This window comes from Euleptes europaea, chromosome 1 (assembly GCF_029931775.1).
Source record: "Euleptes europaea isolate rEulEur1 chromosome 1, rEulEur1.hap1, whole genome shotgun sequence".
NCBI classification, from domain to species: domain Eukaryota; kingdom Metazoa; phylum Chordata; class Lepidosauria; order Squamata; family Sphaerodactylidae; genus Euleptes; species Euleptes europaea.
Genome location: NC_079312.1, coordinates 72353082 through 72497260, shown reverse-complemented (window position 1 = coordinate 72497260; position 144179 = coordinate 72353082). Strand labels below are relative to the sequence as shown.

Sequence of the window (144179 nt, the reverse complement as noted above, 5' to 3'; positions counted from 1 at the left end):
TTTGCACAGTCTTAAGTTTTGCATGGGGTCTTCCTATGGTTGCCCTGGAGATCTCCCTGAATTACAATTGATCTCCACACAACAGAGATCAGTGCCCGTGCAGAAAATGGCTGCTTTGGAGGGTAGACTCTATGGCATTATACCCTGCTGAGGTCCCTTCCTAAACCCCACCTTCCCCAGCTTCCATCTCCAAATTTCCAGGTTTTTCCCAATCCAGAACAGGAAACTCTAGGTCTTCCATATAGTTGTTCTGGGTAAATAAACAAGTGTCTTTTCTTGTAATGTATCAGTATGGTTGTGCATATCAATATACCTGAACTGAAAAACCCCAAATTAGCAGTTTTGGCAATATTCGGGTTTCAGGTCGACCGGATATCAAAACATGGGAATCTGTCTGAAGCTGAATAGGTGATTCCCGAAAAAGCTGAATAGATATTCATCTTTTGGGGTTTGGGCTATTCACCTTCTGTGGAGTCTCTGTTTTGTGTCCCTTGTTGTGTTTAAAGGTGAGCTATCTCTTTCTTCATATTCCTGCCCCCTGGCTGGTCTCCAGGGCAGCAGGAGGGAGGGAGCAGGCATGTTGGAGTGGCCAATAGGAAGGCTCACTGGAGCTAGGGTTCCCAACCTCCAGGTACTAGCTGGAGATCTCTTGCTATTACAACTGATCTCCTGCCGATAGAGATCACCTGGACAAAATGGCAGCTTTGGGAGTTGGACTCTTATGGCATTAAAGTCCCTCCTCTCCCCAAACCCCACCCTCCTCAGGCTCCACCCCGAAAACCTCCTGTTGGTTGTGAAGAGGGACCTGGCAACCTTAACTGGAGCTTCACATGTGGCCAATAGCAGCATTGCTGCAAAGCCAGCTGGTGCAATCTATCTGGATTGCAACAGAGGACAACCTAGAGAGGAGGAGGGAGGAGGTCCAGGAATTCTCAGTGGCCAATAGGAACCCAGGTAAGGAAGAACAATGTTCTTTCACCAATCACAGAAGGTGTTTTTTGGCTGAAATTATTTTCAAACTTTTCTGTGCTTGGCTAAAGACAATAAAAGAAGGTCTGGTTCCCAGACCAGGCCATTTGAGAGGCCATTTAGTGGCATAGCTTGGCTTTAGTTCCTGCTGCCTGATTCTTCCTCTGTGATTCTGGTGCCTCATACTGACCTGCTGGATTACAACCGGCTGCTTGGGTTTGATTCCTTCCTGCCTGCTGCCTGGAGGAGAAGACATAGAAGGGTCTGGGATATCGTCGTTTTCCTTTTAACCAAGTTGTTATATTTGGGGCTTATTTTCTAAATTTTGCTATAAGCCAGCAGGCCTTGGCCTTTTGGTTGGTGGGGGTGGTGGGGAGGGGTTGCTAGTTTGAGGGGGTAATTTGATTATTGGGAGTGATTTGATGATTATCCTTCAAACTACCCTGAAAATTTGGGAACACTACCTCCAAAAACGCCCCCACAGGAACATCAATTTTTTCCCCCATGGACTATAATGGGCCTGAATTTTTTTTAGTAAACCCGGAAATAAACCGAATACTAATATTTACTGGTATGGATATTTGGCTTATTTCAGGTTTACCGAAAAAAACTGGGCCCAATAAGCCCGAACCCAAAATTTACCGGCGGTGTGTGTGTGTGTGTGTGTGTGTGTGTGTGTGTGTGTGCACAACCCTACGTATCAGTCTTTCCTGGATGTTCTCATTGTTCCAACTTGCCCTCTTAACTACATCCACCCCCTGCAGCCTTACACTCAGCATTGTTTGCCAGTTATTGCTGTGCTGGTTTCCAGCCAGCTTTCCTCTGTGTTTTTCAGACCACCTTTGCACCAAAGTTTCTGGAAGGAACATGCCTGAAGCATTTTTTTTTGTTAAGACTATACAATTTGCTGCAGTTTTAAAAGTCCTCCCCACATCCAGGTGGGTGGTAGCCTCACTTCCTACCCCCCTCTTTCCCCCCCCCCAATTGCTGCTGTTCTCCCTGGCAGCACCCACCATTAAAAACAACAATACCCGTGCAGTATATTGATATACTGCTGCATAAAGCGACCACAACATGAGAGCCTTTTATAGGGGGTGGTTCTGTATGCTTAGCTATTAATGGGACTTTTTCTTTTTAAATGTGTTGACAGCTAACAGAAAGCACCCAGTGGATCTTGTCCCCGCCCCTCCCCCAACGGAGAGGGAAAAGAAGAACCTCTGGGACTTGACCAGGTGGGGGGCAGCTGGGCCCACTGGCTCTGTGGTTGCCATGTGAGTCCAGTTAGATTTTTTTCATATAAATTCTTCTAATTTAGCAGAGTGCACAAAGGCTATTGTGCTCAGAAAGCCCATCTAATGTGTGTGCTCAGGAACAAAATTACTTGGAGCCTTTTTACCTATTAAAACTAATATACTTCATTTATTATAGGAACTCATTTCTGGATAGGATAGAGTGAATATAGTTTCCCAATCTAGTCTAACTAACTAGGATGGAGGGAGATACGGGATCTATGTACTTCCCTCATGGTTGCAAGATGGAGAAGAGTGCATGCGCAGAGTTGCCAGGTCCCTCTTTGCCACTGCCAGGAGGTTTTGGGCACAGAGCCTGAGGAGGGCGGGGTTTGGGGCAGGGAGGGACTTCAATGCCATAGAATCCAATTGCCAAAACGGACATTTTCTCCAGGTGAACTGATCTCTATTGGCTGGAGATCAGTTGTAATAGCAAGAGATCTCCAGCTGGTACCTGGAGGTTGGCAACTGTATGTGTGCATGTGAGTGGAGGTGTGAAATGGAAGAAGGAAGGAAGTTTCCTGAGAGTAGCAGTTTACACATCAAAGGGATAGTGTCAGAGCAGTAGAGAAAAGATGCCCAGTGGCTTGACTCCTCTATCTCTCTGACTCTCTAGTCAAGTCTCCCTCTGAAGTCAGAGGTTAAGACACAGCTCAAAGTCCTTCACTTCCAACAAGTCCACCCCCCTTCTCCCAATGGGGCTTGGGAAGGTGGATGGTAGCAGGTAGCTTCATGGCCACTAGACATGCCCAACCTACACTCCTTTCAAGGCTCAGGCAGTAGCCAGCTTGGCCGTCACTGACCATACCCTCCTTACTTGCATGGGGTGAGGGTAGGGTTGCCAGGTCCCCCTTTGCAACCGGCAGGAGGTTTTTGGGGCGGAGCCTGAGGAGGGCGGGGCTTGGGGAGGCGAGGGACTTCAATACCATAGAGCCCAATTGCCAAAGCAGCCATTTTCTCCGGGTAAACTGATCTCTATCGTCTGGAGATCAGTTGTAATAGAAGGAGATCGTCTGCTATTACCTGGAGGTTGTTGGAAATCAAACAAAATCACTAGTGCCTTACAAGGAAGTTAAGCAGATTCGCCATCCGTTAGTACTGTCAGGCTATATGCCTTCTTGTCCGGAACATATGTTCCGTGGAACCTTGACGGAACATCACAGGATTGCCTGAATTGACAAAGCACCAGCGAAATAGGACTCATTACCGGAAGCCTATTTTCTCTCTACTCATGGCATTCTAGGACTTTGATATTTAGTAACTTCACTTACCTGTCTACACTGCAGGAACGTGGTGACTTTTCTACACATGTAACAGGAATTTCCTTCTGTTCTTGGTTGTATTGTTTGTTTAATTTGTCATTACAAACATGTTGCTCAACATTCTTTTGTAGTGTGTTTTGTGCCATAAGTGCCTACTCTTGCTTTGCTTAATTACCTGGAGGTTGGCAAGCCTAGGTGAGGGCTGCCCATTGAACCTAGGGTGGCTCAGGCATGATTCTATGGCCATCCTGGACTTTTACCCAGGGCCTAGAATCACTACGACTGCCAGAAAGCTACCAGCCTGTAAGCTACTTTTGAAAGTAAAAGAGAAAATACAAGAGTTTTAGTGTGGAAGTGACAAATATTTGTTTTAATTAAAAACAAAATTGGAAGAGTTTAAATTTATTTGGAGTAATGCATGTCATTGGGGTTGCCAGGCAATGCCAGTGCAATCTTAGGGGGCTGGGACATGGAGGGGCACAGTATCATGTGGGCCATGATGTCGTGTCATGGAAAACCAAGACATGATGTCATGTCACTTTAAGAATTGCTGGAAACTCTGGAGTAATAAACACCCACACACAAAAAACATGTTTAATATGTAGAAGGACCTGGATATGACATCACAAATAGTTACGAACAAGTGGGGACCTGCAAGAAACTTGCGGTATCAGCTATTACATTCCCCCCCCCCACCCATTGATTCCTCCCCTCTCCTCCTACTTCTCTCAGTCTTTCACTCTTTCTCCCTCCAGCCACCCCGCTCTCCTCGGTGCCTGTCAGTTTATCTTTCTGCCCCCCATCACCCTCCCAGCCTCCCCCCTGCTTCCTCTCCCCCTCCCCCAGCAGCAGTGGGGGCTCTTCCAACGTCCCACCTGTTTCCTTCCCCTCCACAGCAGCAGTGGTGGCACTGTCCCAGCTGCCCACCTGCTTCCTCCACCGCCCCAGCAGCAGTGGCAGAAGTGGGTCTCCCAGAATCACAATGGCTCTTCCAACTACAGAGATCAGTTCCCCTTACGGTTGCCAGCTCCAGGTTTGGGAATTCCTGGAGATTTGGAGGTGGAGCCTTGGGAAAGTGAGGTTTGGGGACGGAAGCAACCTCAGCAGAGTATAATGCCATTGATTCCACCCTCCAAAGCAGCCATTTTCACCAGGGGAACTGATCAAGTTGTCTTGATTTTTTTGTGTTCACTCACAAAGTATCCAGACTATATATTCCTATGTTTTAAGTTGAACATCAGTACCCTTGTGTTCCACTTTGGAACATGTGATGCTACAGGCAGCAACAGTGCTTTCTTTGTTGTTTTTAAAAAGTTGCTGGTACTCTTTTATAAGGTTGTGCCAGTTTTTACCAATTCCCCCATCCCGACTTGGGAGAATCCCCCAGTGAGTACAGCCACCAACTTCCCCCCCCCCGCACAAAACTCACACACACAGAGACCAAAAGCCCTAGATAGAAACAGAAAATTCATGAGCATGTTCAGTATACTTTTTCCTTGCAGCCAAAAAACCACAGCCAGTCCTCAAAATCTGAGAATACAGAGATAGTAATTAGATAGTAATTAGTGTACGAAGTCTGAAAAGCCTGAGCCCTGCAGAATCTCTCAGTTTAGAAATTTAAATGCCCCCCCCCCCATAGATGTTCATCAGGTATTCGTTAATCTCATCCTGGTTATGGTTCTGTTTCACATACATAACATACATTTTACAGAATAGCACACTATTCAACTTGAGAAAACTGACATTCTGCTAAAAAATAAAAGTCAGAGAACGGCTATTTTAGTTTTGCATCCATTTATTGCACTGAGCGTTTGATAATCTGTTCACTTTTGCCCAAATGGTTTTCAAGTCTTACTTCACATACCTTGCTTAAAACTGTGACGTATGAGTCACCCAGGCACTGTAACTGTGCTTGTTACAGTTTCTTTTAGCACACCAGTGGCACTCTGCTTGGAAATCTAGAAATTATCAGCAGGTGATTAAAAGTTAACATGTGTTAACCCTTTCCTTTAATTTTTAAAAACATCTTGGTTTTATTTTAATGGGAATTCTCTCAAGAAAAAGGATATGATCTGCTCCTATGCATGCTTACTCAACAGTAAAACCTACTGAGTTCAATGGGACTTGCCCATAAGAAAATGCACTCGTGCTGTCAGACCTTTAAGCTAACAGGATTACAGTCATCTGTTTCTTCTTTAACTTTCAAAATACCTTAACTTAGGTGTATTTATGTAGAAGAATCAGTGTTACAGATGCTAGATGGGCAAAGAATGGAAAGTTTCAACGGCTATAACCTTGAAACATTTACGGATGCAAATTAGATCAGGAAAAAAACAATCCTGATGCAATTCCCTTGTTTGTTCCCAACTTTATTATATACAAATGGGATCATTTTACCAAACGTAACTAGCTGGATTTTTTATTCCAAATGTAGGCTATGCTAACCAGGAAAAGATGGAAAGCAGAAAACATTAACTCTCTGAATGCTGATTTTTGTTGTGTTGATTGAAAAATAATGAACTGGTTAGCTTTTCTGAAAGATAGCAATTCTTGTGGGAAATTGTTTTCTCATCAGGGCCCTGCATGGAATATACGAAGGGCCTTTCTCAGTGTCATAATATCTCTCCACTCTGACGTAGTAGTCATATTTATAGCGGATTTGGATCTAAGGTAACATTTCCAGATTCATACCTTGAGAAGTTCTTGTATTTTTAAGAGTGCCTTGAAGGGAGGATTCTGCAAAGCACGTGTTTTGCTGCAAGGACAAGACACACATCCAAATGTGGCTGCCCAAATTCTCCCTTCAATGTACTCTTAAAGATACAAAAACCTGCACCAGATCTAGGGTTTCCAGTTCCAGGTTGGGCAATTCCTGGAGATCTGGTGGTGGCTAGAGAAGGAAAGGGTTTGGGGAGGGGAGTGGCCTCAGCGGGGTATAATGCCACAGAGTCCACCCTTTGAAGCAGCCATTTTCTCCAGGGGAACTGATCTCTAGCATCAGGAGATCAGCTGTAGATCTGGGAGATTTCCAGACCCCACGTGGAGGTTGGGAACCCTAACAGGGTCTGAACCTGGCAACTGTATCTGAACTTAGAGTGGACATAATGCAGTAAACTGCTGCCCTCCCTTGAATCAGTTGTTAGATACAGTTAAGCAAAGGCTTATCCTTTCCTTCACCCCTTAGAAGCTCATTGATCCATTGATCTTGAGCAGCGTAAATCTAATGTTTGAGGGATATAAAGACTGAAATAAATCTTGCCACTGACAATGTAGTCTTGGGATCCCTGTCACTTAATAAAAAAGGCATTATGTCAGACACAGAGGCATTAGAGTTATATGTTCACAATATGGACTCTTTATTTAACGTGTTTTACTGTTAAAATTTCAATATCAATATCAAAACCTTTATTGGCATAAAATAAATATATACATATTTAGGTAAAAAAAGGTTTTAAAACTAAAGTGGGATTATTACTTAAAATCATAAACATGGATTAGAGTAATTTAAAATAAGAGATTTATATGTTAAAAGGGGAGAGATGTAACGTGATCAAAGTTCCTCATAAAAACGGCATTCCAAGAGGGCATGAGCTAATGAATCAACAGAGCCAGAAGATCAAGGACAGGCCTGTCTGGGTATGGTATATTCAAAATCCTGCCCTGCATAACCATAGAGGGGTTAGCATTTAGTCTAGCTAAACAGAAGGCTCTAGAAAGACGAGGAGTTGTCAAATAATAAGTATAAGCGGGCAAACCGCATGGTGGTGGTATTCCGAAAAACTGAGATGAACAAACGCGGCGAGCATGAAAAGTAGTGCTGTTATAATCAAGCTCTTTAATGCGCTTTTTAATTTTGGTAAAAGGTTCAGTTTTCCCAAGATCTAATAACATATCTTGTGAGAAGCCCAACAATGACAATTTCTCATCTAAGATATTTTTCCATGAGGATTTAAAAGGGTCATGCTTCAGAGAAGCTAGGAGCCCCTCAGTGCTAAAGTGCACCTTAAGTTGTAACTTAAAGGCGGCCAACCTTGCCCTGGCTTCGAGCGACATTTGGCCAAACTCGGAGCGAAGGGTAACGCCAGCAACACATCGAGGGGCATTTAAGAGTTTTCATAAAAACTGAAGCAATGGACGATCTATAGATTCATTGACAACAGTTATCCAAATGGCAATGTCACAGTTGTTAGATATAGTTTCCCTGCTACAGAAACATCTTCTACAACCAGCAGATTATTTAATCATTTATAAACCCCAAATATTATTAACCTCTTGCTTCTTCATGACAGTATGTTGGCAACTCTGACTCATTCCATCTACTTTAGAATGTTGTATGGAATTAATGGGTAGGAGAAGGGATGAGCTGGGGTAGATGAGTTACGGTCTTATCTGAATTATGGTATGTAAGGAGGTATTTTGTCTCTGAGGCCTGGCTGGTACTGTTTGTACAGTACTGGCAGTATTTGAATGTATATGAAGAATCCTGTTCTTGCTATAATTCACTGCTATCAGGACCTCAAGCACATCCATAATTTGTGATTAATAGAAATAAGCTCCATTATCCATTCCTAAATACCTGGATAGAGTAAGATGTACTGGTGGGCTCCTGCTATATTTATGGGTAATTCCAAATATGTTTGCACTAAGAGCCATGGGAGAAAAAGACTAGGAGCAGAGGACTCATTTCTTGAACTTCTGCTATCCATTCCACCTCTAAAAGACATTCAGCCAAGCACATTTATTCTATAATATTAAACCAAAACTCAGATTTTTACAACTGAACACTGGGAAAATGCAGGAGGAGCAATCTGGATCCCTATCAGCCAGTTTCAAGGTTAGTGTACAAGTGGGGATATATAGACTTCCTACACAAGAACTATCATGAAACTGGTTCCTTTAAGCAGTTTCTCGTTCAGTTCGAACAATGTTTCCAGTTGAGGCCTAGAAAAAATGGAAGTTTCTCTTTCTGAAAACTTCAGTCAAGCTGCTTGTAGCTTCAGAGACTTAGATAAGGGAGATGGGAAGAAACCCAGGTACAGTTCACACCACTGGCCATAACAGCTTCAAGGCCACAGAAACCTGGGAGGGTACATTCCATCTTGTTAAGGCCTGAGTTCATGGGTGGGAGAAGGTGTTAACTGAAACCGATGCAGCTGCAGAACATCTGGTTTAATTGGCAAACCCATCTGATTGGTTGGATTACCTGGCTAGCAACATGTTTCATTGGTCAAGTTACATCATTGGCCATGCATTTTATTGTTTAACTACAATCAGGCGAATGCGGGTCATTGAGCATATAGCTAAGATCTTTCATTCTAGTTTTGCTAGAAATTTAAATTTCATTCTAGTGCTTTGCCCTATGTCTTCTGCCTGTGTAAGGGTTACATTTGACTTGGGGATAATTCCTGATTTTGGTGGGGCATACTGATTCAGAACCCTGACTTGGACACTTTATTGGACTCCATCTTTTTGGTAACATCTGGATTTTGAACCAATGCTTGTAAATGTGCCAAGTTTAGACATACCGCTTTATTGTTTTTATCCTCACTGTTCACTGCTCTTTTTACTGAATATTCTTTCACAAGTTTAATAAATCACTTATATTTTGTGGTGTTTTTGGATTCAGGAGGCTTCAGTTTGAATCCAGTACTTTGGCCTTCATTGGCTACAGCTACCAGAGTAATTATTTTCTGAAGCTTGTCTTGTAAGCATGCTACCTTGCAAGAGTGACTTCCTTGATCTTAGTCCCAGGTTGGGTTGCCATTTCCAGGTTGGGAAATACCTGGAGATTTGGGGGATGAAGTCTGAAAAGAGTGGGGTTTGAGGAGGGACTTGAGTGGGGTATAATGCCATAGATAGGGTTGCTAGGTCACTTAGACTGGCAGGCAATTGCCTGCCAATTCAGTGCCCGGCTTGGAAGCGGGGATCGCGTGCACGCAGGGCTGTACCGACACGATCACGTCACTTCTCGTTTAAACCTGGAAGCGCCGCATCACAATGGGCCTTGGTTGCAGGACAGTTGTCTGGGTTGCTTGGTTGTCGTCCTTGACCCTTAAGCAAGTTTGAAACTCATTTAAATTTCTAGCCATTATCTTTGCTAATGACTGTAAGATCTTCTCCTATATTTCTTGGTTGTGTAAACGAGGGTACCATTCTTGTTTGCATTCCATAATTTAGGTATAATTGAATTTTTAACATTCATAAAGCCAGCTGGGAAAACAAGAACTCCAACCAAATGGTTTCAAATTGGCCTTTTGGCAATCCTTAGGTCATTAAGCCCCTAAATTAAATACTTTAAAAGCTATGGAAAATTGAATACCACTCCAACGAATATACAAAAGAACAGTAAAATCAAGGCTGTGATTACTTTTATGTTCCTGGAAGAGTAAGCAGTGTCAGGAGGAATATATATAAACTGTATGCTATGTGCCTAATCTGTTGCTGCTTGCTGAACTGAAGCATTTATACACTCAGTGACCTAAACCATGGAGGGGAAACTAATGCTAACAAGCAAGCATCTCCCCCTGTCCATTCCTCTCTTTTAAGGTCTCTTCAAATTACCGTCTTCTGTCTCCTGTAAAACAACCATTCTGCCAGTGGGATCAGAGGCAATTTTCACTCCAGGCAGCTGTGAGGTTAGGATGGATTACAAAAGCAATATTAGGAAATCTAAGAGCCAGGTGGTGGGGTGGGGGGGTCTCTTCAGAGGATGATTATCGTGGAGAGGAGTGCTCCCTGTTTGAGGTGGGGAGGGGCTGTCAGTGGTCTCTCAAGATTACATAAGGCAGACATGAACCTCATGCTCTTGGCTTTTGTTTTAATTAGGACTGTGGTGGTGGGGAGAGCTGGGAAGGGGGCCCTTTAGGACTAATGAGTCTTTCATGAAGTCAGTAGCCTGGAGAAACTGTCCCTGGAGCGAGTGAAAGGTCAAGGAAGCCTTGGGTACTTTCAGGAAAGGGAAATGTTTTTTGTTTTTCCATTTGACCTTGGCAGGCTGGAAGCTTTCAATTACCTCCCCCTATCCCTTTCTGGAGCTTTGGCAATCAGACACGCAAGGCAAGCAATGCTAGCCACCTAAGATAAGGGTGCTGTCTTACCCGCTAGTTGTGCAGAAGAGAGCAAAAGTGAATCTGAATATTGTATACAGATGATAGGTAGCTTATCAGAGCTTTGGACTGGGTGTCATGGAGCAATCACAGCCTGGAGCATGTGTTCATTTTTTGTGCTCTTCCTGGTCTCTGGTTCTATCAGTTTGGCAGCTATTCATTGTTTTTCAAGCTGTGCCCTGAAAAAGTCAATATCAGCTCCCACAACCATGACCAGTATTGCAAACATCCTATTGCTCACAGTTTCATTCACTGACCCATCAAAATGTCTGTGACTGTTTACTGATATTTCATCAGCTTAGTCAGGCAATGTCAGAGACCTCGGTGTCACAAGCGAGATATTTTGGTGCAACTATCATGGAGGGCTACTAGAAAGTGTCCATGACAAAGAACACAGTCCTTGAGGCAGGGAGAACTGTAAGTGGCAGTCAGTCATGTCGTGCAGCCTATATTTATTCATGTATCGTAAAAGCAGAATCATGAATCCCTCAAATTTCACATTAAGCCGTAGTCTGATTTTAAGATTGGATGTCATAAACCCATGACAACATAGTAAGGTTGATTTTTGTTTGTGTGGTTGTTTCTTCAGAACAGTTAGCTAAAGGAATAGAAAGCCTTGAACAATTTCAGTTTCCTCATCGTCAACCTTAAAGTTGAGTAATTCCCCAGTAATCATGACTTTTGTCTTCTTGATGTTCAGCTGTAGTCCTGCTTTGGGACTTTCTGCTATAATTTTCACCAGTAGTAATTTCAAGTCTTTGCTGTTTTCCGAATGGTAATATGGTATTATCGGCATTAGGGTTGTGCATATCAATATACTTGAACCAAAAATAAACCCGAAATTAGCCATTTTGGCAATATTCAGGTTTTGGGTTGACCGAATACCAAAACCTGGGAATCTGCCCAAAGCCGAATAGGTGATTCCCCAAAAACCGAATATATATTCGGCCAAATATCTTTTCATATATTCCTATTTTGGGAACACTGTTCATCATAAGTAGAAACAAGCTTAATATGGACAGAATTTAATCTAATATTATTTTTAATCAACTGCAATCTCGGACCCAATTATGTTATTTAATTCCAGTAAGTGCAGTTCATGAATCAAGACAAACAAAAAAACATTTTTTAAAAATTATTTACTTAAGAAAAGTTCTGTACTGAACTAATAAAAGGAAGTATAGCACAAGATTTAGAAGCCAGTAGTGCGTCTGATCTATAGTTTCTGAAGACAGTTGGTTGGACCCAGTGTTTCTCAGATGCAAGGACTGAAAATCTTTCTTGTGTTCTCCTTGCCCCCAGCAATTGTTTCAGACCCTGGGAAAGTTTTTTCCTAGGGACATGGGAGCTGTGACAACTAATATCCATGGAGGTCGGGAAACTGCAGAGGGGGCAAAATTGCTCCCTTCCTCTTCTGTCAGCGGAAACTTTCCAGGGGTTTGAAAGAACTGCCGGTGGGGGGGGGGGGGGGAGGAAAGATCTGTGACCAACAGCACCTTCTATTGATAGATCATTTGCTCCAGCCCAGTGGTTTAATGAAATATATTGCCAATTTGAAGCTGGAGGTAGTGACAATTTTTCCTGTAAGATACTGTAGGATTTGAAAGAGTCATTTATATCCTGTGTTGGAGAGAGGGAATAAATTCCAGCCTTAGCCTATCTTTTCCATATGATTGTGCTACTGCCAATTTTAATACAGTAATTGGTATTGGGATCTCGTGATAGCTGTGATTTTTTTTAACAAGAAAAAACCCCCACATACATACATTTACAATCACACATATTCTATTCCTTTGGGGAATAGATTTCTTCTTACATCTAATACCTCTTATAAGATTATTTCAGTGTAATACCGTATACTTAATAAATCCTGTATCTATATGATCTAAACATTATATTATTGCTATTTATGAAATTTAATTCTATTCTTTCCATTTAACATATTCAAAATAACTTTGCCATTTCTTCCATGTTTCTTCCATTGGCTTTTCTTTCATCATGTTGGTTAATCTGGCCATCCCCGCAAATTCTTCCATTTTCTGTTGCCACTTTTCCAAATCAGGAATGTCCTCTTGTTTCCAAAGAGCTGCCAATACTAATCTGGCCGCCGTTGTTAAGTATCCAAATAGTTCTTTATGATTACTTTGCAGATTCTCTGGTTCCATCCCTAACAACATAGTTTCTGGACTCAAAGGAAATTTAATTTTGAGTATTTTCTGCATTTCTTGATGTATTTGTATCCAAAACTTCTTGACTTTTTTGCATGACCACCACATATGAAAATAAGTTCCATCTTTATCTTTACATTTCCAGCCACGGCCATCATAAGATTCATCCATCTTTTTAATGTCCATTGGAGTAATATACCACCTAAAGAATTGCTTGTACCAGTTCTTGCGTAGATTGTTGCTGGCTGTAACTTTGATTGACTTGGTCCACAGTCTTTCCCATTGTTGCATAGTAATCTCCTTTTTAAAGTTTTCCATCCATTTTATCATGCATGACTTGACTTGCTCTTGCTCTGTTTCATATTTAAGTAGTAGTTTATGTGTGTGTGTGTGTGTGTGTAATGTGCCTTCAAGTCGCAGCCGACTGATGGTGACCCCTTTTGGGGTTTTCATGGCAAGAGACTAACAGAGGTGGTTTGCCAGTGCCTTCCTCCACACAGCAACCCTGGTATTCCTTGGTGGTCTCCCATCCAAATACTAACCAGGGCTGACCCTGCTTAACTTCTGAGATCTGATGGGATCAGAGTAGCCTGGGCCATCCAGGTCAGGGCAGTAGTTTATATATCTTTCCCCAAATGTGGTCAGATTCTTTGCTAATTAAATTTTCAAACTCAGTATTCTTCTTTATAGTCCCGTTGGTAGCAGTCTTGTTGTATTTTCATAATCGTCTGGTTATACATCAGCCATCCAATTTTCCTTGTCTTCTTTATCTCATTCCAAGATTTTATTTTTCCTTGATCATTCAGCATGTCTTGATATGTTATATAGTCTATGTCTTTTTTCTCTCCCTTGCTTAAATAAGTATCAGTTGGAGACATTATCCACGGAGGTGAAGGGCTCAATCTACTTTTATTTCTGACCCAAATCTTCATCAGGGTATCCTTGATAATATGTTTATCTCGAAAGATCTCTGAATTCTTTGCCTTCCAAAGGTAATAATGAAATCCACTATTCCACAGTCCTTTTTCGGGGTTCTTTATCCAGTCCGCTATCCATGATAATCCTGCCGCTTGATAATATAATTTGATATTTGTCAAAGCTAATCCACCTCTGTAATTTTTGACAGCCTTTAAAATTTTTAAAAATTCCAGAAGTTGTCAGCTGCGAAATAGTGATTACCATTGTATGTTATCTGTCAGATGCTGTCAGATAAAATACTACCTCAATCATCAAACACTGTTACATACCAGTTAACAAAAAATGTCAAATATGAGCTAACAGTAGTTTTCAAACTATCATCCAAGAAACTAAGGATTCTTTGGAAGCGTTTTAGGTGTTTCACAAAGTGATCTCTACCCAGCTCCAATTTCCATCTTGCCCCTTCTCCAAGGGGCAGCATACATGGTTCTCCCCTCTCCCATTTTATCCTCACAACAATCATGCTAGTAGATGTGAGAGAAGAACCACTGTGGTGTAGTTGTTAAGAGCAGTGGACTCTAATCTGGAGAACCAGGTTTGATTCCCTACTCCTCCACATGAAGCCTACAGGGTGATTTTGGGCCAGTCACAGTTCTCTCAGAACTCTCTCAGTCCACATGGAGGCAGGCAATGGCAAACCACCTCTGAAGTCTCTTGCCTTGAAAACCCTATGGGGTCGCCATGAGTCAGCTGTGACTTGATGGCACTTTACACACAAAAATATGAGACTTGCCCAAGGTCACCCGATGAGCTTTATAACTAAAAGGGGAATATTGTGCATGTTTTTCTAGAACACACTTTCAGTTAACAAATTGCTTATGATGAGGTCGAACGAATGTGAATTGAATGTGCACCATAGAACATGTTCTGGAATGTTCTGCAGTGCCACTCTAAGGTGCACAATCAATGCTGCAGTGTTGCAAAGTCAGTGATGCAATGTGACAGATGTCTGTGGCTCCTTTTGGCAAAAAACTAGATGAAAAGGGTTTCCCAAAAGCAGACAGTATGAAAATCATTGTGATATACCACTACAAATCAGTACAAATCAATACTGTCAAATATTAAGTACCATCTCATGTCCGCTTTCAAAGACTGAAAAATATCAATTATCAAAAACTGAAATCAGATTTCTTTTAGTACCAAATATAGATTTAAATTATTTGACCAATACTATTTATTTATTTACTTCATTTATAGATCACATTTAAAGACAATCATGCTAGGAAAAGTTGAAGGCAGCAGGAAAAGAGGATGGCGCAACAAGAGATGGACTGATTTCATAAAGAAGCCACGGCCCTCAGTTTGCAAGATCTGAGCAAGGCTTTTCAGGATAGGACGTTTTGGAGGACATTGATTTATAGGGTCGCCATGAGTCAGAAGCGACTTAATGGCACTTAACACACACACATAGATCACAACATTTTAAAAAGTGCAATAAAAATAAAGAAATATACTAGATTAATATTCCTCCGGAGAATTGTTGATATCAAAATTTTCAGAGTAGCATTTTGAGAAAACTTGTTGGGAGGAAAGTCTTTTCCACTGTAACAAACTGGATCAGATTGATCCTGAAAGAGATCAGGCAAAGAGCTTAGCTAGGATTGGGGCTTGTTGTATCCTAGATGATACAGGTAAACACCAGCAGCTACTTATCCTTTGGGGCTTGGAGGGATTGTTTACTGTTGCCATGATGGTAAAGCCAAAGCTTCTCTTTAAAAGCATATAGTAAAAAATTGTGAATGAACACTGCTCTTTAGTATTAAAAAATCTTCAAATATTTTTATAGTGCCCTGGCATTACGCTCTTGTGGGTCATGCAGTCAGATAACTCATTGTGTCATCACCAGCCATGCATGGAAGGTTAATCCAGCCCATTGGAAGGTTAAACGCCAAAGTTAGCTGCACGGGGATAAAGATGTCAACATCAGGGACTTCAAAATTCTCAGCTTTTGGCACTGACTCTCCTGGCGCATTGCTGTTGGCTTTGGCCAAGGCAGTAAAGATCTCAAAGACTGCTTTTCTCTGCCAGTGGTTTCTAGTGTATAGGTCCCTGAACAGATGTTGGTAATGGAAGATGACACAAGCCACAAGAGAGTAGTAAATGGAATTTCCCATACTATTTATTTATTTAGGTTTCTTAAAAAACATCTGGAGGACTCAGGCAGGTAACATTATTTAAAACAAAAAGTAAAATAACCGCATGGCAATTTAAACTTGTTTCAGAAAAACAGTTTAACCAGAAAGGTTTATTAGACTTCCTAAAAAGTCTCAGCTTCCAGGGAAAGGAACTCCATGCATTAAGCCAAGAGGAAAGGTGGGGTATAGATAATTTAATAAATATAAATAAAATTGATAAATAAACAAATCCAGGTATTTGGATTTGGCACATGGATGATATGCTGAAGCTGGTACTCGCTTTTTTGGTTTTGTTTCTACAAAATGCTCAAGCCTTCCTGGAAATGTTATCTTCTAACCTAGCAGCCTGGAATCTGAGGAAGGCAGGTTGTGGTTGCATAGGAGAAGTGCATTCTGCACCTAGATTCTCTTTTTTTTAATTACTACTTGGCATATTTAAAGGCTGAGCCCTGGCACTAGAACAAGGTTCCCTGGCTTAAGCCCTGGCTCAGATGAAGATCTGTATATTTATAGGGTGGCCGCTTCTCCTCTTGAAAATGGATAGAGGACAATGACCCAGCTGAGGCCTCTCTTTCTCAAGTCTCCTCATCCGTTTCTGTGTCCCTCTTCCTCCTCTGCCTGCTATGGTCACAAATGGAATTCTGCTTGCTATAGCAGGTTTGAGAGAGGATGGACAAAGGGACTAGGAGGAGGAATGATATTGCAGAAGTGGTGGCTATATACTTTCCCATTTCCCCAAAATGATATATCCTGCATCTATGAGTGTATAACCTGGCAACCCTAAATTGCTTTGGGCAATATTTTTAAAACTAGCACTCTGAATTGTTCTCATCAGGAGCACACTTCAGTTGAGCTTCAGTGACTGTTGTGGACTGTTATAATTTTAAGATTCCATTGCTGGCATTGAAACTCTGCTGAAGTGTGGTCCTGAAGTCAACCGTTCAAAATGAGTTTTAAAAAAATTGCCCAAAGCAACTTAGGGCTACCAGATCAAAAAGGATACTGCAGTGTCCTATTCCAGCCACAACTTCTGAATCCAGACAGAAAGAAGTCCCATATTCAGTGTGTTGCAGTAGCAGTACCCTAGTCTTGAGGTTTCAAAGGCTTGCATTTTATATCTGTTTGCTAAGGCTGTGTCTCGTTCATGCCATGTAATTTGCTTTGTGTTTTCACTAGTAATGCGTTGCTTGAATGGGGTTATGGTCATTCAGGGTTGCCAACCTTCAGATAGGGTCTGGACTGGAGATCTCCTGGAATAACTACTCATCTACAGAAATGACAATGGCTGCTTTGGAGGGTGGACTCTATGGAATGATACCCTTCTGAGATCCCTCCTTCCCCAAACCCTGCCCTCTCAGGCTCCACCCCAAATCTTTAGGGATTTCCCAACCTAGAGCTGGTAACCCTAGTGTCATTTGACATTGCAATGTAAATGGAATGAAAGCTAAAATGTGCATTTGATTTGAAAATGGCCCTCTTCCACCTCCTTTTTCTATAGCAAATTAACATTATTCAGAAGTGATACATGCAAGACTAAAAGGCTTTTTTTGTGATAACTCCCTCTGGATGGGAACCTACCAGGATCTGGTCAGTTCTAAGAATGATCTCGACTGATGAGTGGGCTGTCATGTTCTCAGTGCTCCAACAGAAACCAAAATGTGGATTTGACTTAAAGAGAAATGCAGAGACATGTGTAGGGAACAGAAAGAAAAATAATGAGTGCACCAAATGCCTATGAATAGCTCAGGTACACACATACATATAGAACTGAATACAAGGGGAGAGCCAGAGCGGGCCAATAAGTGACTTGACTTGAGAGACGTTCCTGTGTTTCTTCAAAAGGTAGTTCAGCCAGTGAAGCCTCTGCTCCCATGAAAACTCCACAGTGGGGAGAAACTGTTCTCTATTCACCATGCTTTGCATGCGCCCCACAAACGTTCTGTGCCTCTAGTAGCTGTACAACAACAGGTGAAAAACTAAAGCAAATGGCTTCATGTCATAAAGCTCCTCGCCTGTTAAATTGTTGCCAGTCTTACAGCCCTTAATACACATACGGAGGGTGGGGGGGAGATGGTAACCCTATTAGAGGAACTGCAGTCCAGGTGTGAGATAGCCGTTAAGAATGCCTCATAGCCCTGAATTGGGGTGATATCATCAAGAGGACCGTCACCATTAAAGATATCAATTGAGCGTAATTTGGGTTTTAATGTTCTCTGCACCTTTAAAAAAAGAGTGATTTGCTGGAAATAGCTAATAGTTAATATTTATCTCCACATCATTAAAAACTTTACCTACTGATATCTACCAGTTACACTGCTGTTAAGGCACACGAGCAAGCCAGACTATTGTTTCTGAACTGACAATCCTAAACATAAGAATAATAATTCTTCCCATTCATATAGTATTCAAAGCATTTCACATAACTTACTTGTTGGGATCTTTACAACACCCTAGTAAGGTAGTCCAATATTATTATCCCTATGGAAGTCTGAGAGACAGTGGCTTGCCTAAGACAACCTAATGGGTTTGTGGCAGGGGGAGATTTGAACTAGTGACCTTCTGGATCATAGCTGACGATCTTAGGGAGAAGTCCTAAAAGTGTCAACTTGTAAGTAAGCCCCATTTTATTCAACGGGGCTTATTTTCAGGAAAGTGCTCTTAGTATTGCAGCCTTAGGCACTATGCTAGCCTACACATTTATTTTAAACATTTATATCCTGCATCGAGCCACGTATGGCTTGCAATTGGAGAGGGTGGTCTTTTAGGGCGTCACAGGCCTATGCAGTGCTGCTCCCATTTTCATGTTCTTATCCCTATGCCGGAGAGAAGAATGAGCCTTTGGAAAGGCTCAGATATTTTTTTCTTCATTTTGGAAAACCAAGAAGCCCTGCTCTAAAGTAACACCAGAGCACGGTGATTGGATGGAAGAAGCACATGCATCTTGGTGGGAGGTACAACATGTAACTATAATCCTCAACTTGAAACTGCATAGAATCAAGAACTTTGAATGAGGTGTGTTGTTGAGAATTGCCTCCCCGTCTATGTGAGTTTTGAGCAGCCAGCCCTCTGTGTGAACTCTGGAGGCTGGGTGGATGTAATTCACATCCAAAGACAGGGAATGAACGCTGATGTGATTGGTTCTTGTAGGTTATCCGGGCTGTGTAACCGTGGTCTTGGAATTTTCTTTCCTGACGTTTCGCCAGCAACTGTGGCAGGCATCTTCAGAGTAGTAACACTGAAGGACAGTGTCTCTCAGTGTCAAGGGTGTAGAAAGAGTAATATATAGTCAGAAAGGGGTTGGGTTTGAGCTGAGTATTGTCCTGCAAAAGTATTGTCCTGTAAGTATCAAGATAATGTGCTAATGAGGGTATGGTATGTTAATATGGAACCATTGTATCCTGAAGTGATCTGTTAATGTGTGTAATCCAAAACTAATCTGTATGGCTATTGTTGAATGTTGTCTTTGTCTGGAGGTTTTTCAGGGCAGGAAAAGACAACATTCCTCCAGACAAAGACAACATTCAACAATAGCCATACAGATTAGTTTTGGATTACACACATTAACAGATCACTTCAGGATACAATGGTTCCATATTAACATACCATACCCTCATTAGCACATTATCTTGATACTTACAGGACAATACTTTTGCAGGACAATACTCAGCTCAAACCCAACCCCTTTCTGACTATATATTACTCTTTCTACACCCTTGACACTGAGAGACACTGTCCTTCAGTGTTACTACTCTGAAGATGCCTGCCACAGTTGCTGGCGAAACGTCAGGAAAGAAAATTCCAAGACCACGGTTACACAGCCCGGATAACCTACAAGAACCAATGAACTCTGACCGTGAAAGCCTTCGACAATATGCTGATGTGATTGTTTAACTGTTTTGGTTAGATCTGTGTTGCTTCCTGCAGTCTCTGGTCAGGGTCAGTGTTCTGGTTAGCACTGTATTTTATAAATATGTTTTATTTCTAATTTTCTGCATAATGCTATGGCTATTAACGTTTCTATAAACACGTTTTCCGTTTGTCTCAGACTTTTTTGGTGCATGAGAAAATAATGCCTTAAAAAAACACAACTGCCTAGGTTAAGACACACTCTCTTCCTCCTAAATGTTATTTATTTAGACTGCAGTCATTTCACCAATGGGATAAAAGGCTGGCTCTGGCATTTTGGATGTCCTCACCATTGTCCTGGTTAGATCTACATGGTATGGAGAGAGTGGACAGGGAGAAACTTTTCTCCCTCTCGCATAATACTAGAAAGTGGGGTCATCTGCTGAAGTTGGAGATTCAAAACAGATAAAAGGAAGTATTTCTTCACACAATGCATAGTTAAATTGTGGAACTCCCTGCCCCAGGATGCGGTGATGGCTGCCAACTTGGAAGGCTTTAAGAGGGGAGTGGACATGTTCAAGGAGGAGAGGGCTATCCATGAGTACTAGTCAAAATGGATACTAGCCATGATGCATACCTATTCTCTCCAGGATCAGAGGAGCATGTCTATTATATTAGGTGTTGTGGAACACAGGCAGGATAATGCTGCTGCAGTTGTCTTGTTTGTGGACTTCCTAGAGGCACCTGGTTGGCCACTGTGTGAACAGATTGCTGGACTTGATGGATGGACCTTGGTCTGAACCAGCATGGCCTTATGTACAATAGCGATGGGAACCAAGATGATAGTGTTAGTTTCCCATTCTGTAGAGAAGAAGATGAGGCAGGACTTGGTTGTTATAACTACAGAAAAAGGTTTCTTTATTGAGATTCCTGGAAATAGCCTAATCCTGTGATTTTTTTCTGAGCTCCTATCATTGACATAGGCTGTAAAAGTGAGACATGAAATAAAACACAACCCCTGTTCATTCAAGTGTCCAAAGCATGTCCTCCTTCACTAACCCAAGATCACAAGGGATATTGGTGTTATTTTCACCAAAAGTGATCAAGGAGCCACTGTATGATCCTAAGGTTTCCATCTGTTCTTTGACAGTTGTGTGGCAGCAGAAATTCAACAAGTGTCACCACAGCATTGAAACAACGGGAAGCTTTATATGCTGATTTATTGTAAGTCATGAAATGGTTAAAATCACAGGAGTCCTGCCAGAACATGTGGCGGCAGCAATTCTGTTGGACCCTGAGTGTGGTGTGGCTATACTAGATGCCACACCAGTTTCTTGTACTGAGCTGCTGCCCAAAGTTTGAGTAGCTGCCTGGTCCAACAGAGTCTCTCAACAGCATTTACCTGCCCCCACACCCTCTGAGGAGGGTGCCATGAAGGAGCAATTGCTGTTACCAAGGGCCTAAGGGTCCTGTGGCATGAGTGAAAATGGCTACCATTGGTGTCCTCCAGTGGAAAAGAAATGCAGAGTTGGAGTCATCATCAGAAACCAGGAGGGATGGGGAGTGGATCAGGTGGCTGGAAGGGGCAGATACCGACTGCCTGCATACAGCTATACCAATAAACAGGGAGGAAGCAGCATTCCAGCAGAATGTCTAGGCAGGAGGTCATAGTAGCGGTCCCAGAGTGGTAGGAAGAGAGCTGGAGAACTAACCACATCCATGGGATAGAAGACTGACAGCACTCCAGTATTGGAACTCGATGGCGGTGGTTTTATTTCAATTAGCAGAGTTGCATTAACAGTTCATTAGCAGAGTTGCAATATTCTAAGCCTACTGAATTCAATGGACTTACAGGGTTGCATCTCTGCTTAGGAGGATGGCACTACAGGACACCCATGGCAGAAACACACACTGCAGACTGTGGTGCTGACATGCGGGGTGTTTCTCAAGACCTAAGACATCTAGACTGGAGAGGCTTCACCTTGATGGCTGTGCCCTGCAATATGTCCCATGGTACCCGTGATACCATTCCCATCTGCCGATGAAGGTTGCCAACCTCCAGGTGGTATACTTCAATATATACCAGGTGGTATATATGCTAATACTAAGTACTGCTTCAATAGACAAGTGCCCTTTAAGATGTGGATCTGGCATGTTGAATACCTAATGAGATCCTAACACCTGAAAACCATTAATGACATAGCAACCTCAGAGATGGTATGGCTACTCATAGGAACCCACGGAGGTCTGAATGAAATCTTGAAAGCTAAAACACTAACCTTGATGAAATTACTTGTATATAATATAATAGTTAATTTTTCTTCATTCTGTATTATGTTTAATTTTTGTATGTATCTATATTCATAGAAAATGGAAATGTCTCAATGAAGAGATAATTATACCGGGGTTATGAGCTGATGAAAGCTTTTGAAATGTGTTATATCTGGAAGGCACGTCCTCTTACACCATACCTGGTACCCCTTTTGGGATTTCCTTGGGTGAAGTAACCCTTGTACCCCTCTTCTTCTAATAGAGGGGTAAAAAGTGCTTGGAGCGGATCGCGGAGACTCCAACGGGAGCTCTCAGACTTTCCTATACCAATTGAAACTGTGAATGAACTTTGGACGTTGATACTGTGTAACAACAGAACAAAGTTCTGTTTTTCTTTAATGTTTTTGCAATTGTATATTTCAGTATTGTGGATATGTGACGCTAACATTCCTAATTACCAGACTGTATGATTCAGTTATTGTATATTTTTTAGTTTGAACCTTAATAGATATACATATGCTAATTTTGAAACCTCCAGGTGGTGGCTGGTGCTCTCCCCAAATTACAACTGATCTGCAACTGAGAGAGATCAGTTCCCCTGAAGAAAATGGCAGCTTTGGAGGGTGGACTGTATGGCATCACATCCCTGCTGAGCATTCTTCCCTCCCTAAACTTTGCCTTCCCAGGCTCTGCCCCCGAATCTCCAGGAATTTCTCAAACTGGAGCTGGCAACCCTAGCCTGTTTACAGCAACCCTAGCACAGCAACCTGGTAAAATAGAGAAATGTAACATGCTGTCAAAAAGGCTTCTGCTGGTCCAGAAATGTGAAGTTTAAGCAAATGGACTTCCCCCACCATGAAATATTGCTACACTGAGTTGTCTACACAGTGTGCTTGTGACAGGGTTTCTAACCAGGATCCCTTTTATGCCTGGCTTAAGCAGTCATGATTGCCCTGACCTGGATAGCCCGATCTCATCAGATCTCAGAAGCTAAGCAGGGCTGGCTGAGACCACCAAGGAATACCAGGGTTACTAAAGAGGCAGGCAGTGACAAACCACCTCTAAACGTCTCTTGCCTTGAAGACCTTATGAGGTTGCCATAAGTCAACTGCGACTTGACAGCAAAAAAAAAAAAAAAAAAAGTAATGAAAGTGACAATTAACGCCTCTAAGTGTAGCAGCTCTAAGAGGGTTTTTTTACTGATAATTATAATCTGTCAACATAATGTCTGAGCCGTCAAGGAGGGGGGAATAGTACAGGAAATCACCTTTGCTCTTGTCAGCAGAGCTTAAGTGAGGCTGCCTGGTATGTTTCGCCATTGTCCCCTCCGTTCAATTGACGAAAACCTTAAATGGATAGAGTTCTGTCATTTGCAAAAGCTGCCTGGCTTTTACCACAATGCTCTAAAAGCCGTGTGGGAACTTGGTGTGCTCTGTCACTGGTATCCCTCTTTGGATGTTTCTAAAAGTGGAAGCAGTAAACAGAGCCTTCCCAACGCATGAATGTTTCCCCTTGGTTCTGCTCCATTATTGTTCCACTGTTGTGTTGTATCTGGGGTTCTGTTTTGGTTATTTTCCAGCATTAAAAGCTGATGATGGGGTTTCTGTGTGAGCGTGCGTGGAGGAGATATTTCTACCTTTAATTTTAAGGAAACAGTTTTATAAATCTCACTTAACTGGCTTCCTTGAAAGAAAACACGTTTCCTTCATTTTTGTTACCTCTGTAGGAGTGCAACAACACTGTAGTGCTCACGTGTAGCACAAAACAAGAAGCCCTTCAAAACTAACCTCTGCTGTGCCAAAAGACCCCGTTATTTTAATTTTTTATGTTGCACAAGAGTCAAATTATGCTCTTAATTAAAAAAAACCTTCAAAAACCAGTCCCTCATGTGCCAAACAAGTTTCTTTTTAAAATCCTTTCTACAACAAAACAATAACAACAAGATGATCTTTTTGATTTTTAAAAAAAACAGTGTATGCATTTTAGAAACAGAAGTGTAGGAAAATGTCAGATTCCAACATTATGGATTCTGCTTTCATTAATATTGCTGATAATATGGAGCTAAAAATCTTAGGAGAAATTTGGCACAGGAAGATTTTATAAGCTTCATTTTTCTTATCAATAAAAGCAGCTTCAGCTTCATGTCCTATTTGCCTGCAGTGTTGGGATTGCCACGGAATTCATTTCAAACAAGCCTAACCATTTGTTCATTGCTTTCATCCAAGGCTAAGGAAAACTTGCCTCCAAGCTACTGAATGAGCCTATTTATATTTTCCTCCCTTCCTTTGGAGAAAAGTGATGACCTAAAACTGAGAAGGATCATCTCATCCTACATAGTATTGTGTATATGGCCAAAGTCAGTCGGGGTTGGGGTATTCCAGTAGGACTTCCATATATGTCACTGCTATACATCCACTTTTCATCTTTTTTAAAAAATGCCCTGGCTTACATTTCTTCTACTAAAGCATTCAGGTTATAACAGGAACACAAGGTTCAGATTCAAAACATCCCTATGGCGACAAGTAAAATTTGTTTGGTGTTCGGCAGGACTGCCCAACTTACAGCCCAGATATATGTTTACTTGAAGTTTAGTTCCATGATGTACTTTGGACTAAGCTTCACTTAAGTGTGGATAGGACTGCAGCTGTAAGATGTGTAAATGCAGTGAGGTCGCTGGAGGCTAGACTCAACCTGGAGGTCATCTTTTGTGATCCGGAGAGGGTGTTGGTGATCTGGGCTGTGCAGGGAAGGAAAGAAGGTCTTCTGAGCCCCTGAGTCTGTGCATGGGTATGGTTTGACCCTTAAATGGTGCAAGGACTAAGGCCTTCATTCTATGGCCCCTGCTTTTACAGTCTGCATGGTGTGAGAAAAGGCTACCTTTTGCTGATTTCCAATCATTCAGCTGATTGCATACTGAGGGAGGATGCTGGCATACCACAGTTAAACCAGATTCAGATTGATTAATGATGATGTGCCAAAATTGCTCAAGTGTGTGGTGGTGGGTACATAAAACTAGTTTACTTTGAACTAAAATGCTTGGAACTCAGCATGGATTAATCTTTTCTGCAGGTTGACACAAGCTGTGAGAACAGGCTCAATGAAATAGGCACGGCATTCATTCTGGAGTCTCAGTCTTCAACTGAGAGACACAGCATTGTGTACCAGCGTACATTTTTTTCTGTCCCCTTCAAAACAACTGAAGAAGCTGAGTTGCAGAATGGTGTCCTAAATGTGCATACAAAATGTACTTCCAGTATCTCTGTACCCAAGACAGATATCCAGACCTCTTTTATTTAACTAAGGTAGTATACCACAGCTAAACTGACAAATGGCATGCAGCCAAAAAATAGGCTTTTAAATCTTTTGCTCTGTATTTTGTGAACCAGCAAGCCAATCAAAAGGGCTGATATAAACCTGGGGTTGCCAACCTCCCAGTAGAGCTTGGAGATCTCCCAGCATTACAAGTGCAGAGATCAGCTTCCCTATAGAAAATGGCTGCTTTGGAGGGTGGACTTTGTGGCATTTATTCCCCACTGAGGTCTCTCTCCTCCCCAAGCCCTGCCTTTTCCAGGCTCCATCCAAAAATCTCCAGGAATTTAAGAACATAAGAAAGGCCCTGCTGGATCAGACCAAGGCCCATCAAGTCCAGCAGTCTGTTCACACAGTGGCCAAACCAGATGTCTCTAGGAAGCCCACAAACAAGACGACTGCAGCAGCACCATCCTGCCCGTGTTTCACAGCACCTAATATATTCGGCATGCTTCTCTGATACTAGAGAGAATAGGTATGCAGCATGACTAGTATTCATTCTAACTAAAAGCCATGAATACCCCTCTCCTCCAGGAATATGTCCACTCCTCTCTTAAAGCCCTCCAAGCTGGCAGCTGGCAGCCATCACCACATCCTGGGGCAGGGAGTTCCACAATTTAACTATGTGTTGTGTGAAAAAATACTTCCTTTTATTTGTTTTGAATCTCTCACCCTCCAGCTTTAGCAGATGACCCCGTATTCTAGTATTATGGGAAGGGAGAAAAACTTCTCCCTGTCCACTCTCTCCAAACCATGCATAATTTTATAGACCTCTATCATGTCTCCCCTCAGCCGCCTTCTTTCCAAGCTAAACAGCCCTAAGCGTCTTAACCGCTCCCCATAGGACAGTTTCCTAACCCAGAGTTGGCAACCGTATGCCCACCTTATCACCTTAGTGGATGCTTGAAAAATGAAAAAGAGCAGCTTGTGAGCTAGGCCTTCTTTGAAGATTCAAGGCAAAGAGACAAGGATTAGACAGGTCTCCCCCTCCTCAGGAGATCAGTCACAGTAAGTCAGTTCTAGTCAGTGCTTGCACACAGTTCTGTTGTTGACCTGTGACACTGTGACCTTGAGGTCAGAGCCTGGCAAATTTAATGTTTTTTTAATTAGAGGGTGATTTCCCACCCCCCCATGAGCACTTGTACATCTCTTCCCATTCCATCAGGCCCAGAGCTAGACATTTTACAGTGAGGGGGGCATAAAAATGTGTGTGTGTGTGTGGCTGTCATTAGTCAGCTTAAAAACAGCAAAACCTAACAATATCTGATATGCTCAAAGGTTTATTAATTTAAATGGAGGCTGATATTAAGTCTCAGGTGCCCAAGTGCTCACGTAGATCCAGAACAGCCAGCATTGTGTAGTGGTTAGAATATCAGACTAGCATCTGGAATCCCCACTCTGTAGGGATGCCAACCTTCAGTTACCAGCTGGAGATCTCCCACTATTACAACTGATTTCCAGCCAATAGAAATAGGATCACCTGGAGAAAATGGCCGCTTTGGCAACTGGACTCTATGGCATTGAAGTCCCTCCCCAAACTCCGCCCTCCTCAGGCTCCGCCCCCAAAACCTTCCACCAGTGGCGAAGAGGGACCTGGCAACCCTACCACTTTGCCATGGAAGGACCAGTCACTCTCAGCTTAACCAGTAGGGCTACTCTTGTGAGGATAGCATGGAGGAGGGGAGAATGATATAAGCTGCTTTGGGTCTCCATTGGGGAGAAAAGTGGTCTGTAAAGGCCAAAATAAATAAATAATTTTGTGACCATTTATTGATGTTTGGTTTAAAACACAGTCCAAGGTAACCTTATCTGTCAAAATAATATTTGTGCTGTACAGACAAAGCCACAGCCTCATTGGTGGCTATATGAGACCTCTAAGGAGTTGGAGGAATGACAGTAATTTAGAAGTAGAAAAGTGTAATCCTAAATTCCTTCACAAATGGAGCCACTAAAAACAGCTCAGGTTTCAGTTAACATTGAGGAGAGAAGGAAGATGGCAGGTCAACGATTAGTGTGGTGCCAGCGTGGTGGTGTGGTTAAGAGCGGTGGACTCTGGAGAACCGGTTTCAATTCTCCACTCCTCCACATGAAGCCTGCTGGGGGACCATGAGCCAGTCACAGTTCTCTCAGAACCCTCTCAGCCCAGGCGGAGGCAGGCAATGGCAGACCACCCCCAAACATCTCTTGCCTAGAAAACCCTACAGGGTCGCCATGTCAGCTGTGACTTGATGGCACTTTCCACCACCACCAGAGAATATCATGATCTAGCAGCTATAATTTATTCAGTCTATAAAATACAGCATGTTTTGTTTTAGAACTTTATCTCATGTTTTGTTAATGATTTCTTAAGTGTTATGATTCTGGAGCTAAGAAGTCATAGAGTATACAAACTTAAAATACCTAAAAGGTAAAAAACAAAACAAAACATGCTTTTGGGATTTATGAAGCTAATAGATGCTAGGAAAAGTGAGGGTAGGGGAGATGGCTATGAACCAGTGCTTTAACTACTAAAACGTGTGGTTCCAGAGTTACACACACCTGCAAATCACTCCCTCCAATCTAGACATTCACTGAGAGAGTAGACCATGTATGCTTATGTGAGCTGCTTGGATGATTGGTGTGATCAAAATGTACTGGATAGATGGGATATACTCTACTCATTGATCTCACCTTGCACAAGCATTCCTTTAGTGGTTCTGTTATGACTCAACTTCCTCTGAGAGGTCACCAACTTTATAATATGTTCCAATGTGCTATATGCATTTTTCTCTGGAAAATCTATAGAATGGCAGAGTATCTGACACGCATGGATATCAACGACAGGACTCAGAGCAGACATGAGCTTCCCCATTAAACTAATTTGGTGATGCCTCCACGAGGAGCCACTAATGTGAAGTCGGCTTCCAGTAGGGGGCAGAGCCTTAGCAGCACTGGCACCAGAGTGGTGGGATGATCTCCCCTCGAGGCCTCCTTATTGGCTTTAGGAAACTCCTATTCTATCAAGCCTTTAAAGATTAGCCTTCTGTGCTTTCCAATGAGGGCATATTCATTTCAGAAGTATGTAAGTTTTTACCATATTATACTAACATTAAAAATATTATTAATTACTTTATGATGGGATTCTATGCACACTGGGCAGAAGGGCAGAATATGAACAAATTAATTAATCAGATCAATAAACCTATCTTAGCTCAGTCTTAATGTGTTTGTGGAACGACCGGTAGATGTTATGTTGTCTCCACTAAGTAGGGTTACCAGGTCCCTCTTCGCCACTGGCGGGATATTTTGGGGGTGGGGCCTGAGGAGGGCAGGGTTTGGGAGGGGAGGGACTTCAATGCCATAGAGTTCAATTGCCAAAGCGGCCATTTTTCTCCAGGTGATCTGATCTCTATCGGAGATCAGTTGAATTAACAGGAGATCTCCTGCTACTACCTGGCAGTTGGCAACCCTACCACTAAGGCCGTGTTGGCGAACCTATGGCACGCACGCCAAGTCCGGCACGCGGAGCTCTCTCTGCAGGCACACGCCTGCCGCCCAGCTGGGCAGCGGGGGCTTTGAACTGCGCTGCGTGCAGGCAGCGAGGCGCAGTTCAAAGCCCGCCCCTTCCCTGGACTGCCTAGCTGGGCGACGGGGGCTTTGAACCGCTGCGTGCAGGCAGCACGGCACGATTCAAAGCCCGCCCCTTCCCTGGACTGCCCGCCGCCCAGCTGGGAAGTCCAGGGAAGGGGCGGGCTTTGAACCGCGCCGCGCTGCTTGCAGGCAGCGCAGCGCGGTTCAAAGCCCAAGGGACTGCCCAGCTGGGCGGCGGACGATCCTGGCCCCGGATAGGGCCAGGCTCGCTTTCCCCACCGCCCCCCTCTTCTATAGAAACCAATGGGTAGACCTGGCCTCCGTGACAAGGGAAACTTCCCAATGGGGACTCCCCCCACCCCCACGGAGGCTACCCATCTTCAAAGGCCCCCCCTTCCCTGGACTGCCCGCCGCCCAGCTGTTGGCACTTTGTGATAAATAAGTGGGTTTTGGGTTGCAGTTTGGGCACTCGGTCTCTAAAAGGTTTGCCATCACTGCACTAAGGTATGCCTTTGTAATCAGGTTCCTGGAAATGTGATGTAAGCAGTCAGACCCCTCCACATGCTAAGGGGTGACACCGATGGCACAGGGGCCAAAGACTGGCATAAGAGCAAAACACTATTCCCCACAAAATGGATGCCTCACAGAAGGTTTTGGGATCCATCTTGTGCGTACCTGGGCAGAAAGGTGGTTGGCCGCTAAACTTTCCCCCTGGCCCTAAAGAGTGCCTGGCTGGACAATGGGGTTAGCTAATCCCCATTGTATCACCCTGTTATTTAATCAGTGCTCCAAGCAGACCATTACCCTATCTGCACCCATCCCCGCAATCAAGCAGTGTTTATGAGAATAGCCCAGCCATTCTCTTGGGTCCTGATGACTCATCAAACCTCTCCTATCTTTTTGTTGGAACCCTGGAAAAGCAATCTTTGTCTCTGGCTTTCCTGTAGGCTTACTTCATACTGCCTCAGGACCCATTTTGGGGTATAAATATTGGTCCTTTGGCCATTCATAATGTGTGTGTGTTCTGGATCCATATTTGCTCCTGGAAACGCTGCTCATTTTCTTCTTCAGTGCCGCTTTCCCTGGATGTTCCTTCAAGATTGGTAACTATCACCCATCCCTGAAACCCTATCCAACTTCCGCCCTTTTCTCTTAGTCAGCTCTTGTATGCTTTGTGTATGTTATGTTTATTTCTTAAAATATAGTTCTTGTTTTACTATTTTTATTCTTTAATTAAAAAAGTTTTAATTGTACAACTGCCTGCTCATTTGAGAGTTTTCATCTAGGGCTATCCTGGTATACATAGGTTATTGATCCCAGTTATCCCCTCTCACTCTCTGTCTCCAGCTAATTTCCCCAAACTAAAGCGGAGTCCGCCTACTTATGGTAACAGTGGGAGATGCCCAATGAATAAGGTTTATAGTACATCAGCCTATGAAAATCCTGGTTCCCCTTTTCCCTTTCAAGCTAAGAGCCCTTTAGAAACTCAACTGTATTTAGAGTATAATGTCCTTAATTGCATATGAAGCCACGTTTAAAGAGAAAGATGGGTTCACCTTCTTAAATCTCAAGGCAAACCACATTATACTTAACAAATGAATTACTGTGCTCAGGTCTCTGCAGACGTAGTTTATAAATTCCCTAAACAAACAAACTGTGTATGTTACTGAATTATGATCAGTAATGCTGCCATGAAGTAAGCATGAAACATAGTGTGAGACACAACAGGTTACTAGTTCGGTTCAGGAAGTCATGAATTATTTGAATCTGGGATTGTTTTCATATCCCTATCTCTGTTGACTAATTGATATTAATATTTGACTACATACCTATTGTAGTAAGCAGGATTTTCAAATAGGAAACTGGAATGCCTAGAAGCATTAATCATTGAGATCAGTTTTCTCAGAAAATAAACCAATGTAGCACTGAACACCTACATTAACACCTAAAAGAGACAGTCATATTTCACTGTGAATTTCACAATGAAATCCATCTCGCATCACATCTTAAGACCTGTAAAATAAGCAGAACGAAAACACACTTTTGTTATAACATGTTGTACTGGGCCCTTTTTAGATATAAATGAAATGCTCAGTTCTAATGCGGGGAAGTTGTAAGGCAATCCTAGTGTGGGAGTTCTTGAAAGCTCACTTGCTGGGCTTCAAGAGCCAATGATGGTGTCAATTGCCCAAGTTTTTCCTGGCTTGTTCCTTTGACCGTCCCCTCCTCTTCTTGGCACTGAGCTGTTGGCTCCCCACTTTGTATTCAAGGCTGCTTGGGGAGACTCTATGAAACTTAGAAGGTTTGGGGGGATAAGCACCTTTCTCTAGCTACGTAGGCTTGGGATAGCCTGTCTTAGGGACAGGCTTTGGCTTGCATCCCTTCTAACTCTGTGATCCAGCCAGAAACATTCAAGCACACCATCTATTGTAGCACATTTGCTTTCTTCCCGTTAGCCAGTGATGCCAGCTTTGATATCATGCCTGCTTGAAATGTCTGTACATGCCTCTGAGTTTTCTTTCACGTTATGGAGGCTCCTTAGAAACCTCATCAAAGAAGTCTTTTTGTCCAAGTGCCAGTGGAACGTGAATTGAAGAATGAACAGCCCATGCAGAAACACAAGTTAGCCTTTCCATTTCCTCATAACTCCACTGTCACTTCATAGCCTCCATCCACATGTTACCTGCCTTTCCACTCTCTATGCATCTGCTTTAGCCCGAGTGCTGCATTTATATGATTCACAAAACCTTCCACTGAGATATTTGCTATCCTGTGTCAATCCTCTGCATCACGGAGAGATTTAACATTAAGTCTCAACTGTGGGGTAAGAAGGGGGAGAGGGCCGTTTTGAAGTAGAAGGCTGCAATCAATCGAATTCAGCTTTTACAGAGTTATGAGTTCTTTGGGGGAAAGTTTCTAGCCATGTGCAAATGATCAAACTTGCAGAAATGAGGGCATAGTGGAGAGGAATGGCCTTGCTCCTGACTTTGGTATTGATAGGAATGTGGGTGCGCTGATGCACAGGGGCTCTGATGCTTGAATGCAGACCCCTCAATGCACATAGGCTGTGAATGAGAATTTAGCACCTTCAGTATCTGTAGGGTGCAAATTGTTCCGAAGCTCTGAACATGTGCTGGGTGCTTGCTTGTAAGCTGCTGTGAGCAACATGGTCCAATCAGTGTGTGTTTAGGGATGACAGGTAGGGTTGCCAGGTCCTTCTTTGCCACCAGCGGGGATTTTTTGGGGGGGGAGCCTGAGGAGGGTGGGATTTGGGGAGGGGAGGGGCTTCAATGCCATAGAGTCCAATTGCCAAAGTGGCCATTTTTCCCAGGTGAACTGCTCTCTGTAGGCTGGAGATCAGTTGTGATAGCAGATCTCCAGCTACTACCTGGAGGTTGGCAAGCCAACAGGAATTATCTCATTTCTTCCCCACCCTCAGTACATTTATTTCTACAGTGTTTAGCCGCCTGCACATAATGCTTTTTTATATTGTGTGTGTGTAAAGTTCCATCAAGTCACAGCTGACTTTTGGCAACCCAGTAGGGTTTTCAAGGCAAGAGACTAATGGAGGTGGTTTACCATTGCCTTCCTCTGCACAGCGACCCTGGTACTCCTTGGTGGCCTGCCATCCAAACACTAACCAGGGCCGACCCTGTTTAGCTTCTGAGATCTGATGAGATCATCCCCAATATTTTTTTATATTGAGCATAATTATTTTTAAACTGCCCAGCATCATAGTATACTGGTGGGGTAAGTTTCTAGGTACCAGGGCTCAAGCCTGTGTACAAGCCAAGCCACTGCTGATCTGGAAACCTTGGTCATTGACTGCAGATGGTTAGTGGCAGGTGCTGGTTACTCAACAGTAATGAGTTTTTGAGTAGGATGGTTTTTTTTTACAGATATTCTAAGCAGGGCATTCATATTACTGCTGGAGCAGTTTCAGTAAAGAAATTGAAATTTTTCTCTTATCCAAGCTACGGATAAGAGATATAACAATATGGAATTGAAAAAAAAAAAATGAGAAAGCCCCAATGTCCCAGGGATGTAGGAGTGACCACTGCTGGGGACGGGGGGGGGGGGCAGAAAAACTGCAAGAAAACCTTCCCTGTTGAAGCCCTGTTGCTGCTGCACTGTATTGGCAGCATTGGCAGTCACAACAGCAATGGGGAAAACCACACAAACCTTTCCCCATGTGGGGACATATGGAGGGGGGGGGGCAATAGGACTCCCGCTCCTGATGTCTGCGTGTTCAGTAAAATTATACATAGAATTATGCTTGCATGGGTGTAAAATGAATAACTACACTGTTTCATTTGTTGTGAATGCAACAGAAAGGGATTTGGCTAAATTGAGTGGTGTTCTTGTCAGAAGTGTCTCGATTTTGCTAAATTTCACTCTCTGTGTGACTCTTGGGTGGGGGGAATCCTGCCTGTAGAGTATCTGAAATATTTCTGTCCTGCTTACATAAAGAGTGGGTGGAGGCAGTTTTGGATTTCTACCATGAAGCAAATATACTTAAAATGAATTTCCCCTAGAACAAATTAGTTTAGGATCTCCCCCCAACCCCCCCCCCCACATACACCCTTTTAGAATGTCTTTCTTTGCTTCTGTTAACAAAAACGATTGCTTGAGCAACTCCTATCCCCCCTCTGCCCCATTTAAGCTTAGATCAAAGGAACAATGGCACAGAGTGTTGATGACAGAAGTTTGGCTAAAGGAGGAAACTCACCAAGTGCCCAAAAGTGGGGAGCATGTGGGTGACTGGGAAGGACCACGGCTGGTCCCCCCCCCCCCACATGACCCTGGAGAAATAAGATCCTCCATGGCAATGTTGTGTGGCATGCGCCTGAACAACCTGCATGAGATCATTTCAGCTGAGCAGGCTGCAGAGTTTAGTGCGCAAAGAAAATGGATGGATGGAAGGAGGGGATTATATGGGATTCTCAAAGCTTGGCAAGGATTCAGATTTGGCTGCTTATTGCTAACTAATGCTGCCTTTATTAAAAGGATTTGTGGGAAGGGGGTTAAGAGATTGGCCAAGTATATATGCATAAGCTAGAATGGAAAATAAACAAATGAGGGAGAGCCTTAGTGAAAAAGCGTGAAAAAGGAGGAGAAAGACAGGAAGCTAGAAGAGCCAGCTGGGAGTATGTGAGCCAAGGTATCAGGGTTGTCTTTGTGTTATTGATACTGTGATTGATTAAAAGAGATACTCATCCTTAGCTGGGGTCCCTGAAATTATTTGCAGGCTGAAGCCTTGTTGGTGGCCAGCATTCTTGCCTGTTTTGCGGTATCAAAGCCTACAGTATGATATCCAAAAACAACAGCAAAGTAATACCTGTTATTAGGACCAACCAAAATGTGGTTCGGAAGGGTTTGGCTTTTGTATGTCATTTCCTCAGCTCAACATTTTCTGCTGCAGCACACTGCCCCCTAGCAACATGCGTGGGTATTTCATTAACTGTGGAATTAACATTGTCTTCCTCTTCACCTTATGTTCCTTCATAAGGTGGAAGGATTCTTTAGAAGATAGAGTCTTCTCTGATTTTTATTTGGTGTAATTTTGGGGTGATCTTCTCTGGGATTTACAGCTGTCAGGAGCCCTGCATCTTAAAACTTAGAAGTAGCCACTACAGGTTCTAGAAGTGATCAATCTGTCAAAATGGGGAAATGGTATCCATTTAGAATCATCCACAGATTGCTTTCTACATATACACTATATGGGAGACAAGACAGTTGCTGCAAAATTATGGTAATCATTCATCAAGAATTTTTTCAGTATTGAGGCTGCAGAAATACCTGGAGCCAAAGAAAGTGCCCCAACAGCATCTATTGCTTACAAAATAGCTTGTTTCCCCAGTAATGCAATCTCTTGTTACCACATAATGAACCATACTGTTGTTTGTCAATTTTGCTTGTTTCTAATGAGGGGCTGGTTGAGTCCTCCAGAATTTTCTTGGCATAAGGAGGTCTGCACAGATAAGAAGTAAGTACACTTAAAAGAACAGTAGGAGATTTATGCAGGTAGTGGATAGTCTCGCTGCTCTTGAACTTAAAACAACATCATATAGCACTGGTTGCTCTAGAATGAGGGTGGCATGGGAAGGCAACACACAGCCAGTAAGCTGCCAAAGTCATAAAAAGATTTTTGGGATGTGCCCCCCCCAACACACACAAAATGGCAGTAGGAGTGTGAGATGTGAGTCATTAATCATTGACACTGTAGATAACAAGTGGGAACCTGCAAGGACTAGTGGAAGGCATGCCATTTCCCTGTCCCCCACTCTTTCCTCTTTCCCTTCCCCGAAGCCCTCCATAGCCTCTCCCCTTTCCCCGCTTCCTTATCTCCTTCCCACCCAACAACCAACTTACGTTTATCTGCCTTTCTCCACAGTGGTAATCAAAGCAGCTTATGTCACTTCATCATGTAGAAAGAACCATTGTGGCTATGGTCATCAGTTCCCTGTCCTTAAAAAATGCATTTCCCCCAAGAACTTTATGAGAGTTTGGTGCCATACCTTTGAGAGGAACATCAAAGCAATCCAAAAAGTATGGGAGAAGATCCCAAGATACTAGAAGATTCTTGATGAGAACAAGGGAAACTAGAGAATGGGGCTGCAACTATTTGGGCTATGTCAGCATTACATTCAGATCTCACAAATGAGAAAGAGGATCAGAGCATCTCTACTTTGTGATGAAAAGCAGGAGAGACCAGGGCACATTGGCAACTTTTGTCTCCCTCCACAGACCTTTCTAGGCAATATTAATCAGCTGTATGGACAGCTGTGGAAGCAATCTCCACTGGGCTGGAATGTGCTAACTGGAATTTCATAGCTCTGATATCGCTCTCTGAAGAATTGTTGTGGCCTGTGATTGTGAACTCCTCAACTTTCAGAGTTGATGATGGGGCCTGCAGCTTTGTCTCTGAAAATGATACAAGTTTGTGGGAGGAAAATAGCCTGTTCTGAGCTATGTAGAGGGTCACATTTTCTGCAGCACTTGAAGCATTCTCCTTATACCCCCACCTCCCGTAGAAACTTCTAAGCAGCAATCCATTTAGCATAATTCTCAGCATATTTACTACTTCTGCTTTATACAGTGGGACTTCCTTTCAAGTAAGCATGGATAGGATAGCAGATGTAGTGAGCATAGGATGAGAGAAATCTGATCAATCTGGTCAATGAATATTGTGTGCGTGTGTGTTAAGCACCGTCAAATCACTTCCAACTCATGGCGACCCTATGAATCAATGTCCTCTAAAATGTCCTATCTTTGACAGCCTTGCAAAGACATTCATCCTTAGGATCCCTTTATGTAGTCTAGGGCCAACATTACAACTTGATTTACTTGCAACTTGTATGAATCAATTATCTGTCTGGACAATGTCAAGATAACAGGACAGCTCCTTAGCATAGTAACGGTGCCTACTGTTGCTCCCGGAAGCATCACTGAGGCTGCAGTACTGTTTACTGGAAAGTTAGTCCCATTGACTGCAGTGGAACTAATCTCCAAGCAAATGTACTTGTGACTGAGCAGCAAGGAACAGAATTAAATGTTTTGCTCATTTATTTGCTGTTTAAACCTTGCCCGGGGAATATAAAAGACATCTGCAAGTCCCTTTAATAGAAAAAACCTGCTGGTTAATATTGATAGATTGTTGCTTCTTTCCACCCAAATTCATATATGGAACATTTACTTGACAACAGCCTGTTGTGTTTATTTGAGAAATATGTTAATTATCAGAATGCTTGCCATAAAAATGCACTCTTTGCTTCCTTCATTGCGGGCCACTGGCATATTGGTAAAGCTGTACAGCTGTTAGTCTGGCAAGAATCTTTAGCATCTCTGATATCTCTACTGGTCCTCCTGTCTAAAATACAAGCCCTTTTACCTTTCTCCTTCCTAAACTCTTCCTCAGGGATCCCAGGGCAAGCCCTGAACTAATTGAATTCAATTAGCACTCCCTCCTTTGTGACATACTGAAATTGATTGCATGCTGGATCTCTAGCACTCCCTTGCCTGGTCCTGACATCTGTTTAAAGCATTTTCCCTGAGATTTCAGTTTTGCCTGCAAACGTTTGTGTCTCAGGGTATCCACATAATGCACAATGCAGCATCCACACCCCACTACTAGACTCTGTGTGAATATCTCATCTTGTTGGTATGTGAATGAATACGCCAATGAACAATCCTAAGCAGATCTACTAAGAAGTTGGCCCCATTTATCCAGTGGGGCTTACTCCCAGGAAAGATGTATTAGGATTGCAACTTTAACGTGCACATCATCAACTAACATATAGCTTTTGAGAGAAGGGCAGATCTACACTCAAGCTTCAATGAGAAAAGTTGGTTGTATACTGTGAGGAGCAACTCAAGGTTTTTGGGAGGCCAAGCACTGTACGGTGGCCCCACCATTAAATATGCCACTCCTTCAGGTATACATGCATGGACTTGCATATGTGTGTGTAAAGTGCCGTCAAGTCGCAGCCGACTTATGGCGACCCCTTTTTGGGATTTTCATGGCAAGAGACTAACAGAGGTGGTTTGCCAATGCCTTCCTCTGCACAGCAACCCTGGTATTCGTTGGTGGTCTCCCATCCAATTACTAACCAGGGCTGACCCTGCTTAGCTTCTGAGATCTGACGAGATCAGGCTAGCCTGGGCCATCCAGGTCAGGGCATGGACATGCATACCCTCCTGGAAAAGGAAACGAAGCATGATTCTTGCATGCTTCTTTATGATCCATTGTCACTAGCAAAGCTAAAACCAGGCACTACCACCCATTTTCCATAGAAAGCCAACAGACATTCTCAGACAACTTTAAAATGTGCCTATTCTCATCTGCAGAGCCAGCGTGGTGTAGTGGTTAAGAGTGGCGGACTCCACACTGGAGAGCTCGGTTTGATTCCCTACTCTCCCACATGAAGCCTGCTGGGTGACCTTGGGGTAGTCACAGTTCTCTCCGAATTCTCTCAGCCCACAGAGAGGTGGGCAATGGCAAACCACCTCCGAACATCTCTTGCCTTGAAAATCCTATGGGATCACTAGCTGAGCCTTGACAGCATTTCCATCACCATTCTAAAGTTATCTCTGCAATGTTCTGGACCTTAATAATTCTATTCCTGTTTGGATCCTAGTAATCTGTTAACATATGGGGCCCAAGTGCAAATGTTACCCATGCTTTAAGGGTGTCTAATCCTCTTGAAATAATATATATATATATATCTTTCCTGAAAAAATAACATAAGATTTTGCAGATTTCAGTTGCCATTCTTGCTAGCAACATCAGATTGGTGAGTCTTTCAGCATCATCATGGTGGAGTAGCAGAAGCAGGTGGACATGGAGAATTCAGGATGGGTCAAAGCCCCTCTGGCTAGGGGAGAATGTCTGCAGGTGCTTCTTCTGTCATTACTGCAGTATTAGGGCAGGTCACAAGTAGAAATTCATCTATCTTAAAATCTGTAAAAGACACTACTATTAACTGAAGCAGCTCTAGATCTGACTGAAGCTGGATGATGACTATGGGGCAAACATAAGTACAACCAAAGTCTGGTATAAGAGAGGCTTAAACTACCTTTGCGCTTCTGTCACGTTATGAGGACAGTGTTAAGATGGCATCGGAGGATGTCATAATCTGGCCAGTTTCGGCTAGTTGCAAGTTTCAGATGTATTCAAAGCTGACTTGCACAAAAAACACTTTAAGCTCCATGTCTTTAAATGGACATTTCCATTTCAACATGACAGAATCATGTCAAAGATATGCCAGAGCTCTAACTTCCTCAATCAAAGATGTGAGTGTGGGTTCTGTCATCTCAATCCACACTAAAAAGATCCAGGCAAACTCTGTAACATTAAGGCTGAGAGCTAGAAAACACAGCAGCGTATCAAAGTGGATGCGGTCCATGCTCTAGAGCAGTGGTTCCCAAAGTGGGCAGTACCACCCCCTGGGGGGTGGAGGTAGGATTACCTATGGGGGCACTAAGAGGCAAGAGGGCAGCAGGGGGGCGCTAGAGGTGGGCCCCTTCGACTGCGTTGTTCACTAATTTACAACAGACCAAGCTATGGCACCATGCTGGCAAATTTGGTGGAAACTATCAGAATTTCCCCCCAGACTTTGAAGAGCTGGTACCACTGGGTCAAGTTCATTAGTTTTGTTGAATAAATTTCAACTAAAAAGTTTTAATTTGATTTTGAATAGATGTGCAATTAATTGTTAGTGTTCTGAAATTTTATTGCTATTATCTTCTTTAGTGAGTCATGAAAACCCCTATTTTGAATAATGCTTCTTATAGGATAGGGTAGGGGGCGCTGGGGTTGAGTTTGTGGAACCAAGGGGGCAATGGCCCGAAATGTTTGGCAACTGCTGCTTTAGAGGGTGGATTAGATGACAGAATTTTTTTTAATCCTACTTTCTCCCCAAGGAGTTTATGGTCCTGCCTTCCCTCATTTTATCCTCACAACAACCCTGTGAAGACAGTTATCCTAAGATGGTAACATAGTAATGTTCATGTTACATGTGAACCATTCCATTACACCACCTTGGAGGCATGGAAGTAAATAGAGTATTTGGTTAAAAACCCTTGTTGTTATGATATCCTCAAGCTCCTGAGCTTTGCCTTTATCAATGAGAGAATCCTGGCCAGGGTGACCGATGAATTTTTTAAAAGTTTTTTTTTAAAGAAAAAGTCCAAACCACCTTTCCTTCTAAAAAGAAAATGCCCAGCAATTCAAAGCAGATTAAAGAGTGGCTTACATTATGTATGCTATGTATGTTTACTTGGAAGTAAGGCCTACTGTGTTTAATGATATTTACTTCCAAACAAGTGCATACAGAATGTCAGCCCTATTTATTTGGTTCTTGCATTCTGCTGTCTTGCTTTGTAACCAGGGCTACTTATACCCACATATTTGTTGGTTTTGATGGGTTAGTCTGACAATAGCAGTAGAAAAGAGCAAGAGTCCAGTATAGGGCTGTCGATTCGGTTCGGCCCGAACCGAAAAACAGCCGAATTCGGCGGTTTTTAGTTCGGGATGAACCCAACTCAAAAATGGCGGGAAAACGGGGGAGCCGAATTCAGCGAGTTCGGGAGTTCACGAATAAATTCGCCAAATTCGGGGCGCAGCAGCATAACCGTCAGTAAGCAGCATTCTCCCCCGGGCAATCGATGGCCAAGCTGGGTCTTCTTCTGGCCAATCAGTCAGGATTGAGTACTGCAGGAATTAGCTGCTGCGCGGCCCGGCCGGGGAGAGAAAGAGAGAGAAATCCTCATGGGGGGGTGGGTGTGCACATTCGCTCCTTTCTGTGGCTGCAGGGGGCGCATTTTTTGGAGTAGAGACTCCAAACTTTCAGCAGAGCTTCAGACGAGCCTTAAGAGACCCCCCAAGTTTTGTAAACATTGGGTCAGGGGGTCCCGAGATATGGGCTCCACCCCTTTTCCCTCCCCCTTTTCCATTTCCGTGGCTGCAGGGGGTGCTTTTTTGGGGGTGCAGCCCCCAAACTTTCAGCATAACTTCAGACAAGCCTTCTTAAGAGACCCCCCAAGTTTTGTAAAGATGGGTTCAGTGGGGCAGAAATATGGGCTCCCCCCTTTTCTCTTTCCGTGGCTGCAGGGGGCGCATTTTTGGGGGTGCAACCCCCAAACATTCAGCATAGCTTCAGACGAGCCTTCTTAAGCGACCCCCCAAGTTTTGTAAACATTGGGTCAGGGGGTCCCGAGATATGGGCTTTCCCCTTTTCCCTATTGGGATGAATGGATCACCCGATCCTGTATGCATCTCCAGAGCGGCAAATCCAAGGCAAAACCTCCCGTGCTTAAATAGAATCGTATTGGATTACCCATCCCTCCCAGCCCCTCCTGATGGAACAGAAGACAGCCACAGTAAGACCCCTTTGGGGGCTTTAATCTATAATTTTTCTCCTGTGTGTGTGTGGGGGGGGAAGCAGAGTCTGTGTGTGTGTGGGGAGGGAGCAGTTTCTGTGGGTGGGGGGGAAGCCAATGGGGGCTTTCACCCGTTCTGCCTGGGGTGCGTGTGCCCCCTCGAGTCTCTATTTTGATGCTTGCTCAAAACTGGTTTTCAAATGGTGACTTAAAGAATGCATTTTCCTGGTCTCGACTCGAGTCCGATGCAAAAGGGGAAATTCCACCCCCTCCTGCTCATTATGCATAGCTAGCTGCCTCTGTCCCTTTCCATGGTTTGCAAACTCCCAGGTGTCAGGTGTTGCTTTGCATGGTTGCAAACGTGTTGCTTTGCATGGTTGTGTTGCTTTGCAGTTGTGTTGCTTTGCAGTTGTGTTGCTTTGCAAACTTCTTCGCACCTGCCCTGCCCTTGCTCCCCGCAGCTCAGCTGTTTGTTGGGGCTCAGAGCTTTGTGCGTGGGAGGCAAGCTCTGCTCAGAGATGCACATTAAGGGTGGGGGGGACCCCTTTCGGGGCCCATATCTCAGCCCCCCCTGACCTAAGCTTTACAAAACTTGGGGGGTCTGGCAAGAAGGGTCCTTTGAAGCTCCGCTGAAAGTTTGGGACCTCTACCCCCAAAAATGCCCCCCCTGAGCCGCGGAAAGGCACGGTTGTGTTTTTAATGGCTTTATTCGGCCGAATTTTTTTCCCGAACTTTGAATTCGCGCCGAATTGCACAGACCCGAAGCAGGGGAGTTCGGACTTCAGCATATCCCGAATCCAGATGAGCCAAATTCGGCCGAATCCGAACTATACCGAATTATTTTTTTTCAACAGCCCTAGTCCAGTAGCACCTTAAATACTAACAAAATTTCTGGCAGGGTGTGAGCTTTCATGAGCCACAGCTCACTTCTTCAGAAGAAGTGAGCTGTGGCTCACGAAAGGTTGTACCCTGCCAGAAATGTTATTAATCTTTAAGGTGCTACTGGACTCTTGCACTTTTCTACTGATATTTATTGGTTGGGTTTTTAGCATCAAGTTAATATTTTAAGCAGCCCCTTTGGTTTATTTTATTTTACTTCTTTAACATTCTGTAAATATATTGGCATCAAAGCATAAAATGACCTCAACTTAGAGGAACAAAAACGAGCAAGTAGGGGGTTCAACTAAACGGATGCTTGGCAATAAAGAGAATTTGAAGGACAGTTTTGAAACCTGTCCATTTGGATGGAGTCCTAGTCAATACATTTCTTTAATGGCGGGGTGGGGGGGAGAGAAGAGAATGGGAATGAAAAAGCTATTTGTAGGCATGGGGGACTGGTTGGTAGGAAAATATTCCAGGCTTTGCATTTTTTTTTTTTACCCTAGCCTGTTAAAAGGTAAAGGCAGTCCCTTGTGCAAGTACGGGGTCATTCCTGACCCATGGGGTGGCATCACGAGGTTTACTAGGCAGACTGTGTTTATGGCCTTGCCTTCCCCAGTCGTCTACACTTTACCCCCAGTGATATGCCTGTATTATTGTATTAATTCCCAATGACAATAACACAGTAGGAGGTTAAGAGTTCAAAGCAGTTTGTCTATTAGGCCCAATATACACAGCGGGTGAGAACTGCCCCAAATGCGCAGGACAATTCACACACCAGAACTAAGGATTGCAACAACGTTTATAACTTCTGGTCAGGGGTGTTACAAATGCGTAATATAGTGCGTAGAGACACAAAGACCCAATAATGGATACATTTGGATTAGCATATCCTATCAGTGTGGTTTTGAGGCGTGGATTTAGGTGGCTACATAATCTGTAATGGAGAAATGAAACTTAACATTCTTATCTGACAAACTTTGAATGTTTGGCAACCAAATTTGACAACTATGACAACCAAGTGTACATTATGTAATGAAGATACAGCCAAAATGTGTGGTGGAATGGCTATTGCCAGACAGTTCAAGTGTGGGGAAGAGAACAATTGTGAGCTGATCACATTTGCTGCTTGTGTCACTTTTTGGTAAAGGCAAAATGCAGTAACCACAGCTGTGTAGATTTCATTTTGGATCTGGGCTGTAAGAGCACTTCTGACTTTAATTTCGCTATGTAACTTTATTTTATTTATGGTTAAATTACTGTGTTTTTAAGTCCTCTGCTAAACAGTTTTATCGCACTTCAGTTACTGGCAGCTTGGGTGGCTTCGTATTCTTGAGCCTCTCTCCTTCCACCAAGGGCTGCAAGTATTTTTTTACTGTCCTAGGACTCAGAGAACAGATCCAGATAAAATAGCAATGCTTGGAATTAAATGTTCACTGCCTCGGGCCTCATTAGGGCAGCTAGCTGTACCAGGCCTGCAAGGATGATCTCACTGGCACCTAATTCGGAGTGGATGCCAGTTTATGCTAACTCAGTGATCACACAGGAGTGAATAGGAACCAAAGAATAATACTTGACCCCTTATACATGGGGTATTGCCATTATATATGTGTGCAGAATATGGTATCGTGCTAGATGCTAACCCTTATACCCCCGGCTTAGCAACTTTATAAGTGTGAGTATGCGGACTGAGTATAAAAGAATAAATTTCCAATAACAATGAAGATTATAGGCATTACACCAGCAAGCTGGGTCCTCCTTTTTTGTACCCCTCTGCGCCACGAGGCTCTCTCCCGCGTCTCTCGCCCAGGATGAAATCCATTCGCCTTTGGCGCGCATTGGGGGCAGGCGGGCCGCGGGACTAAAGCAGGGAGCCGCCGGGCTCTGCGCCGTTCCGCCCAGCCCTCCAGCAGGAGAGCAGCGGGCCTGGCAGAGGATGCCGACAGGCCACACGCCACGCAGCCCGGGGAATACGGCTCCTATTCGGGGAGCCCGCAGAGGGCAGCCACCTCGGCAGCGGACGCGTGCAGTCGCCGGGAAGCCCGGGCGGGCGGGCCTCCCGCCTCCCCCCCGGCCGCTGGTTGTGCGGCGGTCTCCTTGCAAGCAGCTGGGTGGAGCCCGGCGAGTATAAAACTTTGCAGCGCGGCGCGCGGCCGGCCGTGCTCCTGCTTGCAAACAGCGTCGCGCGCTCTCGCGGAGCCCTTTCGGGCCGGCTGGGGCTCTGGCGGGCAGGCGGGGCTGTGAGCCCGCGCGGAGTTTGCCGCGGAGCGCGAGGGGAGCGCGGGCGTGGCGGCGAGAGCGGAGGGGGGGGGGCGGCCGGCGACCATGCCGCGCGGAGGGCTCTCCTGGGCTGGCCGGGCCCCTTGGTGGTGGCTCCTGGGGAGTCTCTGGGCCAGCTGCCAGGCCGCCAAGGGCAGCGTGCCCCGACTTCGCCTCTCCTATAAAGGTAAGCCGTGTCGATCGCTTTCACGACTCGAAGCAGGACTCTCTCTGCAGTCATGCTCATAGAAGCAGAGAGTTGGGAGGGACCGCCAGGCTCATCTAGTCCAACCCCCTGCACAATGCAGGGAATTCACAACTACCTCCCCCCCCCACACGCACACACTCCCCTTCCCTGGGGAGGGGGCTGTGGCTCAGTGGTAGAGCCTCAGGTCCCAGGTTCGATCCCCAGCATCTCCAGTTAAAAAGGACTAGGCAAGTAGGTGATGTGAAAGACCTCTGCCTGAGACCCATGGAGAGGGGTTGTGGCTCAGTGGCAGAGCATCTGCTTGGTGTGCAGAAGGTCTTAGGTTCAGTACCGGCCCCTCCAGTTAAAGGGACTAGGCAAGTAGGTGATGGGAAAGACCCCTGCCTGAGACCCTGGAGAGCCGCTGCCGGTCAGAGTAGACAATACTGACTTTGATGGACCAGGGGTCCGGTTCAGTAGAAGGCAGCTTCGTGTGTTCATGTGACCCCCTACTCCATGCCCAGTAGATACCCTCCCTCTCTCACACACCCCTTTGTTCTGCAGATCCCTTTGCAGTCCCATTTCACAGATGTGGAACTGAGTCTGAGAGGAAGGGCAGCTGGTCAAAAGAGGCTAGGGAAGAGTTGGGTGTTGAAGGCTGGGTTCCCAGGGCCAAGCATGCCCCGCACATGAAACATCAATCCGCTTTTGCTTCAGTTGGTCTATGATGAAATTGTAAAACCTGCTTTGGCCAGAATCGACACAGTTTTGATCTAATGATCTCCAGTGAAAGGGACTAGGCAAGTAGGTGATGGGAAAGTTCTCTGCCTGAGACCCTGGAGAGCCACTGCCAGTCTGAGTAGACAATACTGACTTTGATGGACCAGGGGTCTGATTCAGTATAAGGCAGCTTCATAGGTTCTTGTGACTTTCTTCCAGTTTCTATTGTGCCTTAATAGCATGTATGCCATAAAAGAGGTGCAAAGAATTTTTTTAAAGCAATGTTGTTAATTAAACATTTCATTTTCTGGAACACAGTAAAATTAGTATGTCCCTGAGCAGTCCAGGCAGGGATGGCCTCTGACTTCGTACCTATTTTTCACTTGATGGTTTCTAGATTCATTATTAACTCCTAAATCCCATATGGAGATTTCTTTCTTTCTTTCTTTTTGATGGAGATCCAAATTTTTAAAAGAGTCGGGGAATGTTATAATCTATGATTTATTTGTCAAGTTCAGTAAGGAAAAATAGTAGGAAATGGCATAAAGGGAAAAGATCTTGGCGTCGTGTGAGAAGCAAAACTTGGCTGATTTTGTAGAAGGTGTTCCAGGGATCAAGAGTGCAAACATGATGAAAAGTGTGGGTGTGTTTTGGTCACATGCAAATGTTGGGGAGAGGGAGTTGTATGTACACACACACATATATATATAGAAGTTCACATCCCCCCCATGTGATGTCACTTATCATTCATGCAGGAACACATCCAACAGCACTATTATCAGTAACACGTATCTGTACATTGCCCAATACATAGGGAGAAAAACCCTTGAGCATTCGACTGGCAGGACATCTAAAGCTCTTAGGTTTCTTGGCTCAGAAAAGTAGGAAGCCAGTCAGGTATTCTTATATGATGTGCTCAAGGATAGAGAAGAAAGGATAAGCAAAAGGGCAACTAGCTCTCTGTGTCGCCAAATGTGAGAGACTTTCAAGGCATGTTCCCACAAGTGAGGGTTGCCAGTTGACTGGAAAGATGCTGTTGTACTCTTATTGGCAATCTGATGTGTGGAAATCAACAAGCTAAGTTCTTCACAGCATGCAGAAGGAACTTTACTGTCTGCTAATTTCTGCTTACCAAGCTGCAATAAAGGCACAACCTCCAGGGTCAATAAAAGAGCTGACAACCATTAAATCTGCCCTAATTTAAATACTGCTTGGATTCGATCCCTTCTCTTTTTCATACTATTATCCAAGCAAAAGTACACCATGTTATCAAATCTCCTTTATTTTTAGAGGTACCACTTGTACCCATGATAGTTTCCTCTCTGTGACCCTTGGCAGAGTATGTCAGATGGTCATATAGTCAAATAAGGATCAGTTCAAATTTTATGGTGGCTCCTCCCCAGTCCCAGAGGAGCATGTGGGTTTACCACTAGTCGCGTGTCTGGGCTATGTTCACATGGAGATGCTATTCATGTGAAATGGTATGTCTTTCTTCATTAGGGCTGCCTACACCGCTAATGCAATTTGCAGGATTATGTTGGCTGAAAAATTGCTGCCGTGATCACAGACACCATGATGGTCACATGGAAGCTCTCATCCAGGCAAATAGTGCAATCTGTTACTAGGAGACCATTAAATACTGCTTATAGTAGGTTAGAGAAATAGTGGAGTTTTTAGGAAGTATGAAGAAACCTTACATGAATCTGATGAAAGAGTAGACTGTATTAGACAAGTCAAATCATTGATCTGACTAGTCCAATAATTATCTATTCTGGTTGGTAGCTGTTCTCCAAGTCTGACACAGAGGTTTTTCCCATCCTGGCAATTTAAAATCATTTTGTTAATTGGGGAAGCCAGAGATTGAACCTAGAACCTTTTGTATGCAAAGCTCGGTTGCTGAGCTCTGTTGCCCCTCCTAGGAAAAAGTTTTATCAAGGATGACCTGTTTTGTCTCAGCTGTCATTGGTGTAAGGGGAGGGGATTGATTATGTCTTGGAACAGGTGGCACAAATGGGAAGGAGATGGAATGCTCTAAGGACGTATCACAAATCCTTGCAAGTTTCTCTGAAGAAACTGCTCAGCAATGAGTCATGACTAATTCTGCTGTTACGGCCCTCACCCACTCAGAATGAGTGAATAGTCCATTCTAGCTGTCAGCGTAGCAAAGACTGAACTTGTGTGACTAGGAGTTGCTGAAGCATGCCCCTGCTTTAAATGCCTACTTTGTATATGTATGTGCTGTATATTTCCTTACCTGTACAGTACTGGAGTAGTATATAAGCTAGGACTGATGGCTTATTAGTTTCCTTCCCTTCTTCATCACTCACCTGCTGTCATCATTCCTCGAAATGTTGATAGATCCATAATACCATATTGTTTGTACTAAGCATGTTGTACTAGGACCATGATTGCCATCAGTCACAACGAAATCTTAGGAGCTTTCTAGAATCAGGGATGCTGGCTAGATAGAGCCTTTCTTTCTCTCGTGTGTCTAGACTAAAGCAGGGACTTCTGGGAATGATGACGGATTCCCAGTAGAGAAGCAGGAGCCAGGATACAGCTGCACAATCCAGGACACAGCTGCAACACTCCACTGAATATGGGGATCTCTCTTTAGCCTCTTGCAATATACCTTTTGTATGTGTAGTAGTATAGTAACCATTATTCCCTGAGTCCAAGATAATGACCTCAAAGGCTGAGGTGTATTTTAAAGCCTGGGGCAGGAATTCCTGATGCTTCCTGGTGCGGCAGGGTTGGCAGGGTTCCAGCCATAACGATTAAAACTCTCACACTTGAGAATCAGTTTGGAGAACCCATGTCATAAACTCATTTAAGTCAATAGGATTCTCTTCTTAGAATGGAAATCCAGGGACGGAAGGGTACTACAGTTGACATGTGTGGTGCAAAGTTTTAGCACTTTAACTTCTTGCAGTAAAAATGGAAGTGGGGAAGAAAAAGAGGAGGAGGAGGTTTTTATATGCTGACTTTCTCTACCACTTAAGGCAGAATCAAACTGGCTTACAATCACCTTCCCTTCCCCACAACAGCCACCCTGTGAGGTAGGTGAGGCTGAGAGAGCGTGACTTGCCCAAGGTCACCCACCTGGCTTCGTGTGTAGGAGTGGCGAAACAAATCCAGTTCACCAGATTAGCCTCCACCATTCATGTGGAAGAGTGGGGAATCAAACCCGGTTCTCCAGATCAGACTCCACCGCTCTAAACCATTGCTCTTAACCACTACACCACACTGCAAAAAGCAAAAGCCAGTGACAAAAAAATTGGCGCTCATGTCTTAGCAAAAGGGTGGGATTGTTTTTGACGGCTGGCTCTTATGAAAGCTCTTATGGAACCCACATTGATTCTCATGGGAATATGTGGAAGGGTTTATTGTCTGTGAGAAGTATGAGGTCCCACTGAGATATTTCTACAGCTTAAATAGCAGCTGCACATGTGCAGACAGGAACTTTGGTTTTTGAGAAAATAGAGGACTCTTTTCATTGATCCAAGATCCAACTGCATGTAAAATGAGAGTCTGTGAGCAGCAAAGTCTCCTTAACCTCAAACAGCCTAAGGGAAATGGGGTGGGTGGGGGAGAAGACTGTCTTTAAGAGCTGCTGAAGAACTTCAGGAAACACAAAACAGAAGAGTTGGGCTTGTGCTGTGTCTGAAAGGATGCTTATGCAGATTTTTCAGAAGACAGATGTGGTATTGGCTGAAGCCCAGCCGGATGTGGATTTTGTAGCTATTAGAGTCTGAGAGTCCCAGAGCTGGGAGATGTAATGAGTGCATTCATATAGACTCTTCACTGGAGGTTTCAATTTAAACCTTTAAGGTTTCTGTGGTCATGGCCATTTGCCTTCTCAAATGAGCAAGGGCCAGTCCTGAGTCCTGAACTTCCTCTGAGAGCTTTAAGAAGGATTAATCCCTCCTCCCCATAAAGACAAATTCTTCATCAGGCACATTAGCCCCAGTTAAGGAGTCCAAATGCCAAAGAAGTTGTCCTGAGGGCCCAGAAAAGCCGCAGGCACCAGAAACCTGGCAAAACAGGGGAAATCATAATGAATTGTGGCTTCTACCCCACAGTTCACTACAGAAATGTAAGGCATTCATGCAAGAACTAACTTCCCAAATTCAGTTTGATACGTTGGTTTTCTAAAACCTTTAAATCACAGAAGTATTATAAAGCAAGCAGAATATGAATATTTGTGGGTAGTTTCAAACTAGGAGAATATTTTGGACGATTTGTTTTCCCTAGACTGGTACCTTTTTGGCGATCTGCTGCAACTGAGATGGAAGATGCAGATAGTAGATTAGTATAGTTCTTAGGAGACCTGCTGAGAACCACCATTAGCTTGTAGATAAAGATTCTCACAGGTAAATATTCCCACCCTCACTTTCAAAGGTATATACCTACCACCTTGCTTGATTAGAACAGGTGTATTACTACCATTCCTCAGTGGCCCTGCTTTTGGGTTCCCACAGACCACAGGGAGCCCTGCGTGGCACGAGTGTTAGATTATCTTATATCACACCATTAGAGATGCAGTGTACCTTAAGGTGACCTCCTTTCTGCTTCCTCTTCTGTTGAAGCTTATGTGGTGTACAAATGTGGTGTAACCATACTCTTACAAAATAGAGAGCTACCACTTAAAAATTTATTCTCAGTTTCAAAAAAAATGCTGGCTGTGAATCTTCTGGTTTTACCATTGCAATCTAGTATATTTGGAATTCCCACAGAACCCAACAGCCCTATTTTTGTGTGGAAATCTACAGTAGCCTTCCACACCCATTGTTATCTGGAGCTACTCATTCACATTCTTAGGCACTGCTCCAACTGCCTTACTAACGTAATCTGTAGGTCCTGTTTTAATAATAGCTGCTGTTATTATTTTTTCTGTGAGCATTTGTATACTTCCATACAAACTATGGGTAGTTTCTCTTGAAGAGGTGTTGAAAGAGAAACAGTTTCAAAGCGTCCAATCTTGGTATTTTAATGGGTCAGAACAATGGCCTTTCTTTCAATCTAACCCTTAGAAGTATCCTATATTTGTTTTTATCATGCAATCGCTCCACTAAAGGCTGATTCAGATGTTACCTCACTGGCGTGGCTGGATCCCACTGCGGAAAAGTGCTCCTTTGAACGTGGAAACATTTGAATCTGCTTTCTATGTGATTTGCCTGAGTTGGAAGGTTATCACTGCTGTGCTGACCCCACAGTATTTGCATTCTGATATGTAGTGTTCTTTCCCGTTGTACTTGGTCTTGTGTATTTTATGACAGAAGAATAGGAATAATTGCTAAAGATACATGAATGTTTTACAGCACAGCATGGGGCATATTATAACCAACTGTTTTTGGCTGGTGTCAGGTTTGTTTCATTAAGGGCTCAAATATTCTTTTTTGCGTTTTTCAAAATTAAAAGGTTCATTTTGATTAAAACGACTCTTCTCTTTATCAGAAAACATCAAAAGTAACATGTACATTCTAAATTGTAAGAAGGTTGAAATATGATCGTGAATCAGCCTTTCTCCATATCCATCAATTGATTCTGAAACACATTAGAATTGCCTTTGTGTTTTTCATATGTGCACACCCCCCCAAAAAAAGTGTTGAAAAATAAGTGGCATATGTGAATCTGGCTGTAGAGACAACTGATTGAAAATACTAATATATTTATGAATTATGTTACTAATATATTTATGAATTATGTTACATCTATGTAATTTTTCACTAATTACAATACTACAGTTTTACAAATCATTAATAGTAATAACATCACAAACAAAATTCTGTGACTTCACTATTTTTGTATATTTTCCCACAATACTACAATTTCTCACATTCTAAGCACTTTACAGGATTAAATAAATTGCATCAAACATTAGTCCAGCATATATAAAATGTCCCAGAGTTTGCAAAGACACATTGCAATGCCGGGTAAGTGTATTTTGTTCCCAGAATTGTGCAGTTAATAACTTACAGGGCACTCCTAAGAATGCTTTCCTGGGAGTAAGCTCTACTGAATAGACCAGAGTACAATCCTGAGTAAACCTGTTTAGGATTGCTTTCTGTATGGCTTAAATTTAGACCAGTGGTTCCCAAAGTGGGCAATACCACCCCCTGGGGGGGTGGAGGGATTACCTAGGGGGACACTAAGAGGCAAGGGGACCGCAGGGGGGTGCTAGAGCCCCTTCAGCTGTGCCGTTCACTAATTTACAATAGATCAAGCTGGGGCACCATGCTGGCAAATTTGGTGGAAACCATCAGAATTTTCCCCCCGACTTTGAAGAGCTGGTACCACTGGATCAAGTTCATCAGTTGTGTTGAATGCATTTCAACTAAAAAGTTTTAATTTTATTTTGAATAGATGTGCAATTAACTGTTACTGTTTTGAAATTTTAGTGTTGTTATTTTCTTTAGTGAGTCATGAAAACCCCTATTTTGAATAATGCTTTTTATAGGATAGGGCAGGGGGCACTGGGGTTGAGTTTGTGGAACTAAGGGGGCAGTGGTCCGAAAAGTTTGGGAACCACTGATTTAGACCATTCCATCTCATTTAGTCTCATAAGCAACGTATCTGGTTTTTTTTTTTTTAATCAACATAAATGCCCCATTAAAAAAAAATTTTTTTTGCAATACAACCACAAGATAGGGTAATAACCCCCCATATTATGGTATGATTTCCCTCAAATTGTCCTCTTTCCCTATCATGAAACAAATTGCAGTTTCAAGGAGGTGATTTACATTAGGGAAATGACAAGAGGAGAGGGGAAACACCCTATCCCACTGTACAACTTACCTGATCATCAGCACAGCAGAAGAGATCTTAATTGTGGATGCCCTGTCATCTAGTTGAACCTCAAACTCAAGACTGAACTATGAGGTGTAAGGCCATGTTTGTTTATCAGAGAGAGAGCCACATGTGCAAGAGGGCAGGATGTTGCAAGTGACAGCATATCCCAGGGTATGAGCCTTTTTCTCAGTTGATGCAGAGATGGGTTCCAGGCAGGTACACAAATCTAAGACTTTCAGTTCAATCCTAAACAGAGCTACACCCTTATAAGCCCATTGACTTCAATGAATTTAGAAGGATGTAGCTCTGTTTAGGATTGTACTGTGTCTTGCATGGTTGTCCTTTAAAAGAGTTTATTTGTGTCTTTTTATTGTAGAAATACATCTACCAGCTGTCTTCTGGAATTTTGGCAATAGTGTGCCTAGGCAGTAAAATAATATCCACTTTTTGTAACCCATTTTTTGTATTGTGCACTAGCTCATTGATTGCTGTATGACCCTCCATGGATAGGTGCCATGGCTCAGTGGTACAGTAGAGCATCAGCTTGGCATGCAGAAGGTCCCAGGTTCAATCCCTGATGTCTCCTGTTAAATGATTTGGGTGAAGATCTGGTTGAGTTCTAAATCTTTGCAGAGCCCTACAGTAGGTAGTCTATGCCAGATCCCACCTGGAAAAGCAGAATGGTGGGTAGCTGTGTCTGGAGATGCTGCTGTGTGGACCACTGTTTTATTGCAACTTGCATTCAAGATGACCTTTTTATTTTCCTTCTTTCAAAGAAATACATCACATCTTCGCCTTTCTCCCTAGGCACAGCAAAGTGTCTTGCTCACCTCTCACCCTCTCTGTTTTCTTTCTCTTGTAGTTTATTTTTGGACAGCTCATCCTTCTGTGCTGTGGTTTATTCATTTATTTTAAATAGGGAACTGCCTATTAGGCTTGCAGCTTCAACTTCCCTCACACAGTAGCCTACAAATGGTTATATTTGTAGAAGGCCTGGCCATTGCAATTTTATCTATCCCACTTTCAGTACCTTTAGTTAAACAGCATTAATTTTCTCTCAGCTATCTATACAAACCATCTTTTCATCCATTCTGTTTAACAAAGAGATCTATGTATCTTGAAATCTTTCATACTGTCACTGTCTGAATTTAGCATCATTTTATGTTGTATTGCTAGAATTCATATATATAAACAAAATGTATTTGAAAGTCTTATGATTTTCAGACTGTTGTCTGATTATTCCATTTATTATTCTCATACATCTGTGGTAGATCATCCCTAACACAGATGAAAATTTTGCAAACATTTTGAAGTTACTGGAAAAAAACATGTTTTACTGATTTGGGGGGAGGGAATGGAAATTTAGGGGAAATACTCAATTTCTCAAATGTATACTCTACTTAATTTATCTTAATTGAAATATACACTCTACTCCAAAATGCTTCCCCACAGAGTTGTGAGGCAACCAGCAGGAGACCAGGGATTGGAGGGGGACATGGGGGGCAGCAGTCAATGGGAAAATCCGGACGTGATTTTAGTTCTAGGAATTGCTGCTGATTCTTGGAAAGGCGCAACACCACTTCTGGATTTTCTCTGAAAGTGGCATCACGCCATCAGCCTGATGGCCATTAAAAAATGTTTCTCTTGTGGCCACATAGGGTAGGGCAGGGGACGTACAACTGCAGCTGGGGGACCGGCAACCCTTTCCCCCTATCAGTTGTGGGCGGGGGGGGGTGTGGTTTGGAGAGGAAAACACATCCAGCATGCTTTCTGTTCTAATTGTGCTATATGCACTTTCACAGTGAAGGCCCCATGTACCTGCAGGGGAGAGGAGAGTGGAATATCCCTTCCCCTGTGAGTCTCTCTGGTTTCTCATTGTTTAATGCTCTAGATTGGTTTACATAAAAGATCTCCGTGCTACACATTTTGAGTGAGTAAAACCTTGTCTTAAAAAAACATTTCATTCATTCCAAAAGAAAAAAACATCATTGGATTTCCCCCCCTTCCCCTGACTCTTTTCTACCCCCTCACCCATTACACCTCTAATCCTTGCTCCCAAATGTAGTTGAATGAGTCTGTCTACATTTTTTATATGGGTAAGCAGTGCACAAAAGACTTCTGTGAGATCACGCATCATCATCGTGGTGAAGAGAGCGCCAGGCACAGGAACTGAAAGCATAAGTTCTACAGATGTAAAGGCTGCATGTAGGGTTGTCATGTCCCTCTTCATCACCGGTGATAGGTTTTTGGGGCAGAGCCTGAGGAGGGCGGGGTTTGGGGAGGGACTTCAATGCCATAGAGTGTAATTGCCAAAGTGGCCATTTTCTCCAGGTGAACTGATCTCTTATCAGCTGGGATCAGTTGTAATAGCAGGAGATCTCCAGCTAGTACCTGGAGGTTGGTAACCCTAGTTGCCTAAGGATAAGGGAAATGATAGATGACTGGGAATTAGATTGGCAGTTCCATATTGTGAGTGTGCAATTGTATAGAGTAGAAAGGGAGAATACAATCCCGCAAAAAGCATGGGCTGACTGCGCAACAATTTGAGGAGATGCCAAGTCAGACAAAAGTGTCAACAGCCAGGATTAACTGGACAGAGGCAAAACACTGCCCCACCCATTGGCGTTCTGGGGAGCATTGCTGGATGTTCTTTTCTCTTTCTGCGACCAGCTGCCTCACGTGTTCATAGTTTCCTTCACAGTGTGTAAGTGCACACAAGGAAGTAGTGAGTTTAGCCAGATAAGAGTAGCTTCTTTTGTGTGGGATCTTTTTGGTTTGTTCAGGTATGTGCATTGTACATGGCAAACATCCAAGCTAATTATTTGTTGGGGGGAATTTGGCCATCCAAGGGAGGCCATTGCCCCAGATGATGTTTTGGAAGACAGAATGGTCTCATTAGTTGCCAAAAGGGAAGGTGATATTCTTCCCATGAATGTTGTACACTTCTCTTATAAGAAGTCAAACCTACATCACGTTTTTGCACTCAGTTTAGGTATGAACATGTACCTGTGTGTGTGTAAAGTGCCGTCAAGTCGCAGCTGACTTATGGCGACCCCTTTTTGGGGGAGGTTTTCATGGGAAGAGACTAACAGAGGTGGTTTGCCAGTGCCTTCCTCTGCACAGCAACCCTGGTATTCCTTGGTGGTCTCCCATCCAAATACTAACCAGGGCTGACCCTGCTTAGATTCTGAGATCTGACGAGATCAGGCTAGCCTGGGCCATCCAGGTCAGGGCGAACATGTACCTACATGATAATTTTTCACCTTGAGGAGAATGGAAATGTGTCTCTGTGCCCCTTCTCCCTATGAAGGTAAGATGGAAGAGGAGTGAGTCTGAGCTTCTTGATGTCATAATAAAACACACTATTGAAGTCATTGCTTGCTTTCCACCCATCCTCCTTCCACCAAAATCAGTTCTAAATTCCGAAAACATGGTGTTCCACAGAACACAATGACGTGATGCATATAGATAGCTAGCTTGCATAATTACCTATTATCTTACCAGCACTTGGAAGTGTATACTTGTTATCCAGTTTTTGTTGTTTGTATATATCATTCATGACTGTGCATGTATTGCATTATATTCTTTGAAAAGTTGAGCTTGATGCTGCTTTTTTTGCCATACGTGTTCACTGTTTGATATTGCCTTCCCTATTGGGACACTAGTCTTTTTATTTGATCACCATCTGGAGGTTGGCAAACCTACTTCTAAGCCTTTTGACGTTTGTGGGCATAGAAGCATGTAACTCTGCTTATGATGGCATTGTAAATTACATGATCCTATCTTTAGCTTGGTTTGTCGTTTCAGTCTACATCTTGCTGTTCTTTTATATTCTCTTTATTTATTTTAAAGGGTCTTGGAGCTGTTTAACACTTTATTTCTGATGGCCTTTCCAAACTTCCAGAGGACCCTTGTCATTCTTCCTCTGGTAAAGGCATAATGAGATTTGTCCAAGGTCATCTACTGTTTATGAGAGAGATCTCACATTGAAAGCCACTTATTGTAACTCCCTACACTTTTCTGTATATTTGTTTCTTTGCTAGGAAGGCACTCTGTAAATAGTTTGCATAAAAACTGGATGGAGAAAACTAGAACATGTTTGGCCAAAGATTAAAAAAAAAACAACCTTGGAAGGAGGTTAGGGAAATCTTGATAACTGCTACATGGAGAAGGGTTCACTCCCTCCCTGAATAGGATTGCTAACCTCCAGGTACTAGCTGAAGATATCCCGCTATTACAACTGATCTCCAGTCGATAGAGATCAGTTCCCCTGGAGAAAATGGCCGCTTTGGCCATTGGACTCTATGGCATTGAAGTCCCTCCCCTCCTCAAACCCCGCCCTCCTCAGGATCCACCCCAAAAACCTCCTGCCAGTGGTGAAAAGGGATCTGGCAGCCCTGTCCCTGAATCATAGGTGCAGATACCATACCATAGCTCTATCCTGGTTCTCCATAAAGAAACACTATGGAACTATAGTAGCAGCCTCTGAATGTGTAGCAGATCCCAGTCTTAGGAAGGGGTGTGTGTGTGAAATGAGAAGATCATTTCACATTTAGACCCTGACTAGGACCAGAGGGGGCTGAATTCCAGTTCCATTTCAGCCATGCAGCTTTGTCCAACCACATTGTCTCAGCCTGATCTCACAGAGTTGTCGAGGGGGGGCGGATGAGGGAAGTAGAACCATGTATGCCACCCTGAGCTACTAGAGAAAGGGCAGGATACAGTTGAAACAGTACAGATCATCCTGTTTCTTTCAGCTCCTTGATTCCATGACACTGGGAGGCTAAAGAAGCCCCCGCCCCCAATTGCTTTAAGACATTGGATTCTGCTCTGCATCTCCCCTAGCTACAAGCTGCTCCCCATAGCTAACAGCACTTCTTTTTCTTCCTTGGATTGTTGCTGCCTCCAGTTGTTCTAGCATTTAAGCATTTAGCACAGAGGGCACGCTAGGATTATGCTTCAGGTGGCCACTAGTTCACACTGTTCTTTTGTTAAACTCTGTCCTGCAAGAATTCCCCGTATTTGTGGGGTGGGGAAAGTGAGTTTGTGCATTGACAAAACAACCACAGCTGATTGCCCCATTGGGGTTTGGAGCGTGTTCCCTGGCTAGTTGCTTGTGAATGGTGTTCTGATAAGGAATCTCAAGCCTCATTGACACTTATCTGCCGTGGAGGAAACAGCTGTTTGTGGCAGGCACTGCCAAGATTTTTTCCCACAGAAAGGGAGAGGTGCATAGGATATAGTATATACACTGACTTTTGCCAGACATAAACATGAAATGGGTTTTTGAAAATGTTATTCCTAGTAGAAAACAAACCCTTCCTTTCATAGAGAAGAACTGCTAAATCTTAAAAGTCCTGAATTAGAAACCAAGAAACTAACCCCAAGTTGCTCTGGATTGCTTCAAGTTTAGATGTTTGCTGTCCAAGAACACTGCAAGCTGTCCTGGTGAATTAAGTGGTCCACAGGAGCACAAAATTCAGATTAAGAGCTGCAAAAGTAGAGTAGCTGTATGGATCCCCTGTGTGCAGGGGATGGCTTTGATGCTTGAGCCTTGAGTTAAGTCTATAACTGCTATGTGCTGGTGCAGCTAAGCTGTGCTGCATGGCTGTGGGCGTACCTCAGGAACGCCCGTACTGCCTTGCGCTTCTCAACTGAGCCTGGGATATAGCAGGCTATATAGCACTGTGCGCAAAGCAGAGAAAGGGAGGACTTGTTGCATGAACAGAAAGGGAATTTTTAGCACATGTGCAGCTGAACGTATTTTAAGAATTAAGATATTTTGAGCAAGTAGTGTGATTTTTGTGCACTCCGGGAGGTTCAGTACCCCTTATGATCTGTCTTACAGAAAGGCTCTTGATCCATCAACTCCTTTTCAGGTGCACACTAGGCAGGCACAGTAGTCTCTTCTATCCCAAATAGTCTGCATTAATCTCAATTTAAATAAATTGTAGCAAACCAAATATATCCTAAAAAACTGGATTGGTTTGCAAAACTGTGTTCCATTTGCCTCGTTTGGTCCTTGGCTTAGGGTATAATGCCACACACTCCACCTTCCAAAGCAGGCAGTTAACTAAATAAGGTAAGTTAAATAAATAAGATCAGTTGTAATTCTGAGAGATCGCCATCCCCCACCTGGAAGCTGGCAACCCTACCCTGGCCTCCTGTTTCTAATCTCCTCTGAGTTTCCAGTTTTGTACATTTTGTTGCCTATCTTTTCAGGACCCTGGATCATATACAGTGCAATACTAAAAATAGTTCCTCCCTTCTAAGTCTTTTAAAGTCAATTAGTATAACCCAATTTAGGATTGCATGGATAGTGCTGTGCTTGGTACATTATACCAGTACCTGCAAACACTTTCTGTGTCATATCTGGTCATGATTCAAGGTGCTGGTTTTGACTTACAAAGTCCTAAATGGTTTGGGACCATCTCTACTGACCTATCTTATCACTATCTCTCTGCTCACTATCTAAGGTGACCTATCTGTGTAGTGGAGAGGTGTTCTTGGTGGTTGCTCCCTCTTGATGCTTGTCAAATCCCAAGCTTGAGTATATTTTGATGGTAACTGCAAATCCTTGTTTTGGGGTAGACTGGAGTAACGGGTGGTTAAAAATATTGCTTTTATCATGTTTTTGAATTTTAAATGTTTTATAACATTTTGATGATTTTTTTTCTTATTTGCTTTGGCTCTTTGTAACTAGGCGAAAAGTTAAGAAATGAATAGATGACCTCCCATACTCCTTTGCTATCTGCTCTCCCTTTTGACTCCACGAGGATTGATTGCCCTTGGTGGGCTCATTCTTCTTTGGACCTTAGTGCTTTTTGGCATGCAGCTCTGTTAATGCACATGAACCATTTCCCCTACTCTGGGACTGGTGAGAATCCTTGTCCTGAAGAGCCGTTAAGTGTATTGGGCCACATAATTAAACATGTGAAAAGCTGCAGTAATATTTCTATTAATCTCGTTTCTGTCTGAGAAGATGGCCTTTGGTTCAGTTTATAAGAATTTTCCCTTACAGTTTTAAAACTCTGAATGAGGATGTGTATGTGTGTGTGTGTGGGGGGGGAACCCCTCCCTTCCAAGTTTATTTTTTTGGGCTACCTTACATCCTGCTCTGTCTTTATAACATAGATCATAGGACATCCATAGTCTTTAAGAACCTTCTCAAGGGCAAAAAAGTGAGTAACGAAATCCAGGGGATGGAATTTAGTGATAATGTAGGAGAGGTTGAGTTAGCAATTCCCACAAACTTCCATGCCCAGACTGTGGTTTCCCAGACTATGTGGGGCCCTTGCCCTGGCAATCCCCCATTTGTCATGCCAGCAGTAGACTCTGATCAGCTCGTGGTCATGTTGTTAGATGAAAAAGAGACTGTTTAAGCAGAGCCAGGTTTCTGTCTTTTCCCCAAATACCATGGAGACACAATAATGTGGCTGGGAAAGGGGCAGTATGAGGTCTTGTCAAAAGCCAAGTAGAGATTTTGCAGAAGGAATGTGTCAACAGCACCCTGGTGAGCTGGAAGAAGTGGCTCTTTGCTTAGCGGTTTGGGTCTGTAATTCCTGACAGCAGCAGTCCTGAGTGGGGTGAGGGGTGCTCTGTGTGTGTGAAGGAGCTCTGGGCACAGAGCCCAGGCTCTCCTCATATTGGTAGATTAGATCATGAAGAAAGAGACCATTATTTTAACCACAATGAACAGGGCAGATAATAATGTTGAAAACACAAAGTCCTCTTGGGAAAGGCTGAGTCCTTGTTTCTGCTGAACCAATAGCGTAGCTCACCTGTAGACCATTGCTCAGTTCAGCCTAAGAACATAAGTGCTTGATCAGATTAGTAATCCAGCATACCGATTCACACAGTGGCCAACCAGTTGCCCTAGGGGGCATCCCCACACCTCTGGTGCTGCCTTCAGTTCAACATACTCCTGAAGCAATGATCTAATGGTGATCAACAGAAAACTGCTGATGGTTGGTGCTCAACAGATGCTTCCATCTTTTTGCTAGATTTAATTATGCATGTTGCAATGAGCTATGAAATTATGTGGATCATGAAGCATAACACAGTAGCTCCTGTTGCAAGATGAGGTGTGACTAGATTGTGAAGCCCTGGTCTAAATGATGTAATATGAATTTCCATGGAAGCAATCATCTTGTCTCAGTGGATTGGTCTTGGAAGGGTATAGGAATTCTAGTGAATCATGGATATTAGGCACAGTTAACATGATGAATGCATTACAGTCTCACTACCCCAGAAGCTGAAGGAACTTGCAGTAACTTCATAGCGATGGACGTCTGACATGGCATCTTCATCACTGAGGTCACAATCAGAGATGTGGAAGGAGCCCTTAAAAAGTTATCATTATGAATGATGTCAGCTTCAATGAAATTTCTGGTAATAAATGGATCCTTTCACAATGGATTTGTGATGGGGAAAGCATTTAGCTCTCCATAATGTGCAAAATCTCTCGTCGTTCTTCCCAAGAGGATAGATTTCATGGAATCATCACACTCTGGAGAGGATCTTGGGAAATCTCAGAACCTCACTCTCCTAGTTGACCCTCATCCACCCTTTTTACTACTTCCATCATTAATCTCTTTCTCTGGTGACAATACTTGAGCAAGAGGAAAGACTTGCCAGATTAACACAAATATAAAAGCTCCCTATTCAGAGAGGAACTTGCTAGGGGAAGTTTTCTTAAACAACAAAAGGCTGAGAGCCTGTGCCAATGCTATTCTGAGGCAGGAAAATATTATTTCTGTTCAATAATAGAAAAATAAATGGCTTCTTCTGAAGTGGAGCCATGTGAGGCTTATGTTCCCTATAAACTTTCAGGAATAGATAGGCAATTACATGATTGGGAGCAGACCTAAGTGATTCAAGAGCCTTCCCAAAACGATCAGTATGGATTGTGAGTATTTGTTGCAGTTCAGACAGTTGGCTTTAATGTGGTAGGGTTATCCCATTTTCTGAGCACTCAAACCACAAATTTGTTGTTGTTTTTGAAAGTACTATTCCCCCTACCAGTAATTGCAAATACATTGTATTTGAAGGACTGTCTCCTTCCATATGTCCCTATGCGCCAGCTACGGTTGTCAGGCAGCCGTCTGTCGGCTATCCCACCACATAGGGTGGCCCCCGTCTGGCATCAGCCAGGGCCCAGACCTTTTCCATCATGGCTCTGGCTCTGTGGGTTCCCTGAAAAGGCGAGAGGGGGTCTCCTCCTTGGAGATTTTAAGGAGGCGCTGCAAAGCCTGCCCGTTTGCCAAGGCTTATGAGGGGGTTTGAATAGCAGGCATCTTTTAAGGGGGGAGAAGGGAATGATTTGGGGTTTGCTATTTTATTTTTTGTTTTAACTGAAAATGTTTTTAACTATTATTGTAAGCCGCCTTGAACCACAAAGAAAGGCTGGATATAAATGTTTTAGTAAATAAATAAATAAATAAATAAATAAATAAATAAAATGTATGTGGATAATGTAAAAGTTAAAGGCACCTGTTTGGTAGTGTCTGTGACATAAATGGTGACTAGTACCACAGTTCTCTCACAGAATTGTTAAACCCCTGTCTCTCTGCTATTTATTGAATTTTTGAAGATTTGAAATTATTTTCTGGAGGCGTTCAAACTACCTAGTAAAGACCCAGAGTGGGGGTTCTCTTCCATTTGATCCTCACAACAACCCTGTGAGGTAGTTTAGTCTGAGATTGTTTGACTGGCCCAAGGTCATCTACCAAGCTTCCATGACATCGATCCTGGGTCTCCCAGTTTCTAGTCTGATTCTCTAATCGCTGTGCCACATTGACTTTCATTATGTATATACATATGTATAACCAAGTAAATAAGAAGATTACCCTCTAGCTTCCTGTTATTCTTCCCATAAGCCTCCCATCAAATTAAGTGGTTTTTACATTGGATGAAGAGCCACGTAGATGCAAGAAGTCCCCTTTGGCTGGAGGAAGGCCATTTGAAGAATGGTTGGATCCACCTCTGTAGGAATGATGCACAAGTGGTAAAATGTGATGGATTATTATTATTGTTATTACATTTAATTAAAGAAGAGAATGATGAAGCTTGGGATAAAGAAACAGAAGTGGCTGTTAGCAATCAGACAGACTTCTCTTCTTTATGTACAGTATATACCATTAGGTTCCCTTCTAAAATATCTACCTGACATACCATTCAAAAACATAATCTTCCAAACTAATTTTCAGGTGATTGGAGGAGAAAACCTTTGTATACAGGAGAGTGTTTTGTTTTCTGTCAGGAAACAGGCAACAGTTTGCCATGACAGAAGTCTGAATGTTATATCACATCCAGCCAGTGTGATCACATTTAAAAAGCTTCTGGTAGTTTTAATTTCAATTAATTGCAGTGCTGTTGTTTTTTTGTTGTGGTTTTTGAAAAAGCTGGACATTCAGACCCCAAACTTTCACATTCTAGACTTTCATCTTTATTATTGAAGTTTCATTTCTCATTTTATGCCCTTCGTTTGTATACGCTTACGTTCTGTGGGAATGCATGGGAATGAGGACGGAGGGCAGGGGTCTGCCTCTCTTATGAAACAGCTGCAAGACCCCTGTGCTGGTCCACTGCTCTTCAATAATAATCCTCCGTGAGCTGATGTGTAAGGAAGGAGACTGGATGCCATAGGCACAGCAGGAGGAATGGAGCCAGGCCAGACGGGTGGCAGCTGTCGGAGAACGTTGCTTGCTGGGAAACTCTGGGATCAGCCCCTCACGAGTCAGGAGGGTCTACTACTGTCTGGAATCTATTCCTGCAGTGGGAATTGTAGTTGTCAGAGGGAGAGGTTAGGTGGTACACGGGAGGGGCCTGGGGCTAACGTGCTTGTTCTTTTATTTGAGGCAGTGCCCCAGGAATAGAGCGGAACAGAACCTGGTTTATGGTTTCTGCACGGAGGAAGTCATGCTGAGGCTACTGCCATGCTGGAGTGTCAGGTGTTTGCCATAGTATGCCATTTGGTTTTGTATCATTTTGCACTAGTTTCTTTTACAGCTCTTTTTTTTTTTTTTTTTTTTTTGCAGCGGAGACATATGTAAGCCTTGATATTTGTGTGTATTGTGGTCTCTGTATGAACTTATAAGTATGAATATTGTTTACACAGGGGTGAGAATGGTGTTTACTATAAATAGAACATTATTTCATTTATAATTTGTTTATTTAGTAGTTTTTGAGTATTTTAAGCACTTCAAACAACTTAATAGTAATCCTCAGCAAAAGACGCTATGGTAGATCAGTATTTTTGAACTCCACATTGCAGATGTGAGGCTGAGAGGTATGGGCTTGTTTAAAGCCATTGCATTCTATTATTTATTTAAACGTTTTGCCCCATTTTTCTCCTGTACTGAAGAAAAGTGGCTTGAAGTGGCTTAAAATGAAATCCACATAAAAATTAAAATTTAAACGAACAACTGGATTTGATTTCAGTAGCACCCTAGAGACCAACAAGATTTGTTCCCGGGACCCTAGAGTCCCGGGAAGGGGGACGGTGGGGAAAGAGAAGGAAAAAGGAGGAAAAAGAAGAAAAATATATATTTTTAAAGACCCGGCTGGTCTTTAAAAAAATATTTTTCTTCTTCTTTTTCCTCCTCTAAAAACTAGGTGCGTCTTATGGTCAGGTGCGTCTTATAGAGTGAAAAATACGGTAGTTATCTCATATTGCGACTTGACGGCACTTTACACACACACACACACACACACACACACACACACACAAAACTAGTTTTGAGCCTCCATTGAGCTGCAAAGATGGCAATAACTGCAAACTAGAGAAAGATTGAGCCCTATCAAGAAGTAATTGGTTTAATTGTATCTGGCACATTGTGTTGTTAAAAGAACTGATGTATTATCCAAGATCTTAAAAGAAATAATTTTCAAAGTGCAGATAAGTTTGACTGACAGATGTTATTTACTATGTTTGGGAACAATCAGATATGAGATAGTCTTTCTGTTAGCTTTATAACTATTACAACTTGGTTTGTTTGGTCTTTTTTTCTTGGCATAGAATGATTTTTACAACAATAAAATACTATATTAAAAAACAACAAGAATATGCATACCAGCTCTTGGCCTTGAGACTGAGGTGGAACCAAAATATAAAGAGCATAAGACCACTTGAAAGAACATCCTAGCAATAAAATTTCTTTCAGTGCTATAAAGTCCTTTTGAGAGGGAAATGCAGTGACCATGCAAGCCGAGGACAGGCTGTTCTGCCCAGTGACCTTCCAGCGATACCACAACTGGAATCAGAACAAGAGCCATCCATTTAAATTCACTGATGTCCATCCCCAGAGCCTGCTAGGTTCTTAACAAAATACCATAAAACTTTATTATAAAAATAGGGGCAGCATGCCCAAATGTCCCCCCTAGAGCAGAAGCAGAAGTCAAAGAGAGAGTGTAATATGAAGTATGAAGGAGAGGTCAAATGCTGAATGTGACTGCTAAGCAAGGACACAATAAGTGATGGAGGAGAGAGATGTCACTCCCCTCTACCTTAGAAGGGGTGGTCATATATGATCAGTTTTTCCCCTCCTTGTTAGGGTTGACAGCTTTTGTTTTCAAAAATTCTGGTACTTAGTCACCTCTAAACACCACAGACATGGTTGACAAGGTACATACTATAATGGTGTTGCAGCTGCTAGCTAACCATTCTTCTGATTGCTGCTGGTTGAATAGCTCAGGGTGATCAGTTGATAAGAAATTGTTTCTTTATAAATGGGGATCACTCCCCATCTTTGGGAATGCAATACCCAGGACAGCTTGGAAAAAGTGACCCCCTCAGTAGAAGGAAAAGTTGTTTGTAAATTACACAGAATTTAGTTTCTAGATGTAGGGAGGCAGCTTGGTATAGTAGTGCAATCACAGTAACACTTACCTGGGACTAAGCCCCATTGAATAGACCTGAGTAGGATTCTGAGTAGACCTACTCAGGATTGCTGTTCAAATGTTGGACTAGAATTTGGGAGAACCAGGTTCAAATCCCCACTCTGCCACGAAGCTTATTGGGTGACCTTGGGCTGGTTACAGTCTTTCAGTCGAACCGACCTAGATAAAATGGAATGTGATGTACACCACCCTGAGCTTTTTGTGGGAAGGGTGGCATACAAATGTAGTAAATTAATAAAATATAGATGGAGTTTAGGTGGAACAAGGGATGCTGTGTGCAGGGCTGCACGTTGTGCTCTGAAGATCTTCCGCCTGCTTTAAAAAAGCTGGTTTGCCTCTATTTATAATTAGTTTATTTCTGAACAAAATAATTAATATCATGGCACCATGAGTCTCTCTCATTTGCCACATTTACCACTTCTTTCCTTTCTTGATGTCAGCAGTTTTGAATTTATGCATAACATCTGAAGAGTGTTATCTCCTGTCTCTGGGAATTATTTTCATTGCTCCTCCTTCTCCTTTGCAAGTCTCTTGTTTATGTTCCTGCCCTCCTCTCTCTCTGCTTGTTCTCTGTTCTGTTGACAGGATGCTTGTTGTGGTCCCCAGCTGGGTTATAAATGTTTTTTGTGTGTGTCTGGTCTCTCACAGGATCAGGTGACTATGGCCCTGTCAGAGCCCAGCCAGCTTTTCTTGAGAAATAATTACAGAGCCCAATGCAAATAAGCAAAGAGTCAACTGGAAATAAATGACACGGCTAAAGAAAACAAAACTGGGATATGGGGAGGGGGGGTGTTGGGTTCTTAAAGTAAACTCCATCTATAGGAATGGAAGATATATATGGATGGGAGGCTTTGGGAGATGAATGAGCCCTGAGTGAGGAGGTGGACGGAAGAGCAGCCAGAGGAAAGGGATACTAGACTGAAGCTACTAGTGATGAGCTCCAGTTCTTTTGCAAATGTCATCTATCCTCATTGGTATCTGGTTTTATTATATTAGAGAGCAGTTTCCTTCCTTCCTTCCTTCCTTTCTTTCTTCCTTTCTTTCCCCACCCTCCCCAGCAAGCCGGCTCAGGGCGGGTAACATCATTTTAAAAATACAACAACATACAATATAAATATACAGTAAAATCCATAATAAAACCATAAATAAAATTCTAAAAACCTAACATGATGGCGCACAAGTCTAAAAAGCTGTAGGGACCGTACAGGCGGCAACCCTTTGCTTTTTTTTGTTCCCACTAAGGGGAAAGGGGGGCAGTAGATGGTATAAATAATATGAGTAAATATATTTTACACGGAGGTCCATGTAAGACCTCCGTGGGTTCATACGATGAGTCCTTTTGGACATGGCTACAGAAGCCGTTAACGCTGATGGAAATATCCTAGAAAAACTAAGGAGTGCTTTATTCATATATTGAGGACTGGCAAGCTGAAGAAGCACACGAAATGTGTAAATATCTAGAATACACGTTCTTGCTGTCTTCATATTTCACATCGGTTCGTGCTATTTTCGTTGTTCACCAATTCATCGGACTCGTTGAAGACTCCTTTCACATGGAATTAGTCATCGTTTTGGACAGATGTGTATGCACCAGGCATTTATTTCTGGCCTTTATAATATCATCATCTACTTACCTGCTGTTGCGTGCGGAAGCTCTCCTGGTTCCCTTGGTGGTCTTGGGACTGGTCATATTTGTGAATTCAGAGTTGGTGTATTACATACCTTATAGCACAGCCTATGTTTAGGATTTTCTCGTTGCTGTTTCTGTGAATTTTGTATGTATATGTCAGCAATTGTTTTCTGAGTAGGTTATTAGTAAACATATATTGAATAGCTGCTTTGTCTTTGAGCCCTCGTGCTGTATCTTTAATTAACCTCCAGGTACTAGCTGGAGACCTCTTGCTGTTACAGCTGATCCCCAGCTGATAGAGATCAGTTCACCTGGAGAAAATGACCACTTTGACAATTGGATTGAATGGCATTGAAGTCCCTCCCCTTCCCAAACCCTGCCCTCTTCAGGCTCCGCCTCAAAAATCTCCTGTCGGTGGTGAAGAGGAACCCGGCAACCCTAGGTTCCCATAAGGAGCCTCGCTGCAGCTGCAGTTTCCAGATCAGTCTCGAGGGCAGTCCTACATAGAGTAAGTTACAGTTATCCAGTGGACCTCCCCACCCCAGAACTGGTGAAGGTAAGAGGTCCACTTGGATCATCAGATGCCTTGCATGCTAATAAGCCATCCCTGATGAAATACCCACACTGATAACAGAGTTCCTCTCTGCTCTCTTTAACTGGCCCTTTTCTCTTCTTCCACTCTTCAACCCTCTGTTCTTTATGATATAGTCTGCGCAGTATGGATTAACATTACGTGGATGCTGGGACTGATTGGGGTATATCTATTTGTAGCTGTTAGTACTTTGTTGCTATATATACTCAAATATTAATCTGACTGTTTTCTTTGTGATTTAGTTCCTCTTAGTAAACTTTCTCTGATTGTTTTCTGCCAAATCTCTGTCTTCATTTCAACCTTGCACTGGAGCCTCTTCACTTTGTCAAAGGATCTGGAAGTCAAGTCCAGGTCTGGGCACTAACTAACTCTAGCTGGCTGTTAAAATCTAAGTCAGAAGATCCTGGTAGTACGGAAAGGGAGAGACAGCAGAGGAGAGGTTTCTCTCCCTTGTTTGACTATTTTGTGTGACTGAGGTCAGTTTAAAGTCTTATTCATATCTAATATACATATGTACAAACCATCCTTGGTAACACCACCCTCCCTTGGAGGTACAAGCAAGTGGTTAGAGTGATAACCAAGCAACACTACTTCTCTACATTCATCCAGTCATATGCCTCCGTCTCTGACAATTTTTTGTGTCGCTCCATTAAGTGAACAAAAGAACACTCTCCCTTCTAAGACTTGTGTTACCTGCTTTGGCTCTATCCTCTTTAGCTGTGCTTTCCACAAGGGGAGGAAGAGAGTGCTATCACTGGCTTATATTGATTTCAGGTGATTTTCTCTTGAAGCAGGTAATGTGTAAATTGGCATAAGCCACAGGTAGCAGAGAGCTCTCACTATAATGTGTGGGGTTTTGCGGCATGTGACACAGCAAGACTTAATCCACACGAGTGTGTTGTGGTTTTTGATATTGGCAAGTATTTATGACTCTTCTGCAGTGTGACAGCCAGGTTTGCAAAGAGCTGTGACCCATATGCCTTTACTGTTTTAATAACTTGCTTCCCTGTTATATCCCAATTTGCTGTTGACAGCCATGAAGAGGAGTAAAGCAGGACTTCTTACGAGGCTTGGCAGCAAAGCATGAAATATCTTTCCTTTTATTGGAATTAGAATGTGTAGTCTATCAAACCCATTCCAGATGTGTGGTGAAGAAGGCCTGTTTGCTACAAGGAGACTGCCCAGTGGGAGGAAAAGAGGCCCGCATAGAGGCATGTTAGTGGAAAAAAAATTCCAGTGGGTTGAGGAATATAGCAGAGCAGGATGACCCATCCTTGCTTTCTGCCCCAATTTGAGCAGCCCCATTCCACAAAGATACAATCCATGCAGAAAAGAAGCCAAACTGAGAAATAGAAGCAGCTGTAGCAATTGGAGATTCTGCGGTGGTGTCCGTGGAGAATAGTACAGTAGGGCTGTATCCGAGTGATTCCATAGAAAGATATTTCTTTGGCCCAGTTGAAAATTCCACTGGGAGCATGAGTTCCACAGATGGTTTCAGCTCCTTGAATGATGGTTGCTTGATGATTATCATCATACTACCTGCATACCTTCACGTAATTAGGAGGATTATAGCCAGGGCAAAACGCCAAAGGTGTTTGTTTTATTGTTTACAGCTGCGGCAAGGCAGAGAAGGATCTAATGTCTGGCATGATTAGAAGAGTTCCGTCCTCCCCATGCAAAATGGAATTTTCCTGGTGTATATCCTTCAGGCTTTGTAAAATTCAACTGTAACTAGCCCATAAAGATTAATGATAAATGGTCCACCTCATCTTCAGACAAGTAATGTAAGGGTGAAAGCTTTTGGACAGTATGGCCACAATGGATTCCGAATGTGCAATCTTCGAAACTTCAATTGCTTGGACGTACAGGCAGCATGTGGGAATGAAGTAAAATCAGGTTTACTTTTAGCCTTCAAAGACAAGTAAGAGTTCTAAATCACTCTATAGTTTTTATCATCATCTGTGCCAAGGTAATGAACATGGTCCAGGAAGACCTGGGTTCAAATCCTTTCTTAGCCATGCTTCTTGATCATGCATCCCTTCTAAAGCACGTTTAAAATCTCCTTAAATCATTGCCACTTTTATCTTTCTTGTCACTCCCCTTATGGCAAACACTCAGAAGTTTATTCCTGGTTTTCAGGAATGTGGTACCAAAGCAGCCTTTGAATAACAGGATAGTCTTGTTTAAAAACATTAATACTTCATAGCATGAACAAATTCAAAGTCTGTCAGCCTCTAGATCTGCCTTTACACTGGGCTATTCTGAGCTGTTTCTGTGCTGAAATTCCTGGAGCATAGTTGAAGACCAGTTAAGGAAGGGCACAGAATAAAGTTAACTGGTGATGATGGAAAGAAATTAACTCATAAAGAGGTGAATGTGAGAAACATGCTCAGCTCTTATTTACAATGCTGCAACTGTTGCCAGGTCCCTCCGGCTGGTGGTGAAGAGGGACCTGGCAACCCTAGAATGTGCTGTTGTTATGGGTGAATAGGGTTGCCAGGTCCTTCTTTGCCACTGGCGGGAGGTTTGTGGGATGGAGCCTGAGGACGGTGGAATTTGGGGAGAGGAGGGACTTCAATGCCATAGAGATGAATTGCCAAAGCGACCATTTTCTCCAGGTGAACAGATCCCTACTGGCTGGAGATCCGTCGTAATAGCGGGAGATCTCCAGCTAGTACTTAGACGAGGTTGGCAACCCTACGGGTGAAAGACAGACTCCTGCACACGTTGTTGGAAGGAATGGACTGTACAATGTCACTTAATGCTAACACAAATTTTGGAGTCTCAGTGGAGGGCAATAGTTAGTATAGGGTAGATAGGGTGCTCTCTGACGTTTCCTTTGTCCACTCCTGCTGCTGTTCCTTTGTAACCCAAAATGCTATTCTCAGGGATTCTGTCCTTCCAATGCCCTCCTCTCTCTCTCACCTCCTCTGTCCACCATGAGGGATGGACATGCTTTCTACAATCTCTCCCCATCCTAGTTTAGATAGCTAGCTAGAAGCCTTTACTCTGCCTTTCCTATGTAGTATGGAGTCCTCTTGCAATAAAGAACGTCTATTTATTTTCTAAGAGCAAGTCTAAGTGTGAACTTATTCCTGAAACAGCCAGACTATAGGATTGCACTGTGTAGAGACTCAGCTCTGTTTTCACATGTATCAGATAGACAATCCCTTGGGGGATTTATATTCTCAAGTCACATGCTTTATTATTGTTATGCCGTGGAACTAATGTGTTGCAGGACTGACACAAATCACCTCCACCTGGCAGGGGGTCACAGTTTATGTGAAGCCATGAAACTTTCTTCACCTTCATTCCCCCCCTCAGCTGTCCTCTTACCACTAAAGATGTGTCTGCTCTAGTGATTCTTAATCTTTAATCCTTTAATCTTTGCATATTGCCCACTAAGTATGCCAAATTATCAAATGCCCTCCCAAACTAAAAACTGGGTCATAAAGACAGCCCTGAAGACATCGCAACTTTATTTATATAGGTATGTATATGCTCACCATCCCTGTAGCTCCCTACACTTGCAATATTTAATAGTAGTTTGTATACTAAATAAGCAGTTCTGCCTCCTGCCAAAAGAGTTGCAGCGATACTCGAAGCAACAGCAAGAAGTATTATTGTGTTTTTTTGGTGTGTGAACTGTAGTCAGCGTTAGCTTTTTAAAGGCATACCCCGCCTTTCTCCCTTATAGAGCCCAAAGCAGCTCACATAATTTTCCTTTCCTCCATTTTATCCTCACAACAACAACCCCATGAAGTTTGTTAGGCTGAGAGGGTGCGACTGGCCCAAGCAAGCTTCCATAGCAGATTGGTGATTTGAACCTGGGTCTCTTAGATCCTAGTCAGACACTCTAACCACAAAAACTCTGTTGACTGTATTGACTTACACTGTGTAATCAGCCTTGAGTCTCACTGAGAAAGATGGACTATAAATAACATAAGTAAATATAAACAAATTTCAAATAGCATAAGGATATTCAGGAGCTAATCTGTGCCAAGATGATCCAATTCCCTTCATTCTTGGCACTGCAGGTCCTATCATCATCCTGAAGCTGGTGGCGAATTTTGAGACTCCTAGCTTCATTTTTTGATATGTTATGCTTGCCACAAAGAACCTTAGCATCCATACCAAATAGCATGGAGGTGGGGTAAGGTTGCCAACCTCCAGGTGGTGACTGGAGATTTCCTGGGATTACAACAAATCTCCAGGCAATTGAGATCACTTCACTAGGAGAAAATGGCCACTTTGGAAGGTGGACTCTATGCCATTGAAGTCCCTCCCCTCCTGAGGATCCACTCCCAAAATATCCAGGTATTTCCCAACCCAGAGCTGACAACCCTAAGGTGGGGGTTTGTCGACATAACATGAACTGGGAGGCTTCAATTTCCTTCATGTTTGGCACTGCAACTCTTGCAAGCCTCCTGAAAGTGCTGGGCAATTTTGACATGCCTCGCTTTATTTTCTGATGAGTTATTCCTGACATGGACAGACATATCCTTTTATTAGAAGAAGAGTTGGTTTTTATATGCCAAGTTGCCAACTTTCTCTGGCACTTAAGGGAGAATCAAACCGGCTTCCAATCACCTTCCCTTCCCCTGTGAGGTAGGTGAGGCTGAGAGTGTGTGACTTGCCCAAGGTCACCCAGCTGGCTTCGTGTGTAGGATTGGGGAAACAAATCCAGTTTACCAGATTAGCCTCCGCCACTCATGTGGAAAAGTGGGGAATCAAACCCCATTCTCCAGATCAGACTCCACCACTCCAGACCACCGCTGTTATTATGGATGCATACAATATTCAGATCTCAGGTGTACATTCAACGAGACCCTTGTGCCTGATGGCTGTCAGCCAATTTCTTTATGTTAAGACTGAGCCCTGTTTGTTGCATGCCACCTTTTGAAGGATTGGTAGGAAAAAACGTGTGTCTGCACCAAAGACGTCAATGAACAGCAGTTACAGGTAAGTGCAACTCTGTTTTCTGACTATCAGAAGCGACTGCAAGCAGGAAGAAGGGGCTGTCTACAGTCATACAATCCCAAGTGCCCCCCAAAGTGCTCAGTGGTTCTTGGTCACTGGTAAACATTTTGTGACAACAGCAAAAATCTGAAGGCATATTAGTATAGTGAGGATGCTGGTGATCCACACACTAGTTTGTGTAACACTAGTTTCAATAACATGGTGCTTAAAATGTCTGACTGGAGTTGTTAAAGAAAAGGATAAGCAGATCCATAACTAATTCAGTCAAATTTGTACCAATCAATAAAATGAAACATATTTTCTAAATACCATAATTTCCATAAGATTCCACAGCAGAATCATCCAAATTAATACAAATTATTATCAAAAGCTTGTCATTTTGTGATATTTTAATTAGTTCTTTAAAAATTCATTTTGAAGAGTAGCTAATGAGGGTGTGGTATGTTAATGTGGAACCATCGTATCTTGAAGTGACCTGTTAACATGTGGAATCCAAAGCTAATCCACATGGCTATTAGCTTTGGATTCCACATGTTAACAGATCACTTCAGGATACAATAGTTCCACATTAACATACCACACCCTCATTAGCACATTATCTTGATACTTACAGGACAATGATTAGCACATTGCCTTTAATACTTTGCAGGACAATGACTCAGGTCAAACCCAACCCCCTTCTGACTATATATTACTCTTCCTACACACTTGACACTGAGAGACACTGTCCTTCAGTGTTACTCCTCTGAAGATGCCTGCCACAGCTGCTGGCGAAACGCCAGGAAAGAAAATACCAAGACCACAGTCACACAGCCTGGATAACCTACAAGAACCCATAGAGTTTATTTTAATGGTAAAGTGGATTAAGACCATGAAAGCAGCACACACAAAAGGTAGGGGGTTTCTTCATTGAGGGTTGCCCAGATATGCCCAAAAAAGGACTTTAAATTAACCGAAAGGGAGGGGGATCCAAAATGGATTGAGAATGACTGAATATGCCCCAGGTGTGGAATGTAGAGAAACTTAAAAGTCAGTTAAAAGAGAAAAGGAGGATAGTTTCTTAAGCCCAAAGAGTGTAGAGAATCCTGGTGGAGATTTGGGGGGGGGGGGGACATTGCGGTGGGATTTCCTAGAATATATTGCACCTTGCAGAGCTGGCTTTTCAAGGAGCTTGGTGGGAGATCCCACCATTTTTTTCCACCCATTATCATTAGGACTAGGGTTGCCAGGTGGGTGGTTTTGGCAGGCAGTTGCCCACCAATCCACCTGGCTCCTGCAGAGCGGCGTGTGTGCACGCACACATGCATGCAATCGCCCTAGCCCCGCCCCCTAAAACCTCCCGCTGATTGAAAGGGGGGACCTGGCAATCTTAATTAGGACTCTTGCACATCTATCCATATCACTTAGTCCAACTTGGCAGAATTCCATGAAGTTCTTTCCATGGAATTGACTAGTGAGGCATTAATAGAGCAAGCCTTTCAATAAAGTTAGTTACTGATAATTTTGTCTGAAAATGTTGCAGTGTACCTCACTGAAGAAAATAACCCAAAATTCAGCCTGTATAAAAGTAGGAATCATAATATTGATCCAGTATTAACACTAAAGAATAGCATCCACATGCTTGTGTTTTGTAGATAAGGGGACAAAGATTTGATATGTGTATGTGAAAGGGGTGGGAGAGAGAATGCACTTCAGATGGAGTTGATTATACAGCAATGTTAGGACTGATCTTATTCCCTTTCCCCAAATCCAGGAGGATTTCCAGTGGCTGAGCATGCCAAGAGCTCTAGGGCCTCAGTTACTCAGACAGTGGATAAAGAGCTTAGTAGTCAATTTATACTGCAATCTTATTATGTGAGATTGTAGAAGAAGCTGTTTCCTTAACTGGGATGTAGCTTTATTTAAAGAGCTGTGCACACTGATGGCCTAAGGGTGTTAAACCACTTATTCTGGGAGATGTTTCTGTTGGGAGATCTTTAGGCTTTTGAATTTTCCCTGTTCCTTGTTTTCTGAGGCACTTGCCTACCAAACTGCATCTTTATCTCTATTTATACTCTAAATTGAAGTGAACATTTGTTGATTGCCTTGCTTATAGAGATTACTGAAGATTGAGAAGATGGCGAAACCATGGTCTACTATTGCTTTGCTACTCTGATCCATGCCATGAGGCTGCATTGGACAGCACCTCTATTTTAAATTTGAAGTAGCATAAGGGTCGAGAAATGAAACCCTTACCTCATCTCCATGTGGCCCTGATCAGAAATAGCTGTAAGGTTAATATTTTGAGAATATGATCAGGTGGCTCCAGATGAACAAGTTGAAACTCAGTCCAGACAAAGTGGAGGTGATGCTGGTAGGGAAGGCAGAGTTGTTGCTGGGGTTTGAGTTGCCATTGTTGGGGTCCACCTTTTTAAAAAAAAGATCAGGAAGAGCTTCGGGGTGTTCCTGAACCCAGCACTGATAGAAAAGATGTTGATATCGTTACTGGGAGTCCCTGTTTTTCTGTTGCATCTTGCACATTGGGAGATAGCCTATTTTACTTTGCCAATGTCACTATACTGAACCATGCTACCACAATTTGTTGGGCTATTATAATTCACCCTACTTAGGAATCAATCAAGGAAGATATGGCCTTCAGTTTGCAAGACCTAAGAAAGGCTGTGAACAATAAGAGATTTTGGAGGTTGTTAATTCATAGGGTCACCATAAGTTGGAAGCAACTTGATGGGACTTAGCACGCTCACATACTTAGGGCTTCTAATGATGATGACCTGGAAGCTCCAATAAAATGCAACAGCCAGATTAGTGACTGTTGTTGACCTCCAGAAAATACAGCATCTGTGTTTCAACATCTGCACTGCTTATATATTTGCATCCATTCCTAATTTAGAATACTGATTCTTACCTTTTAAATTCCTCGCAACCCAGGGCTCGCATCTAAGGGATCATTTCTCCTGGGTGACCACTCCATTAATCACATAACTGCTTCCCTAATATACCCTTTTGATGTGTTCTGTGTCAGTTTGGGCAAGAGCATTCTCAGTCCAGTGCTTTGGAATGGTGTATCTGGAGAGATGCAGAAGGCAATATCCGTTTTTCACAGGGCTTGCAAGACTGATATCAGACATCCTTCTTGGGAAGCTGATAAAAGATTGATTTAATTGGCATATAGCAAAGGCTGCTCACAGTATTTTGTAACTCTTGGATAAGATGGTATTTTCATTAATTTCTTGCAAGTTTGGTGTTGCAATGTAAGCTGCCTCGAATCCGTAAAGAAAGGTAGGGTAAAATATTTAGATAAATAAAATATAACCTTTGGATTTGTGGTCTCCATTTTGTATTGTGTTGCTGGTCATGAGGACATGTTTGTAAGCACCTTTGGTCCACATAGGGATGGTAGGATATAAATATTGTAAACATTAAAAAATGGGTCAAACCTGTATCTGTAGTGATGTTGTTTCACTGAGACTCATCTGGGTATATTTTGTCTTTGTAATTTGCAGTACAATTTTTGAAAGACTGTCTCCCTAGTTAAGTGTCCTTGTTCAAATCTTGCATTTATTTTGTGTCACTTTTTTGACCAAATGCCCAGCTGTGAGGTAGGGTCTGGGGCGAATGTGTCCCTGGACATGATCTTGAACCCACTGCATTTTGAGAAGCAATCCTGTAAATCACTTGAACTGCTAATATTAACAATTTTAGGTACTTGCATTTCCCTAAAACACATTGTCCACATTTTGACATTTATATGCAAGAAATTCTAGCACATAGGAATAGCAGAAACGGAGTAGTAAAAACTTGTTTGGGTTCAGTTAGGCAGTTCATGTGTACATTTCTTTTCCCCACAAGGCCCCAATGCTGCCTGTTTCCCTTTACTTATTACACCATAGTTCTTATATCCTTCTAACAATGCTTCACACACCCCAGCTTTCAGCAGCCTCTGATAAGTCCCTGTCCCTGACAGTCTAAGGATAGAATGGAGATAATCCCTGTCACACTGATGGACTTCTAAATAGAGCACTTATCTTTACCCTTTTTATCAGCAATAAATAGCCCTCCTGTCTTCACTCCTGGATAATGACGGCTTCTTCAAGTCATTCAGATAGAGTGCTGAGTGTTCCGAGCTGCAGAAACTGCTTGGTGACCTGGGTCTCCTGTCTGGGCATAAAAAGATAAGCCTTGCAGGCTGGTGAGATTAATTCCCAATGGATTATAGCCAATAGCCAATCCAAACCAGTGCTGGACTCATACCAAAGCCAAATTGCTTTGTTATTATTCCGAGTAAGATGGAAATTTGAGCTGATGTCCAGGTCTGTTTTCTGCTTTATCTAGGATTGCCCAGAAGCCTGTGGGAAAATGTTCTTTACCTTTAATAGAGGCTTAATGTGTGCAAATGAAGCTTTTTATGGCATGGAGGTAAATATCATCACCCACTAAATAGCATTCCCACTAAGCCTCTATTAAAGAGACAGGATGCTTCCCCCCCCCCCCCCAGGCTGTTGGCAACCCTAGCTTCATCCAGTTTCTTTGACACCCCCCCCTACTTATTTAATCAAGAAAATAAACGATTTTACTGTAGAACAGCCTGACCTAGATGTATATCAGAAACCTCTACCCTGTGCCCCGTTCATCTATTCGCCACTGAATTAGAGTTTGATAACTTCATGGAGTTAATAAGACTGCAGTATTTATCCAGCTATGTTAAAAAATCCAGACTTCTCATTAGCGTTATACTTCTTGCTCTTGCCCCAGTGCAGTGGCAGTATCTATTTATTTGTATAACTGGTCTTCTTTCCATCATAGAAGTCAAGGAGGCATAAATAGTGTTCCAAGGATGTCTCCCATCAGATACTGAGTACCTTGCCCATTTAGCTTCAGCAGGGTCACTGCATTATGTGTCTTTCACCCATATCTGGGGACCAACAATAACTTCTTATGAACATGTAATGGGTAGGAGGAGATGATGGCTATGAAGCAATGGGAGCAGCCTGCTTATTTGTCCCTACCCCCATTGGAAGGTCATGAGTTTTATATTTGATTAATGTAAAATGTATTTTGAGGTTGAACATTCCTGTGTTGAATGATTTGTGGCACAGGCTGATCTGTGGTGAAAAGATTTGGTTCAGTTGTTTAGTAGAGGGCTACTCTGGATGGGTTTTTTGGTATGGTCCAATTATGTGATTTTATGAGAACGGATTGAAACAGACACACACACACACACATTCCTAGCAATGTTTGCTCTGTAACTAGTGTCCATTAATGGGGTTCATGATCCACAGACTGCGATCACTGATGAAGTGTCGCGGTCCGTGCCGTTAAGGTAACTAAGCTCTTAGAATTGACCCCTTCCTGAAAAGGGATATTTTATCTTATTCAGCCTGCTACCCACTAAGCAGGGTTCAACACTTTCCTCCTCTTGCGAGATAGACTTTCTCTTGAAATGTTCCAGTAAAAATATGAAAAGAATATATGAATAAAAATACTATTTATTTCACATAAAGTATATGCATGTAAATGGTTACAGAATAAAAACTATATTAGTTAGTTCAACAGGAACAAAATACTATCTTATGTATGCAAGCAATATTAGCAATATCAACAATCTCTATGACTCTATATAAGAGTTTTCCAAGTATATATTTCATTCAGGAAATAATACAGTTTACAGAAATCTTGTAAAATAATGGTTAGTGCATTGAATAAGTATTCTAATTCAAATTATTTAAATATAAGACATACTTTACCCAGTCATGTCATTGCAGAGTTTCTGTAAGGATTCTATAAGTTCACTTAGAATAGTTAGATTTCCTTCAGGTATTCTCTAAGTATTACTCTGTTATTTCAATGCCTTTAGTAGTTGTAAAGGTAGGAGAGATCTCTTTGGTTCCATACTTTCATGTTAGAGCTGATACTATAGCTCTTCCAGCAGTCTGTTTGTGACTGAAGGCATGAGACCATAGAGTCTCTATATGTTTGAGGTTTATGGGTCTGAAGCCCATGTTCAGATTAGAAAAGGCTGTGTGAAAGCCATCTTTGAGTATGCTTTGCTGTAAGCATTGCTGTATAGCTAAGAGCCACCTTGATGGTTTAGCTATACTGTAATTAATCAGTATTTGAAGCTATGTGTAAAACTTAACATTATGTGTAGAGTATAAACTCTATTTGGCAATCTCTCTGACAGTGTCAATCTTTAGAAAGTACTGAGTATAGTTCAGTTTAAGAGCTTAAGGCTCCATGGATCTCCATCCATGTATTCCAATTATATGTATTCCAATTGGAGTAATTCTATGTGTTAGCCATTGTTGACTGCAATGCATGTTTATGTATGCATGTGTATGTCAGACAGTTCTGTGTGAGACCTCAGTCTTAGAACTGACTGCAGAGTATATTCAGTGCTTCCTCCTTGTGTAGAGAAACCCCTGGAATACGCTCTGGTAGTGGGCTTCTTAGAGAAGCTGTATTTACATCTTGTCTGTCAGAACTAGGAAGTCTATACATAAGATAGATCTTACGAGGACTTATATTTGGCCAATGGCTTCTATAAGTTCTCAGTGACACCATACTCAAGTATGATAAGATCCATACCCTTATAATCCTTAGATTAAGGGTCTTCATCACATATTCAGGATGAAGCATTGTATAGACAGTTATTCCCGACAATCAGTCTCAGAGAGACAAACTGTGTGGTATAATATCTCTCTCTGTGAGAGTTCTCCAGAAATAGAGACAAGTATAAGTGATTGTTCCTAATTCACTCAAGAATCAGGTTCCTAATTCACGCAAGAATTAGGCTGCCAAGGTTTTACATCTTTGGTAGATGGAGGAAGTCCATAGGTCACTACGTTTAGACCATCAGGAACCTCTCTAACCTGTAGTCAGAGAAAGGTCTCTATTTATACCTTTTCAGAGCCTTTATCTTGTAGATGTGCTGGAATAGGTCCAGTCAACTTTGGTTCTAGAATCCCTTAGCTAAAGCATTCTATAAATAAACAGTAACTTAGCCAGTAGTTCATCAATAGGCCTTATAAGCAGTACTATGCACTTGACTGCCATCTGCAGTAGTTAGTAGATATGACAGTGTCTATCATTCCTTGTCAAGCAGTATGTTTTGCTTAATCAGATAAGCATACCTGCAGCTGTGACCTTTATCTGTGACAGCTGTAGTAAATGACTATAGCAGCAGAATCTGAGTTTGCTTCTACAGCATAGCAAGTAAGCCTTGAGCTTATACAGTCAAAGGTGTTCCAGTCTATGAAGTGACATAACATCTTTTTAACATGTTTTAACACATTTCTATCCTTATGAAGCCTAATGGGACATGTTTTCATATCAAAATCCTGTTCACATATGGTAGTCTGTGACAGAAGCTATGTATTCCTAGTAATTTGTATTTGCTTGGCTGGATTCTGAGCAGAAAGAAAGCAAGACCCTTGCCTCAAAGGTCCAGCTTGTCACACACAGTGTGCATGGCGCACAGTATCTTTTCAAGTATTTCTAATTGCAGTAGTTATGCAGTCATGGCCCCAAATCCTGTAACAGCTGAAATATAGATTATAAATTTATAGTGGGCAAAATCCAGCAAAGGTTAATCACAATGAAACCCCTCTGAAAAATAGTTGGACCTTTTTGTCAGTCCTAATTGCCATTTTTCTGTGGGAGTTTGACTGAATTCACACATGCCACTTAAAACGTTTTTCATCCCTTCTCGCACGGTTAGTGTGCAGTGCAGCTATGAAAAATAGGAAAAATAGTAAATGCAAGGGTGATTGCATTTGAAATTGATTGATGAACATGCAGGAAAGTTGCTTTGCTTTCCAAACTTCTTGCTGTTTACAATGCATGTGTGATTTCAGTTGTGAACTACTTCTGTTGGGCTGTGACATCCCAGAGTGAACAGGTACATGTTGGTTTACTATGAAGACATGTACTTACAGTTGCTTTGATGTCACCAGCAGGTTTCTATTGCCATTTGATTTCTTTCTTCCTTTTAGATCTTTTGGCCACTAACCGCTCGGTCCTGTTCCTTGGCCACCGGGGAATTTTAGACTTTCGATCTTTATACCTTGATGAATACCGTGACCGCCTGTTCATTGGAGGAAAAGACACGCTATACTCTCTTCGGCTGGATCAAACCAATATGGATGCCAAGGAGGTAATGCTCACACAACACATGCATATGCTAATACATGCAACCCTTTTTATCCTAATGCTTATTCTGTCTCTAGCACTTTTCAGAGATACTCAGTGTTTCACCTACATACCGTGTTCCCCCAAAATAAGACATACCCATAAAATAAGCCGTAGCAGGATTTCCAAGCATTTGCACAATATAAGCCATACCCCGAAAATAAGACATAGTGATAGGCATGGCTAGAGAGAGACTAAACTCCCCTGAGCCTCGCCCTCCGTGGGCCATTGGGCTCAGTCTTCCCCTGTTCCCGTGCTCGGGCCCCGACCTCCCAGGGGGCGATCACTCACGTTCCCCGTCTTCTCTCCACTCCCCTCTCCCACCAACGGCTCCCCCCGTGATCTGCCGCCACTCGTGGTGGACTCCCGCTCCCCTGCTGGAATGCGGGGCCGAGCTTTGGCCTCTGTTGGGTCCCCCGGGTTGTCCCCCCACCCCCAGGACCCGGGCCATCTGCCTCGGGCCGGCCCACTTCCCCCCGAGGTGCAAGGTCGGCGCTCGGCCTCCCCCCGTTTCCCCCTCCGGCTCTGCATCCACCCGCGCCGCCGGTGTGCTCGGCTGCCCTCGCCTCCTCTTCCCCCCGGCCTGGTAAGTGGGGTTGCCTCCCCGAGGTGCAAGGTTGACGCTTGGCCTCCCCCCGTTTCCCTCTCCGGCTCTGCATCCGGCGGGCTCGGTCGCCCTCGCCTCCTCTTCCCCCCGGCCTGGTAAGTGGGGTTGCCTCCCCAGGCATTGGGGTTCTCCTGGAGGGTCCCCCGGTGTGGCGGTGGGGGCAAGGCTCAGTCCCGAGGGTCCGCCCCAGGTCGCGGACTCGGGACACATACTGTACTTATGGTAATAAAAAATAAGACATCCCCCGAAAATAAGGCATAGTGTGACTTGTTGTGGAAAAATAAATATAAGACATTTTCTTATTTTCGGGGAAACACGGTACTTTGGGCCATTGTCTTTATAACTGCCGTTTAAGGAAGGTTAGTGTTCCTATCCCCATATTATATATATCAAGTGATCATCCCAGCAAATTCATAGGAAGGGTGAGATTGAACTGAAGGACTTCAAGGTCATGGGTATAATTACACTATACTATGTATGTTTACACAAGATAGGCACATATTAGTAGTGGGTGACAATAATTCTCCATGAATTTGAATCATGGAAGGCATGTTCTGAGTGGGAAATAAGTAATAACACTGAAATTATCCTTCAGGGGAGCTCTTTTTCCATAGAAATTTGAGATGAACAGAAGGTCTTGAACCACTTTCTGCATTATGGTATGTCATACCTTAGACATGTTTTTGTGCATTGTTTTCCAGTTCTGTAATCCTAGGCCTACTGCTTTGTTTTATTGGATGTCTTATAGTGTTTGATCCAGTTTGAGTCTCATTAAGAAAGGAGTGCTATAACTGAAGTAAATGAAATTTTAAAAAGAAGGAGCTCTGCAAAACTAGGCTTTATGAAGCTTTAGAGCCCAGGGCAGTAAACTAATTAAATAGAAGCCAGAAATCTGATACCAGCCAAGATTGAAAGGGAAGAGGGGGCGATTCATATAAGGAGGCTTCCAGCTCAAAGGAAATTATATTGCAATTAAATATAATTGGAAAATTGGAAGCATGGGGAGTCTGGACAAGTTATGTAAAATTATTATGCTATACTAAACAATTAGTTTACAAAATCATTTATGTTACATGATTGAATCAACTGCTGCATCAAAACCCAGCAAAATTGTGACAAAAAAAGAATCAAGGTCAGATTTGTCTTAGGGTGGGAGTATTATAAAGTAATTGTTGAGTTTATTCTTGCAGTATCTCTGTGGGGTGAGGTAAATCAGCTCAGCTGTGCTGCTTCTGTGCTCTGGCATAGCTGTGCCGCTTTTGCATGCTGGCATATCTGTAGAGCTGCTGAACTAGAGCTCTGCACCAGCGTAAAAGGAGGAGGTTCAGGGGGCGGAGACACAGTTAGTCTGCTCCCTGTGCCCTTTGGACCTGGGAATGCCCCCTCTTTTCAGGCTCAAAGTTATACTGCTAAAAATGGCAGTGCAGCCCATAGGCTGCCATGATAAGGTTTTTTAAAGTGTCCCCCCACTAGTGTAGCCCCATCCATATGGTTGAAAAATGCTTAGGATGCCGACTAAGGGAGTGATCAATGGGGAGGCTCCCTGGCGCAGGCCAAGACCACTCCCCAGCAACAAATGGGAGCTCCTCCGTCCTTTAAAAGGTAGGGAGCGCATCACGGGATGCTATCTGACAGCTACCTGCTGTGCGGACTTAGAGCGAGTAGCACAGTACTATGGTAGTGGAAAAAGCACAGACAGAGCACTTTGCACAACAACAGGGATAACACTTTTTACCAACACCCAGCCGGGAGAGCAAACTCCACACACTCTGTGGCTTAGGTCTTCCATTTAAGCAACCTTACAGGTACTCCAGCTTCTTAACCAGGACTTGACGGAGTGGACATGCAATGACAGGTAAGCCAGGGACTCTTCCGCAAATCCCTGCCATGGTCTTGGTTTTTATTGTGCAACCAATTTAGCTATTTCATGTGATTTCTCCTGTGTATGTAGTTTACCTTTTGAGGTTTATGTTTTTTACTCTTTTAAAGTGCAATTGCACTTAACAATAAATATATATTTGTAATATTATTTTTAATTATTGTGGCTCAACCTTTGAGGTCCCTAGCCTGAATTCAAGGACTAGCCACCTGTAAGCCTCCTTTCAGAGCTTTTTGCTTTATTTTGCCATGTTGCTCTCCAAGTTCTAGCAACTGTTCCTTATTGGAATTACTGGCATTGCAGCTGGCTTTGGGTAGGTGTTGAAAGGAGCAGAAGCTCGGATAAGTAAGAGCCATATGTCTTGCACTCTCTTATATAAACTGTGGCTAAAATTGTCAGAAATCTGGCACCTCCTTCAGTACTTATATAAAACATAGCTGTTCTCTATTTTTTTTATTATTAAGATATTCATTTGCTGATTTTCTTTTACCTTGTAATTATTGCAATGTCCTATGTGACTAGGGTTGCCAACCTCCAGGTACTAGCTGGAGATCTCCTGCTATTACAACTGATCTCCAGTTGATAGAGATCAGGTCACCTGGAGAAAATGGCCACTTTGGCAATTGAACTCTATGGCAATGAAGTCCCTCCCCTCCCCAAACCCCGCCCTCCTCAGGCTCCTCTTCAAAAATCTCCAGGTATTTCCCAACCTGGAGCTGGCAACCCCCTATATGTGACATTAATGAGTGACAGACAGACTTCTTTTTACACCCAGTGGTTGAGCTGGCCATGAGATTGAAGGCCACCATGTTTTGCCGCTGAGGTGTAATTAATGGTGTGTGTAGAGGGGGCCCCTCCCCAGGAGAGAAACTTGGCAACTTAAATTTCTTTCTAGTGCTTAGTACCAGCTTATACCAGCTTGCTTTCACTGTTCCGGTCCTTTCTCCTCTGGGCTACTCTGAGGAGCTATTGCTAGCTACCATTCTTCCTATTCCTTTCCAAGAAGAGAAAGAGGAATATTGTTAAGGGAGTTGTATAGAACTGAATCTCATTTCTTTCCTTTCCTGAGGAGTGGGAGGCAGCAAATGACTGACATGTATTTCGTAATTAGGAATTTGACATCAGCAATTTAACTATGACTTTAGCCCCGTGTTTTAAACTGTTTCATTAGAACCGATAAAATGATAAATATCATTTACACTATCACTTCAATGGCCACTAAACTATGTAAAGTGATGTCAAGTTGCAGCCTGTGGCGGCCCCATAAGGTTTTCAAGGGATGAGACTAAAAGAGGTTGTTTGCCATTGCCTGCCTCTGCGTCACAACCCTGGACTTGTGCCGACACTGCTTATCTTCCGAGATCTGACAATATTGGGCTAGCCTGGGCCAACCAGGTTGGGGCATGGATGCTCTAGGATTTTCAAAAACTATAGTTTTACCATAGAGTTTTTATAATTTCTCGAATGTCCCATGACATCACTTGCAGTTTTTACCATAACGATGTCAGCGCTCTGATGTGATGATGGCATGCCAGTCCCCACTCCCTGATTACTCCTGTGGCCTGGCAACACTAAGTTTACTATATGACAAGTAAAACAAACTTTATCAACCAGTCTTTAGTAGATAAACAGTTATGAATAAGGAGCCCAAGTTGTAGGGCCAGTTCAGGGTTAACCAGTGGTTCATTATTTACAAGGACATTGTTTAATTCAGAAAACTGCATCTCAGTGAAGCATAATGGATGCCTTTTGTTTGAGATGCAAGAACTTGGAGTGTCTTTTACTGTTGGAATATTTATATCACATCTTTAAATTCATGTACCAGAATAAATGGAACAAACAACCATTACAGGCAACAGATAAGATTTTGTTTTATCCCTTGCACAAACAACATTAGGAACACATTAGGATGATGAATAAGCAGCTGTTAATACCAAGTCTTAAGCCAATTGTTTTACTTTCTCAGTACTGGCAGTAACAAAAAAGGAATCTTGCAGCACCTCCAACATTAACAGATTTATTGTGGCATAAGCTTTTGTGTACTGGAGCACACTTTGGCCATTTCCGCACCACGTTTTTGCAACATCTGATGAAATGTTTTATTTTCTTGTGTCCATATTATTTTTCCTCTGTTTGATAATGGAAACATTTTGCAACCGTTTAATGTCCACGTTATTGACAAATGCTTATACCACGATGTTTCCATTTTCTTCTTTTCAAGAATGACTTCCCCTGGGGTGCGGACATGTTTAAAGCGCTTTTCATTTCTCCACCCCTCTCCACTCCACTCCTCTTTCCCGCCAGAGCCATTTTCTGTGCTTTGTAATTTTTTAAAAATAAATGCACTTGGGCTACCAAAGGAATGTTGGAGCATTGCACGAGACAGGCGATGGAGTTTGATCTTTTGTAGGGTGCCTCTTCTGCAGAAAGAGAGCCTGGCACTCGATTTTTGCTTAGGCACACAGATGTGATCCTGGGATTTAAACGGCGCTGTTCTGAGTGGCACATTTGCAGAGGCCATCGCTGGGATTCAAGTGGGGATCTTCTTCTAAGGGGCCAAGTGGTCACCTGTCTTTTCTGTCCCCCGTTTCCCCCCCCCCCCCGTTACATCCCAGGGCCTAAAGCACATATTCATGCACACTGGCTTCATAAACCAGGACATGTTGAGTGCGGAGCAGCCCCTTGTTCCCACACCAAACAATCCCACAGCAAGGGTTAGTCTCCTTTAAGCTCATTTATCATCCATAAAGAGTGATAAGTAAAGATGGATTCCTGTTAGGGTTGCCAATTCTGACGTTGGAAATTCCTTGAAATTTGGGGGCAGTGCCTGGGGAGGGCAGAATTTGGAGGTGGGAATGGAGTTCAGTGGGGATGTACTCTAGTGCTTCTGTTAGACTGGAGATTGGGGGCTGGGGACATGAGGGGTGGTCGTCGGTCAACGGCATGATGTGACTTCTGGGAAAACCTGTAAGTTACTTCATGCCTCTCTAAGAATTCGCTGAGCCTCCATGGTAAAACAGTAGTGTTTTCAGCAATTCCTAGAGAAGATGGATGTGAATTCCAGAGAGTACTTTGAAGTGATGTCAGTTCTCTCTAGGAATTGCCAAAACGTTTATGATTTTACCGAACAATTCTGGCCAATTTCTAGAGAGGTATAATGTCATGCTGATGGCCATTTTTAAAATTTTATTTTCTTTCTCCCACTGCCACTTGGAGTGGTGGCAGGAAACAGCAGCTGAGAGCAGAGAATTCCCTGCCTCCACTGGGGGGCTGGCTGGCAACCCTGTCTCTATGGTGTACCATAATTTGCCCTCTGAATCTGCCATTTTCCTCCAGGGGAACAGATCTCTGTAGCTTGGAGATCAGTAGTAATTCTGGGATAACTCCAGGGCCCATCTTGAGGTTGGTAACCATAATCCCTTTTCTTCTCATATTACTGCTTGCTTAACTGCTATTCTGCCTTGTTCTTAAAGTTCTGCTCTGCTTCCACATTGAGACAATTATCCATGTAGCATTCATGGAGATGGACTGACTCAATAAAGGAAGCCACAGCCTTCAAAGATAGGACATTTTGGAGGACTTTCATTCATAGGGTCGCCATGAGTCGGAAGCGACTTGACGGCACTGCGCGCACACACGCGCACACACACGCACACACACGCACACACACACACAGCATTCATTATTACAATGGAACATTCACGTGTCAGTTTTGCGCTCACTTTCCTTGCCTAAGCCCTTCTGGGATGCCCCAAAGAGCTTTTTCAGACTTTAAAAAACAAAATAAACACAATATCACTATAGTGTTATTACATTATAATAATCTATTTCAACAATGTACTAATCCCCAACTTTTATTTTTTAAAGTAAGTCTCTAGCACTTTTGGTTGCAGAATTATAAGAGAAATGTGCAGATTTACATTTGTTTTAAAATGAAAACTGGGGCCAGTAAATCCATTATGTAATAACATTATAGTGCTATAGTTATTACCAATTTTAAAAGCCAAAAAATCTCTCTGGTAGGGCAGGAAAATGGGCACCACAGTAACTAAGGCAAGGGAAATGGACCTGAAAAAATACACACTTTCCCATCCATATGATGTCCAAAGGCTCTTTAGATGTGATATTTCCAAAACAGTTGTATCAAACCAGGTTTGGGACAGACTGCAGCAACGCACGGGGTAACATGGAAATAGCACAAATAGAGGAAAATGTCATGTGCACCTCCCAAAAAAACAGTGCTGCTGAAAGCAAGCAGAACAAATGCTTCATATGGAAGCAGCCCAGATTGTTCGTTAATCTTTCCTTCTTCTTTTGGCGTCCCTCCCACTTTCTTAATTGTCTTGCCTATAGAGTATGAACCTGATGATTTACCGTATAAAAGCACAATTGTTGTACAGCACTGTTTCTTGAGGCTCTTTAATAATTATAGTTATGGCTTAAAATAATTATTTCTGGACTCAAAAGCATGCACAGAAGCAGAATTTAACCTAAAGTGAAAGAGCAGAATAATAAGTATATTCGAATTCTATGATTCTATGAAAATCTTTGTGACTAATAGCCCATTCCTGACCTCCAAGGACGAAAGTCCTCTGTAGGACAAAAAGAGGCTGCCCTGGCGTAAGTGGGATGGCCGCTGCCGGCCGTCCCACTTAATGCCGTCCAGGTGGGGCTCAGATGCCGGGGGGGTGGGGGCAGACACTGGTTTCCTGGTGCTGCCCAGGGATGCTGGCTGGGCCTTCCGCTGGTGTCCCACTGGTGCAAAACACGTGCCGGTATCCTGGGGGGCATTCCCGGGGTGTGCCGGGGATGGAACTGCCAGTAGGCGGCTTCCTGTCCCCTTTGGGCCCGGCACGCCAGCGGGGAGAACGGCTTTGCTGCGTCTGCTTTTTGGCAGCCTCGCTTTTTTGCAGCCTCACTGTTCTCAATAGGGCAAAATGCCCCATTTAAAAAAGAATCACTGAAAGGCTTTTTAAAGCCTTTCAGCGGCCAGGAAATAGCGTTGGAGGCACCTCTGTGGCACCTCGACCATGCCATTCCTGGCCACTGAAAGGTCAGGAATGAGCAGTAAATCTGGAATCAAATAGGGCCTACTTGGTGGATCTGGAGGAATGAGCAAAATATAATTGAAATTAGAGGGGAGTGTGTTGACTTGTACCAAGCACTATCTCTGCCTGCCTGCCTGCCCATCTCTAACTACCAATATCAATTCTTTGTCTGTGATTATCAAGCAAACTAGCTGTTTGGGAAATTTCAAGTTCAGAACAATTTATTCCTAGTAGAAAAGAGCAAGAGTCCAGTAGCACCTTAAAGCATGGCAGCAATGCCCTTCCACAATCTACATTGGACAAACAGGTCAGTCTCTTAGACAAAGATTAAATGGACATAAGTCTGACATCAGAAACCACAATATTCAAAAACCAGTGGGAGAACATTTCAACCTTCCAGGACATTCTGTTGCAGATTTAAGAGTAGCAGTTCTCTTACAAAGGAATTTCAAAGGGAGATTGGAAAGAGAAACTGCTGAATTACAGTTGATATTCAAACTAAAGACAATGCATTTACTTGGGCTGAATAAAGACCTTGCATTCATGGCTCATTACCAATGCTGATTTCTCCACACCCATCTCTCCCCTGGACATCACAGACTCTTCTGCATACCACACCTAATCCCATCACGCCTGCTATTCACATTTACATACTAATGCTTGTCTGAATTCACTCTCCTTTGGTTCTTGTAGGTTATCCGGGCTGTGTGACCGTGGTCTTGGTATTTTCTTTCCTGACATTTCACCAGCAGCTGTGGCAGGCATCTTCAGAGGAGTAACACTGAAGGACAGTGTCTCTATTCAAACAGAGAGACACTGTCCTTCAGTGTTACTCCTCTGAAGATGCCTGCCACAGCTGCTGGCGAAACGTCAGGAAAGAAAATACCAAGACCACGGTCACACAGCCCGGATAACCTACAAGAACCAATGAACTCTGACCGTGAAAGCCTTCGACAATATTTTCACTCTCCTTTACTTAAAGACAGATGGATTCACATTCTAGCTGTATCTGAGGAAGTGAGCTGTGGCTCACGAAAGCTCATACCCTGCCAGAAAATATTTTTGTTAGTCTTTAAGGTGCTGCTGGACTCTTGCTCTTTTCTACTACTGCAGACAGACTAACACGGCTACCCACAGTTTATTCCTAGTGATATGTACCAATGTAGGAATTTTAGAGGCTTTTTTCCAAAGCTGCTGTGAAGAAGCATAATTTGAAAGCCCTGGCTTTCCTGCTCCCAGGATTTTCTTCATAATCTGAGGACCCCGTGTTTCTTTCCTTATAGATTTACTGGCCATCTCTCCCTGGACAGAAGGAAGAGTGTTTTCAGAAAGGGAAAGACCCAGTGGTAAGTTACCCATTTCTTGTAAAGTATCCTGATGGATTTGCAGTGGCTTTTAACTCTACTTTGATGACATACTTTAAAAATGAATTTACGTTTACCAGAAAAGTAGCTGAATTCTCCCTCTGACATTGCCTTCAGGGAATTCTTAGCATATTGCACAATTTCAGTTCTCAGGACTTTGTAGGGAATATGGCAGTTAGCTGCATAAAATCAACATGTTTTGAGTGTATGTAGGGCCAGTGTAACCTATGACAATATTTTCAGTAGATGTATTAGAAATACTACAGTGATGGTTAGCAGTATCCTTGAAAGAAGAAAAAGGAAATTGGTTAATGAAAATTCACTAAGAAGGGGGTAATTGTTTAGGATTGCACTGTAATTAAATAATAAAGACAAGATTTAGACTACTGTAAAATATGCTCCATTGAGCTGCCCTTTAATTTAACCTTATGAAAAATGTGACCACTTGTCTAACTAGAGCACACCAATATGAACCTATAACACCTATTCTAAAACAGCTTCATTTGTTGCCTGATTGTTTCCAAGCTCAATTTAAAGTGCTGGCTCTTACTTTTAAAACCCTTCATGACATGGGATCCACATATTTGAAGGAGTGTCCCTCTTGGTGGGAACCAAGTAGGTCCCAGTAGCTCCTGCTTGATGTTCCATTTTACAGGAGCTTTTCAGTCATAACCCTACTCATCTTGAACAGTCTTCCAAAGGAGGTGAGGGAAATGCTTTTTTGAGTTCAAGGTTGTAAAGACAACTCAGTTTCAGAGGGGATGTGTTAAAGTTTTATGAACTTGAAGTCAGAAGAGTTGTGTTGAAGACAACCCAGAAACTGCAATCAGACTGGTCTCATTGGCTGTTAGCCAATGAGAACATACCTTGCCCATTTTGAAGCAGCTACATTGGCTGCCAGTTTGTTTCCAGGTTTCATTCAAAGTGCTGTTTTTGACTTTTAGAGCCCTTCATGGCCTTGGGCCCACATATCTGAAGGGTTGTTTCCTCCCAGTTGTTCCCATGCACCAACCAAGGTCTTCTGGCTGCCACCTGCTGGTTGTTCCCCCATTTAGAGAGCCCACCTGACATTGACCATAGCCCGGGCCTTTTCCATCATGGCTCCCACTCTGAGGAATGGGCTTCTTGAAGAGGTGAATGGGAACCCCATCACTGGAGATTTTCAGGAGGTGCTACAAGGTTTATTTGTTTGCCAGGGATTTTGATGGGGGTATGAACAATAGACAACTGTTGGGTATGAGGGGGTATTTTTTCTGGTTTTAATCTGCCATGTTTTAATTATTACCTATAAACAACCTTGAGCCATGAGAAAAGCTGAGATACAGATGTTTTAATAAATAAAAATATGCTAGGTATTTGATCCCCCCCCCTCTGGTGGCTTTTGTTGGCAAGCAAATTAGTGCTTAATTTTTATAATTATAGAATAGAATCATAGAGTTGGAAGGTACCACCAGGGTCATCTAATCCAACCCCCTGCACAATGCAGGACATTCACAACTACCTTCCCCCCCACACCCCCAGTGACCCATACTCCATGCCCAGAAGATGGCCAAGGTGTCCTCCCTCTCATGATCTCATGATAATTGATATTGTTCTATTATTGTATATATGTTATGCTAGGGTTTATATCTGTAAGCCTTTTAGAAGGTGGATAAGTTGGGATATACATATTTTAATCACAGGATTTTGTTATCACTTTTGTTGTATGAAACTGTGCTAGTCAGTTTAGTGAGTTTTGGTAGGAAGGCAGTCCATCACACTATATCCTCTTAGTATGTCTATACAATGGGCACCCAGTGCTGTAGAGCCTATAGGCACCTTGGGGATTTTGAGAAAGGGTAGTCGGTACCACCACAAAAAGTCTCCTGTGTCATGCAGTCGCAAAGTGTTGGGCATCTCCAAGACAAGCATGATTTAGGGCTTCTTATTTGAAGTGGGCACTCCTTGCAGATCCAAATGTGGTATCTTCTGGAGTCTTCTCCAGTGACCTGAGGGAAGGCCAAGACTGACTTTTTGCTTTAGGGAATAGGCACTTTTGAGAAGAGCAAGTGGAGGAAAATGCAAAAGGGCTGTCTCGGCCGGCAACAAGCGCGCAAAATGTCTCGTCGAGGCAGCCCGCTCTGCAGCCGCGCCGAAGCAGAGTGGAAAAAAGCCTGTGGCGGTGGGCAGCACAAAGAGTTCAGCAGCGCCTGCTGCTTCCTCCTCGAAGCGCTTTTGGGTGCACAGCCTGGAGACTGGCGGCTCGCCTTTGTCTCGCGATGCCCCAATTTCAGGCACGGAGTGTGCAATGGCGCCCAGTCCCTGCAATTGCTCAGGGAGCAGAACCAGGAGGCTGGCAGCTTGCGCATGCCTCATGTCGTTTTGTCCTTAGGCGGCTCACCTCTGATTCAAGGATGAGAAGCGACAGCGGAGACTCCGGCTAATGGTAGGATCTCCCTTCCCTCATTGCAAGACTGCAGGCTAACATTTCTTAGAACGGAGCTCTTCCCTTATCAGGGACGCCTTCACGGAAGGTTTGAGAGCGGCTCAACCCGTTCCTATGCCAAATTTCCCTCACTGTTACCCAGTCCAGGGAATGCTCAACCAGACCTATGCCAACATGGGACCCCATTCAAGTCAGGTTATTACAGGTACTGATGCCGGTACCTCCTATGGGAAGGGCAGATGGCCCACTAAAGCAGCCCTTAAGGACAGCTCTGTCCAACAAACTATGCAGGGGGAAGAGGAGGATGATTCTGTGTACTCAGGGGATGATAAAAATGAAAGGGAAGAAGGAGAATTCAGTTCTGATGGGGAAGATATTATTGAACAGCCCAAACAATCCAGAGTTTTTAACACAGAGGAATTTCCTCTATTACTATCAAAGACACTGGCTGCCCTTGACCTTTCAGATGACACTGAATCAAATCCTCAGAGAAAAAAGGGAACAACAGAGTTTTTTCACATGCATGACACCCCTGATAAAGTAGTACCAGTACCCGAGTACTTTTTATCCCTCATGAAGTCAGAGTGGGAGAAACCCATGGCCTCCAAACAGTGGCCTATAATGTCAAAGAAGTTTTACAACTTAGATCAAAACTCCTCAGACATACTCAAGGTTCCCCCGGTGGAAACACCAGTCACTGCACTACACACATCAGAGCTGGTTACCGAGGAAGATCAGACATTGATCAGGGATCCTGCTCATAGAAAGGCAGAGCTAGCTTGCAAAAAATCCCACGAGGCTTCAGCGCTGGCAATTAAAGCATCAGTGACATCAGCACTGGTTTCCAGAGCAGCAATAATATGGGCCAGAAAATTAACACAGCTCATTCCACAGGAGGAAAAACAGGCCTATGAGGGCGTGTCTAGACTTTTAAGAGCAGTATCCTTCCTGGCTGACTCAACATTAGACACTATGACATATGCAGCTAGAGCCATGGCAACCACAGCAGCTGCTAGGAGAGCCCTTTGGCTACACCCATGGCAAGTGACACACCGATCAAAATCTGTTTTAATGGGTTTCCCCTATCAAGGGAAAAGACTGGAGACAAGTTAGACCCCATATTGGTGGAAACTAAAGATAAATAGAAAGCATTGCCCAAGAGCCTCCAGAAAGAATTAAAAAATACCTCAAACTATACTCCATTTCGGACTTACCACACATTGCAAAGTTATAGGCCAGACCAACGTAGAAATCAATGGAACCAGAACCGTAACTCCTTTCGCAAAGGAGGAAGGTTCAATAGAGGTGCAAAATTTCCCGCATTCCAAGGCAACAAAGGGAATAAACCCGGCTGCCAAACAGAACAGTGACGCCACACTAGGCTCAATCTTTTTCAACCACTATGGTCAACCTCCCAGCCGGACCAGTGGGTACTCAACATAATAACACAGGGTTACCAAATAGAATTCTCCCACATTTCACCAAACAGACTGGTGACATCACCAACATCCAAAAACAAGGACAAACTTCAGAGAACCTCAGAGGCGATACAACGTCTGTTGGACATAGCAGCTATAGAAACAGTGCCTCTATCGGAACGCTCATTGGGAATCTATTCAGTATTCTTCACAGTTCCCAAGGAAGATGGAGGATGGAGAGCCATCCTAGATCTGAAGTTTCTGAGCAGATTTATCCCACTGAGACGTTTCCGAATGGAGACACTGAAGTCAGTCACAGAGGCATTAAGACCGATGTACTTTCTAACGTCCATAGACCTCACAGAAGCATACTTGCATATTCTCATATGCCCACAACATCGCCACTTCCTGAGGTTCCTATATGAAGGATCACACTACCAGTTCAGGGCCCTCCCCTTCGGGTTAACATCAGCCCCAAGGGTATTCACCAAAATACTGGTTACTCTGGTGGCAGACATGCGCAAAGTGGGAATTAGAATACATCCTTATCTCGACGACATACTGGTATGTGCAGATTCAAGACAACAAAGCGCACGACACACACGATTAGTGGTAGAAAAATTGACAACACACGCATTCCTAATCAATTACAAAAAGAGCAAATTGATCCCCTCTCAACGGCTGACACATTTAGGGGCAGAAATAGACACTCAACAGAACACACTATTTCTCACAAGAGAAAAATCAATCTCATTTTGTCTCTAGCAAAAAAGACTTATATTGCCAGGTCATCAAACTCATGTCCCTTGCCAAATTACAGGGTCACATGGTAGCCTGCATACCCACAATTCAATGGGCTCGACTCCATGCGAGACCATTACAATGGCTTCTCAGACCCTACCAAAAGGACATACAAAGGAAAAGGGACCTCAACATCCTCCTTTCCAAGGAATCCAAGAACAGCCTGCTATGGTGGTCACACCAAAACAACCTATCAAATGGCCTCAGATTCATCTACCCTGTCCCAGAGCAGATCTACACAGACTCTTGCACGACAGGGTGGGGGACAACATTCCACACACACACAGCCCAGGGCACCTGGACCCACCCACCCCAGAGCAAAAATTACACATAAACGCTCTAGAGATCAGAGCGATTTACAGAGCCTTGCAGAGCTTCAGACAACAAGTTCAAGGCAAGGACATGATCAGGACAGACAATGTGGCTGCCAAGGCATATTTAAACAAACAGGGGGGATCCAGATCATCAGTGCTTCACAAGGAAGTGTTACCAATACTACAGTGGGCAGAGTCCAATCTAACATCACTCTCTGCAGAACACATACAGGAAGTTACCAATGTGCAGGCAGATTGGCTCAGCAGGGAGACACTCAGCGAGACGGAATGGTCTCTACATCCAGACATATTCCACCTTATCACACAGAGATTCGGAACACCAATAGTAGACCTATTTGCAAACAGTACGAACCACCAGCTTCCACGCTACTATTCCAGATACACGCAAGTAGGGGCGGAACAGATGGATGCACTGACGGCACCCTGGCCCAAGGGAATGCTATACGCCTTTCCACCCCTTCCACTCATTCCAAGAGTGCTAAGGAGGATACGAACATTGAAGGCATATAGCCCCATATTAGAAAATAAATGCATAATATGGCCCAGTTCCCCCTGTGTTAGTTAAAAACATTGATAGCATGCTTGTTCTTGCATGCAGCTTTCCTTTACAAATTCCCACTTTCATAAGCATGGCCAGGCAGAAGTTTATTGGGTGAGGAAAAAAATATATTAAGGAAGCAGCGGAGACTTTTCTTGGCATTTTTTGGCAGTGCCTGAAATACAATTAAGAGTATTGTCGAAGGCTTTCACGGTCAGAGTTCATTGGTTCTTGTGGGTTATCCGGGCTGTGTAACCGTGGTCTTGGTATTTTCTTTCCTGACGTTTTGCCAGCAGCTGTGGCAGGCATCTTCTGAGGAGTAACACTGTCCTTCAGTGTTACTCCTCTGAAGATGCCTGCCACAGCTGCTGGCGAAACATCAGGAAAGAAAATACCAAGACCACGGTTACACAGCCCGGATAACCCACAAGAACCAACAATTAAGAGTGTCACATACCTAACTAACAAAGTGGCTTACAATCTCCAAGCCTTCCTCATTTGGTGCAAAAATACCCTTTGCCTCTCTTAAGAGCAGTGGAAGGAAAATTCCCAGCGTTCATTGTTACCTGAACTGCAATAATCCTTTGAGTGTGAAGAGAACCCATGAGATCCTGGGCCTCATTTGTTTCTCCTTCAAGAGTGGGTATGTAGAAATGCATAATTGGGTGTCACGTATTCAGTATCATGGTTATTTTCTTTGCAGTGCTCTCTAGTCTTCACATTATTTGTCCTCATGATGAATCAGTGAGGATTATCCATGGGAATGAAGACTGAAAGATAGTGATTTGCCCAAGGCAATTCAATGAATTTAGGCTGGGATCTCAAACCAGATCTCCCAGACTGATTAGCCCCAAGTGATTACATTGATAAAACAAGGGAAAACATATTTATGGAGGTTTTTGCTTAAGGATTCATTGCACATTTTACTACTCTGCTATTATTTCACAGCATGCAAATAGTTATTGAAAACATGATTTGCGACAATGGGAAATTGAGGGGCCTAAAAGGGGAGGTGAACTTGTTGACAGTCCATCCCAAAGTAATTGCTCCCAGGAGTGGCTGTCACTCATTTGAGACTCCACTTGTTTATTTTGCAATCTCTCACCAATAGCTGCAAGTTTTAGGGTAGGCTTTTCCCATTCCTGTTCCTTGCTATTTTAGTCCCCCCCCCTTTTTTTTAGAGGGTAGCTTTTGCTACAAATCCACAAAACCAGTGGTTGGTTTAGACACAGAGATATAATACAATGTTCCTGCTTTTAACTGAATATTGGAAACTTGATTCTTCCTGAAACAGAGCCAGACTTAGACTGCAGTCTTAAGAACACTTTCCTGGAAGTAAGCCCCATTTAATAAATTGTGACCTGCTTATCCAAGTAGACCTGCTTATGCTTGCTCCTTAAGTATTAATACTGGGAATACTAATTCAGGGAATCTTCTCATCCACATATTACCAGAAACATCCTAACTTTCAAATATAATCCATCCATTCTTGCAACAGGGCACTGTAATAAATTTGACTTTCATCTTAGAAACTACTGTATTAAGAGAAAATAGTAAAGAGTCTCATAGAAGTACTTTACTAACTTGTTCTACCTCCTTTCTCTCAACAGAAATTCTCTGCCTCTGGCCAGGGCAGATTGGCTATTGACTCTGAACTTCTGTTTTACTTGGTCCATGTAGCACATGGCTTGGCTAACTCTTGCAAGCTGTCTTAAGCTGTTTGCTCTCCGAGCATCTTTCTGCCACTGCACCTTTCAAAACACACATGTACAAGCTTCTCTCATGCCACCAGGATACAGAGGCCAGGATTCGAAGCGGGTGGGTGGGCTCAGAGAAAGTTTTCACTGAATTCACTGTCAACCCCCCCCCCCCATTTAGTTTTATTGCTGGGAAAGGAAACTGGTGCAAGTATAAAAGAAAACCCCATTCTCTGCAATTCTTGTGAGTTCCCCACTTGTACATGAAGCAAAACCACTTCATTTATCTGTTAAAATGTCTTTTCTTCCAATAACGGATCATTCAGTAAGATGATGCCTCGGAACTTCTGTAACAGTCTGACTAATTCATTCTGTACATTTACAAACTTGATTTACCCAGAAGCTTTGATAAGGCAATAATATAATGGCCATTCCAGCGTTAGTTGATTCTTCTAGAGCAGAGTACTAGTTTCTGTGCTTTCGTTGTTTACTCGCATATATTGTGTTTATATATGTGTTTATATTGTGAACAACGCAGCTTGTTTTTTGGGGGGGGGCGTTGCAGTTGTTCCTTTTGCTTATGTATTGCTGTAGTGAGTTGAACTGTTGTGAAGTGAGCTAATAATATTTATTACTACTGTGAGATGAGCTAATGATGATTCTACAATCATTTTTGCTGGCTGCCTTTCCCCCCTAGACACTCTGTTGGACTCCAAGCAGATAAGTGAAATCAAGCCAACTGGCTCAATGAGTCTTAGTTTACCGAACATGACTATATCATGTCCCAAACATTTCACGTGTCTATTGGTCAATAAGGTGGGGGGCAGAGAGAGCAAATAAGTGTTATTTATTTTCAGATGCTGCCTTTTGCCTGAGAAAAACTAGTTGTTCTTTAAGTATGCTTTTGAGACTAGAAGTATCAGAAGGCTTCTCTAAAACCAATAATTCAGCCAAATGAAAACAGAAATTAATTATGGTTGACAGGATTAAATAGCCTTTATAAAGCCTCTTGTTCCACTAGAAAAACAGAAGTGTTAAGTACTAAAGAAATGCAAACAAGGACTTCATAATTGACTTGCTTTTCATTAGAGGAAGAGAAATGGAAGCATTAAAGTAATTAGAATAGGAGCAGTGAATGTTGTTTGTATATCTGCACTATGGACCGGGGTAATTTGATACTAAATCCTTCGGTTTTGATTTAATTTAGCATAATAAGAGACATAACTTCATTGGAATAGTATCTCAGTATTGCCAACCTAAAGTTTTTAAAAGTAATTGTTTGCATAATTATAGTGTGTGCCTTTTAAAATCATATATTTGTTTACATTATAATTGATGAAGGTCCATAAAGTGAGAACTTAAAATCAGTCCCGTTTCCAGATTTTTAATTTTTTGTTAATACACTGGAAAATACAGTAATATAAAAAATGAGTTGGCATGTAAGAATTATTTTCTCATTTTTATATAAAATATATAATAACTGAATACCATAATATTGGTAGAGCAGCAATAATTTGATAATTGTATCCAGAATGTTAATAAAATTTCATATAGTAAAGGCTATATGATCCAGGAGATCCCTGGTTGAAATCTTATCACTGTCATGAATTCACTAGGTATCCTTGAGCAAGCCATTTTCTCTTAGCTTTAGCTCCCCCATCTTCAACATGGGGTTAATAATATGAACCTACCTTACAGCATTGTTGTAAATATTACAACAATACATGGGACGTCGTTTGTACACTAGAAAGTGCTATGCAATCCTAAGTGGTGATGGTATTAAAATTGATTAAATGCTAAATAAGAGAACTTGATATGAGCTCTCTGTTAACTTTTAATTTTTTTAATTAAAACATTCAAAATAAATATATTTTGTTTTATTTATTTACAAAAAAGTATATCATGCCTTTCTGCCAAGGTGGTTAACAATTTAAAACATGCATGATATAATACATTATAAAACCATTACAATAAAATAAAATAATAAATAAGTTGGAATGGATGTGAGAGATTTTATCTGCAATGTACTGAGCAAAACGGTCACAGTGGGCCACCAAGCAGTGCACCTCCTCCTGCAGGCCAGATCCGAAAAGGCCTCTGACCACCACTCGCTGGCATACATTGTGCAGATACAGTGGTGGCAGAGAAGTGTTGTTTCTTTGCCCCCATCACTGCAACAGAGTATGCTTTAAAATGAGCTTTTACCTGTGTTCTGTTGGATTCAGCCGAAGTCTTCCTCCACTGTTGCTCTAGCCATCTCCCTTGTCTTTTCATTGCCCACAGCCCCTCAGTAAAACAAGAGGCTACTTGGGTGCTAACACCTGAGAGAGGGTGCCGGGAATCGCTTGTGTCAACTACTCAGGTCATTTCCGCATTCCAGAGGTCAACCAGGACATCAACAGGAGTACTAATAGGAAAATCTCCTAGAGCCACCACAAAGTCATTCGGATCCATCTGGCCCTGTGGGTGGATCGTCTTAATAGATCCTCCACTCTTGCAGAGTCTTGCCCTATAAGTCTAAACCCAAGCAGGTGATTCATCCATGACAAAGGAACCCATTGTCTTTTCCTCCACACTCAGATCACATTTCTCCTGCCCAGAACAAAATACCCAATCAAGAGTGTGGCCTGCACAATGTGTAGGACCAGTTATTACCTGAGACAGGCCCATGGCTGTCATATATCAACATCAGTCATAGTAGATGAAAAATTATAATGTGATTCAAAGTGAAAAAATCAGTGTTATAATGGTTTATCATAAATTTAATTTAAAAAAAACAAGAAGACTGATAACAATCTCACAATATATGTCTATAAAATACGGGCTTGCTTTATCTGTTTTTACATTTCCAAAGAAAACAAAAGTGTATATTGTACATAATAACTATAAAATTAAAAGAAGATAATTTTTCAGGCAGCTGTTATATAGGCAATAAAGAGTGCAAATATGTGTTCGAGGAAAATAATAATTACTGATTAAAAGTACTCCCAACTATAAAAGAAAATACAGATGTATCTGTTATTGCTTAATCCACTGTCTCTTCTGTTACAATACGTGGAAGGAGAAAGTCAAGCCAACAGATATGAACTTGATTGTGGGTTTGTTAAGCAATGCAATAAGAAAATTGCTCATCTTTGGAAACTGAACTAGAGAAACGAGGCATACAGATAATCACTTTCAGAGAATAAAATTGGCTTCTTTATGATTGATTGGTATGTCCATTTTAAAGAACATGGGGATTCCTATATATTTGTCATTCTCTCTCTCTCTCACTGCAAAATCTATTAACAGAATTTTCAAAGTTGTTATCAAAGAAAAAAACCTGGATCTTGATTTGGTGAAGATGTGGTGTTTCCCCCAGGTTTCCTCTGCAAATGTATGCTGACAGTTTAATTTTTTTTAAAGTAGCTACACTAGTTCATCTGTGAGCTGAGGGAGAAGCTTGATGCTGGATACTGAACCCTTTTCATTAGTCTGAAGCTACTGCTGCAGGGCCAGCTGAGTGGGTTGTGTCAGGAATGGGGGGAAAGTCAGTAGCTATCAAAGCCAGTGGAACTGCAACAAGCAGTAAAGGATATGCTGCATCATACCTGTCAAGATTGTCCAGCTTTGCAGGCATTGTAAGAAACTAATCAGCTTGTCCAGAGCTACTTGCAGAATTATGCAGGTAAGTAAGGAGGGAGGGAGGGGGGAAAATGGCTGCAGGGCCAAAACGGCTGAATAAGGGTGAAAAAATTCGGCATTATTCGGGATCCGCTGATTTGGCTCCCTTTATTGCCACCTTTTTCCATACCGGTAAAAAAAAAAAAAAAGGCCAAAAAATACCGAAAAGGGTTGTTTTTGTTTTTTTACTTAGGTAAATCTGATATGCACATCCCTATTGGCAAAATTACATACCAGAAGAGTAGCAGCATTAACTTGTGTATTTATAAGCAAAACTTTGTCTAAGTAATAAATGGGAAGATGTTATCTGAGGTCATATTGAAGGGGAGACTCTTTAGGATAATGGATTTCTTCTGAACACATTTAATCCTCTTACATTTTCCTGGGTTGCAATGATGACTTTTGTGATGAACGTCTCTATGAGTCATTTTATGTTGTTTCTTGTATGGTTGTAAGAGGCTGCCAACTTTGCCCTGGATTTGAACTCATGTACTAACAGCAAAGAGTTATTTAACTATTATTTAGCCTCTTCCTCCCCCTCAGGCATTTAATTTATCAACGAAAAGTGGTGTAGCTGTGATGGAGACCAGAGTTAGGAAATAGTACCTCCTGTTGGAGAAGGTGATGCAGAGGGAGAGACTGGAGCAAGATAAAAGGGCACATTAGGAACAGGGGTGACCAGAGTGTATTTTTCTATGGCAATGGATGTAGCTCCTGTGTATTGGATGGATTTTATCTGGAGGGGTCTGAATATCTACCTAAATTCTGCATGCTTATCTGCCAGTGATCACTGAAAAGGGAACAATTAATCCAGATTGGAGTCATGAATGGTCATTTGTCATCCTGCTGTGTAACTAGATAAACTTCCTTTAAAAATGAGTAGTTTGTTCAGGTCAAGGCTACGTGTCTCCTTCATTTCCTGCTGTTTCTTCCCCCACAATATTCTTCATCCACATCTTAACCAGAACTGGAAGAGAGCTGAAACTAGGTCCCTTGTTGATGTTGACCTTTCCTTCCCAGGTGAGAATGCAAAATTGAGAAAGCATCTGTTTGGTAAGGATTCAGATGGTAAAGGACTTGGGAATGGGGAGCATGGTTCAGGTGACAAGGGAGCTGGGGACATGACAGTTGTCAAGTTCTCTTTCTTTTCATGAAATTGGAAAGAACCCCATCATTTCATTCCAACAACCTGCACTAAATAAATACATCTTCTTGTTCCCTCCATAGATACCTCTCCTACTGGCTTCTTTCTTTAAAAAAAACCATGACTTTGCTTCCCTAGGAAACTTTCTTCCATTGCCTGTTAATGAATATATAATCTGTTTGTCTGAAGCCATTGTGCATCTTGTTTTAATTTGATTTGGAAGGAAGGATAGTTGCCTCCCTTCTGAGGCAACCTTTTTCATTTTTGCAAGATGGTTATCAAGCCCCCACTTTGGCAGGATTTTCAGTTTTCACAATTTTGTCATTACTCTTGAGATACAAATGCTTAATAATAATTTCTAGTATTTATGTAGCATAACAGTGACTGTGCTAAAGGTGGAGAAGTTTGTGCGTGTGTGTAAAATGCCGTCAAGTCGCAGCCGACTTATGGCAACCCCTTTTGGGGGTTTTCTTGGCAAGAGACTAACAGAGGTGGTTTAGAAACCATTAAAAAACTCACTGTTTGCTTGTTTCTTTGAAAAACCTTTTTGTTGTTTTTAAAAATGGTAAATCTCATGATTTGTGGGGGTGCTGACAGGCTAATTATTTTAACATGAATCATTGCCAATCCTATTTCTTGGAATTTCTAAATAAAGAGGCTGTTTTTAGTCCTATTGTGGTGGTTTCTTCCTGTTTTCTGCTGACGTACCTCTGCTGTGTATTAAGGACAGATCACAGCGCCGGCACCTCTGGTAATACAGGAAATCACTGCACAAGGCAATATGAAGACCTCACTTCCTGGCCTGAGATAATAATACAAAAAGATTGGGACAAAAGGTCTGATCAGGGAAGGAGCCATGATGGCTAGAGTAGAGAAACAGGAAATGTGGTATACGTGCCAAATAACGTAATAGAAATTTGCTGCCCGATTCTGCAATAACAAAGACAGCCCACTTGCCTGGTTGGACATGGTATAATAAGAACTGGTCACATGGCCTGGAATAAAAGAAGGGATCACATGACTTGGGGAGACGGGCACGTGCCTCGGGAGTGGCATTATTCTATGTACTTGTATATAAACAAGAAAAAGCAGGGTCTTTGAAGGATGGAAAACCTCAAGGGGTATCCTACAGCTGTCAAGCATGTAGTGTTTCCTATGAGTTTTGTTACTATGAAGTGGAGAGTGTGAAGAAGAGACTAACACAGCCCTCATAATTTTGCCACCCTTACTTTGACCTAGTTAACAATGCTGGCAAATCCTGACATCAGCTTCTGTGATATATTGTGTTGGTTATACCACTTGCTTTATGCCTTGACCCAGATGCCCACCCTCCCCCATCAGTCCTTTCTACTCTCGCCCCTCCCACTTTGACTGCTGTGCTTGGCAATGCAGTCCTTGTTAAAGATCACAAATTCCAATCCCTTTTCTTTTTTTTTCTAGACGGAATGTGCCAACTACATCAGAGTACTTTATCCTTTAAATCGAACACACCTATTGGCCTGTGGTACTGGAGCTTTCCATCCCATCTGTGCTTTCGTCTATGTGGGTCACCGAGGAGAGGTAAGGATGGATACACAGAACCACTTTGTAGTCTGTGCTGAATTGAGCCAGTTTTAGTCCTTGGTGATATCAAATGGATTCTGTTAAATCCTGCCGTAGCATCCTCCACACCAGTGCTAATAGCAATATGGCTATCTGGGTGCCTAACTTCAACATCTTTTTTCTGTGTAAGAGATAAGGGAGATATTGGCACTTAAACCAATCTCTGTTTAATATGCTGCCATAAATGCTTGATGAGGAGTGATTCATCCTTGAGAAAATTCGAAGCTGGATGGTTCATCAGCCCGTCCAGTGGAAAGGTTCTGTTTTCCAAGAGGACAGTGTATTGGATGAAGAAACTCATTGCACAATAAACCCATTAAGATCCACAATACTTATTCTCCTTGGTGCTCCAGATCAGTGTAGCTGCTCTTGTGGAATTTGTCCAGAAAAGAAATGGATTTTGGATCTAACTGTCCGACTGATTGAAGTTTTACTGCATACCTAACTCCAGCGTGTCCTGTGTTTTCTTTCTCTCTTTCTCCCTCCCTCTCCCCCTCTCAAAGAAATCTTCTTTTCTGTTTGGACATTGTATTCAGGTATAAGCCACAATTGAACACACATGAACACATGAAGCTGCCTTATACTGAATCAGACCCTTGGTCCATCAAAGTCAGTATTGTTTACTCAGACCGGCAGCAGCTCTCCAGGGTCTCAGGCAGAGGTCTTTCACATCACCTAATTGCCTGGTCCCTTTAACTGGAGATGCTGGGGATTGAACCTGGGACCTTCTGTGTGCCAAGTAGATGCTCTACCACTGAGCTACATCCTTTCAGGTTCTACTGAAGGGAAGAACAGGGGGTCTGCCCAATGGAAAGAACAGTAATTGAATTGCACTGTTGCTGGGGAAAGGGAGCTACTTTTCTCATTCCCAAACAAATTTCCTCCAAGCAAGGAAGGTCTAAGAAATACTCATAGATCCCATTTTCGAGCTCAGCTATAAGTTGTTCCCTTTGGGGCTAATCTCAAAAGCCTTGCAATCTTTAGGGATTTAGACAGTGCTGGCTCCCTGGAGGGGTGTATGTGGGTGGGTGGCATTTCTTTTCCCCTCAGCCTTTTGCTTTCCTTCCAAGTCTTTGCTCATAAATCAAGCTGGCCTCTGCAGGAAGGTCATCCTACTTCACCCTGTAACCCCCTCTCGCTCTGGAGGATTCAGTGCTCAGAAGCTTTTATTGAGTGCTTGAGAGAAAGGGCCCTTTCAGCACAGCTGTTTATCATGAGGGAAAGGGATGGCTGCAGACAGTTCCCCTGACCTCTCACATCATAACCCTATCTGCTACTCCCCACCTCACCCTGGTGCACGTTCACACTGGTTTAACCCGCAGCTAAACACAATTGAGTCCTGTCTTTTTGCTGCTACAGTATCCCAACCATTTAACAAGGCCTCTCCTTGGTCTTGACTTGGCATGCAAACCACATTATGGGATAGTGCTAGGCCTGGATGTGGGTAGACATTCAAGTAGGCCTGACAGAGACTTGTAGTGAGCTTGAAGAAGTTGCTTTGTCTGGCCAAGTGACATAGCTAGCAGGCAGGCAAGTGGATGTAAAAAACGGCACGTCAGTAATGTAGAACAGGGAGGTGAGGAGTGATTCTCAGTATCCTTGGGTGTTAACTCTCAAATATGTCCCTTTAGTGAAGCTTGACTATTAAGGTTTCTAACGCTAGAGGGTTATTTTTAACTAGAAAGAAACCTAGAGTTCTAGCTACTGATGCCTCATCTCAAAAGCACAGAGTTAATATATATCCTCAGAGAGAAGAGAGACCCTTGTGATGGTTCAAATGCTTGAGCTAAAATGTCATGCCTTGCCTTTCTCCTCTGAGGCTTCAGCTGTCTTCAGCAATGGGTTATTTTCCTTGTTTCATCCAGGGAAGGCAGGACTAAAATCTAACTTCCTGTCTTCCTGGCGGGAAAATAGCCTGTAGAAGCCCAGTTTCCTCCTGCCTTCTTATAGTGAAGCAGGATCTTGGCACAGATCCGTGCTTTAGTTAAGTATAGGCTAGCTATTTAGACTCTTTCTATTTTATCTGTGTTTTTTACTTTTTTACTTACCACTTTTCTATCCTAATCTATCTCTACACCCCTCCCCACTTTCCTTTGTGGTATTTCCTTTCGGAGTGGGGAGTGAAAAGCCGAGGGAGGAGTTAAAATGGCGGACGCCATTATCCCTTGGGAAGACGATCTGCTGTCGGTTGAGGATTACCTACTCTGGCTTGTGCAAATAGCCCGCTACGTTTCCGATTCTCCCAACGGCTGCAATAGCGAGCCCTTAGGGAGCGCCGCTGCAGAGGATGTGCTGGAGAGCACACAGGCTGAACCGCGGCAGTCGGCGCCAAAAAAGGCGCGAAAAACCGCGGCAACAAAATTAGGAGCCGGCAAAAAGAGACGCAGCTCTAAAACAACCAGCCATAAAGGGAAAGCTGGGAAGAGACCACCCGCCTATTCTACAACCTCCGTGAGTGCACCCGCGGCTGCCCTCGCGTTTCCAGCATCTGATACCTTCCTGCCTGGAGTTGGTAACGTACCCCCCCTTTCTGAAGAGGCGGGAGTTCGCCATTTTTCCCAACAGGAGGCAGACAATTTAGTGAATTATGCCCTTCTTAGACAATGGCAAGCCTTTCAGGCTTATCAATGTAGAATTCCCCCCCTTCCCTTGGACGGGCCCCTTCGGGTCCTCCTCCACCTCATTTTCACAGTCTGTGAGTAACAGGGAGGGAGAACCCGGCCCAAATCAGGGCCCTATCCAGGTACAACCAAATCAGGTTCCTATCCAGGTACAACCACAGGCTTCTACCTCAGCTCAGTGGCCAACTAAGGCTGCATTGAAATCTAAGGGCATTGAGACTCAAACTAGCCAAATGGAATCCTCCCTATCCATAGATTCAGACCAAGAACTAGAGGAAGGAGAGTTTGACTCTGCAGACGACTCTTCCCATTCAGATGAACAGCCCACCAGGCTATTCAATGGGGAAGATTATCAAGCATTGCTAGCTAAGGCTATCTTGGCTTTGTAATTAAATGAAGAGGGCGATCCCACAGAGGAAACCACTCCCAAGTTAAAACAAGGGGTAAAAGAGTGCTTTCCGAGAAAAAAGGCTTCCAGCAACCTAGTCCCCTTTCCTGAACTGTTTTCTAGAACAGTTAGAGAAGAGTGGGATAACCCTTCAGCCACAAAACAAGTTCCTCCTACGATTAAAAAACTTTACTCCCTGGCACCTCATGCCATGTCCATGCTCAAGGTGCCACTCATGGACGCCCCGGTGGCAGACCTACAAAATCCAGGTCTGGTTCCAGAGGATGGGGTGGGAGCCTTGCGTGACCAACTGGACAGAAAATTGGACTCCCTAGCCAGGAAGGCTCATGAAGCCTCGACTTTGGCAATTCAGGCCAATGCCACTATGTCCATTTTCACAAGGGCCTCATTTTTATGGGTCAAGAAACTCATTTAATTGGTCCCAGATGACAACGTCAGAGTGATTGGAGGTTTAGAGAGAGTTCTAAGTGCGGTCAGTCTAATGGCTGATGCCTCTTTAGACTCCATCTCCTTCATGGCCCAATCCATGGCCTCGGTCACATCCTTGAGACGGGCCCTTTGGCTGCGAGCATGGCAAGCAGACTTTAGAGCCAAGACCACCCTCATGGCCTACCCAATACAAGAGAATAGACTCTTCGGGGAAAAGTTGGAAAAAATCCTAATAGAAACGAAGGATAAAAAATAGGTCATGCCAAGGCAGTTGCGCAAGGAACAGAGATCATTCACTTACCAGCCCTTTCGTTCCTTTCGGGCCTCTCCCAGGGTCAGACCTTAGTACAAGAGAGGATCCTGGAATAATAATTTTCGGCCTTTTCAAAGAGGCGGAAGGTTCCAAAGACCCCAGAACAACAACAGAACTGACAAAGGTGACAAGTTCACAAAATCCAATTCCCAATGACGTCGAACTCACAGGGATCGGGGGGAGGGTTCAGTTTTTCAAGACCAGGTGGTTGGCCTCCAACCCGGACAGCTGAATCTCCAGAATTATATCAGAGGGTTACCTTCTGGAGTTCACCTTTCAACCACGAGATCGGTTTATCCTTTCCCTGACATCCCTCAAGAGGGAAAAGCGAGACAGAACACTCAGGGCCATAGAGCAGGTACCCATTCAAGAGATACACCAAGAGGTCTACTCCATATTTTTCACTGTCCCAAAGAAAAATGGGGACTGGAGGGCCATTTTGGACCTCAAGTATGTGAACAGGAGGATGACCCGAAAGCATTTCAGGATGGAAACACTTCGCTCTATCATGGAATCTCTACAGCCAAATACATTCATGACGGCAGTAGACTTAACCGAGGCGTATCTACATGTGCCCATTCACCCACGCCACAAACGTTATTTACGATTTGCAATTGGACAACATCATTTCCAGTTCAGGGCTCTCCCTTTTGGCCTGGCTTCCGCACCGAGGGTTTTCACGAAGATCCTCGTCACTGTCATAGCAGCGTATCCAGATGACATCCTGATCTGTGCCCTGATCTGTGCCCAAATCAGTCCATTCAACATACCACAACAGTAGTACAGCTTCTTCAACAACATGGCTACATAGTCAAAAAGAGTTCCCTGACACCCTCTCACTCCCTCGTCCACCTGGGGGTTCGGATAGATTCCCAGACAAATTCCCTTTCATTACCTCCAGAACGAATTGGCAAGATTGCCACCTTAACATCCATCGTCCATAATCAGGTCAAAGTCGGCCCGCTTAATGCGACTAGCGAGGCTGCTAGGTCTTATGATCTCCTGTATTGCGGTGGTGCCGTGGGCTCAGTTTCACTCGCGACCGCTTCAGTGGCTTCTTCGTCCTTTTCAAATGGACATAGGGAAAAAGAGAGACAGACCTATCTGCATTACCCAGAAGACAAAACAGGGTTTGCGTTGGTGGGCCCGCAGGTCAAACCTACAAAAACCCAGCCAATACATCCATGACGAGCCCTTACAGCTATTTACAGATGCCAGTCTAGAGGGATGGGGAGCCACCCTAGACAAGCACATAGCCCAAGGCCGCTGGTCTCCATCCGAGACCAAGCTCCACATCAATTTACTGGAGATGAGAGCGGTCAGACTAGCCCTCCTAGAATTTTCATCAGTCCTCCGAGGTCACCATGTACTCGTGAGGACGGACAACACAACAACAAAAGCACACATCAACAAGCAGGGAGGGACAAGATCATCCTCCCTCCATCTGGAGGCAGTAACAATATTGTCATGGTCACAAGTGCACCTCCTGTCGATACGGGCAGAGCATATAAAAGGGGCACTCAACATCCAGGCGGACTGGCTGAGCCACCAGACCATAGACGAGGGAGAGTGGTCACTCGATCAAGATGCCTTTCAGCTCGTTACTTCCAAATTTGGCGTCCCTCAGGTAGACCTGTTCTCCTCAAATGCAAACAGCAGGCTTCCAAGGTTCTTCATACGATACTTCCACCAGAGGGCAGAAGGGACAGACTCTCTAACCAGCCCATGGCCCAAGGGCCTGATGTATGCCTTTCAGCCCTTACCAATTATACCCAAGGTACTGAGAAAGGTCTTCCAGGAGAAAGCCAATGTCATATTCATTGCCCCATTCTGGCCTCGCAGACCTTGGTTTGCAACCCTCCTACAATTGTCGGTCCAAGAGCCATGGAGGATCCCAACTCACTGGAGAACTTTTAATTTTGTCCTGTATCCCTACAGAAAAAAGAGTTGCCATGCCAGTTTGCTGGGGGGAAATGCTTTGCTATGCAGACATAGCATATGGGTGGTAGCTGGAGATTTCCTAGGATTACAACTGATGTCCAGAGATCATTTCTCCCAGAGAAAATAGCTGCTTTGGATGGTGGACTCTATGGCATTATACTCCACATCCCTCCCCAAACCCTATCTTCCACAGGCTATACCCCAAATCTTCAGGAATTTCCCAACCCAGAGTTGGCAACCCTATCTGAGACCCTGGCTAACTCTGAAAGGTCATCTTGTTCTGGCAGAGTTTCTCTCTCTCTTGCTCTCTGTCCAACAGCATTCATCCTAATCCTATCTGCTGTCTCTGTTTCTTGAAAGTATAACTGATTAGCTTATAAAAGGATGATGGGAAAGATAATACACCACCCAGATTACTATTAGCATCTTATCTCTCACCAAATATTAATTGTGGGATGATCCTTATTATAGTACTGCTGTAAAACCAAAAGGATTTAAATATTCAAGGCCCAGCTGTACTGAAAAAGCTACAAGTAGGTTTTATTTATTTATTTTGGTTTGATTAATTTCACTGTCTACAGCTGAGCAATATCAGTTGCTGGATTTCTCATTGTTAAAAGCAAAGCTGTAGTGTATCCAAATGCTGGTAGGACTTGCATTTCCTCACATTTCCTTTGTTACATCTGTCCAGACTTCCTTTCTTCTCATATCACCTCTAAACTCAAGACTGTGTATACTGTTGTGGTTCTGTTAGCAATATTTTATTACCTTGTTTATCATTTGTGCTTCTTCTCCTCCCAGCACGTGTTCAGCTTGGATCCTACAAGTATAGAAAGTGGCCGGGGGAGATGTCCTCATGAGCCCAATAGGGCATTTGCAAGTACTTTTGTTGGTAGGTGTCACATTAAGTGGATCAACTAGATCCAAGGTTCTTGTACCCTAATGACAATCTGTGGCCTTGTAAGCCCAAAGTGCAGTCATCTATTCTCTGCAGGGTACTCTGCGCAACATAATGTACAGGCCTAGTTAGAAATGGTCAATAAACTGCACCTGAAACCTAGCATTGACTTCTTAGCTATTGATTCATTACATTAACTTATAGTGCACTTCAGCTAAGCAAAATAACACATAAAATAATATTTTCTTGTTAGTTCTTAAATTGCCTTGTCCTTTCTTGATAAGAACAAATTGGCTTTGGTTTCTTAGTGCCATGAAAGATCTCTGGTCTTAAATGATATCTAGGGCTATTTTGAATTATTGTGTCCATCTGGGAATATGGGGACACAGGCAGCGACTCTTTCTAAGGACAACATGCATAAAAGCTTTCTGTGCTAGAGGATTCAGAAAGCACAAGTGGGGGCTTGATAACCATCTTGAAAAAATGAAAAAGGTTGCCTCAGAAGCCTTTAACATCAAATCCTCTGTGAAGATGTGTCCTAAGTATGGACATAAATCTTTTTCTCTCTGGTACAGTTGCATAAACCAAGTTCACCTGTTCTTTCATTGTACACTTACATCCACTCATTTCCCATACACTGGTGTAACGAACTGGCCAAGGGTATGAACTGTGAACAAGGAAACCAATTCTTGTCTCTTCGATTCATGACTAGGGGGCTTTAAGCAAGCTATGCTTTCTTATCTTCCTTCTCTGCCCCACATTTACAATATCACACAGGGTAGTTGTAAAGATTATGGAGATTATTATATGAAGCTTTCTGAATATTCTAAAATACTTCATAAATGCTAAGTATCATGATTATTACTGCAGGAATATAGTGAAAGAGTTTATTGTTTCTGTGGGGTTTCTCTCCTAGGTGGTGACTTGTATACAGGACTAACAGCAGATTTCTTGGGCAGGGACTCTGTGATCTTCCGAACAATGGGACACCGCTCCTCTCTACGCACTGAGATAGATCAGCGTCTGCTTAATGGTAGGAGAAAGTTATAAGAGTTCTTAAAATCAAAGGGTATGTGGTATAGTTACCCATATGCTATCTCTGTTCATCTGATTGGACATTTTAGTCAAATGAAGTGCATGTGCCTTCCAAATAATTTGGGCAAATCATGGCAAATATGGGTTGGAAAGAGCTTAAATGTATTTGGGAATGAGGCTCAATTCACCCTAGCACTGTTGAATGAATAAAGCGTATACATTTCACACAATTGTGAAAGCAAGGAAATGCTTATCAGTGGGATTAGGAATGGGATGGCAGGAGGGTCATGTTATGAGGATTTGTATTTGGATGTGTTTATAACTCTTTTAGTTATTGATATTTATTGAAGATATTCACAGCCCACTTTTTATGAACATGGCTCCACAAAGGAACTTAAAACATTGCTTAAAACAATACCCTAGATAAAATAACCATAGCTAAGCACACTAAACCAGGAAACATGGCAAAAGTCAGCCAATGGAAAGGAAAATCAGCAACATCTTTGATGTTGGTCCCTTAATAAGTGGACTTTCTATGTGGTCACTCCATTGGCAGTAGCTCCACCAACTGCCTACAGGAAATTGTAGAAGTATGTATCTTTTAGGATTCATGCTTAGAGGCACACAGTATCTGGTGTCCTTCTTTCTAACATGCCTTTGCAATCTTTATTACAGCCCCTAAATTTGTTGCGGCTTATTTGATCCCAGACAATGATGACTGGGAAAATGACAAGGTTTACTTCTTCTTCACTGAGAAGGCAGTAGAGTCGGACAGCAAAGGACGTGCCATCTTTAGCCGTGTTGGGAGGATCTGTGTGGTGAGATCACAGGGCCATTTTTGTGTGTGTCTGTGTGTGAATGTGATGTGGAGATTTAGGTGTTTTATGCATGGTTGCTTAACCCTCCTTTATTCCCTGTTTCAGCCAGGATCGAATTTTTGGGAATGCACGCTACCTCATTCCTTGGAAGCTCAACGCTGCTACAACGCAGAGCGACCCCTGCTTTTCCCATTCCTCTTCTGGACCGAGTCAAACTGTTCTTCCTGGCTCATTCCAGAGCCACAGAGCGAGCATACACCTTTCTCGGGTTGAGCTTCGCCCCACCCTTTTCCAAACCCTTCTTCAAGGCAGCCAAACAGGGGAAGCACAGAAGATTGGCTTCTCTCACAGCCAATCACAAAGCAGTGAGTAAAGAGGCAGGGATTCAAGTGTTTCCTGCTTCCTGCTACCTCGGAGCTCTTTCAGAGCAAAAGAAAGGATTTTTTAAAATAAGGCTTGGATTCCTCCCCCCTTCTTTCAGATTGCTCCATTTTTTGTTTTTTGTTCTTAAAATGCTTTTTTATGTGGCGGGTCTGGGGGGGAAGGAAGTCTTCTCTCAGGGTGAGTTGCAAAGTCAGCCAATTACAGAGCAGCATTTAAAGGGGTGGGACTTGATTTGAACTTGGGAGACTGCTTTTCTGTATTCATGCCTCCATTAGCACAGTTTCAACCCTGATCATTCCAGCCATTGCATACAGTTTCCCCCAACCCGGGTTACTTTGATCCTGGCTGAAATGGGGAATAAAGGAGGCTAAAGCGACCATGCATAAATGACCTTAGTCAACAGCTTCATGCACTGCTCAGGAAGACAGTGTGGTCCTTGCATTTGTAACTTACAGTATCTTATTGCTTGACATCTCCACATAAGAGGCGTGTTCGAAGATAGCGGACAGAACCACAGCTGAGCATCTGGCTGTATAACTGACTTATAGCATTGCTGTTCTGTACAGCTAATGACTGTGAGAACAGCTTAAATGGGAATAAACTGCTGATAGATGCTAATGAGGGTTCTCTTGGAGATAAATGAAGGTACCATAATTGTATTAGTGACACATGTATTCCACCAACATTTTGTCTGTTTATGTCAGGGCTCCCCAACCTATCTGAGCCTGTGGACGCATTTGGAATTCTGACACAAGGTGGGGAGCACAGCCACAAAGTGGGCTGCCTCCAGGAGGCAGGAGCCTCACACAGAGGAAGCCCAAGGACAGGGGAGAAGAGGTTAAATTCAAAAATACACTGGGAAAGAAAGGTGTGAGAGAATAAAACACTGTGATGGCGGCTGCCACTGAAACAATGTTATTTTAATCTTCGTAGCCTATGAGATCTTCAAGTGGCAAATGAAAAGCCGTGTCGGGCAAGAGCCCCACCTAGCCATAACCACTTTTTAAAAATACTTGATGGGTGCCAAGAAAGGTGTTGGGGGCGCCATGGCACCCACGGGCACCACGTTGTGGACCCCCGGTTTATGGATTTAGATGATTTCTGTGCTACCCTTCCACAGAACCTACTTGGGGCAGCTTACAAAATAAAACATAATAAAAACATAGTACACCTTAGAAGTCACTAACAATTAAAGACCCAGCATCCCGGGGCAAAGAGTGGTTTAGGTGGATTTCAAGGTTTAAATGACACTGGCCGTTTATGCTTGGTAATTAGCAGCGAGTTCCAGGCTGAAGTGCCCCGCATTTTCCCCCCCTTCACGCTGAACCGTCATTCCAGCCGTCACTGCGAAGCTGGTGCATACCTGCTTCGCATATCTTAAGAGCCCCTTTAACATGACCTATTGTATTTGCTCTGCCCTCGCATCGAAGCATTTACTGAAGGAACCATAAAAAATCACAGCTGCGGCTTAGCTATGCAAATGACCATTGCTAATGTCTATGCAAACAAAGGAGCAGGCTAGTGGAGGGGTGGAATTTCTCTTGCATTGGGACAGTGAATAGTCATTTTAAAGGGTGTATTTAAAAAAAGCAGCTTTGAGCAAGCATCAAAATCGACCCTGCATAAATGGCCACTGTGTATATATTTCCACTTATGTATGGTCCACTTTTCTTACAGAGACCCAAGGCAGATTACACAGTATAAACCCATACAATCAACTGGATGGGACATCTAATAAGCAGTATAATAGGATTAGGACTCCAGAAATCTGAAACCAAGCAGAAATCTGAAACAAAGCATAAATATTAATATCACATGTTAAATGATACAGAAATTACATAGTAGGATAATACATATCGCAACAGATAGTAGATACTACATACAGTAGTATAGTCCACAGTCCCTTTCCCCTTTATTAAAGCATCGTTCTGAACATTCTGTTATTGCATAGCCCTGTTACCTGTGTAAAAAAGCCCTCCTGAATAATTCAGTTTTGCATAGTTTGTGGAATGCCAGGACAGTGAGAGCCTTCCTGGCCTCATCAGGCAGTCCATTCCATAAGGTAAGGGCCACAACAGAGAAGGCACATGTACGGCCAGTTGTTGATTTTGCCCATTTGTGGAGTGGCACCTGCAGAAGACCCTGCTACAGATGAGCGGAGCTGTCATGGCAGTACATAGAGGGAGAGGTGGTCCTGCAGATATGAGGCTCAGGGCCCTCAATATCTTGAATTGAAACTGGTAGCTGATCTGCAGCCGACGGAGGGACTGGAGAATGGGAGTAATGCACATGATGTGCCTAGCTCCTGATAATAAATGAACTGCAAAATTCTGCACTAACTGGAGACTGAGTTGACTTTGAGGGGATACCTACATAGAGTGCATTACCATGGCATGGACCCAGGTGGCCAGACTGGCCAAGTCAAGGTAGAGGGTCATCTTCGGGACTAAACTGGGTGGGAAGAAAGCATTTTTTGCAGCTGCATTAACTTGCTTTTCTAGCAGTAATGTTGGATCCAGTATAACTCCAGGCTGTTAACCAAGCCAGCAAGCGTCAGCTGGATGCCATCAAAGGTGGGAAGCACCTTTTTTGTATGTGTATAGAGCACAGAAAAATTATGTGGCCAGTTCTCACCCAGTCTCTAATCTGCCCTTTCTGGGCAAAGTGATTGCAGAACAGTTGCCAACCATCTCCAGATCTTGGATAACTCATTTGCTCTAGATCCTTTTCAGTCTGGTTTCTGCCTGGGTTATGGGACAGAGATAGCTCTGGTGGCTTTAATATAGAGAAAATATGAGCTGTAGTAAAATCTTTTTGCCACAGTTCATACTATGGGTAGTAAGCTTGGACTTAACTTTACTCCAATGAGTATGAATTCTAAGGGGTACAATATGTGCAGTTTTCAGTGCATTTGCAGCCCTGCAATGAGGCAAGTAATGCCCCTCAAGCCCTTTCAGCCCATCCTCCTCCAGCCGCACGGTCCCGATCCAAATTAGGCCCAGCTGCTGTGGGGAAAGTGAGTTGGGTTATGGGAACTCCAATCTCATTAATGCCCAGAGGTATTGTATAGTTTGGCAATAAGCCTGTCCACTTTAAACACTTCTAAAATATTTGGGGGTGGGAGGAGGAGACAGCGCTAACATTTGAGATTACATGTGGGAAAGACTCCAGCTGGATCCTAGAAAGAATGTAATAGGGAGAAAGCTTGAAAGCTAGACGGGAAAGAAAGAAACAGCCCTCTTCCCAAAGGATTATCAAAAGGAAAAACTCGTATGAACCATTACCAAGTGTACTGCCCTATAATGTAGGTGCTGAAAAAGAATAGGTGCATATAAGCAGTGTGTAAAATTTACTGCAAAAAAGAACTTGGAGTATTATTATTACTACGACTATTATTATTTATTTTTTAAAATTCCCACTTTTCTTCCACATGGCCATTTTTATGCTTGGTTATTAGCTGCACGATCCAAACGGAAGAGCCCCACGGCTTTTTAAAAAATGTATTCATGAATTTTCCGTCCTTCAGGGGACACCCCATGGCTGCAATGCACTAGCCCCAGGATTTCAGAAACCTCTTTTAATGCGAATTTAAATTTTGCCTTGATTCCAAAGTGAAACTAGTTGAGGCCATTTTTGTGAATAGTCTTAACTTGGGGTTTTCTCTTCCCCCACCCATTGTTGCCTGTCCTGCCCTCAGCCCCCACCTCATAAGCATTCTCTCTCCATTGGGCTGATGCAATATGGCTTCTGCGCCTTCGGTGACCCATTCTGCAAGGAGGAGAGAGAAGCTCAGCACCTGACCTGTCGTTGACCACTGCCACAGAGGGATAGATGGGGGGGGGGCTTTGTTTGACGCCATGCATGTTAGGGAGGCAAGCAGGAAAAGACAAGATCTTCAGGCTCCAGGAGCTGACTAGGGGTGTTTGGCGACCGCTGCCACAGTTCGCAATCTGCCAGCCATCAGCACCCCTTGGCAGCCAATACAGTGGGGAGGGACTTTGAACAGTCTGCATTTTGGGGGTTTCTTCATGGCTCCTGCTACTTCTGGGGTCTCTTCAGGGCAATGAGTCCCCATGCATAGGGCTTTTAAGATTCAAATCAGAAAACCGTGTGTCTGCAGAGTGGCAAATCCTTCAAAGCATAAATGACCCATGTCTGGGACCCAAGCAGATAGCATCAATAAAAACCATACAAAACATAGTTCCTAAAAACAACACTTTCTTGGCCTCTCATGTAAAACTGCGCAAAGGAACTGTGACTGCAATCCCAAGAACACTTTCCTGGGAGTAAACCCCAGTGAATAAAATAGGACTTACTTCTGAGTAGATTTGCTTAAGGTTGCTCACTATGTGTATTGTGTAGCTGATAATAGCCTAGTAGAGAACTAGAAAGGAAGACATGGTGGCGAAGCATAAGATGGGGAGAGGGGATGCATCCCACAAATCACTGGAACTTTTAAATTAAACCAGGCAGTCCAGGCCGCTTGGAAAATTTTGAAAGAACAAACAGGAGATGCTACTTTAAGAATCTGGGAAGCTGCACCGTGTGTCCATCTCTGCAACACAGGTGATCTAAAAGTTGGTTGGTTTTGCAGCTGGAGCATAACAGGAGAAGCTATAGACCTGCATCCAGTGAAACATTTCTGTGGACAGAGGGACTTCTGCCTGAGGAGCACTACTGTCTCGCCTAGCCTCTCCTCTCCCACTGCAGCCCAGACTGCTCCCTGAAATGCTGCTCCTACCCCAAGGAACAGCATCAGAGGGCATTTGGGCTGCAGCAGCAGAGGGGAGCTGTGCGCCATCTGTGGAAATCCTCTCATTTGTGGAAACATTTCACCAGATCCCATCCAAGGTGTGGTGTGCTGCTGGTACCAAAGCCAGATTCAAGGACATGAAGCCCAATGTTAAATCCATTTTTATGCACTGTCTTTCCTCTGTTATTGTGTGAGGAGATGCATGAGTACATTTTTCTTCTGCTTTATATATTATTTTATTTATATCACACCTTTCCTCCAAGGAGCTCAGAGCAGCATTTGTGATTGTCCCTTTCTCTACTTTATCATAACAATCCTGTGAGTTACATTAGTCTGGGGATGACTAGTCCAAGGTTGCCCATTTAATTTCCTGGCAAATAGTGATTTGTATCTGAGCCTCCTCATGCCCAATCCAACACTAGCCACATCACACCTGAAAAGTTCTGCATATCAGAGTACACACTTTCTGGGAACAGCAGGTGATTCCATGAGCTATGGGCTGCTCATTCAAAACGCAAGGAAGATGCTGCATTATCCTTGAAGGGGTTCAGATTGAGGCTGAATTGAATTCTCCCATGGAAATTTTTGTACATAAAGAGCCATATGAAGCTGCCTTATACAAAGTCAGACTGCTGAGTCCTTCTAGCTCAATATATTATACCCGTGTTGGCGAACCTATGGCACGCGTGCCACAAGCGGCACGCCAAGCCCTTTCTATGGGCATGCGTGGAGCCGCCCCCGCCCCCGCCCGTCCCCTCCTCGCGGCCTCGGCGCCATCTGCCTCCGTTACCCCACTCCGCCTTAGCAGCAGCAGCAGCACCGCCGCCCCACCCAGGCGCCGCTCCAGACCCCCCGCCGCCCGCTCATGCTCGGCCCCGAGGGCTGCCCTGCCGGCCGCACCACTACGCCCGCCAAGTCGCCCCCGCCCCCTCTTCCGCCGCCCCCTTGGCTGCCCGTCCCCCTCCTCCGCCCCTCCTCGCGGCCTTGGCACAAGTTTCCGCCGCGCTGCAGCCAACTTTGTCGAGGGGCGGGGGCGACTCGGCGGGTGTAGTGGGGCGCCCGGCAGGGCAGCCCTCGGGGCCGAGCATGAGCGGCCGCAGCGGGTCCAATAAGCCCCCCTGCAGAGTTTTGAGAATGCAGATGGGGAACATGGTGTTTGTCAGTCATTGCCATGATTTAATTTTATGGATGACAAAGGATAGTACAGTTAGTTCTGAAAATGAAATCCTTAAAGTGTGGAATTCTCTGCCAAATAATTTTAAATCAATGAAAGCACTTGGGATTGCTTTCCTTACTTTGTTTGGATCATTTTATGCTTGTGAGCATGAGATGTTAACGTATGAGTTGTTTTTTCTAAACTAAAACCTCAGTATTCAGGTTAAATTGCCGTGTTGGCACTTTACGATGAATAAGTGGGTTTTGGGTTGCAGTTTGGGCACTCGGTCTCTAAAAGGTTCGCCATCACTGTATTATACTATGCCTTTTAGTGGTGCATCTTTAACTAGAGGTACAAGGGATTGAACCAACAGTCTTCTCTTTTCAAAGCATATCCTGTGCCATTGAGATATAACCTTTTTCTGCTTGGGGGTTATTTCCCAAAAGACCATTTCTAAGCTTACCTTTTTCATATCAGTTTCCTGTAGTTCTTTGCCCTCCTTGGTGTTGGCTTTGGAGCCATTGTGGGTGAGGGCTGCAAAGACCCCTATCTCTGTTGCTGAGAGATATTTTGAACCAAAAAGCATGCTGAAATGACAACAGATTGGGTTGTGAAGAACTTCCTAATGCTAGCTTCTCTTTGCAACACCTCCCTGCCTCCCTCCCCCAAGGCCCACAGAAAATAGTCCCACCATCTGAAAGACTGCTGAATGGGTGGAGAGCATTTCACTAAGGGCAGGGGAATGTTCACAAAATGCACCCTCTCATTTCAGCTCAGTCCTACTTTAGATTGAATGGCACTGAAATAAGATCCACTTCCCGCAGACTTTGGTTCTTGATTAACAGCACGTTATAGGAAGCCTGTTTGGCACACACAGCATTTTTAAGCTCTTCAATCAATACCTCATCATTGGTAGTGCCTGGCTCAGGATGGCTGAGTAACTCTCCCAAGAGTGCAAGTGTTTCTTTTCAAGCCAAAGCCAGGAAGATGAAATTTTTCTTTTTGGCAATTCTCTTTAATGTGGTTGGCAACAACAAAGGTGGAAGGGGGAGTAATCTTCTTGAGTCTTTGAAAGTCAATGTGAGAATCTTCTTTCTTTCATCCAAATGGAAATTGCCTATTTTTTATGTTACTAATTTTGAGTTTCAACCTTTCTTCCCAGCCATCCCTCACCACAGTTATTTTATGAGCATCGTCTTGTTTCCAAAAAGGTTCTTCTGTAAAAGATGCTTGGCTTTCAGTTCTGTCTCCTAGATTCCAATACAGCCATGCATCTGTATCAAACTAAATAATTCAGTTGATAGGAAAAAAAACTAACTGCAGAAATAATGGGGAGGGGCTTTGGCTCAGTGGTAGAGCATCTGCTTGGCATGCAGAAGGTCCCAGGTTCAATCCCCAGCATCTCCAGTTAAAGGGACTAGGCAAGTACGTGATGTGGAAGACCTCTGCCTGAGACCCTGGAGAGCCGCTGCCAGTCTGAGTAGACAATACTAACTTTGATGGACCAAGGGTCTGATTCAGTATAAGGCAGCTTCATGAGTTCATGTGTTCAATGACAAAGAAGTAGCCATTAGTCTCTTGAAGCAAAAATGTAAACAGGAGACTTGTAACATCTTAAAGACTAGCAGGTTTTTATCCTAGCATACATTTTCATGGACTAGAACTCACTTCATTCATACATTGAGTTCTCAGTAGAGAAATATATAAATATGATTTATGAAAAAAAAGAGCAGAGTCGAAGGGTCATGAAATTCAGGAAGTACAAAATGAGATGTAAGTATGCAAAATTCAAATGTTATGAAGATAAATGAGGATTGGTCCTTAGTGTTTAAGGATGCAAATCATAAATGTTCACCTCACTTCTTCCAGATACCATTTAACAGAACTTTTTCCTTGCCAGACTATTTCTACCAGTTAGAAATCCATAAATTTAGATGAGCTTTCTTATTGGCAAGGTGTAATGTCTTAGACTCAGCCGAGACACAAGGGAGATACAATTACATTATTTCAGAAGAATACAAATGCCCATTTTGTTCGGATCAAGGAGGCTACCTAGCCCACATTATTTTAGCATGTCCACAAAATAATACTGCGTGAAATAAATATATTACTCCCTGGATAAAATAGCTAATGACACTTTCTGAGAAGTGGATACTGCATTATCTGCTGTCAAGTAGATCAGTGAACTGTGTGAGAGATGTGGCAACCTTTGTCTCTATAGTGTCAAGAAAAATAATTTTCATCTCCCTTTTTTTAAAGAAGTGTGAAATGGTAGATGAATAGCCAATGGCTGTTAAATCTAGGGAAAGGAAAATGTTATGAAGAAGAGATCATTCCCAGTAGCAGTAATTGCAGATAATGCAGTTTCCCTAGTTTTGCTTAACTAGTTGACACCCATAATGGATGAGGAATCCTAGGTTTAGCTAAGATAGTTAATGAAGGATCTGATATAGTGACAAACTTGCTTGTCCAGACATTCAACCAACCCCTATGTTTTCAGTGACATTTCTGGAGTAATTCACCATCCATGAACACAGAGGTAATGTCTCAAGCAGTGGGGAATGGAGAAGATGATCTTGGGAGAAGTACTGGGAAGTGTGCATGAGGTAGTCATTGAGGACATCACATAGGGCAGGAGGATATTATGGATGCATGTTGAGAGAAGCCCCCTTTCCTGTGAATACATATTGAATATGCAACCCTCCCAATATCATACATGCTGGAATGTTAATGTGAAACTCCACCATATGGAGCAAAAAAGGTTTACCTCCTAGAGAGCCATTTGGCTGAGATTATACCAGTATTTTTGAGTAGGGAATGTGTCAAACATATTCATTCTTTCCTCCCCACCCTATTGTCTCATGGGGTGTCCCAGATGTTGTATGATGAATTTCACTGATCCATGCAATCCAGCTTCATTGTTATTTACACTCCACTGCAATACTGGTAGACAAAAACAGTAATTAAAACTACCTGTATGTGTATGTGTTTGCATGTGTAGGAGGGAGTTAACAGGTCTAAAACCATCCTTATATTTCTGGATTTTCCACCAATAAATGACATCTGGTTTGCACTTCTCCCTTATTTTTCCATTTGTGAGGTTGCCAGTTTGCACAGATTATGCAGCGTATCCCGGGGTGGTTGTCCATGCATTTTTATATCTAATGAATTTGGAATTTGTTGTAGAATATACATTCCTGAAAGTTTTTGTTTATTATTATTAAAGAAGCCCAAAAAGGGGGGGGGGGAAGAGAAGAGAATTCCTACATTCAGGCAAAAGGACAGTCTGTTGGCTGCAGCAGTTTTACATGAGTTTGCAGTGTTGCCGTCCACACCCTTGTTTCAGCATGTGAATTCAGCCCAAAGGACTTTCTGATCTTCACCAGGATATCATATTCCAGAAAGTTAAGAATGCTCACACTTGGGGTCTCAGACTTTCTGTGTTATTACTAACTAACTAGGGTGAATGTATGCATAAATATTAATTTTAAAATTTAAAGGTTTTTTTTAAAGCTGGAAACGTGAATATTTAACCACAGGGGCGTCTATGTTTCAGAAAGTGACCCCTAGAGATTACTATAACAGCAAGCAGGACAACAGAGGTAATATTTCAAAGACACACTACTCAGCCACGATTTGAATGCAGTGGTCCAAACCCCACTAAAATACATCAGTCCAGTGAAGTCAGCAATGTCACTAAACAGTAGAAGGAGCAGTTTTCGGGATTCTTTAAAACACAACAGGCATATCATAGAACTAAGGACATAAGAATTGTTCGTAAGAGTTGCCACACCTGCCATTCGCACAACCCAAAGTGCCCAGGCTGCAGAAATGCTGACCAGAAGCATTTGTCAGAAAGAAATGATTGTGGCAATGCCTGCCTGCGATAATTCTCTTTCTCTGGAACAAGCACTAGGCAGTACTCACCAGACAGGGACAGAGTGGAGGAGATGGCAGCTTTCCATCCAAACAAAAACTCTGCTGGCTGTGAATTCCTTGCTCTCCCCCTAATCCTTGAAATAAACATGAAGACACAGAAATGAAGCTAATTTATTGGATTAATCCATCCCTGCGAAGAGAGGGATTGTGTTTGTTTGAGAGATGGGAGTGGGAACAGGATCTGACTTCTAGAGCTGACACATTGCCAAATGAGTGAAAGGAGATGCTCTGCTCCATGTGGCCAAGTCAATCTGCTGTTATATCTTCTTCAACGTCTTTGGCAGGCAAATAATGCACACAATGGACAGGTTAAGCCGCACCACCCATCATATCTCTTTGGATCATTAAAACACAATATCCTGGTGTCCAGAGTATTCAGGGCTCAATTAGCAGCTGTGCTTGGCATGCATCTCAGCAGGCTTTGTCTAAGGAAAATAAACCTCTTTTTGAGATGTATTTCTTCCAATCAGAGATTAGTGCTGTAACTGGAGCCTAATGGCCTGCGTTTGCTGAAATTGAGGTGGATACGGCTGTGGTTCTTCAATAGAATGGGGCAAAGAAAATGGGTTTTGGCAGCAGAGACTTGAGGGGTGTAGTGACCCCAATATGTATGTATACATGTGTGTGAGAGAGGAAGAGACAGAGGCCTTTTATGCATGGGTAGTTAGCATTACAATCACTGTTAGACTGCTTCAGGACTTCATTGGAATTACACTTAATTTTCCCGAACTTCAGAAGTCACTTTGCTCCCACCCTGTGTTTCCCCCGTGTTTTCATGATGTTGTTTTGCCAGGGTTTTAAAGTCTGCCTTGATCCCAAATCAAAAGCTGGTCCTGTGCATAGTTTTGCTTCAGGTTTGTCTCCCCATGCCCATTCTCTGATTTCCTCCCCTCCCCTCATAAGAATCCTCGGTCAATTTCACAGCAAGAGTTTTCAGACATCAGGGATTGAACAGAGTTGGGCTGATTTCCTGCCTTCCCCTTACAGTCCTCTTATAGGCATGAAAGCCTTTTTCCCCGTTTGCGAGTACAAGATTACCAGTGGAACGATGAAATGTAAATCACTGTGTTTTTTTACGTTCTTATGATCTCTGCAGTGAGACAGCCAGAAACAAATTGGTTGGGGAGGGGGTTTGTCCAGACCCTTTTCTGCTTTGGCTTTAAAACGGTCACTCAGTTCAGTTAAAATGAAAGAATCCCACTGTGGGGCTGGCAGGGGATGGTGACATATTTTTTAAAAATACACTACAGCCAATTTTCGCTGGGGATGCATAACTGATCACAAGGTACTCCTGGAATTTCTTGCGGGGAGGGGAGCCCCTGTGCATAGTGTTTTGAGAATTCGATTGCAAATACTGAGCAGTTAGAGAGCAGCAGACCCAGAAGAAACAACCATTCATAAAAGGCCAGAGATGCCTTATTCATTTAATGTTCCAAGGGCTCCTCATGGGTGATCACACTGAATTGTAAACAGGATTGCTCATGACAATTTATACTTAATCTTAAACTTCTATGGATACAGCAGATTCTGCTAGAACATGAGCTTGTAGAATGCAAATTGGTTTTAATGCAATGTAAGACAATTACCACATAATGCAACAGCAGCACAGAAGGCAAGGTGTTTGTTTTCAGTGTACCTTGTGGTATGCCACAATGAAATTCTGTGGCAATCATATAGTTTATTCATGACTGTGAAGCAGGGAGAGTGGTTGAGTAGCCTCAGCCCTCTCCTCCTCTTCCATTTGCAACTCCACCACTCCAGCTCCTCCACAACCAGTCAAAGCAAGTAGTTCTCCCTCCAGCTTGTCATGAGCATTACATTAAGAATCTGGGTTTTCAGTAATGGTTTACAATTTTCATTGTGAGTTTAACAGTTTAAATATTGGGTTTTTCCCCCATCGTAGCATGTTCTGTTTCTGTGTTGGTGCTCAACAATTTTCCTGTTTTTCTTTCTTTCTATTGATGGTCTGCTGCACTTACTGTAGGTAACGTTATTTTTTAAAAAACGTTTGTTGTTTTCTTATACTGTGGGGTTTAACACATGGCCAATTTGTCTCGCCTTTGTGCCTTAAAAGTAGCGAATTCCCGTGGTCTAAATGCATGACCATCCAAGGGCTGCGCATCGGACCCATCTTAGGCACGAATTAAGCACAAAAAAACCAGGTTAAGCAATCCCTGTTTTCTAGCGATCTTTTCAGTGCTAAACCACTACTTTTTTATTTTGCTACATTACCGGAACGCCGGCATGCATGTAATCACATGACTAGCCCGCTACCAACCTCCTTTCGTTCAAGCTCTCAGCCCTGACAAACAGCTGAGCTGTGGGTGAGCAATGGTGGGGCAGGTGCGAGCCACGCTGCTGGCTAGGAAGGGAAGTGACGTGACGGGGAAGGAGAACTCCTTTTATGGACTTCCGAGGGGAGGGCAGAGGGTGGAAGGGACGGAGCTTCTCTGGCCTGAAGAGTATAAAAGGCCAGAGGAGAGCTGTAGCCAGGTAGGAAGCAGGCTGTGACCCAGGCTGGCTGAGCATAGAGCCACCCAGGTAGCCTCCGAGGGAGAGGAAAGCTCAGACTCTCCCTTGGACTGGTCTGAGGCTGAAGAGGCACCTCAAGCCCCGACCCTCTCCAGGCCAAGACACCCCCCCCCCCGACCAGCCCTGTAGGGGGGGTACTTAACACCGTCACGATAGTATACCAGAACGCTGATGTCCCAAGAAAAAAAAGGGGGAGAATCGGCCTTTGATTGGATAACCCCTCAGCCAATCCTTGGGCAATGACACAGCGGTCACTCCCCTACTATCCCACATTATATGGGTGGCTCAAACGCACGGGGAGCCTCCAGCAGCTACTTGCTTCGGACTTATAGTGGAATGGACTAGCGTCATGCGTTTGACTATCCAGTCTCAGATTAAAATATTGTGAGATAAGGGAGGAACGAACCAAGAACATTCTGCCCATGCGTTAATCCCCTGTATTATTAACATAATAGGATATTAACTGCAGTCAGTGTGAATCTAGTTGTCGGAGTAAAGCTGTTTCACAGCAAGGCTGGGGTCTGGAATGCTTTCTGCTCCTGTTCCATTATTTTTAATGGGACAATTACACTGCTCTAGTGTGGTTTTCAATAGTCTTCAGAAACACTTACAAGGTAATTTACAATAAAGCACGGAACATTTTCAATCGCACAATAAAGCACGGAACATTTTCAATTGCAATGGGCTTCCGGTATAATCCCCATTTCAGAGTTTTCATCAAGCTTCAAGTAGTACCACGTGCTTGTATCACCAAAATTGGAGAGAGACGTCTACTCTGCCGTTCAGTCTAAGAGGCTTGATCAGCGTCTGCTACAACAAATGTCTGCTACAACAAAACAGCTTTACTTTTTCATCAAAAAGCAGACTTTAGGAGCTTCTTTTTGAGACTTTAGGAGCTTCTTTAAAGAGGATATTTCACATGGAGGTAGGGTTGCCAGGTCCCTCTTCATCACCAGTGGGAGGTTTTTGGATTGGAGCCTGAGGAGGGCGGGGTTTGGGGAGGGGAGGAACTTCAATGCCATAGAGTCCAATTGCCAAAGTGGCCATTTTCTCCAGGTGAACTGATCTCTATCGGCTGGAGATCAGTTGTAATAGCAGGAGATCTCCAGCTACTACCTGGAGGCTGGCAACCCTACATGAAGGGGACCATGATTGAGAGTCCTCCTTTGTGCTGCTCTCCAGCTGAGATCTCATTTTGTCAGCATGTGATATTTAAAGTAGAGCTTCCCCAAAAGATGTGGGGATGCAAAGATATGATATCTAACTGCCCCTCACTAACTTCTGGAGAGTGAAGCTGGGTGCAACTTTTGAAACTGAATCAATGAAAGTTCTTTTTAAATCCTTGGGTCGATGACAATGATTGGGGTCCTCTTCTCCTTTCAGAATGACGCAGGAGGACAGCGAGTGCTAGTCAATAAGTGGAGCACCTTCAACAAGGCTCGGCTGGTGTGCTCAGTCCCAGGACCAGATGGCATAGACACATACTTTGATGAACTGGGTAAGAGGGATTTATGTGCCTCCCTCCGAGACTGGTTGGTTTTTAAAGGACTAGCTCCTCAGCTTTTTAGTTGGAAGTCAAGCTCTAAGGCAGTGGTTCTCAACCTAGGGGTCGGGACCCCCAAGGGGGTCACGAAGTGTTTTCTGGGGGGTCGCCGCCACTGTCCTGGGACAGCCCCCATCCCGGGCTGTCCAGGACTAACCCAGACGCCCTGTAACCCTGATCCGTCTGTGAGGGCAGGGAAGACCTCAAGCAGAGAGGTGAGGAACTGGCCGACCGACAGCCAGAAGGAGCCGGGCTGCAGAGACGCGGCGGCGTGCCGCCACACACCAGCTGTAGCCCCGCTGCCCAGCTGAGAGGCGGGCTGGCCAGTTCTGGGCACGGTCGCACCTGTGCTGGGTGGATGATGCGGCAGGATGTGTGGGAGGCCGAGGAAGCTCCCCTGGCTCGGCCAGTTCAGGTCTCGGAAAAGAAGAGGGCGGTCCCCCTTGAGGCCGCTACAGCCACGTTGTTTTTACTTTTAGCTGCGCTCGGGTGGGGCGGGAGCTTCAGCCTGGAATCCAAGTGCGCATGTCTGTAGTGTGGCTTCACTTTTCTGCCCTGAGTCATCAGTTCCGCTCTGCCCTGAGTCATCAGTTCCATTCTGGCAAGGCCAAAGGGGAGAGAGTCGAGGTGCATGCGCAGTTAGGGATTTCCCCCTCGAGCGCGCAGGTTCGGTGAGGCGCAGAAGGAGCAGTGACTGGCGGAGGGGAGAAAAAGGCACGAAAAGTCCGAGCGGGATAAGCGGCCCTCGGCTCTTTCCTGGCCCTTCGCTCTCGTGAGGTGATTAAACGGAGCTCCGCTTTGAGGGATAACTGCAGTTCTGTGCACAAGCAGTGTCCCAGTCACAAGAGAGGGGGTTTCCTCGCGAGAGCCCCGGCCTGCTTGGAAGAGTTTTTGGGGAGAGAGGGGAGGACAAGGAACGCAGTGCATGCTCAGAGGCACTCTTTCCTCCGTGCCAGGAAAGGTTGCCGCGCCACACCGTCACAGCCGCTGCACAATAGGTGGTAGTACCGTTTGGTTGTTTGTTTTAAACTTTAAAATTTAAAGTAATTATATATATGGATACCCTGGACTGCCAAAAAAACAAATGTGTTTTCTTTATCCTATTGAAAATGTCATGCAAATGTAACGAGGGTCACAGGTTACTTGGCAATTGTAAAAGGGGGTCGCGACTCGAAAAAGGTTGAGAACTACTGCTCTAAGGACTTTAACAATATGAGGCGTTGCTGACTTTATGAGGTTAGTGGCCCATAATAGTTAGCTAATGTTTCCTCGGTGCTCATTAGTTGTTAAGGAATGGCTTCCTGATAGCTCTGTTCAGGAACCCATGAGAACGTGAAGGAGGTGACTCTTCCCAACTGAAGGGAGAAGGCAGGTAAATGTGTAGATGAGACAGAGAGAGAAGTGGAAGTTCTGGGATGGCTGAAGCGCCTTGAGGGGCAATTTCCTTTTCTTTGGGGATGTGATCTGGGGTAATGGACCTGCTGCCTTGTAGGAGTGCTTTTTTGCATGTACTTTTGCTCTGCTTTTATATTTAGAAATTAAGAACATGGTACAAAAATGCTCCAGTGCATTCTCATCCAAAGGGAACCAACCCAGCTAGTGCTGTCGGTAGAACCTCTTCTAGCTCAAGGAAGTGGGGAGCATGTAACACTAACAGCACAGAAGAGAAATCCCTAAATGATATGTTGAGATCTATTGATGTGTTGGAACCTGAAGCTGGCTTCTAGATGGGCCACTGCTTTGCAAGAATTAGGTGCGGGGAGCAGTGTGTCCAAACTGGGACACTTGGATGGTATCAAGGCATCGATTTGTTCTCATTAGTAGGGTGTTTGGAAATCTGTGCAACAGACCAAAAGGTTCTCCCCATCAGTTGTCTCTGGTGCAAGAGCCCATAATCATCTCCAGCAATTGATTTCACTAATGTACATCAGAAGCACAAGAGAAAGGAATAATTGACTGGAACAGGATCTTAGGTTCCTGGAATGTGTATATGGATAACCTCACAAGACAGTCAGAGTAGATGTGTGGAATGCATGCTGAAGGAGAGGGTCCATTAAATGTTGTGAACTATACTTCCCTTAAACAGAGGATGTTTTTCTCCTGAGGACGAAAGATGGGAAGAACCCAGAGGTATATGCACTGTTTAGCACCATCAGGTGAGATTTTTTCTTTTGCTGTTTGATCCTCTGTACATCTTGCTGATAATGCTGATTTTTAAATATATGTTTTCTGTTGGCCATTTGCAGAATTTTGTAAGAACAAGTAGTGTCCCATTAGGAACTTGCAGGAAGAAGTGGTGCTGAGAGAGGAGGGAGACTTCTCTCTTCTTCCTTTCCCTCCCATGGTTTCCACTGAAGACAAATGGTTCTGGAAAGACATTCACAGTCGCCTTGCCTGGACTATAAGATGGGTTTGGGGCAGAAGGAGGGATGAGCTTGCTTCCCTTACTCTTTGACTACAATGTAGGTGATGGCTGGAGAGCTCCTGCTATTACAACTGATCTCTGGGTGATAGAAATCAGTTCCCCTGAAGAAAATGGCCGCTTTGGCAGTTGGAGTCTATGGCATTGAAGTCCCTCCCCTCTCCAAACTCTGCTCTCCTCAGACTCCACCCCCAAAATATCCAGGAATTTCCCAACCCAGAGCTGGCAACTCTACTCCAATGCCATTGCAAGTTCAGTCCTTAGGCCTTGAACCCATCACAGGTGGCTGAAGGGAAGGAAGGGACAGTATATTTATTTCCTTTCAGCTACCTGTGCTTTAAGCCCTGACAGCTGAGCGATGTGCTTGTGTACTGTCCTTGGCTGCCCAGAGGTTAGTGTGCACATGCAACCTTCATCCTGGGGGACGTTGGGGGAGGAGTCTTGTGGGATAGCAGGAGACTGACATAAGGGTGGAAGTGCCGCACACCAATCTTGTAGCCCCCACTTCTTTATATGTCTGCCTATGCATAGAGAAAGTGACAAAGTAATAGAAGGATGTATAAGTATCCTTAATTGTTTGATATTTCCCCTTTCTTCATTAGTTCATTATGTGTTTTTGAAATATTGCTTGGTAAAATATTTAATAATGAACTATTTAAGTATATGGTGATGGCGGCAAGAGTGGTTTATGCAGAAAAATGGAAAGCAGAGAAATATCCAGGTTTAGATGAATGGATTAATAAACTAACAGAATACGCAACTATGGCAAAACTCCCATCTTTTATACATAATAGACCAATCTCAGAATTTCGGGAAAATGCAATGTTTTTGTTTTCTATTATATAGCTAGAAATTTGGAACATAACTGAATTGTGCAAGTGGGGTTCTGCACACACAGTTACAGGCCTCATTCAGCCTCTAGCACTGAGCGTGCAGAACTCTGGTCAGCAAACCCGCAACAGTATTGACCAGCTGTTGGGGCAGGGTAGTGGAGTGGCTGGATTTTGAGTTCCACTGCTGAACAGCTGATTGGAATTATCCTATTGGGGTAATGTGCATGCAGCTCTGGCTGTTGGACAGGCATTGAGCAGGCTCGTGGCAATAAATATGAATACGTTTACATCTCAGAGGAAATGTCATTAAAATTTATTATTACCACTTAAGAAAGTGAAGTGTTTCAAGGAAGCAGAGAGGTCACTGAACCCAAGTGACTTCAATGGGACTAGACCAGTATAAGTGACAAGTGGGTTTTTTTCTGAAGCAAAAAATGTCTCAATCCTATAAATTAATTATGCTTGCAGCCTAACCAAATTAGGAACTGAGAACAGCATGGTCTGCATGTGCTGGTAGAACTCTGCATGACTTCAGAGACAGGCCAATTTCCTTAGGCTCTCCCATGTTAAAGCTAACTGCAAATAAAAAGTGAGTCTAGCTCCATACATGATGTTCTAGTTTTCCACTTAAAGGGAATTTTTAAAAATGTAATCCATCACCTGCACTCTGGAGTGGAACAGTCCACTCAACCATTTCTTTACCAGCTCATTCTGCTGCACGTAACTCATTCTGCTGCACATGCAGATCAGGCCTCAGTCTCATTGACAGCTACATTTCATTTTCAACATGCCAGCCAAACTCAGTTTTATTGGGTTGAGTATCGACTGCTCGGTATGTTATATTTAAGCCAATTTAAATGTACTTCCCCCCCAACAGACTCTAACTGTAGCCAAACATCTCCCATTTCAGCAATGTCTTCCAAGGGTTTGCTGTCTGCGTATATCGTATGGCAGATATCTGGGAGGTTTTCAATGGGCCGTTTGCCCATAAAGATGGGCCTGACCATCAGTGGACAGCTTATGAGGGCAAGGTGCCCTACCCAAGGCCGGGAGTAGTAAGTATCTCTATTTTGAAAAATATTTGCATGCTGCAGGAGAAGATACATGTAGGGGTGTAGCCTCGTGATGCACTTTAGCCCTTTTCAGGCATTACAGTCCATACATACCAGGAAACCAGCAACTGCTCGTAGGTCCTCCTGATATGCACAGCTGTCATGTTGGCTGATAGGGTCAATATGTAGGTTTTCAGCTTTGGTGCATGCAGACCAGAACTCTGAAAAAACAAGGTTTTGTGTAGCATGTATAGCACTTGTGTATTGTGTAGCACTTTTTGTGTGTTGCCTTTTTCAGACGACATGACAACTGTGTATTAGGAAGATGTCAGGTAGTGCGCACTCCTGATAGGCATGGTTGGCTCCCAGTATGTGCAGACTTAACACCAGAAAGGGCTATTTTCTGCAGGGCATTTTTCTCAATGTGAATTCTTAGTAGATTTCTTTTACTAGTTAGTCAAGTGGTCTGATGCTTTTTTGTTGTTCTTTTGTTGTTTGTTTGAAGTTGACAGGCAATAGATTCAGGATGGACAGCCTGAAGTACTTCTTTATCCAAGGAGTAATTAAACTGTGGGATTCACTGCCAGTGGATGTAGTAATGGCCACAAGCGTAGACAGCTTTAAAAGGGAAGTAGACAAATTGATGGAACATAAGCCCATCAATGGCTACTAGTCATGGTGACTAAAAGGAAACTCTCTGCGTTCAGAGGCAATAAACTCTGAATACCAGTGGTTGGAGGCAACATCAGGAAAAGGCCTTGGTCTGTTTGCTGGCCTTCCAGGACAACGGGTTGGCCACTGTGTGAACCAGAATGCTGGACAAGATAGACCATTGGTCTGATCCAACAAGGATCTCTTCTAGAGTTACCAACCTTCAAATGGGGCCTGGGGTTCTCCCAGAATTACACCTGATCTCCAGAGTACAGCGGTCCATTCCCTTGGAGGAAATGGAAGCTTTGGAGGGCAGGCTCTATGGCATTAAAAAAACCTGCTGAGGTTCATCCCCTCCCCAAAGTTCACCCTCTTTAGGGAACCACCCCCAAATCTCCAGGAATTACTCTGAGGTGGAGTTGGCAACCCTGCTCTTTTCATGTTAAGTAGACTCCATTCTAACACTTCATTCCCTTCTAATGTTCATCCATTTGTCAATCAGAGCCTTACTCCCAGTTAAGTGTATACAAGACTGCAACCTTAAATACTGAAGAGCTACTTGGTAATTAATGACTAGCAGTGTTTATGATTTAGGAGATGTGGGATTTGACTGTAAACTCCTTTGAAATGAACAAACAAATTAACTTTAAGAGGTGGAACATGAAGGTTAATAAAGAAAAATAGCCCATTGATTTACAGGCAGCCAAGCATCCATGAGCTGGCTAACTGTTTCTTTGGCAGAGCAATATTAGGACTCCTGCCAAGGCCATAATTCAATTTGAAAGTTGTAATTGGCTAGATTTGCATTCTCAGAATTCAGGTCAGGAAGCTGATGCGTTTGACCTGTACTCCAAAACCCAGGTGTTGTTAGAGTGCCTCCTCTTGCCCCCAGTTAGAGAGACAGCTCAAAAGACAAAAGTATGGTCCAAGAACAACCACAATCAAACAAAAGTAATACTTATGTCCTCAAAAGCTCTACTTTCAAGACTGGAAAAACTAGCACAAAGGATTGGATTACATTTGAAAAATTAAAAGTATTCAACATAAAGTAGGTATTTTCAATTTTGAGTATGTCAGACATAATTAAATGTTTGAGTGATTCTAAGAGCCTGTATTAGGGCCTGTGCTGTTTGGGTAATGATCTCATACAGTGATGTTTTTAGGGACTTCTGACTGGTTGTTTGTTAGAGAGGAGGTGCTGGACTAGAGGGATCTTTAGGTTCATCCAGTAAACCAGTTCTAGTTTTGTAAGGCTGGGACTTTACTGGATTTTTCATGGTGTTGGCCTATCCTGTTGCCCTAATAGATGAGTGGCATGAGAAGGACCAAAAGTTGTCTGAAATGCTGCGCCTTCTCCTTCTCATTACCAGTGCCCCAGCAAAACCACCAACCAGCCAAGCCGGCAATACTCCTCCACCAAGGATTACCCTGATGAGGTTCTTCACTTTGCACGTGCCCATCCACTGATGAGCAAACCTGTGTACCCGCTACATCGTCAGCCTGTGCTGGTGAAAACTAACCTGGAGCACCGCCTACGACAGATAGTGGTGGATCGTGTGGAAGCTGAGGATGGGCAGTACGACGTCATGTTCATTGGCACAGGTGTACTGTTGAATGCTGATAATTAAGAATGTTAGGATTTAGCACTGCTGGGGGTGTTTAATCTTCTGGGCATGGAGATCCTGCTCAGATGTGTGGGGCTGACTGTGATTATGTCAAAAGGCAGTTCTTCCTCTACATTAATTTTGCATATGTTCCGGGTTGGGGGGGAGCTTGGCACTGAAAACAGGTTCTGGATGAAGTGGGTGAAGTGCAGCCTGATAAATATGGGATGGAACCTTGAGCACTTCAGCAAATCCTTCCGTTTTCTGAAAGAACTGCTTTTGATGTTTCTGAAGTATTTATTCTTTTCTTTAGGTTGATTTTTCAATCTCTCCCACTATTTACCTTTCTAGTATGTATTCCTCTCTGAGTGTTTATCTTTTTAAAAAATCCAGTAGTCGCTATATTGCTAAAGTGATATTACAACTACCAATCTTTTTTTTTTTTATAGCCAGCAGAAAGCCCTTCAACAGTGTTAGCGGAAGGGGCAGGAAATGTTGAACACAAGAGGATACAGAAGGGAAATGATACTGATCTGGGAAGGGAGATTCAGATATTCGCTGCTTCTCATCCATACACAGTGGGAAAACGCATTTTTGTTATGATCATCCCTAAAGGATGAAACGAAAGCAGGTTTGGAGAAGACAACACTGAGGTCAGGGCAAGGTCTATCTGAGCACTACATGTTGTGTGGATGATCCACAAAAAAAACCCTGTTATTGATGGGCTGCAAAACCAGACCTAAAGTTCTGTATGAAAGTAGCCCATGCTAATATTTTCTTAGGTGGAGGCAAAGTAAGAGTGTTTCTAAGGTCCAAAGTTGGAGAGAGGGGAGCAGAAGACTTTTAAGAGACTTTCCAGTTACATTTTGTTCTACGGAGCCAGTGAAAGGCTATTTTTCCTCTGTGGCAGGAAATCCATGTTTCTTTAGTTAACCCGTGTTTCTTTTGTTAATAATATTGCCTTTCCACTGAATACTTATAAACTAAACGCATCCAAGAATTAAAAGAATCCAAGAATTAAAAAAAACAAAAACAGTGTCCACGGTCATCCATACAGCCTGCAGTATAACCTGGAGCCAAAACTCTTCTTGACTTCCAAGATGACAGTTTGTGCGTTATATTCATTTATATTGCTTTTCCTTTGGCATGACATGATCCTCAAGGAAAAGCAACTGGCCATCTATGTTTATAAACGTGTCTGTCTGGGTAGAGAAGAACAGTTTGAGAAGCAGACTTTTGCATCTAATCTGGATGCTTGGAGCCCAGAGAGATGATTCTGTTTTCATTGTGCTCTTTTTTCTTCCCAACATCTAGATGCTGGCTCAGTACTGAAGGTCATAGCCCTTCAGAGAGGGAGTTTTGCAGCAGCTGAAGAAGTGATTTTGGAGGAACTCCAAGTGTTTAAGGTACAGGGAAAAAACATCACATGTGCAAACTGGCATGCATCACATATAGAGAACCCCAAAGAAGGACTTAGTTGAGCAATCAGTTCAGTGTTCTTTGTTCATGTGCAGTTTGCATGCATTCCTCTTATGCATACTTGCACCATGCATGCATGCATGCATGCATGCATACACACACACACACACACACACACACACATTTATTTATTTATTTATTTATTATTGAAATATTTATATCCAGCCCTTTCTTGTGACTCAAGGTGGTTTATATGTCACAGTTAAAACACTGAAGAATAATTTAAAACCAGTAGATTAAAACGAATAGATACCTCCCTCCACAAGATGCCTCCACTCAGATGTATTATTTAAAATACTTCTGCACTCAGAAGTGCTGTGTAGAAAATAGGGATATAGAACCCCATAAGCAGAGGAAGCTCTTACACAATATTCTGTATTTACCTTCAAGGCCTAGCAATAAGAGGTCAGAGTTCCCACTGTGGACTCGATATGAGTTACCACAGAGAACAGAGTAGACTCATCTCAAAGATCATGGGCTTGGCTCATTTATACATAAAGAGTTGTTGGACATAAACCACTCCCATAAAGAGATGATCTCACATTCTTAGGATCATGACCCAATAATAATTATTTTGTCATTTCTGTGACACTTCTAATATGTAAGTTATTCATCACTGCAACCTCGCTAATATTTCCCAATCTGAGATAATCAGAATAGAGGCTGAGAAACTAACTTGCCCAATGCCACCTAGGGTGTTCAAGAACAAGCGGTGAACCTCAGGTCATAAGGCTAATACTCTGTCCATTAGACCAGAGGCTCCTTCTCGGTTTAAAAGGTGGACCTAAAGGAAATAAACTGGTCAGTGCTAGCATTCAGTAGTACAGGCAAGAGGGTTGACAGAGTTTCCCGTGGGACTTTTCTTTCTTTCCAGCATTAATAAAGTTCTCGTCCTGAAAGTTCCTTGCTCTGTGTGCGTGCGTGTGCATGTGCCCTTTTGTGTCTGTGTGAGGAGCTGAATGACCCTATACAGATGTGAGACACTCAGGGCAGAAATTTGCAGCTGTGGTATAGGGACAGGAGTCACTTTGTGACATATTTTAGCTGAGAGGCCATTTCTGTTTCTCCCTTCAGGTGCCAGTTCCTATTACTGAGATGGAAATCTCCGTCAAGCGAGTAAGTAATGAATGGCTTCTTTATGGGACAAGAGTGGTGTGGGGAAACCACTGTGCAGAGAGGTGTTGACTAGCCACAGAACCACTGCAGATGATAGCAGTAGTGTGCAGCAGGCTGTGTTGTTGAGGAATGCTCTATCTCAACTTCCTTGCAAGGGGTGGTTTGCCTGATCACAACCACCTGCCCACCAGGAGAGGTCCCTGTCAATATGATAAGAGGGAGAGAGAGAGAGAGAGAAAGTCACTGGCCTGAGGAACTAATGATATGTTACATTATTCTTGAATCCCCTTGAGGACTGTCAGTCAGATGTGCGGTGCAAATTCTGTGCTTGGATCTCTATCCTCATGAGTGTGAGTCCCCAATTTGGATCAGGACTGTGGCACGTGGGGAAAAGGGGTTTAAGCATCTCTCCCCTGCCATTTTCCTGAAACAACTTTGAGGAGCTGCTACTTGCTGAACTTGGGGAACTCATATATACTGATGGCAACATATAAGTTTCCCCAATGGGGCAAATAGTGGCTCCCAGGACCGTATCAGGTCAGGGAAACAGTGCAGGGGGAAGGGAGGCTGAAGCTCTTTTTCTCTGTGTGCCACTGTTCCAGTCCAGATCAAGCCTCCGTGTGCCTGGGAATGAAGTCCCCAGCAGGGACATCCCAGTACATGTCTTAGAGGAAGTACATGTCTGATAGAAATGCATCTGGCAGCCACAAGGACTTCATAACATGTGAATTAGCCCTTAGTTTCCCATCCCAGTCTTAGCTTCTCTTTGCAACTTGGCTCCTTGTTTTCCAAATAGATGAAATCTCTCTGCTTCTGCAGTATTTGCTTAGACCCATAGAAGAGCCTGTGACTTTATTCTTCTCCAGTATTCCGTTTCCAAGATAATATGCTGAACTGGTTGAACTCTTCCTACGCTTTACTGTTTCCTGTGAATCACACCAATGTGGTATTTTGGTCCCAGCATGCAACAGATACCCTTCACACCTCCAGACCAGAAACCCCTTTTTATTCCTAGATTCTTGTATATCTTTTCCAGCATGCCTCTGCTGCGGTCTGCCATATTTGTTTATGTCCCAGGATTCTCCACAAAGTTGGGGATTCCCACGTAACATCTGTCAATATATTTCACTGTACTGTAAATATTATAGCCTCCATAAATGTTACCTAATTTCTTTCTACTGGCCCAGTAATGAATTGAGAGAATGCCCAACATATATATTTATATACTTGAATTATAACCTGCCTTTCTCCTCAATAGGGACCTAAAGTGGTTTACATTGTTTTCCTCTTCTCTGTTTTATCCTCACAACCATGCTTTGAGATAGATGAGGCTGAGAGCGTGTGACTGGCCCACAGTCCAGCCAGCAAGCTTCCATGGCAGAGTGGGGATTCGAACCTGGGTCTCCTAGAGCCTAGTTCACTTTAACCACTATACCACATTGGCTCATGTAACTTAGACAAAATGGGGGTTGTTATGAAAAATAATCAGACATTAGTTGTAACTGATAATAGAACTGGATCCCGGGTATCTACCAGGGGTTCAGGATGAGTTTCTACTGGAAAGAAGTGTGTGCACTAACCTCAGTTCTGATTCTCTTGTTGTCTTAAGAAGCAATTGAAAATTTTGATTGGACTGTGACATCTCAGCAGTTTTCTGCTATACCTATCCTTGCTTCCTTTGTTCTGACAGCAAATGATCTATGTGGGCTCCCAGGTGGGGGTTGCCCAAGTGAAACTGCACCAGTGTGAGACCTATGGCACAGCCTGTGCAGAGTGTTGCCTGGCACGGGATCCTTATTGTGCATGGGATGGCCTCTCTTGCACCAGATACCAGGCATCAGGCAAGCGTCGCTTCCGCCGGCAAGACATCCGTAACGGGAACCCTGTGCATCAGTGCCTCGATCAGAATTTGACAGGTGAGAGAATTTAATAATACAAGCCCAGCCCAAAAGGCTAGATAAAATAATAATACAAGCCCAGCCCAAAAGGCTAGATAAAATGGGTCAGCTTGGGATGCAAGAAGGGAATACATATTCTACATGGCTTTGAAAACATGGGAAGGATGAAAATGACAACAGCTGGGCTAGCTAGTATCAGCTGAAGCTATCATAGGTATGCCACAGAGAAGCTTTTGTATACTTTGAAAGGGTCAATTCTCATATATTTCCTAGTTACAGGGGCTAAACGTTTAGTCTGAAATTCTGTTCTTAGCTGAGATATGGGAGCAACATGTCTGCTGACATTTCACAGGTAAACTAGGGAACAAACAGTGATGGATGAGCAAAGGCCTGACCCTTTGTGAAATATACCCAAACCCCTTTAATCCTGTTTGGTGTGAGAGCAGAGCAGCTAGCAGCCAATTGGGATCCCTGGAAAGAGCCAGATGGGGGTGGGGAAGCAAGAGAGAGAAAAAGCTTCAAAGAGAGACTGAAGGGATCCTGTCTCAGAGCTTGCCTTGTGATTAAACAGGCTAAACAAGTGGGTGTATGGAGATGGGGTTTGCGTCTCCAGAGTTTTAATTGGGAGAGAACCTGTCACAGGAGACTTTGGAAGTCTCAGAACCTGTCTTTTGTGATATAGAAAGCTAGCTCAAGAAAGACTGTGTCTTTCTTGAAGCTCCAATTTATGAGGGAAACTAGTGAAATATTTGTGGTATCTGAGAGGAGCTCACACTTACACTGTAAGAATTCTAAGATTGAGAGAAGTACAGTATTCACCTCAAGGATACAAACTTGACTGCTAACTATTCTATACTCTTCTAAAATAAACAGTAACTTTACAAATGAATGGGCACTGCAAGATTATGGCCCCTTTCAGATTACTGTTCTAAACTAGATGTTATCCATTGTTGGCCCGATTCCGATTAAAGCTATACAGGGCGTTTCATATAGCTCATTTCAATCCGTCTATGAGCCATCTCTAAAGTGCTCTGAAGCACTCTGACCATTTCGAACAGTGCCTTGCCTCCACCCCCACCCCCCCACCCCACCTTTTTAGCAGTGCATTCTTTTTTGGCTTTTAAAAACATTTTAAGATTAGTGCGATAGTGTTATAGCACTAATCCTAGAAGGTTAAAAAAAGCTGAAAAAGAACACTCTGCTAATAAAGGCAGGAAAAAAAGCAGTCCTTTCGGAAGCACTCCAGACATTTTAAACTGCAACGATTCAGAAACGCAAGTAAGACCTGAAAATGGGAGAAAGCAGTTTTCATAAAAACGGCTGAGCCAATGGAACACACGCACCTTTGTCTGAAAAGGTAAACAAAAAAAAATCCATTAGCAGCCAGGAGCTCAAACGGTTGTGTCTGAAATGACACAAAAAAATCTGTTAGCAACCAGCTGCTCAAACAAATTATAAGGCAGATTGAAAGGGACCTGTATTACACCTATGAATAGTTTCTATCTTCTTTTCAGAACCTCCTTATTCCCCTATCCCTGGGAATAAATAAAAGTTAATGTTCTTTTCCAGTTTCCCTCACGGGCTCTGAACTTATTTTATTCAGAAGCCACTTGGATTAAGTCTATAAAGTGGAGGGTTGGGGCAGAGACTGCATAGGTATTGACATGCTACCTCTGTTTAAACACTGTTATTTAAGACCCTGACCTTCACACAAGCACATTGTGATTTTTAAAATTCTGCACATGGTCCCTTTTTTGCACACGAAACTGGTTGCTCTGCCCTGAAGAGCCACCCAGTGAGCTGCTGACGGTGCAAGGGTTTGAACCCGGGACCTCCATGTTCAGTACCCACATTCGGTCAGTAGGGCAACACTGATCCCCTGTAAGGGAAATGGAAGGCTTCTGTTGACCATGGGCCTCTTATGTGGGTACTCATGTTTCCACAGTGGATGACTTTGACAACACGGAGGAAAAGGTGGTGTATGGGACGGAACACAACAGCACCTTCTTGGAGTGCATCCCTAAGTCTCCGCAGGCTACAGTACAATGGTTTGTTCACCGATCCCCAGAGGAGCTCAGAGATGAGGTGAGGCAGGTGCCCTTTCCCATTTTCTCACCTTTGGTACATCCTTTCCAATAGGGATTTTTAAAAAATTATCTGAAGAGGAATCTATCCTCCTGCAATAAATCCATATCAGATTCAATTACCCCACGGCTTCTTTAGGCTGCCTTTTTTCTGGCTGATGACACTTTCTGCCATGGTCTCACAATAATGGGGAAAGCTTTATTATATATGTATTTATTTAAAATATTTATCATCTGCACTCTTATGTTTGTTCTGCAGTGGCTGCTACATTTATTAGAAACATAAGAGCCTAACCAACGAAAAGGGGGCAACCCTAATGCTTGTGTGGCTCACAAGGTTTGTCCTTTGGACTCTATGGCATTGAAGTCCCTCCCCTCCCCAAACCCCGCCCTCCTCAGGCTCCAACCCAAAAACCTCCTGCCGGTGGCGAAGAGGGACCTGGCAACCCTAAGTCCAGCCATTTCCTGCTGTGCTAAATTTCTTGCTTGCAAGGAGGCCTTGTTTTTTACATGGCTTCGTTATGTGTAGGGTTGCCAAGTCCCTTTTCGCACTGGCAGGAGGTTTTTGGGAAGGAGCCTGAGGAGAGCGGGGTTTGGGGAGGGGAGGGACTTCAATGCCATAGTGTCCAGTTGCCAAAGCGGCCTTTTTCTCCAGGTGAACTGATCTCTATCAACTGGAGATCAGTTGTAATAGCAGATCTCCAGCTACTACTGGAGGTTGGCAACCATAGTTATGTGATTTCAAGTCTCTTCCAACTTACGGCGAGTCTGTTAATTAATAACCTCAGCTTTGCTCAGGTCTTGCAAACTGAAGGCTGTGGCTTCCTTTATGAGTCAATCCATCTCATATTGGGTCTTCCTCTTTTCCTACTGCCTTCAACTTTCCCGGCATTATGTCTTTTCCAGTTTTGTTCACGCAGGGAAGATTTTTAAATAAGCGGTTTTCCCCACCTGCCATCTGAAGTGATACAATCCCTTTCACTGATTTGGGACTGTGCCACCTTATTTTAATGAATGTGTGGACCAAGTCTGTGCCCAGTTTCTGTTCCAATTTAGGGCCTAACTACACTTTATACTTCCTCTGGTTCTCGCAATCAAATATCTATTGCGAATTCCACACTGGGAACAAAAGTTCAGGTTTGGGACTGCAGCACATAAGGAGAGGCTTCAGCCTCCACCACAAGCCATTGTCCTGAACTGAAAGGGCCCCAGGGCATTGTTTGCCCAACTGAAGCCTGGGTGTAAACTATCAGTTCTCATGGAGCTCCCATCAGGGCATATAACAGCCCCTTGGGGCTGTATCAGGTTGGGAAAATGAGGTGAGCTGGTGGCTGATGCATCTGCCAGTCCGAATCAGGCCTACATGTGCATGGGATTAAGTTAATTTCACAGAACTCACAATACACGTTTGATAGTACCAATCTGGGGAGGACCTGGGAAAAAACATATCGTTATGTTCCAAGAGCCGAATTATCTTTCATGGAAAAACTGCCTTTGAATTGAAAGTGTTTGGGCAGCCTCTATTAAAATCTGAATCCTCTAAAGAGGACGCTTGACAGTAGGGAGATGGGTACTAGGGTTGCCAACTGCCAGGTAGTAGCAGGAGATCTCCTGCTAATTCAACGGATCTCCAGCCGATAGAGATCAGATCACCTGGAGAAAAATGGCCGCTTTGGCAATTGAAGTCTAGGCATTGAAGTCCCTCCCCAAACCCTGCCCTCCGCAGGCTCCGCCCCTAAAATCTCCTGCCTGTGGCAAAGAGGGACCTGGCAACCCTAATGGGTACAAGAACACCAGTGTCACGCTGGTGTGCAACATCACTTCTGGCCAAAAACCCCCGGAAGTGATGTTATGATGTTGGGGCAACACTCTAGGGTTCACCCACAACTCATAGAGTTTTGGAAGAATCCTAGATTGTCACCCCAGTGCCATAACATCATATTCCATTTTTTTGCTGGAGGTGACATCACCTGCCAGCAACCCCCACTCCCCCCCACCAGCCTTTGAAGTGCTAGCAGGGAAGAGGGGGAATGGCTGGCAGGCCTTAGCAAGAGACCTGGTTAGGGTTGCCAACCTCCAGCTACTAGCTGGAGATCTCCTGATATTACATTGATCTCCAGGTGATAAATATCAGTTCACCTGGAGAAAATGGCCGCTTTGGCAATTGGACTATATGCCATTGGTCCCTCCCCTCCTCAGACCCCTCCCTCCTCAGGCTCTGCCCCAGAAACCTCCTGCCGGTGGCAAAGAGGGACCTGGCAATCCTAGACCTGATCCTCCTACTTGAGGTGAGAAGAAAAGTACACAGTTCTCCTGAAGCTTTCTAAAGAGGCTACAGATAATCCTGAAGTGCCACTGTAGAAGAGTTAGTGTCTATCATAATACAGCTGAATCATCCTACCCAGATGCTGACAGGTTCATTCTTTGAGTACGTCTGTTATGTCACATGCTTTTTCTGTGCAATTGCTCCTCTATTTCCCTTTTTCATTTAGTTTCTTCATTGTTTGCTTGTTGTAGCTTGAGGAGGAATTCTTGAATTAAACTGAAAGCAAAGAAACCCCTGTTCCTGCTGTGTGAGGTCTCAACCTTCTTTTCTCAGAGTTTAGCAGGCCAGGGTAATTCCCAGGAAACTGGGTCGAAATGGTAGACTGGAAAAAAGTGATAATATTGTACATTTGTGGGATGTCTCTAGAGCAAAAGGGGCATAGAAGTGTCTCGCCAATAAACACAGCTGGTTTGCTGTTCTCAAAGACCGCTAAGAACGGGTCAGGATTGTTCTGGTGTCATACAGTGAGCAAAGCAGTGTCTGATCTCTCCCCAGTTCCCCCGCTCCACAAACCCACCCCAGTCTTTCTAAACGACCACACAGAGCAATGGAATGTGCCATTCCTGCTGAGGCTCCTTGTTTCATACGCAAGACAAATAAATACAAGTCACTCATCAAAAAGAAAAAGGAATAAATTAAATTGATTCTTGTGTGTCCCCACCCCCTTTTCCTCCACTTTCTTTTTAGGAGGCAAGGCTTGTACCCCAAAACCTGCCCAGAAGAGTTTTTTTTCTACAGGTGAAAGCTGTTAGTAGGGGAACAAAGCATCTCTCAAGACAGAGCCTGTTATGCCAGTTGTGATTTTTGTTAAAACAAAGGCAGCTATCCATCTAGTGAGCGCTCTGGGTGGCTCTTCTGGGTGCAGCTGCTAGTTCAGGCAAGTGCAGCTTTCCTAGAAAGGTCCTTTCTGGGTTGAAGAAGGTATTTGTTGCATACAAGTACGAGTCAGCAACTCAGCCTAATTGCAGAGAAGGAATAGGGAATTGGGTACAGATGGGAAACGTTTTCAGTGAGGGAGACTGGATTATTTGGCTATTATACAAGATTCGAGTCCAGTAGTTTAGAATTGTTTTGTTAGCTTGTCTAATTTTGCTGGTCTTTGACCATAATAAATTGTTCTGTTCTGAATCCAGTAGCACTTTAAAGACCAACAAGATTTCCAGGGTATAAGCTTTCGACTCAAAGTTCCCTTTGTCAGATACGAAGGATATTACAGGACACCAGACTGCAGCCATTTGCTTTAAGCAGGACTAGTGTCCAAGAAAAGAGAATGATGGGAGAAGAATTGTGTTGCGTATTCCTTAGCAGGACAGTAAGACTCCGGACTCGGACAATCAAGTCTCTTCCCTATTAAAGGAGGCCACAATCAAATGGACTGTATAGTCAAACCTGCTATCTCAGAAGATACAATTCAAAAGCCATTTTGGAGCATTCCTCTTGGTTCCACCTTCTGTCTGGCAGTAACCCACCTTTAACCCATTCTCTTGCAATGTCTTCACAATTTCAAATTATGTGTATTCTGCATTTTTAAAAAAGCACAAATTCTTTACCAAGAAACACTGAATTCTAGGTCTTACATGGTCTGGGACCCTCGAATCTTTGGGACCGCCTCTCCTGGTATACCCCCCCCCCCCGAAGGACACTGCAATCATCTGATGAGAATTTGCTGGTGGTCCCTGGCCCTAAGAGTGTGCAGCTGTGCTTTACAAGAGCCAGGGCTTTTTCAGCCTTGGCTCCAGCCTGGTGGAATGCTCTGCCTGGTAACATCAGGGCCCTGTGGGACCTTAAGGAGTTCTGCAGGGCCTGTAAGACAGAGCTTTTCCACCAGGCCTACAACTGAGGACAGCCGCAGGTACCATCTTTACTGACCTCCCTACCCTTCTCCCCTTTCCAGTTGTGTAATGGTATGGACTTGAAGGATTAGCCACCTGTGTGGCTCTCACAGTATAATGGAAATTGTGCGCCATCTTTGGTTATGAGGTTTTATTGTTGTTGAGCCGGCTTGCTGGAGAGAGCGGGCTACAAATTTCAAAAATAAATAAATAAATAAATAATACGAATATTAAGCAACCTACCATCATTTACTTATTTTACACTTTTATTTATTTTATTCATTTTACATTTTTATTCCTTTTCATCTTCACTGTTTTGCAAAATTTATTCAGTCTGTCTTATTCATGGAGATGGACAAGAAGCTGCATAGAGCACTCGATGCCCCAGTACTGACTACTGAAAAATTCTATACACAAATGTGTGCGCACATTCCAAAATGTCATCAGACATTGTACATATGCTCTTTCAAGCCTTTCATAGATGTCAAAATGTATATGAAACATGAGATTTTCCAGATACTGAATTTGTTCCCAATACCACATTATCAGCTTTTGTGGAAAACAGCCCTGGTAGTACCCCCTTCTCTCAAAACCTAGCAACCCCATGCTCTTGACTACCGTGATGCCTGATGTAAGTCATGGTGCCTCACTGGAAATCTGGTCAATCTAGCCTCTGTTTTATGCCTTTCCCCTTAAACTCTTCTTCCAGGTGAAAACAGATGAACGGATCAGGAAGACAGAGCAAGGTCTGCTCTTCCGGAAGCTCTTCCGCCAGGATGCAGGAATGTATTACTGCAAGACTCAGGAGCACGGCTTCACTCAGACAATCACCAAAATCATGTTGGAAGTGATTGAGAGCGAGCAGCTGGAACAGGTCTTCCAGCGGGAGGAGGAAGAGTTGCCTCGGCAACCTTGCCTGGTGCCCGATCCCCGCCTGCTGCATGGGCAAAGGGTATGGTTCAAAGACATCATGCACCTCATTGGCTATACCAACCTGCAGCGAGTAGAGGAGTACTGCGAGCGTGTGTGGTGCGGAGACCGCCAGCTGCGGCACAAAGGCAGGCCTCCCAAAAGCAAGAACATGCTTGATGGTGGCAAAAAGGGAAGAGGCAAACAGCACACCGAGAGGAATCGGGTGCCCAGGCAAGCAGCAGCCACATAAGAGGAAGGGGAGCCCACATATGGCAAGAGGAGAACATGAGAGGAGGAAGGTGATTATGGACCAGTCTCCCTCCTTATGAATGGGAATCAACTTCTCTAGGAATTGTCCTCATGGTTTGTTCAGGCGGGGATGGGGAGGGGCACCTTGCTGAATAGCAGAGCCTGGAGGCATTTTTTACTGGAAGCACACTACTTTCTTCTTCCGTTAAGCATTGGAGAAAAGGGCTCAAAAGATGCCAAAGCGTTGCTTCCCTGTCTCATTTCATTATCCTTCACTCATGCATCAGGACATCATGTTTGTACCAGGACTGGGAAGGCGTGGGAATTGCATAACTCACCAAAAAAACCCTGCTTTCTCCCAATGTAGCTTATATTCAGTGCTGTCCACTGACGATACAACGAGCTTCCTGATTCAGGGGCTTGAGTGTTAACCACGTGGCTGGTTAAAGGCAGACTGTGAGCAGTAGAGAGAGGGGCCACAGCCAGTGCACTGTGCAGAATTGTGGATGAGAATGACAGA

At 43.4% G+C, this 144179-nt stretch overlaps 1 protein-coding gene across 1 annotated transcript; it reads left to right on the top strand.

Moving 5' to 3' along the window:
- Positions 1 to 43987: 43987 nt before the first annotated feature.
- SEMA3G (semaphorin 3G) lies at positions 43988 to 143790 on the top strand. Its single transcript, XM_056847240.1, has 16 exons — positions 43988 to 44108; positions 79714 to 79874; positions 88727 to 88789; positions 102269 to 102388; positions 108945 to 109035; positions 109958 to 110074; positions 110752 to 110894; positions 125042 to 125156; positions 127288 to 127357; positions 129367 to 129511; positions 131530 to 131761; positions 133078 to 133169; positions 134317 to 134358; positions 136049 to 136274; positions 138202 to 138341; positions 143208 to 143790. Exons 1-16 carry the CDS (start codon positions 43988 to 43990, stop codon positions 143658 to 143660), a joined length of 2331 nt encoding a protein of 776 aa, XP_056703218.1. The 3' UTR covers positions 143661 to 143790.
- The last annotated feature ends 389 nt before the right edge of the window (positions 143791 to 144179 follow it).

Coding starts and splice junctions, on each gene's coding strand:
- SEMA3G (XM_056847240.1), top strand. CDS start 43,988: ATGCCGCGCGGAGGGCTCTCCTGGGCTGGCCGGGCCCCTTGGTGGTGG. Junction 88,790..102,268: donor AGAAAGGGAAAGACCCAGTG/GTAAGTTACCCA, acceptor TTTTTTTTCTAG/ACGGAATGTGCCAACTACAT. Junction 125,157..127,287: donor CACATACTTTGATGAACTGG/GTAAGAGGGATT, acceptor TCCCTTAAACAG/AGGATGTTTTTCTCCTGAGG.